Consider the following 142,240-nt stretch of genomic DNA (forward strand, 5'->3'; position numbering starts at 1 on the left):
AAATTTCTGTTGTTGAATAAAATAAGGTGGTCAATGCAAGTAGTCTGGGAGGTTATTTGATGAACTGTTCAGCAGTCTTGAGGGTAGAAGCTGTTAATGAGCTTTTTGGTCCCAGACTTGGCGCTCAGGTACCACTTGCCGTGTGTGTGAGATGGTGCTTGATAACTGTCCGTGAGCAGTACCCAATCTCCCAACCTCATAACTAGCTACCAATAAGCCATTTCAGGCTATCAATCAAGTTAAAGTAGCTAGCTTGTCTAACTATCTTAGTTGGCATGCCAGCTGGCAAGGTTGATAGACTTAGAAAAGCAAGCAATTACTAAATGTACTGAATTAGACTCACGTTCCTTTCAATATTTTACCCAGATTTGAGCAGAGAATCCGAGAAGCATATTTAGTTTCAGGAGGATACAGACAGCTCAAGATGTATGGTTACATATGCAGAAAAATACAATTTTTGACATAGAATTAAGCATAATGATTATGGCTCTAGATTGCCGGAAAAATCTGTTTCGGGTGCAAAATTCTCCAATTTACAGACGGACCCCCCCCCCCCCACATATTTTGTGCCCCCTCAGATTTTTGGGGTGCATGACGCCCCTGGTCACAGAATAAACTTTTAATTGGAGAAAAATATTATTATAGCCATAGCCTACTTCCTTTACAGTTTTTCACTTTGTCATGCAGTTCTCAGAATTGGAATGATGCACGTCAATGTCTCCCAGTTGTGTAATTAGGCTGATGTCGTTCTGGGCATCCATAATGGGAATTATATCATCCAAGTAAAGTACTTTTAAGCACTTTAGGACAGAAGCGTTTGTGAAAAAAGCCATAGAAAAATACTGTAAAATCAGATTGAGGGAGTTGTATACATTATGTACATTATAAACAAAGTCATAGGCGGATGTTGTTGCCATTAAGTGTGTGTTTGTGTCTGGATGTTGTTGACCGTCTGCTTGAAGAGCTCTATAATCGTTTCCTCATTATTGTTTGTTCTGCAGGGCCGTTTTCACGCTCCACCGAACCTCTCTCTCATGTCTGACTTCCGTAGCTCCCCAACAGTCCTCCAGAATGTAAACTATACTGGGGCTGCCAAACACCCGTATTTTCCATCTCTTCCGTGTGTGTGGGTGAAGGGGGGTTGTGTGTGTGTGTGGACTAAAGATGTAGTTTCTCAGTTGAAAAACAGAACAGAGCTGTAGAACCCATGCCCGGTATCTCCTCTGTACATTTGCACGCTGATTTGTGGCCATGATTACAGTTAATATGAAAATGACTCTCCCTGGGTCTATTTGCGTTGGGTGTGGAGCTATTCAGTCTATAGTCTGGGTGGCTTTCTGGAGCACAAAACCACCCAGACTGCCCTCCCATTTAGTAGACCCAGGGTTGGAACAAATTACTGAGAAATAGACTAAATAGATTCAGAATGAATAATTAATTAATTATGAAGTACTAGAATTTATAATTTTTCAATATTATTTTTAAAAGTATAAACATAGTTGAATACACTCGGAATAGAGTGTTGCAATATAACTAAAGATGCTCCTCTTTTACCAAATACATATATCTACCCACGGGCGCAACTTGGTTTTAGAAGTGGGGGGGACATAATGGTCATTATTATAATTTTTTTAATTATCCAGTCGAATAAACTCTCCAAACAGCCTACCCGACCGCTCGGAGGCATCCTAAAACACACTGTTGCCCCGTTTTGTATCACAATCCAATGATAAAACGGGGGGGGGGGCAAAAATGCATGTCCCCCCGTCCCCAGTAAAGGTTGCGCCTCTCTATCTACCTGATAATTGATGTTTTGTGTAAAGTGTTCAATGTAAATTACGTGTGTAATTATGTTTATGTATTGTCTTTTTTTGTAATGTGCAAGACAAGCAATAAAGTTTCCATCTATCTGACTGTGTCTCTGTCTCTCTCTCTCCTCCTATTGCCGTAGGTGGTTGCCTTTGGTGATATCCCTGACGGTACCTTGGTCACGGTGATGGCAGGGAACGATGAGAACTACTCAGCAGAGCTCCGCAATGCCACGGCCGCCCTCAAGAACCAGGTGGCTCGCTTCAACGACCTGCGCTTCGTAGGCCGCAGCGGACGAGGTACACACGACACGCACACGCACACACACGCACACATATATATATAGATACACTGATATAGCTCTCTCTCTCTGTCCCTAACGGACGGTGAACCGCAGTTACTCCAAATCAGGTGCAGGCAAATGTCATGCCTTATCTATTTAAAACACAGGCCTCTCTGTACATAAGCTAGCTGTTACTGTACACACACACATACACACACACACACACACACACACACACACACACACACACACACACACACACACACACACACACACACACACACACACACACACACACCTCTCAATTGTCCCATTGTCCTGCTAGGCAAACAGCCATCCAGTCTGACTTAAAGCACACACACACACCCACAGGACCTAGAATGCAGCTCAGGGTTAATTACAGTATGACTGTATGTGTGAGCTTGTCTGAACTTGTGGTGAACGTTGATGAAACTAGGTGAGTGTTTGGTTGGGTTGTGGTCAGAGAGTTGGTCTGGCTGCAGCTCAGTAGGCTGTGGCCCAGTGTTAGTGTGGTTACGGTGGTGTGGTTTAGAGTTATGTAAGGGATCTCTCTCTCTCACACACACACACACACACACACACACACACACACACACACACACACACACACACACACACACACACACACACACACACACACACACACACACACACACACACACACACACACACACACGTCTGAATATGAAATAAACCATTCTAAACACACACACACACACACACACACACACACACACACACACACACACACACACACACACACACACACACACACACACACACACACACACTCCTCCTTCTCCTCTTTTCTTCTGGGAAACACACACACCATGACAGAGGTTTATTCAGAAGGAAGATAAGACAAGTGATTGGCTAATGCTGATAGGACCCACTGTGGTAAACACACTGCTGTACTCAACAAGCCTAGACCTGAACAGGAGGAGGAGGAGGAGGAGGGAGAGGAGGAGGAGGGGGGAGAGAGGAGGAGGGTAAAGTCTGACTGCATCTCTACTTATCAGCCCCACCAAACACACTATGTGGTTTCACAATCTTACGGAACAACCCCCCCCCCTCACACACACACACACGCGCGCGCACGCACACGCACACAGAAATCATCCCATTGATGGGGCGATTACAGATGGAGAGTTCCGGAGTAAACAGTCATCTCTGTACAGTAAGCCCCAGAGAAATGTAAACTGGGTAAAAGCCTTGGCACTTAGACACACACACACACACACACACACACACACACACACACACACACACACACACACACACACACACACACACACACACACACACACACACACACACACACACACACACAGAGACACAGCTTTTAGATGTGCACTGATGGTGTCCAATCAGACAGACAGACTGATGACACAACAGCAACAAAGACCACAGCTATTCTCTCATCCTATTTATCTCTCGATCGCTCTACCTCTCCCCTCCTCTATCACTTACCGATCCTCTCAGATTCTTTCTTACAGATAGCACACCAGCAACAAAGACCACAGCTGTCCTTCCTCTGTCTTTCTGTCTCCTCCCACTCCTCTCTTTCTGGATATAGGAGCAGTGAGTTACTGGGCGGCAAAACGGCACAAACAATCTCAGACATATTTATCTCTTTCTTTCGCTCTCTTTCTCTCGTTTTCTCTCTCTTGCAAACAAAGTTGTTTGGATGTGCACACACACTTGTTCACATCCTAACACATGCGCAGTATAGTGTACACACACACACACACACACACACACACACACACACACACACACACACACACACACACACACACACACACACACACACACACACACACACACACACACACACACACACACACACACACACACACACAGCATTGTCAGGGGACGTTTCCTAGCTGTGTTGTCTTCTTCCCGTCTGCCTCTCAGACACAACGTCTCCCTCACAGACACTAATACTTCTGTGTGTGTGTGTGTGTGTGTGTGCGTGCGTGTGCGTGTGCGTGTGATATCTGCATACATATGGAGAAAAGAGAAGAGGATTTTTTTTGTGTGTCTATGTCTGATGTAAGACAATGAGCAATCTTTGCGGAAAAGCGGAAATGTGATTGTGAAATATCATCATATTTTGCAATTCAATTATCCTACAATAACTTACTTTAGAAAAATAGTTAGTACTACATGATGAATAATGGACAGTTTTCCCATTATGGTGAATATTACTGTATTAGTAGATTTGCCTCTCTTTGGGCAGTCAAACACACTTGAATAGAAAACGTGGGATAGGGATGTGATCTCATAGCTTCTCTAGACTCTGAGAATAGTCCTGGCTGCCTGCTTGTGTGTGGTCTGGACAGTGATGCTGAGTACTTCCACAGTACAGCTGAGTACCTGTGTGTGTGTGTGTGTGTGTGTGTGTGTGTGTGTGTGTGTGTGTGTGTGTGTGTGTGTGTGTGTGTGTGTGCGTGCGTGTGCGTGTGCACGGAATAGTAATCAATCAAACATTTTACCAACTGGGGACATTTTGTTCGTCCCCACAAGGTTTAGGGTTAGAATTACGTTTAGGGTTTGGAGCTAGTTTTAGGGTTATGAGATTTTGAATGGGACTGAACTGTGTGTCCCCACAAGGTTAGCTGTACAAGACTGTGTGTGTGTGTGTGTATGAGTGTGTGTGAGTAACAGTAGCCAGGGCTTTAGCTGGCGTAGGCTGGTCTGTGTGTGGTAACTCTATTCCAGCCTTGGCACAGCCTCTGACCACCTCCCCTGGGCGCCCATACCTCCATGGTGGGTGACAAGTGTGTGTGTGTGTGTGTGTGTGTGTGTGTGTGTGTGTGTGTGTGTGTGTGTGTGTGTGTGTGTGTGTGTGTGTGTGTGTGTGTGTGTGTGTGTGTGTGTGTGTGTGTGTGCACATCCTCTCAGCATATGCCCGTCACTCATCACCATGCATTGAGGTACAGAGCCTGAGGAAGAAAAACACACACAGATGTGATTGTCTCCTCCACTCACCTAGGAATCTCTATACTTACACACACACGGAGATACACAGATATACACACACATGCAGACAGACAAAGACACACACAGATTCATAGATCTATACAGAAACACAGTGTTGACTGTCAGCCTTGTCCTCTCATCACCAGACCCTCTGACTGGATTAGTCACACGGCGGCAACACCAGCCAAGTCTGCTCCCACACACACAAACGAACACAAGCATAATAAACACACACGAACACAAAAACGCACACACACTCATTTAAACGTATAATAAACACACACATGTACACACACACTCTGTTTGTCTGTGTGTGTTTATGTGCAGTAAATAGGTGTGGAGCCGTAGGGTCTGTCTGACTCTCTGATGTCTCTCTGGGTTATTTCTGTGTCAGGCTGATCTTAATGTCTTATCCAGACCTGGGGTATATTGGGATAGAGGGAGGGAGGTAGATGGAGAGAGAGAGAGAGAGGCAGTGCATGCTTCAGGGAGGTGCAGACCAACATGGGGGAAGAGGGAGGGGTAGGCAGGGGAAATAGAGGCCCATGCCAGCGGTTGTTGTGAGACACAAGAGGTTTTCTGTGTAGATGATCACATTAAAACATATTTTCACTCTCTCTTCCTGTCCTCCTCCAGGGAAGAGTTTCACTCTGACCATCACGGTGTTCACCAACCCTCCCCAGGTGGCCACCTACCAGAGAGCTATCAAGATCACCGTGGACGGGCCCAGAGAACCACGCCGTGAGTACCACCTTCATCCTCATCATCGCACTTATCAACATCAACGTCACATGACCCCGTCGGTTGAAGGATTGCACCAAGACAATGGAAGACAAAGCATCCTAAGCATAGTTATCCTCATCATTATTATCCAAGTTGTTATTACATTATCATGATCATGCTGACCATCATGACCATAATCACCATTAGAGTGGTATGGGATTTGTAGTTGCATTAGTTCTGGGTTGTAGTTCTGGGAGTGTGTTGATTGGAAGACTCATCACACCTGTGTCTCGTGGTTGTTAACGGGACTATTCCCTGATGGTCCGTTATTCTGGTCGGGAATCTGGTGTTTGGCGCCGTGCAACGATCCAGGGTCTGGCTGGCAGGCTCAATGTGTGTGTGTGTGTGTGTGTGTGTGTGTGTGTGTGTGTGTGTGTGTGTGTGTGTGTGTGTGTGTGTGTGTGTGTGTGTGTGTGTGTGTGTGTGTGTGTGTGTGTGTGTGTGTGTGGAGGGTCTGGCTGGCTCTAGGTTCTGGCCCGCGCTTCAAAGGGCTAAGACACAGGCTCCAGTTACAGCACCACTTCCTCCCAGTGCGCCAGTCGTGTGTGTGTGTGGGTGGGAATGTGAAGACGAGTGATGGTTTTTCACAGCTGAGGCTGGCTAGCTGGCTGGATACTTTCTGTCTCCGTTTTCTTCCTCTGTCTATCTCTCTCCCCTCTTTTGTCGCTCTCTCTTTTGGTCTCTTTCTCTCCCCCTCTTTTCTCTCTCTCTCTCTCTCTCTCTCGTGCTGTCTTGTTGTGGTCTGATGAGGACTCTCTTCATCATTATGTCCTTTCAGTCTGGCCCCTCATATCACTCAACATGAAACCAAATAGGGAAAAATCTCATATTGTAATTAGAACTGAGACCTCAAACTAAAGAAAAAGAAGAAAGAAAAACATGTTAACAAACAGACAGACAGACATGCAGACAGGCAGACAGACAGGCTGGCAGGCAGGCAGGCAGAACAGACAGACAGACAGACAGACAGACAGACAGACAGACAGACAGACAGACAGACAGACAGACAGACAGACAGACAGAGGGATTGATTGATTGATTGATTGATTGATGGAGAGTGTATGCGTTTCTGCCTGTGTGTGTGTAGGCCACAGACAGAAGCTGGAGGATGTGAAGACGGGAGCATTGGCCTTCTCCGAGCGTCTGAGTGAGCTGGAGCAGCTAAGGCGGAGCTCCATGAGGGTCACGCCCCCTCACCATCATCACCACCACGCCCCCACTCCCAATCCCCGGCCCGCCCTGAACCCGGCCCAGTTCAGCAACCCCACACACCACACACAGATACCAGGTGAGTCTTCTCTCATGGTACCACATACACCCACGGTGCATAGGCTACATGCTAACTGTCATCACACAGTGAAATCACTGGCATTATGCCTCCACATACGTAGCAAACAACACTCAAACAATGTGTAAGAGAGCAGGAGAGAAGAGGCCCAACCAGTTTGTTTTTCACATATTTTTCTGTGTATATTTCTCTAAGCCGTGTTTTCTTTAACTCTGGGTTTGGAAAGACCAGTACTTCCTTTTTTGTGGTTTTAGCCAATCCTATTGCGGTTAACGTGTGGCACTAGAGCCTCTGACACACACGCCCGCAGTTTCTGTTCCTCTTCTCCAGAAGTGTTGTGTGTGTATGTCTGTGTGTGTGTGTTGGCCAGTATATGTAGACAGTTGTAGTGAGGAAGCAGGTCAGGGAGGAGAGGAGGAAGTGAGAGTCAGCTGACAGGAAGTAGAAGTGTGTGAAAAAACCCTCATTTAAAATCTAAACACGCAATACTCCAGTGGAGGCTGCTGAGGGGAGGACGGCTCATAATAATGTCTGGAACGGAGCGAATGGAATGACATCAAACACATAGAAACCATGGAAATCATGTGTTTGATGTATTTGATACCATTCCACTCCAGTCATTACCACGAGCCCGTTCTCCCCAATTAAGGTGCCACCAGCCTCCTGTGCAATACACTATATAAGGGAGGCATTCACATTACACGTAAGAGACCAGCAAAATATTGACATTGACAGGTATTAGCTATGTCTCCAAAAGTGATGTCAACAAATGACATGAGATGGAGATGGAATCAGAGATGGGTATATGGAGAGATGGAGAAAGAGGAGGGAGGTAAAGAGAGATGGAAAGACGAAGAGAGAGACGAAATACCCCAAAAGATACATGAGATGCAAGAGAGAAACAGGGGGATAAGGATGGATGGATAGAAGGAGGGGAGTCAGAAAGAGAGGGGCAGGCCCCAGTCCTTCCTGTCTGGTGTGTCTCTCTGATCCTGAGGCCACAAAAATAGCAACAGGAGCACTGCCAGCGGAAACCGTTATTAAGTCATTCAAGACCTCTCTCTTTCCCTCCCTCTCTCTCTTTCCCTCCCTCTCTCTCTTTCCCTCCCTCTTTCTCTCCTACTTCTCTTTTCATATCTGTGAAAATCTGAGGCAGCCGGGGCCATGGGCTGGGTGTATGTGTGTGTCAGAGGCAGCTCTGTGTGTGTGTGCGTGTGTGTGTGTGTGTGTGTGTGTGTGTGTGTGTGTGTGTGTGTGTGTGTGTGTGTGTGTGTGTGTGTGTGTGTGTGTGTGTGTGTGTGTGTGTGTGTGTGTGTGTGTGTGTGTGTGTGTGTGTCCAGTCTGGTTGTCAGTATGTGGCGTGCCAACCAGAGTGGGTTGGCATGCAGTCTGTGTGGGGTCTGTCCTGAGGCTATGGGCTTTGTGTGTGTCAGTGATTGGGTGGGTATGTGTGTGTGTGTGTGTGTGTGTGTGTGTGGGAGTGTGTTTTCTCCATCCAGTGTGTGCCAGCTGAGGCCACCTGACCAATTCCATTCACCCTATCTGTCCAAATGTAATCTTGGACACCCAGAAATAAAACGCTATTGCGTCAGATGCTCTAATTAAGTTCTGGGGGGATACGTGTTAGAAAATGAACTAACGAGACTAGAGAAGTCTCCACCCCCAAGACGGAAACTCTCAGTCACCTTCGGGCCTATCAGCCAAATGTCCCCTCCCATTCCGAAATTACATTTGAAAGATGTGAGCACCTGCGAAATCGGGATTTGTCCAAATGATGAGTTTGTTGGCAGATGCTACTACCTGTTATGTTACGAGCATCTGTCCACGAGAGATTAGTCCAAATGGGACGCTCTCGGTATCTTTGTAAAACTATAGAACAAGAGACTGTGATAGAGAGCAAGAGAGAGAGTAAAATCATGATTCATTTTTCAGTCTCTGTGTGTGTGTGTGTGTGTGTGTGTGTGTGTGTGTGTGTGTGTGTGTGTGTGTGTGTGTGTGTGTGTGTGTGTGTGTGTGTGTGTGTGTGTGTGTGTGTGTGTGTGTGTGTGTGTGTGTGTGTGTGTGTATAAAGCTTACCGTATGCGTGTAGGCGAGTGACTGTGCATATGTATACATGTGTGTGAGAATGCAGTAAAAATGAATGAACCGCAGCAGCAGCAGCCCCGGATACACAGACCCGCCTCCAGCCACCCACCCAGCCATGTGTGACTCCTGCCCCAGATCAGAGCTCCGAAGCCTGGGGAGGGGAGCCAAGAAAGGAGGGGGTCTTGGCACTGGGCCTAGGCCTCAGTGTTTTGTTCTTGGGGGAGCTGGCTGCACTTAAAAAGGCCATTGACGTCTTGGCTGCTGTGTGCAATTTGCTTCCCCTCTCTGTCTGCAGAGTATGTGGGGGACACACACACATACATACACGTACACACTCTTGTCTGCGAGTCTGCGGGCGATCACTGGCATTTATTGGACCACAGGGAAAAGAACCGGCTGCCTAAGAGCACACACACACACACACAACCCCCCCTTCCTATGCCCCCTCACTAGGCTAATCACTTCCTCTCCTCTCTGTCTCCATCTGACCATCTCTCTCTCCATCTTTCTCTTCTTTATTCCCTCTTCCTCTCTCTTCCACTCTTCCCACTCACACCATCTCTCTCTTTATCTGGATCTTTTACTATTTACTCCTTCTCTCTTCTCTGCCTCCCAGCTCAGCCCAGGTGTAGTTAGTGATGCAGTGAGTGAAGGTGTAGTGAGTAAAGGTGTAATGAGTGATGTAGTGGGTAAAGGTGTAATGAGTGATGTAGTGGGTAAAGGTGTAGTGAGTGATGTAGTGGGTAAAGGTGTAATGAGTAAAGGTGTAGTGAGTAAAGGTGTAATGAGTGATGTAGTGGGTAAAGGTGTAATGAGTAAAGGTGTAGTGAGTAAAGGTGTAATGAGTGATGTAGTGGGTAAAGATGTAATGAGTAAAGGTGTAGTGAGTGATGTAGTGGGTAAAGGTGTAATGAGTGATGTAGTGGGTAAAGGTGTAATGAGTAAAGGTGTAGTGAGTAAAGGTGTAGTGAGTGATGTAATGGGTAAAGGTGTAGTGAGTGATGTAGTGGGTAAAAGTGTAATGAGTGATGTAGTGGGTAAAGGTGTAATGAGTAAAGGTGTAGTGAGTAAAGGTGTAATGAGTGATGTAGTGGGTAAATGTGTAATGAGTAAAGGTGTAGTGAGTAAAGGTGTAGTGAGTGATGTAGTGGGTAAAGGTGTAATGAGTGATGTAGTGGGTAAAGGTGTAATGAGTAAAGGTGTAGTGAGTAAAGGTGTAATGAGTGATGTAGTGGGTAAAGGTGTAATGAGTAAAGGTGTAGTGAGTAAAGGTATAATGAGTGATGTAGTGGGTAAAGGTGTAATGAGTAAAGGTGTAGTGAGTAAAGGTGTAATGAGTGATGTAGTGGGTAAAGGTGTAGTGAGTAAAGGTGTAGTGAGTAAAGGTGTAATGGGTGATGTAATGGGTAAAGGTGTAGTGAGTAAAGGTGTAGTGAGTAAAGGTGTAGTGAGTAAAGGTGTAATGAGTAAAGGTGTAGTGAGTAAAGGTGTAATGAGTGATGTAGTGGGTAAAGGTGTAGTGAGTAAAGGTGTAGTGAGTAAAGGTGTAATGAGTGATGTAATGGGTAAAGGTGTAGTGAGTGATGTAGTGGGTAAAAGGGTAATGAGTAAAGGTGTAGTGAGTGAAAGTGTAGTGAGTGATGTAGTGAGTAAAGGTGTAATGAGTGATGTAGTGGGTAAAGGTGTAGTGAGTGATGTAGTGAGTAAAGGTGTAATGAGTAAAGGTGTAGTGAGTAAAGGTGTAATGAGTGATGTAGTGGGCAAAGGTGGAGTGAGTGATGTAGTGAGTAAAGGTGTAATGAGTGATGTAGTGGGTAAAAGTGTAATGAGTGATGTAGTGGGTAAAGGTGTAGTGAGTAAAGGTGTAGTGAGTAAAGGTGTAGTGAGTGATGTAGTGGGTAAAGGTGTAGTGAGTAAAGGTGTAGTGAGTAAAGGTGTAATGAGTGATGTAATGGGTAAAGGTGTAGTGAGTAAAGGTGTAGTGAGTAAAGGTGTAATGAGTGATGTAGTGGGTAAAAGTGTAATGAGTGATGTAGTGGGTAAAGGTGTAATGAGTAAAGGTGTAGTGAGTAAAGGTGTAGTGAGTGATGTAGTGGGTAAAGGTGTAATGAGTGATGTAGTGGGTAAAGGTGTAATGAGTAAAGGTGTAGTGAGTAAAGGTGTAGTGAGTGATGTAGTGGGTAAAGGTGTAGTGAGTGATGTAGTGAGTAAAGGTGTAATGAGTAAAGGTGTAGTGAGTGATGTAGTGAGTAAAGGTGTAATGAGTAAAGGTGTAGTGAGTAAAGGTGTAGTGAGTAAAGGTGTAATGAGTGATGTAGTGGGTAAAGGTGTAATGAGTAAAGGTGTAGTGAGTAAAGGTGTAGTGAGTGATGTAATGGGTAAAGGTGTAGTGAGTGATGTAGTGGGTAAAGGTGTAATGAGTAAAGGTGTAGTGAGTGAAAGTGTAGTGAGTGATGTAGTGAGTGAAGGTGTTGAGAGTTTTACACATGCACACAACCTCCGGCGAGTGTGTGTGTGTGTGTGTGTGTGTGTGTGTGTGTGTGTGTGTGTGTGTGTGTGTGTGTGTGTGTGTGTGTGTGTGTGTGTGTGTGTGTGTGTGTGTGTGTGTGTGTGTGTGTGTGTGTGTGACCCTCTCTCAACGTGTGTGTCTGTGGGTGGTGGGATGGGCAGACGACATATTTCCATTCATGAAATGAATGAATAAAGTATCTGTGCTATTCTAATCTCTCAGACTCTAGGCAGATGCAGACATCTCCGTCGTGGTCCTATGAGCAGTCCTACCCCTACCTGGGTCAGATAACCACGCCCACCGTCCACTCAACCACGCCCATCTCACCCAGCCGCTCCTCCCTCAGTGACCTGTCCAGCCGCCTCTCAGGTAACACACAAACACTCATTCACCCACTGCCGACTGATCCGTAGTGTTCTCTGACAGTCATTGGTCTCTCTCATTCACTTCCTGCTTCCACTCTAACCTCTAACCCCTGACCTCTCCCCCTACAGGCCCTGACCTCACAGCCTTCAGCGACCCCCGTATGTCCCTGGATCGCCCGTTCTCCTCCCTGGGCTCGCTCCCTGACAGCCGCTACTCTGACCCACGCATGCACTACCCTACTGGGGCCTTCACATACACCCCTACCCCTGTATCCAACGGCGCCATCGGACTCACCATGGCAACCACCCCTGCTGGGCGCTACCACACCTACCTCCCCCCACCCTACCCCACAAACGCCCCCCAGGGCCAAGGTGGACCATTCCAGGCCGGTTCCTCTCCCTACCACCTGTATTATAGCACGGCCGCTGGGTCCTACCAATTCTCCATGATGGCGGGGGGAGGCGGGGAGCGGTCTCCTCCGAGGATATTCCCTCCCTGCACCAACGCATCCACAGGCTCCTCCCTTCTGCACCCGTCTCTGCCAAATCAGAGCGAAGGGGTGGGGGTGGAAGCGGAGGGAAGTCACAGTAGCTCCCCTACCAATATGGTACCCGAGGCCGTATGGCGGCCATATTGAGCACGGCAGCGGGGTTGACAAATGATTGACGGACTTGCTGGCTATTTGGAGTGGAGAAGGGGCTTTCACGGAGCGTTCCTATTGGATCATTAGAATGATCAAGGAACAAATTGAGGAAGGAACAGAAACAGGGTGCCATTTTACACCGAGGAGCATGCAGCAGCACTGAACTGAAAATAATTCAGCTTTGTTTTATAAAAGGATTGTTTGCCATGGTTAGGATTGTTGTTGGTGTTATGAATTACTCGTGGCCAAAAATACAATGGGTGATTTTTATGTGTGCCACAGGCACTCCCCTCCTATCCCACCTCCCCTTGTACCTCCGGCCCCTCTCCTCCCTTATCCCCCTCCCCCCTCGTTCAAAATGGAGAGAGTGCTGTTAATGTAAATGATGGCCAGCCAAGATCTGTGTCTGTTCTGTCATGTTTGTATTGGTTTATGGCCGTGATATTGTCTGCACTGATCTACAATCAGCACTGTTAGTCGATTCACAATGGTTAAGGGTAGGAATTTACAGGGAATGTTGTACCCAGTTCAGTGCTTATGGACATTGTACTGTCACACCAAACTGTAACAGGTTGTTTGCTTTATGATTCCTTAATTTATTCTCTTACAATACCTTTTTGGTTGTACGGTATGTGTATGTGTGTGTGTGTGTGTGTGTGTGTGTGTGTGTGTGTGTGTGTGTGTGTGTGTGTGTGTGTGTGTGTGTGTGTGTGAGTGAGTGAGTGAGTGAGTGAGTGAGTGAGTGAGTGAGTGAGTGAGTGAGTGAGTGAGTGAGTGAGGGAGGGAGGGAGGGAGGGAGGGAGGGAGGGAGGGAGGAGTGAGTGAGTGAGTGAGTGAGTGAGTGAGTGAGTGAGTGAGTGAGTGAGTGAGTGAGTGAGTGAGTGAGTGAGTGAGTGAGTGAGTGAGTGAGTGAGTGAGTGAGTGAGTGAGTGAGTGAGTGAGTGAGTGAGTGAGTGAGTGAGTGAACAGATAAGGCCTACATTGCCACATGATTCACCTCATATTTGTAAATAGTCTTTAAATGTAAATGACGACATTGTCCATGTTTGATGACATCATGGCCTCCCACACAGGTATGTCACAGCAACATCAAATACGCCTTTTCTCACATTTTGTTTTACTTTATGAATATAAATATTGTTGTAAAGAAAATAAAACCAGTCTTTTTGTATTTTCTCTAAATCTCTCTCTCCCACTCTCTGTCGCAATCTCTCTCTCTCCCTTTTCCTCTCTCATATTGGGCTGAAGGGAAAGGGACTTGTTGGCACTGGAATCTGTGCCAACATTCGCCCCCCTCCTAAGCACACACACACAGCCTTATGCTATTCCTGACCCAGGAAGAATTTACACAGGCAACCAGACAAGCCCTGGCCTGCCCTCTCTGCCACTCTACGTTTCCAGAAAGGCAAACGCACACTTCACTAAAATACACACTGATATGGGTGCGTACACAGACACTCACAAAGACTTCTTAAATGTACTGTAAATACACACTGATATGGGTGCGTACACAGACACTCACAAAGACTTCTTAAATGTACTGTAAATACACACTGATATGGGTGCGTACACAGACACTCACAAAGACTTCTTAAATGTACTGTAAATACACACTGATATGGGTGCGTACACAGACACTCACAAAGACTTCTTAAATGTACTGTAAATACACACTGATATGGGTGCGTACACAGACACTCACAAAGACTTCTTAAATGTACTGTAAATACACACTGATATGGGTGCGTACACAGACACTCACAAAGACTTCTTAAATGTACTGTAAATACACACAGATATGGCCACCTTTTTTCTCTCTCTCTCAGGGCTAAATAACACACAGACACACACACACACTGACAGCTAAATAAAGACGAACCTGTCCAGACAGTGGGAACACAGAGCGTGGCTGTTAGGTCTGTGTTGTAATCCTTCTCCAGGACTCAGGCCAAGGCCCATAAAACCACACAGTCTCCAGGAGAAGAGGGCAGTGGGGTGGGAGAGACACAGAAACACAGTCTATGATACTATAATACACCACTATTCACTATTCATATTATAGCTTGGATGAATTATAGCTTGGATGAATAAGGTGCCCAGAGTAAACTGCCTGCTACTCAGTCCCAGAAGCTAAGATATGCATATTATTAGTAGATTTGGATAGAAAACACTCTGAAGTTTCTAAAACTGTTTGAATGATGTCTATGAGTATAACAGAACTCATATCGCATGCAAAAACCTGAGAAAAAATCCAACCAGGAAGTGGGAAATCTGAGGTTTGTAGGTTTGCCTATCCAATATACAGTGTCTTTGGGGTCATATTGCACTTCCTACGGCTTCCACTAGATGTCAACAGTCTTTAGAACCTTGTTTGATGCTTCTACTGTGAAGAATGAGGGAAGGAGAGCTCTTTGAGTCAGGTGTCTGGCATGAGCTGATCACGCGCGCTCCCATGAGAGCGGCCTGCGTTCCATCGCATTTCTGAAGACAAAGGAATTCTCCGGTTGAAACATTATTGAAGATGTATGTTAAAAACATCCTAAAGATTGATTCTATACATCGTTTGACATGTTTACGAACTGTAATGGAATTTTTAGAATTTTCGTCTGACCTGCGTGTCATCAATTTGGATTTTGAAACTAAACGCGTGAACAAAAAGGAAGTATTTGGACATAAATTATGGACGTTATCGAACAAAACAAACATTTATTGTGGAACTGGGATTCCTGGGAGTGCATTCTGATGAAGATCATCAAAGGTAAGTGAATATTTATAATACTATTTCTGACTTCTGACTCCACAACATGGCGGATATCTGTATGGCTTGTTTGGGCTCTGTAACGGCAGTCTATTTCGTCCTCCTCATCGGACGAGGAGAGGCGAGAAGGATCGGCGGACCAATGTGCAGCGTGGTAAGTTTCCATGATTTAATGAACATGAAAACTAGACAAAATACAAACAACAAACGTACTAACCGAAACAGTCCCGTGTGGCACAAACACAGACACAGGAAACAACCACCCACAAAATCCCAACACAAAACAAGCCACCTATATATGATTCTCAATCAGGGACAACGATTGACAGCTGCCTCTGATTGAGAACCATATTAGGCTGAACACAGAAACAGACAAACTAGACACACAACATAGAATGCCCACCCAGCTCACGTCCTGACCAACACTAAAACAAGCACAACACACAAGAACTATGGTCAGAACGTGACAGGTTCTGAGCGCTGTACTCAGATTATAGCATGGTATGCTTTTTCCGTAAAGTTTTTTTGAAATCTGACACAGCGGTTGCATTAAGGAGAAGTTTATCTAAAGTTCCATGTATAATACTTGTATCTTTTATCAATGTTTATTATGAGTATTTCTGTAAATTGATGTGGCTCTCTGCAAAATCACTGGATGTTTTGGAGGCAAAACATTACTGAACATAACGCGCCAATGTAAACTAAGATTTTTGGATATAAATATTAACTTTATCGAACAAAACATACATGTATTGTGTAACATGAAGTCCTATGAGTGTCATCTGATGAAGATCATCAAAGGTTAGTGATTAATTTTATCTCTATTTCTGCTTTTTGTGATTCCTCTCTTTGGCTGGAAAAATGGCTGTGTTTTTCTGTGACTAGGTACTGACCTCACATAATCTTTTGGTGTGCTTTCATCTTAAAGCCTTTTTGAAATCGTACACTGTGGCTGGATTTACAACAAGTGTATCTTTAAAATGGTGTAAAATACTTGTACGTTTGAGGAATTTTAATTATGAGATTTCTGTTGTTTGAATTTGGCGCCCTGCACTTTCACTGGCTGTTGTCAAGTCGATCCTGTTAATGGGATCTCAGCCATAAGAATTAAACTAGTTTATCCCCGTTGATATTGGTAGCCTATGAGCGTGACATACTCAATCACAAGGAATAACCTGGAAAATGTTAGCTTTGCTGTTAGTCATGGCAGGACAGAACACAGAAACAAACATATGTTGATGTCTGTGTGTTGATGTTCAAGGCTCAAAACAATCAATTACTCCTACTAACCTTGGGATACTTTTGAGACGGCAAAAGTACTGTCTTTCCACCCAAATGACAGCCCAAATTATCTATTGACAAATTCGCTAATCCCTGAAAACCGTTAGAATCACTGACGGACAGTTTCATTGGGTTCGGTTCAGCTATGAACGTGATTGATCACCAACAGTAATGATAAACGCTGAGAAATGATCGCTAACAAGAATTAACATACCTATTAATCACTTTGACAAAAGGGAGAGAGGGTGTCGAGGGGACCGCTGATTGTTGCTCGGACATAATGCAGATGATAAAATCAAGAAATGAAAACATGTATTGAAAATTACATACACATTATATCTTATGGGTATACATTTTGTAATAATTAATGAAGCATAACAGGATATAGTATATAACTTTAATGTTTGAAGAAACATAAATTATATTGATTTGTTTTCCCGGCAGATTTAGAGAATCAGTGGCTTTATGCGATTGCAAAATTGATCTTGCAGTTATAATTCTAGCCAGAAGATGGCGCCAAAGCATCTGAATTGTTGTTTGACTCGATGCGCGCTGGCGTAACATAAAACTCCTCCCCTGAAATTTTTGCGGGACTCTGAAGTAAATTCAAGGAACAACAACACAGAGGCGTATCGGCCGCACACAACTATTTTAAACGGCTTTCTTCTTGTTGTTTTCGGACTAAACTTGTTTTTACATTATCCTTACAAAATGTCACAACAAGCTGGTTACTCACCTAGTTTCAAAAGACCAGCTGAAATCCTGCGAATGCGGAGGAAGAGAACCCGCAGCGAGGGTGTCAGTTCTGGCGGCCGAGGCGCGATTTCCAGCCCGTGTGCGGGTGCCTCTATATGCGCTGTTCGACCATTATCCACAGGACCCCTGTTCGGCCAGGGTCGCTCTGGAGGGGGAGTGAAGCGGAGAAACCCATTTACTAGCATCGAGAACACCTTCATCAGCAGCCCAGCTAAGAAGAAGGTCTTTATTTACACTGATGACGACGCCGACTCTTCGGATTATGTGAAGCCGGGCGGCTCTGCAGGAGTGGAGGGAGAGAAGTCAACAACAAGAACGCTGCCATTTAGTGAACGACTTCTCCAGGCAGAAGAACTAAGCAAAGACGTGCCCAGCAAGGTATAATAGTGGCACACGTTAATACATTGTTTATCACGTTATTATTGTTGTTGTACAATCTAGCTTGCTACTGTACCTAACGCTAGCAGACTTGTATCATTTTCCAGCAAACAGTAGTTAGACAACTGCCACATGACAGAGGTAACGTTAGTTAGTTAATGTAGTGTTAGCCAGCTACTGTACAGTTGTCAAATTGCTTTATCTGTTAAAGCATCGCACCTCGTGGTGATTTCACACCGCTGTTTTTGTTCTGATCTTTCCCTCCTTTCTCTCTAACAACAGAAACCAACTTCTCTGTCTGAAGACGACTCACTGTTTGAAGATGAGGATTTGTTCCAGGAGGAGAGAACACCCATACTGAAGGTGAGTTCTATTCATTTCTCCATTCTCTTACTCCTTATGGACATGTCTCCAACTCCATTCTTGGAAAACGACAAAAAGCCTGCTACAATCATAGCTATCTACATTATAGACAGGCTGTGGAGTAGCTGGTGTGCAGTCTTTTATTCCATCCCATTCAACTATTCATGGCTACAGACTAACGTTAGGGGTTGTTTTGGTATTTTGTGAGTCAACATTGTATCTTGTGTGTGTGTCAGAGTCCCCAGGCTGGTGCAGTAACCTCCATAGTGCCCCCTGCGTGTGTGGAGTACCCTGCAGACTGGAGCCTGAAGACGCGTCTCCTTTTCACCTCCCTGCTCCCCTTCTCCTGGGCTGTACAGCCCAGAGCTACAGAGGAGGCCCAGGGTCTTACCCAGCACTGTAGAGGACAATACACTACTATACCACAGAGTATACAGGTACTGTTATACATGTTACACACAGACACACCAATGGCAACCCTCAAGGCAAAGGAGTACTGGTACCTGAGGAGCAACACAAATATATTGTACTCGGTCTGTCTCTCACACTCTGATACTCACTTCTCTGTGTTCCTCCAGGACCCTCGGACATCTGCTGAGCTACGATGTGGGTTCCAGCAGTGTCTGCAGTTCTGGCAGCACCCGTCCCTGTCCTGGCTCTCTCTGTTCCCCCGGATAGGAGCAGAGAGAAGCTTCACTGGCAAGAACGTCCCCTGGGCCCAGGACATGGCACTTCAACGGAGCCTCATGAGTGAATGGTGAGTGGGCATCAGAAGGGAGTGTGTGTGTCTGTATTATTTCAAAAGGTTTAAATGATCTTAAACTCAACTCCTCTCTCTCTCCCTTCTCTCCCTCCCTCCTCTCTCTCTCGCTCTCTCCCAGGTCAGTGAGCCTGTCCTCCCTGTACAGTCTATTGAAGGCCAGACTATGTCCATATTTCTATGTGTGTTCCTACCAGTTCACTGCTCTTTTCAGAGCCTCAGGACTGGCAGGGAACAGCAGCATCACTGCACTACTCACCCCAACCACTAGGGGGCTCAGGGAGGCTATGAAGGCTGAAGGTGAGCTACAGTATATCCTTCAAGTTTATTATGTCATATGCACAGGATACACACATGGTGTTTACAGTCCATCGAAACGCTGACCTGCAGGTTCCCTCTCGATAATGTGACAACAGTAAAAAGTAAACAATAAATCTAATAGAATAAACATTTAGCATTAGTATAAATACAGGAAGTCACTGAACAATATATCATGTAAAAGTGTGTTATTAAACATTTATATATGGTTATTCTAATCTTGATAGTAAAACATTTTCTGTCAAATACCTGTGGTTGTAGGTATTGAGTTCACACTCCCCCTGCTGGAAGAGAGGAGGAAGAGCAAGGAGCAGGGATCAACCTCACACAGCCAGGAGACAGATGGAGAGGAGGAGGAGACACTGTCTGAAGCCAGTGACAAGGAAGACGATGATGACGATGGTGGGTTTTCCTGGCTGACGGAGATGGGAGTGCAGGATAAGATTAAGAAACCAGACAACATCTCCATCAAACTGCACAAAGAGCGCAACTCGGTGTGTTTAGACCACAAACCAGAGTCTGTAGTCTGTGTGTCGGGAACGCACACCTTCACTCTCATCAACTTCCTCATCAACTGTAAGAGCCTGGTGGCAGGGGCTGGATCACAGGCAGGCCTGCCCCCCACCCTACTGGCCCCTACAGCCTTCAGAGGAGCTACGCTACACTCACTCAAGGTGAGACACACACTGCTGTAGACTGAAACCATCTGAGGAGCCTTACCTCCCACTTTTCAATTTATGAATGGAAATAACAAAAACTAGAAATGGAAAGTTTCAGAAGAAATGTTGCTGTGTGTAACAGAAATTATAAGCATGTTGCCTTGTGTCTAATTGTCAGGCGCGTAGTGTGAACGTGAAGACCCGGGTGCGTGCTGGGTACCAGGACGTGTGCAGTCTAGAGGTGACGGGACCCATAATGCCTCATTCTCTCCACGCCCTGACCCGCCTGCTTCGGCCTGCTCAGAGAGGAGGCTTCAGCACCGCACTCTACACACACGAACCCACCGCAGTCCTCAACACGCACACCACCACCAGGGAACAGGTCAGTCACACACACACAAACCCCCCCACCGTACCGAACACACACCACCACCAGGGAACAGGTCAGTCACACACACACAAACCCCCCCACCGTACCGAACACACACCACCACCAGGGAACAGGTCAGTCACACACACACACACAAACCCCCCACCGTACCGAACACACACCACCACCAGGGAACAGGTCAGTCACACACACACAAACCCCCCACCATACCAAACACACACCACCACCAGGGAACAGGTCAGTCACACACACACAAACCCCCCACCGTACCAAACACACACACACCGCCAGAATACAGGTGACACACACACAGCTCAACTGTTATCCAAGTCATGACACCACTGTAACGGACTGGTATAAAGCCTCATCATTTGATCTCCACAATACAAAGTTAAATCATAATAAAAAATCCTTTGTACTTGTTGGTAAATATCCTTCTCTTCCTCCCTGCCTCTCCCTCTCCCAGGCTGTAGAGCTGGATGGATGTGGTCTTCATCCCAGCACCATCCAGCAGCTCCGGGAGCCCTCTACCTTGGGGAAGTCTCCCCTCAGACAGCTCCACTTGAACAACTACTCCTACACATGGAAGACCTGAGAGCAAAGAGCAACTCACCCTGCCTCTATCAGACTGCCCAGAGAGCACTGCTAGGCTACGTCCCAAATTGCACCCTTTTCTCTTTATAGTGAAATGCTTTTGACCAGAGCCCAATAAAGTAGAGCACTATATTGGAAATAGGGTGCCATTTGGGACACAACCTAGATGCCTTAGGTGGACCGTACCATTCCTACACTGCCGTATACTTACTGTTCATATCTGTCTGAATAGCCTGTCCACAAACTCTGGGTATGCTGGCAATTGTAGTTTTAGTCCCCTGGACTACAACCCAATGACTGATGGGAAATGAAGTTCTTGTACATGTAAAATTCCTGGATTTGCCATAATGAGATGGATTTGGCTAAAACAGACTTGTTGATGATTTTAGACCCTGCCCTAAGATGTTTTTGTTTTGAACCATTTTTTTATTTCTGTTTTAAGAGCTTCTATTTCAACATAATTGTTTTATATTAATGACGTTATATCTCTGTACTGGTGACATTTTATTGGATTAAATTCATTTGTCACGTGATTTTTCTGCTTGACTTATTTTTTCCCCCTTGACTGTTATAAACTTAACATCGAAGTCTTAACCTTGAAAGGTTTTGATTTCCTTATTTTTCCCCCCCTGATTTGCTCTTGAGGAGAATAGTCAGTCAGTGTTGTGTCTTGGCAGCAGAACCACTGCACTGACTCTCCTCCAGCTTGAGTTTCATGTTCCGTTAACGGGAAGCCGACCTGGGCTGCATCCAGGAGAGCACAGCGTTCTGAAAGCTGCAGATAGAAATGGATTGTATAGAGCTGACATGATTCCCTTCTACGTGTCATGCATGTCTATTCTATACTGAACAAAAATATGAATGCAACTATTTCAAAGACTTTACTGAGTTACAGTTCATATACGGAAATCAGTCAGTTGAAATAAATTCATTAGGCCCTAATCTATGGATTTCACATGACTGGGAATATCTGGGTCTGTTGGTCACAGATACCTTAAAGGTAGGGGCGTGGATCAGAAAACCAGTCAGTATCTGTGACCACCATCTGCCTCATGAGGCGCGACACATCTTTGCATAGAGTTGATCAGGCTGTTGATTGTGCCCTGTGGAATGTTGTCCCATACCTCTTCAGAGGCTATGTGAAGTTGCTGCATGTTGGTGGGAACTGGAACACGCTGTCGTACACGTCGATCCAGAGCATCCCAAATATGCTCAAAGAGTGACATGTCTGGTTAGTCTGCAGGTCATGGAAGAACTGGGACCTTTTCAGCTTCCAGGAATTGTGTGCAGATGGACATGGGGCTATGCATTATCATGCTGAAACATGAGGTGATGGCGGCGGATGAATGGCACGACAATGGGCCTCAGGATCTTGCCACGGTATCTCTGTACATTCAAATTGCCATCGATAAAATGCAATTGTGTTTGTTGTTTCTGCCTGCACAGTGTTCACAACTTTGAAATCAGCAAACCGCTCTGGTGGAAATTACTGGAGTCAGCATGCCAATTGCATGCTCCCTCAAAACTTAAGACATCTGTGGCATTGTGTGGTGTGACAAAACTGCACATTTTAGAGTGGCCTTTTATTGTCCCCAGTACAAGGTGCACCTGTGTAATGATCATGAAGAAATTCTCACTAACAGGGATGTAAACAAACATGGAACATTTCAGTTTATGAAACATGGGACCAACACTTTACATGCTGCGTTTATATTTTTGTTCAGTGTACATAGTACGTTGCTATAAGAATGTTTTGCAAACGTTTGAGCCCACTGATCTGCATAGCTGCATCTTGATGAGTAAATAGGAACATAGCTATAGATGAACTACACTCATGTGAAATATGTGTAAAGTGAAATGATGCAAATTGGCTACCTTTACGCACCAGATGTCCAAATTAACAGGATTGATTGAGGGGATTTATAACCAAACACTGGACTGGATACTATCAATTTATGTTATAATAATCCAAAATTCAGTCTTGCCTTGTGTTCCTGTTAAAGTTATAGTTTTGTGGTTTTATATTCATTTCTTGTCTCAGTTTTCAGATCCACTTTACTAGTTTTTATTTAGTTTGTTTTCACAAAATATAGTTATAGTTTAAATATTTTTTTGTTTCAGTTTTAGTGTTAAGCTTACTGTATGCCTCCCAGTCTAAACAGTTTGTGTGCATATTTTATGTCAAGCCAGGGTACGCCTACACAAAACACAGCCCTCATTTTAAGTATTTCTAAAATCCCCTATGAGAGAAATGAATGGTGGAAAAACTATTAATTTCCCTGTTTGACCGCCAGGTTTTATGGGTATTATGATGTGAGTCCTGACAGAGACATCTGTTTCTTACGGTTAAAAAAAGAGGACATCCTCTTGCCAAAGGCTGAAGTCTAACCCGTGTGCAGACCCGTTTCTGGCGGTTCGTTGTTTATCTCGCCTTGATAACCAGTTATTCGGTAAGAGCACCCTTCACGGTGACTTGTTCTGTTACCAAAGTTAATAATGGAGACGATCAAGCAGACTTTTTCTTTTTATGCTCGTAAAATCAGCGACATCCACCGGACCCTGAACGGATTATCGTATCGATTTATTGATTGGCTATGAGTGGGATTTAGGCTACATTTCCAATATAGACAAGTTGTTGTTTTTCCCCCCAATATACACACTTTTTTACCAGACCTAATACCCTTGTAATAACTTAATTGTTTCTCTCCAGATGTATTCTATAACAACAACAAAAAACGTTATTTATTTGTAGTTTTTGTAATATTTTTTTTTAGAGGTGATCAAGGGATAGACATCTTGCAAGATGATTTTTTTAGGCTTCTTGGTGATTTTGACGTCAGTCCAAGCTGGTGAGTTTCTTGAGAACTAGGCTACTACTCTCTCAATCATGTAAAACTCATCAATAAGCATTCTCTATTTTCCAAAGGCTTGTGTCATTATTTGTTTAAAACTAGAGATCTATGCTATACCTCTGCTCTTTCTGTCATTATCATACAAAGGTCTTGGACACAGAAATGGATCTGTAGCATAATGTACATATAGATGTTCTGCCTGTCTGTCTTCCTTTCTGACTAATCATCTATTCATCCCTTTCTCCTTCTCTCTTTCCCTCAAACTTTTCCCATCCTTCATCCCTCTCTCACACACTGTGTTCTCCATCTGTCCATCCATCCCTCCAGTGTCTGTGCCTACCTTCTCCCCCGTGTATGAGCTGAAGGTGGGGTACGGAGACAATGTCACCCTCCCCTGTAACTTTTCCTCCTACCTGGGCCAGGAGGATGAGGGGGAGGTCCGCTGGGAGGCCATGGGGCAGGAGGTGGCCTCTATGGAGGTTGGGAACATCCTTGGTGAGGCCAGATGGGACGACGGGGCCAAGGGGGTGGAGGTCAAAACAACGCTGGGGTTCTCTTCCCGGGTGGAATTCCCCCCAGCAGAGAGGATGAGAGATGGAGACTTCTCTATGACCATCCAGGAGACAGTGCTGAGCGATGAGGAAATGTACGAGTGTATCTGGCTGGGCCGCAATACCATCTCTACGGTCTGGCTCAAGGTTCAGGGTAAGTCTGTTTTCAGGCTTTCCCATTCAGAGCCGCATTCTGTGGTTGGTGGAGTCGACCAGCGGCCATTTTGGGTGTACCATTTGGAAAGTTTGATTATCTTAATTTATGCTTATCACATCCTCTCTCATCCCTCACTCTTTTCTACTACTCTCCATCCCTTCTCTCTCTCAGAGCCCGACCCTCCACGCTCTATCACGCTGTTCAAGGGAAGCCCGGTCACTCTGCCCTGCTACGGTGTCATCCCCAAGACCCAGCCCACCAGCCAGATCTACATCCAATGGCTGAAGGACGATGTGGAGATCATGACCCTTAACCCTGGTCCAGACGACAAGGGACCTAAGGAAGAAGACCTCCGTCTCTCTCTCCCACCCAACAACCTGCTGGAGAACGGTGACCTGTCCTTGTTTATCTACAAGACGGAGCTCAAAGACCAGGGAGTCTATCGCTGCTTCTACAAGTCCAGGAGCTTCGAGGACCCTAAGAGTGGGATACCAGAGGGTGTCTCTCTGACCATCCTAGATCCACACGCTGACCTATCTAACTTAACAGGTAGGCCTACACACGCTGACCTATATAACTTAACAGGTAGGCCTACACACACTGACTTAACAGGTAGGCCTACACACGCTGACCTATATAACTTAACAGGTAGACCTACACACGCTGACCTAAAAGGTAGGCCTACACACACTGACCTACATAACTTAACAGGTAGGCCTACACACGCTGACCTATATAACTTAACAGGTAGGCCTACACACGCTGACCTATATAACTTAACAGGTAGATCTACACACACTGACCTATATAACTTAACAGGTAGGCCTACACACACTGACCTATATAACTTAACAGGTAGGCCTACACACACTGACCTATATAACTTAACAGGTAGGTCTACACACACTGACCTATATAACTTAACAAGTAGGCCTACACACACTGACCTATATAACTTAACAGGTAGGCCTACACACACTGACCTATATAACTTAACAGGTAGGCCTACACACACTGACCTATATAACTTAACAGGTAGGCCTACACACACTGACCTATATAACTTAACAAGTAGGCCTACACACACTGACCTATATAACTTAACAAGTAGGCCTACACACACTGACCTATATAACTTAACAGGTAGGTCTACACACACTGACCTATATAACTTAACAGGTAGGCCTACACACACTGACCTATATAACTTAACAGGTAGGCCTACACACGCTGACCTATATAACTTAACAGGTAGGTCTACACACACTGACCTATATAACTTAACAAGTAGGCCTACACACACTGTCCTATATAACTTAACAGGTAGGCCTACACACACTGACCAATATAACTTAACAAGTAGGCCTACACACACTGACCTATATAACTTAACAAGTAGGCCTACACACACTGACCGATATAACTTAACAAGTAGGCCTACACACACTGACCTACATAACTTAACAGGTAGGCCTACACACGCTGACCTATATAACTTAACAGGTAGGCCTACACACGCTGACCTATATAACTTAACAGGTAGGTCTACACACACTGACCTATATAACTTAACAGGTAGGTCTACACACACTGACCTATATAACTTAACAGGTAGGCCTACACACACTGACCTATATAACTTAACAAGTAGGCCTACACACACTGACCTATATAACTTAACAGGTAGGCCTACACACACTGACCTATATAACTTAACAGGTAGGCCTACACACACTGACCTATATAACTTAACAGGTAGGCCTACACACACTGACCTATATAACTTAACAGGTAGGCCTACACACACTGACCTATATAACTTAACAGGTAGGCCTACACACACTGACCTATATAACTTAACAAGTAGGTCTACACACACTGACCTATATAACTTAACAGGTAGGCCTACACACTGACCTATATAACTTAATAGGTAGGCCTACACACGCTGACCTATATAACTTAACAGGTAGGCCTACACACACTGACCTATATAACTTAACAGGTAGGTCTACACACACTGATCTATATAACTTAACAGGTAGGCCTACACACACTGACCTATATAACTTAACAGGTAGGTCTACACACACTGACCTATATAACTTAACAGGTAGGCCTACACACACTGACCTATATAACTTAACAGGTAGGCCTACACACACTGACCTATATAACTTAACAGGTAGGCCTACACACACTGACCTATATAACTTAACAGGTAGGCCTACACACACTGACCTATATAACTTAACAGGTAGGCCTACACACACTGACCTATATAACTTAACAGGTAGGCCTACACACACTGACCTATATAACTTAACAGGTAGGCCTACACACACTGACCTATATAACTTAACAGGTAGGCCTACACACACTGACCTATATAACTTAACAGGTAGGCCTACACACACTGACCTATATAACTTAACAAGTAGGCCTACACACACTGACCTATATAACTTAACAAGTAGGCCTACACACACTGACCTATATAACTTAACAGGTAGGCCTACACACTGACCTATATAACTTAACAGGTAGGCCTACACACACTGACCTATATAACTTAACAAGTAGGTCTACACACACTGACCTATATAACTTAACAGGTAGGCCTACACACTGACCTATATAACTTAATAGGTAGGCCTACACACGCTGACCTATATAACTTAACAGGTAGGCCTACACACACTGACCTATATAACTTAACAGGTAGGTCTACACACACTGACCTATATAACTTAACAGGTAGGCCTACACACACTGACCTATATAACTTAACAGGTAGGCCTACACACGCTGACCTATATAACTTAACAGGTAGGCCTACACACACTGACCTATATAACTTAACAGGTAGGCCTACACACACTGACCTATATAACTTAACAGGTAGGCCTACACACACTGACCTATATAACTTAACAGGTAGGCCTACACACGCTGACCTATATAACTTAACAGGTAGGTCTACACACGCTGATCTATATAACTTAACAGGTAGGCCTACACACACTGATCTATATAACTTAACAGGTAGGCCTACACACACTGACCTATATAACTTAACAGGTAGGTCTACACACACTGACCTATATAACTTAACAGGTAGGCCTACACACACTGACCTATATAACTTAACAGGTAGGCCTACACACACTGACCTATATAACTTAACAGGTAGACCTACACACACTGACCTATATAACTTAACAGGTAGGCCTACACACACTGACCTATATAACTTAACAGGTAGGCCTACACACACTGACCTATATAACTTAACAGGTAGGCCTACACACACTGACCTATATAACTTAACAGGTAGGCCTACACACACTGACCTATATAACTTAACAGGTAGGCCTACACACACTGACCTATATAACTTAACAGGTAGGCCTACACACACTGACCTATATAACTTAACAGGTAGGCCTACACACACTGACCTATATAACTTAACAGGTAGGCCTACACACACTGACCTATATAACTTAACAAGTAGGCCTACACACACTGACCTATATAACTTAACAAGTAGGCCTACACACACTGACCTATATAACTTAACAAGTAGGCCTACACACACTGACCTATATAACTTAACAAGTAGGTCTACACACACTGACCTATATAACTTAACAGGTAGGCCTACACACACTGACCTATATAACTTAACAGGTAGGCCTACACACACTGACCTATATAACTTAACAGGTAGGCCTACACACACTGACCTATATAACTTAACAGGTAGGCCTACACACACTGACCTATATAACTTAACAGGTAGGCCTACACACACTGACCTATATAACTTAACAGGTAGGCCTACACACACTGACCTATATAACTTAACAGGTAGGCCTACACACACTGACTGACATTGAGTTTGTTCTTTAATTTGTACTCCTTGTCTTTGAATGCGAGCGCTAGTAACATAGATGTTTCAGTGTTTTTCCCTTTTGTAACACAGGAACAGAGAATGTCACCAGTAGCTCAGACTTCAGTGGGACTAGTGGTGACAGTGAGAACCCAATAACATTCTTCACTTTGGTGACCCAAGATAAGGAGGATATGCAAGGTGCTGTACAGGTGTTGCAACATTTGAAAGCTATTTTCTCCCCAATGCTTATTATTACTTATTGTTTTCGTTATTGCTGGGACATACTGGTAACATTTCATTACATTATTAGTGACATCATCTGAGCCAATATTAGTGCAGACAGAGATGACCCCATCATCACCTGATGCAACCTTCGGTGAGTGTTATGTTCTAAATGTTTTGGAAGTACTGTAGATGAATGTTGGAAGATGTAGTCAATGTTGAATACTGTGCCCCCCTATTCTCCCTCTTCCTCTTCCTCTTCCCTGCCCAGAGGATCCAGAAGACGTGTGGGCAAAGACCCTTCCGCTGGTGCGTATCGGGATAATCACCGGGGTTCTGCTGGTTACAGCTCTGATCTTCTTCCCTCTGCTGGCTCTCAACAAGATCCAATCCTAGACCCACATTAGGAAGAGAGAGTAGATGCAAGGGTTAGGGCAAGGTCATTCAATTATGGTTCTGGAGGGCTGAAAAACACAGTTTTCATTCTCTTTTAATCAGACTGATACAGATCTGGGTCTATCAGGTGACTCTCGGCCAATCAATTACATCAAATGATAATTCATTCAGGACTAGTAACTTTTTAAAGTGTATACAGTGCATTCGTAAAGTATTCAGACCCCTTTGCTTTTTCCACATTTTGTTACGTTGCAGCCTTATTCTAAAATATATTACATTCTTTTTTTCTTTCATCAATCTACACAAAACCCCATTATGACAAATTGAAAACATGCATTTAGACATTTTTGCAAATGTATAAAAAAAACTGAAATAGCTTATTTACATAAGTATTCAGACCCTTCGCGATGAGACTCGAAATTGAGCTCGGGTGCATCCTGTTTCCATTGATCATCCTTAAGATGTTTCTACAACTTGATTGGAGTCCATCTGTGCTAAATTAAATTGATTGGACATGGTTTGGAAAGGCACACACCTGTCTATAAGGTCCCACAGTTGACAGTGCATGTCAGAGCAAAAACCAAGCCATGAGGTCAAAGGAATTGTGTGTAGAGCTCTGAAACCGGATTGTGTCGAGGCACATTTCTGGGGAAGGGTACCAACAAATGTCTGCAACATTGAAGGTCCCCAAGAACAGTGGCCTCCATCATTCTTAAACGGAAGACGTTTGGAACCACTAAGAATCTTCCTAGAGCTGGCCTCCCAGCCAAACTGAGCAATCGGGGGATGATGGCCTTGGTCAGGGAGGTGACCAAGAACCCGATGCTCACTCTGAGAGCTCCTGAGTTCCTCTGTGGAGATGGGAGAACCATCAGGAAGTACAACCATCTCTGCAGCATTCCACCAATCAGGCCTTTATGGTAGTGGCCAGACCAAACCACTCCTCAGTAAAAGGCACATAACAGCTCGCTTCGAGTTTGCCAAAGACACCTAAAGTACTCTCAGACCATGATACAAGATTCTCTGGTCTGATGAAACCAAGATTGAACTATTTGGCCTGAATGCCAAGTGTCACGTCCGGAGGAAACCTGGAACCATCCGTATGGTAAAGCATGGTGGTGGCAGCATCATGCTGTGGGGATGTTTTTCAGTGGCAGGGACTGGGAGACTAGTCAGGATCGAGGGAAAGATGAACGGTGCAAAGTACAGAGAGATCCTTGATGAAAACCTGCTCCAGAGCGCTCAAACTAGGGCCAAGGTTCACCTTCCAACAAGACAATGACCCTAAGTACACAGCCAAGACAACGCAGGCGTGGCTTCGGGACAAGTCTCTGAATGTCCTTCAGTGGCCCAGCCAGAGCCCGAACTAGAACCCGATCGAACATCTCTGTTGAGACCTGAAAATATCTGTGCAGCAACGCTCCCCATCCAACCTGACAGAGGATGAGAGGATCTGCAGAGAATGGGAGAAACTCCCCAAATACAGGTATGCCAAGCTTTTTCCTTTGTCATTATGGGGTATTGTGTGAAGATTGGTAAGGGGAAGAAAAACGAATTAATCAATTTTAGAACAAGGCTGTAACGTAACAAAATACAAATGCACTGTATATGTGAATAGTCTGAAAATGCTATATTATCTTAGCCACATTAGAGCTACAGCCTCTATGCATTTGTCCTCTGTGATGCTGGATCAACCACTCATCTGAGCTGCCAGTGAGAAGTCTGAGATCGTTTGATGATGTCTGCACTGCTATGTCCGCTGAATGCTTTGGAGGTTGTGTATTGGAATGTAGGATTGGACTCAAGGCCTCAGATGAACCCTTCTATGCTGTCCATATATAGTATTCCTATTAATATCGCTCCCTGCACCAGGAAATCTGTTTATTGCTACAAGTGCGGGAATGATGACGAGGGCGGGGAGACAGTCTTCAAATACTGAACTGCACCGCTTGAAAACACAGTATTGGATGTACAATAAACGTGTGTTGTGAGCGCATGGCAAATAAACATTGAAAAGACATGTTCTCGTCTGTATAAACAAAATGAGAAAATGTACTTTATGCACACAGTCAAAGGATTGTATCATCTAATTAATCAGATAAAAACACATTTTTATTTTGGTATTCCAGACCATAACTCCTACGGTTACCCGCATCTCTTCGCTTTCAGCTAACACGTTACATTTGTTTTTATACAGACCTTGTAAATAACGCTACCAACAAAAGCGGACTGAGAAAGCTCAACCTAGACAGTAGTAAATTAATCTGTCCAAAATGAGACAGAACTATCAAGTGTGAATCACTTTGAAAATTTATGTTCCAAATGGGTAACATTTGATATTGACGATTTAGTCATGAGAATGGTGGGGTTTTTCAAATTCTCCCAAATGCATTAACACTATGAACAGTTTCTTGGTCATTTGAGCTTCAACACATAAGATAAACATTCAAAGTAGGATAAAAAAAAAAACAGAGTTACAGAACCGTTTTAAAATATCAGTAAGTTTCTTTTGCTTACAGAGTAACACTATCTCCTAGTGTTGACCATTAGGCAGCAGATACGGCTCTTCTGAATGCTTGTGGTGTGTAGGCCCAAAACATAGAATAAGACTTGAAGAGCGGACATTCCAATACAAATCATCGTTCCCTGGCAGGTGACTTCAAATTCTATGTCATTGTCAGCCAGAAGGGTCTGCGACTCAAGTCATTTTTCTCCTGTGTGTGCGAGCGCTGTATCTCAGTCTGAGTGTGTTTCACTATGTGTGTTAGACGTTGGAGGAGAACAGTGGTCCAGTGGTAGCAGTGGTGAACACAGGCCCTGTATAAAGCCCTGTGTCCCCTGCCACCTCTCCCATGGCCTGCAGAGCCACCGTAGCAGCCATGGCTTTGGCATGCTTCTTATTGGGACTGGCTGACGCAGGCTGGAAGTCTTGACCATTTACCACCACCTGGGGTACAGCGAGAGAGGAGGAAAGGTTATAACACAAACCATCTGACAAAGTCATCCATAAACTAATAAACAAACCCATGCAAACACACAGGCTTATAGCACGTATCCACACCTTGAAAAGGAAGTTCTTGCGGTGGTCTGGGCCACTGTGGGTCACCATAACAAACTCTGGAGGAATCCACTTCTTCTTGTTACACATCTCCATCAGAGCAGACACTGGGTGCTTACCTGGGGGGCAGACGGTCAATACATTCATCAAATCAATTCTAATTGATTGATTGTATAGCACTTAAAAAAAAAAATGCAATATTGGTAAATTGAGTGAGACTCACCCAGTAGATCCTTCATCACAACCATACCGCCCGACTTCTGAGTCTTCTCTCCCTCAGCCACCAGACCTACGGTCACATTATTAATCATCAATCACACATTATTAAGCATCATCAATAACACACATTATTAAACATCCTTAATAGCCTTCTGGAATAATATCGCTGTGCATAATGCTTTGGTGGAAAGCATGGGTCACTTCATTTCACCTTTGCGGTCGGTCTTGAAGTCGATGATGATTGGCTCGACAGTGCCCTCGCGGTGTCGCCCTAGCCCCTCCCCTGTCCGCCATCCCATCTTCCTCATGAGAAACTCCCCTACTCCTCCCGACACCGGGGCTGCTCGCAAGAACTGGTCCTACAGAGAGAGAGTGGCAGGAGAGAAGGGAGGAAGAGAGGGAGAAAGAGAGGAGAATAACAGAAGAGAACCATGGAGTGAGGAGGAAGAGAAGAGGGAGAGCGAGAGAGTGAAGAGGGAGGGGAGAGGAAGAGGCAGAGGCAAAAGCAGATAATTAGTTTCCACCTTGAAAACATCTCAACCACCTAATCCACTCACTCTGTCTCTCATCCAGTCACACCACTGTCACAGTCAGACTTGAGTTAGAGACTACCTTCAGGACAACTCACATGCCTCTGGATAACAGTTAACGGTGTGTGTGTGTGTGTGTGTTACTCTGTCTGTAGTAACCTCTACCCCTATGTGAAACACTAGAAATAACTATCTGTGGTGGCAGCTTTTGAAAATCGTGCGTTTGAGAGAACATTACTAGAGAAACTTCAAAACACATTAAGAGTACAGATGAAATGAAATCAATTCTGTGGTGAAACTCAAGACACAGCCGAGAGACTTATTTCTTCACACATTATACCACATGTAGGTAAATAAGAGGGCGCTGTGCCTTGACACCTCATTTCTTTCTGTCTCACACACACGGTTACACAAGATGTATAGTAAGGCGCTGTGTGGTGTACGTACCTAGCCCCTCATCACCGGCCCAGCATCAGACAGGAAATGAGAGGGGGGCCTGACTGTGGCCATGGCAACAAGGACAGCTACAAGGACTGACCCTGAAACAAGTGTCCAATACACAGAGAGGTGAAAGTTCACAGGTCACCCCTGTGAACCCACACCTCTCTCCCTCTGCTCCAATCCAGACCCCTCTTATCGACCCCCTTTCTCAGGCTGCCCCAAGGACTGGGAGGAAGTTGCCCCTAGACACCTAGGTCAGCTTGGAGTTAGGATTTGCGGAAGGGAAGCTGATCCTAGATCTGTGACTAGGAGCAACTTCTGACCGCAGCCTCCCCCAGGGCAAGGGAAAGAGCACAGGCATGTCCATGGACACCTGTAACTAGCCTAGGTCCCTCAGAACAGAGATCTCCCTCAGGCAGTGGTCTCCAATTGTGGTCCTGGAGCTAGTGTGCAGGTTTTTGTTATAGCCCTAACCTATACGACTCTATGTTGGGATGGAACAAAATCCTGCACTGTCTGGACTAGGGTTGGAGACCACTGACTGGTCTAAAACTAGACCCTGGTCATCTACTGGGAAACAGAATGCACCAGGACTGGTTGCTAGGGGCACCCAACAACCACACAAACATCACAGTCCATATGCTGGTAATGCTAGCGTGCTGTAAATCAATGTCAGCTGCTGTAATGCTAACGTGCTGTAAATCAATGTCAGCTGCTGAAATGCGAGCAAAATGCATGTCACTAACATTAGTATGATCAATGCACTCTCATCCCTATATCATGTCTCTGAACATGTCCACAGCATATGTCCATGGCATCTGCATGTGAAGGATGTGTCATGTTAAATGAAGAATGAACTCAGCAGATCCATCACTCTCTCTATAGCTAAATGATGTGACAATGTGTAACCAACCTGAGAGAGAGATTCCTCAGGATGTGTCATTTAAAACAGTAACAGTAGCGCCCTGCCTCTGTGTGTTTACAGAGCTCAGGGAGGCTTGGGGTACAGTTACACCCACTGGCTTCAAACAGCCCACTTTAGAAACACTACAGGGTAGGAGGGTCCAGACGGGGTCCACAGACAGAGGCAGGAAAAGGCAGGATAAGTGAAAGAATAGTGCTTTTCCCTTTCCCCTGTTCTGAGATCAGTGTGAATCCAAGGAAAGAGACGAGGAAGCATCTTTAGACTACCGAGACGGACCCATAATCTCTGCCTTGCCCTGGGGTGCTAGAGGACAAGGGGGGGGTTCTGGGGTCTGCAGACTTACTTCCAGCTCTCCTCTTCCTCCCCTCCCTCCCTCCCTCATTCTCCAAGCCCCTATTCCGACTCCGAGGGGGACTCTAGTGGACAGACCAGAGCACCACTAGTAGCCGGGTGTCAGACCAGAGCACCACTAGTAGCCGGGTGTCAGACCAGAGCACCACTAGTAGCCGGGTGTCAGACCAGAGCACCACTAGTAGCCGGGTGTCAGACCAGCGCACCACTAGTAGCCGGGTGTCAGACCAGCGCACCACTAGTAGCCGGGTGTCAGTACTGCATTTGCACCTGCTTTGGTAAGAATGTCACATGTAAGGAATCTGCATCGCTACCCTTAACATGGTGTATGCACTTCACAGGAAATGTAATTAGTCAGAATGTGTGTGTGTTGCGGGGAGGGGTGGGGGGTGATGGAAGTGCAGGGAGATTTTTGTTCATCTCTGTATGTCAGATTAAAGATTAAAGTCTGGGTTCATCATGTTACCACTGTTAGACTGCAGTGCAAATATCAGGCTGAGTCAACATAAACAAGAGGCTTCCTTTACCGTCAGAGCATCTTTTCTGACGCAGACAGAAACACACAATACAGACAACAGATGCTCTCACACACACACATCAGTAAACGATGTACGTTAGCGCTGACAAGGGTTGCCATGGTAGCAGTGGACCCCACGTTTCGGGGCCCTTACATCTGACCTGGATTCCACTGAATAACAGTGGAACTACTCCATTCTAACCCAGTTTGTTCTACATCAACAGAACATGTATCAAACTAAATACAGTATATGTCTCTGGCTCTATGCGTACAGCCATTCAGTTATTTGACTAGGGCTGGGTGGTGATTAGGGAGCAGGCTGAGGAAGGCTTGTGAAGTGGGTACACCAGTGGGCATGGGCGATGCAGACACCTGTAGGGTAGTGGGGTGGTATGTTTGGGGTGAGGACAGGTAAGACAGTGGACGGTACCTTCTTGATCCAGGCCTGTGGTCCGCTGTTGGACAGCTCCTCTGAGCTGAGCACCGTTGCTCCAGTAGAACCTGTAAACAGTCCAGGGATGGTGTTGGACTGGGCCCATGCATCCACCTAACAGAGAGGAAGGTTTAGTGTGTGAGAAAGGAGGTGGAAAGAGCGTACATTATGCTTCTACGAACGCCTGTTTACCTGTTCCTGAGCACGGCTGAGCATGCAGATGGCGCTGACGTCGTACGGGTTCTCGGCCAGACGCTTCTGGGCCTTCATCCTCTCACCGACTGCCTGGGTGATGTCTACAGGCTAGAGGGGGAGACACAGGAGTCAGCACCACACACACACACCCCAGTCATTCACACAAAAACACAATACTACACACACATACATACACCAGTGAACAGCCGATAACACGAATAAGGAAAATCCATTCACCATACAAGAAAGAAATCTAGACTTATTCCATGAGACCTAGATCAGTTGTTATATGAAACTACTTACATCTACGTAGTCGTCAGTATTTGTATTTTTAAGAGTTGTCAGTATTAGTACAGTTGTACACCCCCCCCAAAAAATAAAACGCAACCTGTGGAATTTCAGCCAGCTTTGTTTAATAACAGTTGCATCAAATACAAAATTAGCACAAATTAACAGCAAGGTCACGGATGACGTCACCCGACTTCTCATTGGTCTGCCCATCTGACGATTGATGACTAATCGGTAACTCAATTCTAAACCACTTGTCATCGCCTGGGAGTCAGATTATTAAATGGTATTGCTCTGAGATTTGAGAGGTCAAATGATGCCCTTGATTGTACATTCAATTTGGAACTGGTGGGGGAGGAGGGTCAGTGTTTTACATGCCGCCCTCAGAAACAGCTATTCCAGCTAAACCCAGTCAATGCAGCTATAGGCTCAGATGAGGAGCACAGGTATGGCATTCTAACTAAACTCACCATACCATCTAAACCAGTGGTTCTCAAATCTTTTTCATCCTGCTGGGCATGACAACCCACCTAAGGCTTTTGGACTTTTCTATTTTCAAATCAACCACACCAATGTTTCTAGCTACTGTGTGTAACCAAAGAACCTGGTCTCAAACTACATCCCAATAGAAATCAGCAGTGACCTACCATTTCAGAAACCACTGATCCAAACCACTAAACGTGGTAAAACACTGGGTTAAAACTAAAACCCCAAAATAAATCATATCTTTTTAACGCGTATGATTTTGAAATGCATAATATCTCAACTCACTTTCTCTCCCTCCTCCCTCTTTCACGACGACTCCCCTAAAACATCTTCGTCTCTCTTAGTGTCACCTTACTCCCTCCTCCCCCTCCCCTCCGTATCCCACCTGTAGCGGCGGCTCCGGGAACACACTATCACTCTCCTTGACGACCGCCGGCTCCTCCGTTGCCACGGACACCGCAGACAAAGGCGCATCCCCAGGCGATGTTTCCTTGGCAGCCGTTGCCAATGCCTTGGTCGCCGCCACCTTGGCCTTTTCCGCCTTCTTGTCGACGGTCACCCACTCTCCGTAAGCCCCTCCCCCGTCGCCCTCCTTCTTCCTGTGCTGGGAGCCCGACGACACGGGGAACTCCTTGGCGAACGCCGCCTCGCTCCGAACTGCCAACGCCGGCGATGGACGCACCGACGCGTTCTGAGAGAGGAGGAGGGAGGAGGGGCAGCACAGGAGTAGGAGGGGCGGTGGGGGGTGGGGGGGTTACTGTTAAAAAAATGGGAGGAAAAAAATATAAAAAGACAAAGAGGTGTGTTTCAACAAGGGGAATGGTTGAAGAGGAATGGCTGGTTATCATAGCAGTTATTGGGCCCAGTCTCAATCAGAGGGATTTATCTCCAGTGCACTTCAACCAGCAAACTTCACTCACATGACTGAGGTCTCCTTGGGATGGAAGTTTGTGGGAAAGTGCAAAAGAGTATAAATCTACCTGGTTTGGTTCTGGGCCCAAGGAGGCTTGCTGTCTGCTTTGCCCATCGCCTATGTTGGCTCAATAGGAAAAACAGTATGTTATGTTGTAAAATGTTGTGGCAGCAATGGAAACAGCTCTTAACATCAGCCCAGGGCAAAACAGACAGCATACTGCAGTTCACTTCAACCATTCACCCAGTTAGGCACATCTCTTCAGTCCCACATAGTATCTAAACAGTAACTAGTCTTTAACTATGTTCAAACAGTAACCATGTTCTGAAAATGAAATATCGCTTCAAACTGCCTCGATACATTTTTTATTAATAAGGAAATGTTTAAGCTCAGAATGTACTGTATATTCATGAGAGACATGTCGATGCTGTGTGTGTGTGTGTGTGTGTGTGTGTGTGTGTGTGTGTGTGTGTTCCATGTTCTTACATTGAGGCTGAAGGAGATGCCCTTGACCTCCCTCAGGGCGGCTCGTCCAAACGGTTTGCCGTCGTCCTCGTCGTCAGATACACGGGGTTCAGCGAGGGCCAGCTCCCCTCCCTTCTCCACAATCTTCTTACACTTCTACAGAAACACACAGGACACAGCTAGAGGGTCAGTATTTCCATTACCATACAATTTCATGTCTAAGATTTGTGTTTTATTATGAAACGGGTGCAGGACTACATTTTGCACCAGGACAAATGCAAAATCTTCTCCAAAGCATATTATTACATGATTGTCATCATGATGACATTGAAGAGCACTTACGTCAGTGAACTCCTTGATGCTGATGCTGTTTGCCTGCTTGGCCACCTTCCTCTTCACATCCTCGATGGTGGCCATGTTGGGCTGGGGGGGACCTGGCGGGGGCTTGTTGGTGATGCTGGGGAGCGGGGCCATCTGGTGCATGGAGGCCATAGATCCCATACTGGCCAGGGCAGCAGTCATTGTGGCAGCTGTCATGCTAGCCATAGCTGCATTCATGGTCATGCTCATAGGCATGTTCATAGACATGTTCATGGGCATGTTCATATTCATGGGCATGGAGAAGGACATGGGGTTGGGTAAAGGCAGCTGGAGGACTGCTTTGGGCCGCAGGCTCTCTGGGATGGGTATCCCGGCCTTGGCACACATGGCGGCTGCATTAGCCTTAGCAATCTCCAGTAACTGGTCTTTATCTGTGAGGAGGGATGAGGAACACATCACAAACTTGCATTGAGACTTACTGTACACCGGTGTTTTTGTCAAGTTACCATTGGGGAAAATAAAGTTATTCAATTCAAATACATTGATCATTCTCCAAAAAATTGTGACATGCTTACCCAGCTCTGTGAGTCGTGGCGGGCTTTTGCTGGTGTCGCGGTTGGTGCGTGCCGGAGACCTCTTCTTGCGGAGAATGAGGACTGGGGAGTGGCTTGGCTCACGCTTCCAGCGGTCCCTCTGGCTCAGCTGGTGGCTGCCGAATGCACCCCTACCCCTCCGCCGCGAACCGGAGCGTGACCTCGATCTCTTTGACCTCCGAGCAGGAGATCGTGACTTGGACCATTTCCTTTTCGGCGACCTAGACTTTGAGCGCTTGTTCCGCGTTCTGGATTTGGACCGTGATTTCTTCTTTCTCGTCCCGGACTTTGAGCGAGACCTCTTCCTCCGAGACGGCGTCCTGGACTTCCTCTTGCGGCTTGGCGACGAGGACCTTGATTTCCTTTTCCTCCCTGGAGACTTGGTTCTGGACCTCCTCTTCTTGGAGGACTTTGCATCAGAGCGTTTCTTCTGACCAGGAGACTTTGACCTTGACTTTTTCTTCGTTGAAGGAGACCTGGACTTTGAAGATTCTCCTTCCTTCTCTGTCGTCTCTGCCTCTCCAGATGTTGGCTGTGGTTTAGGTTGAGGTGAGGCAGGCAGCTCTTCACCCTGAGGTGTCACCTTGTCCCCTCCATCAGCATCCATTTTGGGGGGTAAGGAATCTACAGAGCCATCCAAGGTTTCTGAAGTAACAGGTCCATCCGATTCCCCTGGCTCACCAGTTGGCTGGCCGCTGAGGTTGGGATCAGATGCTGACGTTGACTGGTGGTCAGTGGAGGCCTCATGCTGCTCACCTGAAGGCAGCTCAGGAGGAATAGGACACTTCTGTGGAGACGTCAGACATTCTAAGGGCTGGGAGGAAACGGCTGGCTCTCCCTTACTGCTGTCCCCTAAGAAGGGTATCGGCTTCCACCCTCCTCCAGTGGCGGCGGCCATATTAACAACACCCTCAATGCTGCTTTCGGAAGCTAGGGCTGCCGGATCGATTGGAACCATTACATTTTCGTCTTTCACAGCGGACTCATCTTTAGCCAGGGCCACAGAGGGATCCTTCTCGGCTGATTGGCTGTCTCTTGAGGCAGACCTGGATTTTGATTTGTCGTTTCTGGACGGAGAGGGAGATCCTGAAATCATCTCTCGGTGTTTCGACTGAGATCTCGTCTTAGATTTCGATCGCCTTCTGGATCTCGATCTAGACCGTCTGTCTTTCTTCAAGATCACGAGGGACCTTGACCGGGTTCTCCTGCCTCTCCTGGCAGACCCAGACCTTCGAGAATGTGACCCGGACCTCCGGTGCCGTGATCTGGAACGCGTGTGTCCGCCACGTCTTCTACCGGACCTCGATCTGGATCTCCCTCTCCTGTCCCTGGATCTGGACCTGCGCTTGCCTGAACGAGACCGCGAGCGTCTGGAGGACTTTTCCGGACACTTCTCCTCTAGTTTAGGGATGATATCAGGCAGATCCTGAGGTTTGCTCTCCTTGTTCCCAGGCTGAGGCTTCGACTCGGACTCCGACCCAGATGAGCTGTTGGACTTGTCACCATCTTTCTTCTGCTTTTTTTTCTTCTTCTTCCCAGAATGTCGTTTATGCCGCTTGGATCTCCCATCATCCTCTTCCCCTGTGGAATGAATGACAATATTTTTTAAATGAATCATCATGACATTTGATTCAATGGTGCAATATGTAGAAATTGACATTACCTGGTTGCTAAAAATTCTGTTTGTGACAAAAAGCAAAATTGTGTAGAGAATCACTGTACCATCTAGCTAAACTGCTGTGAAATATATTTTCAATAACCAAAAACTTTGTAAAATGACGTAAACAGATCTACCATCAAACTTGCGTTCAATGAGAATGAAATGTGAATTCTATATCTGTCAATGTGAATTGCGTCGTGCACAAAGCTACATAATGGACCTTTAAGTAGTCTGCTGATTATTAACATCAAACTGAAAAGGTCCACCACTGCTGTTATGCATAGTAGTATATTGAGACTACTTACCAGTCTTTGCCTTGTCTCCATCAGAGTCTGCTGCTGATTCTGAACCGCTCTCTTTCTCTTCCTTACGTTTCTTCTTTTTGCTTTTGTGTTTCTTGTGCTTCTTGTGCTTCTTGTGTTTCTTTTGTGGGACAGCACCCTCTTCCTTATTGGCTACACCATCTTTATCTGCATAAATAATGCAGTACATTACAATTTCATTTGAAATAGATGCTTTCACCTGATCAAAACTGTAGTATCAGTGCAAATAAAGGAAAGGAGGCGAGAGAATATCACTTTGGACTATTGAGATACAGCCCTTGTGTTACTGACCTTGTGTGTTGTTGATCCCATCTGCAGTTTTACCATTGGGATGGCCTTCATCTGTCAGACTTAGAGAGAATGCAGGTATGAGATGACACCTGTACTTGAACTTACAGTAGGTTCACTCACTTTCTTATCAGTAGTGGTCTTGGTTTTTAACAACATGACACTGGACACAACGAATGGACAATATCTATAAGTATGCATGAGCTTGAATGATTAACGTGGTCTACATAATAACTGACAGGGCTTGTAAGTATGCATTTCACTGTAAGGTCTACATCTGTTGTATTCGTTGCATGCGAAAAATTAAAATTAAATGTGATTTGACATGCGAGGTAGGGGTGGGTATAATTTGTGGAACGTTCCAACAGGAATCTGTTCTAGAAACTTCGTAAATAACAAGGTTGTCAACAACGCATACAAAGTTGTGTAGCGGCAGAATAAGATACCGGGTAGGGAGTGGGCTATTTCATTAAGTTTGTCACTCAACACGTTTATTCCGAAAAATGTCTGTCTTCACTCTGTTAGCCTATGGACAAACGTTAAGAATACGCTACATGGTGGGTTGATGCCTATTCGGCAGCTAGTTAGCTAGGTGAATTTATAATTCTACTTTGTATGCGTTGTTTGTTGGCAACCTTGTACTTTACGCCGTTTTTGTAACAGATTCCTGTTGGAACATTCCACAAATTATACCCACCCTGCGAGGTAATTTAGCTAGCTACTGTTAGTTATTTAGCGTTAACCTCAAATTAGAACGTGACTGTGTAACGTGAAAACTCAAATGCATAACTAAGTCCCCGGCATTGCTTTTGACATAGCTAACTACATTAAACATCCGGATAATCCAGAATGTGTGTGTGTAAATTATGTGTATTGCCTTTGCACACTGTGACTCTGTCAAACCAACGTTTTGGGGGAGTTCTAGCAAAGAGATCGCGTCCTGGTAAACTGCTAACGTTGGCTTGTTAGCAATCCAAATTTAGCATGATTAGCTAGTTAGGAAGGTGCGTAGTGCGAACAAGCCCTGTACCGGCCCTGTACCTGGTGCCACGTTAGTTACTTGGTTTGCTTGAACCCAATAACCACAGTATAATAATCTTTGCAAGAACCAACCCATGAGACTACCGTGTTACTAGTCAGGTAGTTAGCTAGCTAAATACGTTGTAGCCACAGCAACTGCCTGCCTTGCACACTTTGTACTGCCGGACACGCAAGCTAGCTAACCTTGTAACGTTAGGCCAGCACAGAAAATCATACATTTCTCAAATTGCCCGAACAAACCATTCATGCCAGTAATGTAGGCTGTATAAAAACATATTTACATGATATCTTGACTCTCATCTTCAATTTCTTTTATCTTATTTACTACGAAATCGCGAAAAATTTGCTCGATGTTGGCCGCCATGTCTTTAGTAATCCCTCAATGTCTACAGCCACCAATGTGTTTTCCGCGGCGTCCGTTCAGCGCATGTGTAGCAGCACAGACCGACACCGGACGTTGGTTGCAACCCACCTCACATCGACAGACTGAAAAAGTTGTTAATGTTTGGGTGCGTACTGTCTTTGCCTCTGTCTGTTATAAGCTGTCGGTGTAGTGAAGCACTTCGTTTATCTAGTGGTCTCACTTTTGTAGTTTTCCTCAAGCTAATTGATTTCCCGAAGTCTTTTTGTTGATATAGGCAGGCAGTAGATAGTAGTCTATCCTATTTTATTATTTATGACTACCTGCCATACAGGAGTGTCTGATTCATAAACGTGGATTATACGGCTTGGATCAGTTGGTTCCAGTTAATTTCTTTTTGATTTCATTATACAGTATATACTATTCAAACAATATTCAGACAGTTGGAGTAGGGGAAGTCTTTGGACCTGTTGCTGAAGCATCATTGAAACAGCTTCAGGCAGAACACATCTCCAGCTGTTTTCACACCATGTAAAATGCTCCGTTTTTATTTTAAGAAGGGAGGACATACAACTTAATACAAACAGGATGCAGATGTTTTATGGTTCACAGGATTACTGCATGGAAACAGAATGTGTAGAATGGGTATATTTTTTTAAAAGATGGGGGGGGGGGTAATTTAACTTTCCTATTGTGTTAGTCTCCATCAGGTTTTGTTGCCTTCAATGTATGTTGCAACTTGCCATCGAGTGACCAGTCCCTTTCATAGTGCATTGTAACGCTCTTATCCAGAGCGACTTACAAATTGGTGCATTCACCTTATGATATCCAGTGGAACAACCACTTTACAATAGTGCATCTAACTCTTTTAAGGGGGAGGGGGGGGTTAGAAGGATTACTTTATCCTATCCTAGGTATTCCTTAAAGAGGTGGGGTTTCAGGTGTCTCCGGAAGGTGGTGATTGACTCCGCTGACCTGGCGTCGTGAGGGAGTTTGTTCCACCATTGGGGTGCCAGAGCAGCGAACAGTTTTGACTGGGCTGAGCGGGAACTGTACTTCCTCAGAGGTAGGGAGGCGAGCAGGCCAGAGGTGGATGAACGCAGTGCCCTTGTTTGGGTGTAGGGCCTGATCAGAGCCTGAAGGTACGGAGGTGCCGTTCCCCTCACAGCTCCGTAGGCAAGCACCATGGTCTTGTAGCGGATGCGAGCTTCAACTGGAAGCCAGTGGAGAGAGCGGAGGAGCGGGGTGACGTGAGAGAACTTGGGAAGGTTGAACACCAGACGGGCTGCGGCGTTCTGGATGAGTTGTAGGGGTTTAATGGCACAGGCAGGGAGCCCAGCCAACAGCGAGTTGCAGTAATCCAGACGGGAGATGACAAGTGCCTGGATTAGGACTTGCGCCGCTTCCTGTGTGAGGCAGGGTCGTACTCTGCGAATGTTGTAGAGCATGAACCTACAGGAACGGGTCACCGCCTTGATGTGAGTTGAGAACGACAGGGTGTTGTCCAGGATCACGCCATGGTTCTTAGCACTCTGGGAGGAGGACACAATGGAGTTGTCAACCGTGATGGCGAGATCATGGAACGGGCAGTCCTTCCCCGGGAGGAAGAGCAGCTCCGTCTTGCCGAGGTTCAGCATGAGGTGGTGATCCGTCATCCACACTGATATGTCTGCCAGACATGCAGAGATGCGATTCGCCACCTGGTTATCAGAGGGGGGAAAGGAGAAGATTAATTGTGTGTCGTCTGCATAGCAATGATAGGAGAGACCATGTGAGGATATGACAGAGCCAAGTGACTTGGTGTATAGCGAGAATAAGAGAGGGCCTAGAACAGAGCCCTGGGGGACACCAGTGGTGAGAGCACGTGGTGCGGAGACAGATTCTCGCCACGCCACCTGGTAGGAGCGACCTGTCAGGTAGGACGCAATCCAAGCGTGGGCCGCGCCGGAGATGCCCAGCTCGGAGAGGGTGGGGAGGAGGATCTGATGGTTCACAGTATCAAAGGCAACCGATAGGTCTAGAAGGATGAGAGCAGAGGAGAGAGAGTTAGCTTTAGCAGTGCGGAGCGCCTCCGTGACACAGAGAAGAGCAGTCTCAGTTGAATGACTAGTCTTGAAACCTGACTGATTTGGATCAAGAAGGTCATTCTGAGAGAGATAGCAGGAGAGCTGGCCAAGGACGGCACGTTCAAGAGTTTTGGAGAGAAAAGAAAGAAGGGATACTGGTCTGTAGTTGTTGACATCGGAGGGATCGAGTGTAGGTTTTTTCAGAAGGGGTGCAACTCTCGCTCTCTTGAAGACGGAAGGGACGTAGCCAGCGGTCAAGGATGAGTTGATGAGCGAGGTGAGGTAAGGGAGAAGGTCTCCGGAAATGGTCTGGAGAAGAGAGGAGGGGATAGGGTCAAGCGGGCAGGCTGTTGGGCGGCCGGCCGTCACAAGACGCGAGATTTCATCTGGAGAGAGAGGGGAGAAAGAGGTCAAAGCACAGGGTAGGGCAGTGTGAGCAGAACCAGCGGTGTCGTTTGACTTAGCAAACGAGGATCGGATGTCGTCGACCTTCTTTTCAAAATGGTTGACGAAGTCATCCGCAGAGAGGGGGGAGGAGGGGGAGGAGGATTCAGGAGGGAGGAGAAGGTGGCAAAGAGCTTCCTAGGGTTAGAGGCAGATGCTTGGAATTTAGAGTGGTAGAAAGTGGCTTTAACAGCAGAGACAGAAGAGGAGAATGTAGAGAGGAGGGAGTGAAAGGATGCCAGGTCCGCAGGGAGGCGAGTTTTCCTCCATTTCCGCTCGGCTCCCCGGAGCCCTGTTCTCACACACACACACATACTGTACACACAAACACTCTCTCACCCTGAGGTGTCAGTTTCGTGCTTCTCTCCATCTCTCCAACCGGCCTAATGATGCGTCCACTCCTGATGTCCACCAGAGTTTTCTGGGAGTTCTCGGTTCCCTGTCTGAACTCATCCACAGAGTAAGGAGTGTACACTGGAGAGAGAGAAAGAGAATATACACTGAGTGTACAAAACATTATGAACACCTTACCATGACATAGACTGACCAGATGAACCCAGGTGAAAGCTATGATCCCTTACTGATGTCCTTTGTTAAATCCACTTCAATCAGCTTAGATGAAGAGGAGGAGACAGGTTAAAGAAGGATTTTAAAGTCTTGAGACAATTAAGACATGGGTTGTGTATGTGTGCCATTCAGTGTGAATTGGCAAGACAAAATATTTAAGTGCCTTTGAACGGGGTATGGTAGTATGTGCCAGGCGCACCAGTTTGTGTCAAGAACTGCAATGCTGCTGGGTTTTTCATGCTCAACAGTTTCCTGTGTGTATCAACAATGGTCCACCACCCAAAGGAAATCCAGCCAACTTGACACAACTGTGGGAAGCATTGGAGTCAACATTGGCCAGGATCCCTGTGGGATGCTTTTAACACCTTGTAGAGTCCATGTCCCAACGAATTGAGACTGTACTGAGGGAAAAAGGGGGGGTGCAACTCAATATTAGGAAGGTGTTCTTAATGTTTTGTACACACAGTGTATATAACCCTAAATACTTCTTCCAATAGTTATTTCCTTTTTTAGAGATTACAATTTCAGAAAAATTTAACATTTCAAAGCCCTGTACCTGGTGCCACTCTCCTGTCCATCTCGCTGATATGTTCCTTGACGAGGCCGGTGTTCAGGTTCATAATGAATCGTCTGGAGAGCTCTGTTCCCTGTCTACGTTCCTCCACTGGGACGCTCCGGACCTCATCCTCGACCAGCCTCACATCTACAGGGAGAAGGAGAGGGCCACTGAATAAGCAATTCAAGTGGACAGGCTTTTAGATATGGATATGAATATATATAGGTATATATATATTTAGTGTATATCAACAAGAAAAACTTCTGTTGTACTTTGGAATCTGTCTCATCCTGAGGTATCTGTTTATTGCTTCTCTCCATCTCTCCAACAGGCCTGATGATGTGTCCGCTCTTGATGTCCACCAGAGTTTTCTGGGAGTTCTCGGTTCCCTGTCTGAACTCATCCACAGAGGAAGGAGTGTACACTGGAGAGGAGATGAGCAGGGGAGAAAGACAATATATAAAACCCAAAATGTAAAAAAGAAATCAAATTTCTGGATAATGTAACATTTCAAAGCCATGTACCTGGTGCCACTCTCCTGTCCATCTCACTGACGTGTTCCTTGACGAGGCCGGTGTTCAGGTCCATGAGGAAGCGTCTGGAGGGCTCTGTTCCCTGTCTGCGTTCCTCCACTGGGAGACTCCCGGGCAGAACATCAGCCCTCACCCATCCTCCCACTCTCCTCTGGACTGGGACCTCCATAGGCTCTGGATTGAAAATACATGGGTTAAGTGCTCAAGAACATTTTAGTATATTCTCTCTCTATTACAAATACACACATAAACACACACTCTCTCACCCTGAGGAGTCATTATCATGCTTCTCTCCATCTCTCCGACAGGTTTGATGATGCGTCCGCTCCTGATGTCCACCAGAGTCTTCTGGGATTTCTCGGTTCCCTGTCTGAACTCATCAACAGAGGGAGGAACGGACACTAGAGAGAGAGAGAAATATACAGACACAATATCTGTTACACTGTTTTCAGCAATATCAGTTACACTGTTTTCACCCATATCTTTAACACTGTTTTCACCCATATCTTTAACACTGTTTTCACCCATAGCTGTTACACTGTTTTCACCCATATCAGTTACACTGTTTTCAGCCATAGCTGTTACACTGTTTTCACCCATATCAGTTACACTGTTTTCAGCAAGCCTTAGCTTCCAAAGCTAATGTCTGTAGGACTGCTAGAAAACCTGTGCTTACTGTGTCCAGGGGAGAAAGACAGTATATAAAACCCAAAATGTAAAAGATATATACAATTTCTGGATAATGTAACATTTCAAAGCCCTGTACTTGGTGCCACTCTCCTGTCCATCTCACTGACGTGTTCCTTGACGAGGCCGGTGTTCAGCTCCATGATGAAGCGTCTGGAGGGCTCTGTTCCCTGTCTGCGCTCCTCCACTGGGACGCTCCGGGGCAGAACCAGGACCTTGCGATCCTGAAGCCTACCTCTAGGGGATGACACTACATGATCCCTCAGTGGGGCAGCATGTAGACCTGGGGGGACACATCATACAATCAGTAAATATTATAATCTAGAGCAAAAGTGGGGGGAGGCAGGGTCAGATTCATACATACACACACTTGCAAAAATTAACATACTGATGCACACGGGCACACAACTGCACATGGGCACGCACACCCTACATGCATGCATACCAGCCCACAAACACACTGCCCTTGAACTTTGACCTTGTTATACAAGGCATGGCTTATTTTGATCAGATAAGAACATACATAGAGAAGGAACCGCTGCCCTATTGGTACAATTATTAACCACTGTGCCAGAAAAATAATCTAACATGATAAGAATTTATTCTAACAAAGTTCACAAGAGCAAAATCAATGTCAAGAATAAGTCCAACGTTACAGTCCATTGATATAGTGAAATGTAGTAATTTTGCATAAGCAGCCTATACTGTAATATTTCAGTTATTCTCAATTTGAGGAATCTCATCTGTAAAAAAAAAAAAAGAAACATTCAAAACTTTCAGATTCTTACTTGACAAAGCCAGGAGCAACAATGTAAACGACCAAAATTGGCATGAATGATCAGTTTCCGAAGGAAATTGCAGAACGGCGTAAAGTTCTGTTTCCAATTTTCAAAGAAAATAGATTCAAAGCGAAACGAGTAGCTCTCGTCGTTGATAAACTATATATTGATAACCAGTTGTTCAGAGACACAAAGACTACTCCATGGTTATTTTAAAAATTACAAAGTTCTCATAGATGAGGAAAATAAACACAATTCTAGCCCGGTTATGGATTGTAACAATACAATAAAAAATATAGCTTTTCTATACTGTATATCTTCACATATAACTAATTGAACACACAAGCACTAATTCAACATAGTGAAGATAGAAACTAAGTAAACAGAAGGCACAGTATGTGTGGATGGTGTGATGTGTGTTTATTTTTTATTTGTTATGTTTGGAAAGTTGAGTGAGTGAAATAGTTGCATATCCCAGAGCCAATGTATTACTGTGAGCCGGGGTATGAGAGAGCTTTCAATGTTGTTCAGATGATGGATATACTTTTATAATGAATTATATGTCTTATTTATTTATTGTCCTATCATGGTGGAACAGTTTTAAAATAAATGATACATTTGAGTTATTGTCCTATCATGGGGAACAACATTTTTTAAATAAATTATATCTAATTATTTATTTATGATCCTATTTTAATGGTACGGTCCATGACCCTATACCCTAGACACCCACCTGAATGACCCAGATACTAAGGAGAAGTCCCTAACTGTTTTATGTGCCTGCTGTAAGCGGTCTGTATGCAGCCAAAATGAGGTCAGAGACCAAGAGCAGCACTGCCCCCTCAAGATTCTGAGCCTGCTTGGCAGGGTTGGTCCTGCAAAGCCAAAGCCCCCTAAAGGGAGAGCATACTACACAAGGAAAATCTCAAAGCTGCTAATGAGAACCTTGACGACCTTGTACCTAGCCGGTGGGGATTCCGGTGGGGTGCCCCCACCCAGGCAGTGGCAGTGCTGGCAACACTAGCTGCAGTAACCCATGGGGAGGGGGTCACACTCGGACATTCAGAGAGGGGGTATATTATTGTGACCCTAGTGGCACAAAATCAAAGTCGGACTGCATGGAGATGCTTGGGAATATGGTCAATACGGGTGACCGTATTGTGGGTGTTTCAGGGAAAAGGTGTACATTTGACCTCCATCATCTAGGATGTGACAATGGTAAATAAAATCTCTCAATTTTTGCCCATTTTTTTGCGCGGTCTTGCAGGCCTTCTCATGCAGCTGCAACTGCAAGTGCATTTGTAAATCAAGACCTATCTTGAGTTGGGCTCTGGGTTGGTGCAATTGTTGAGAAAGTGAGCTTATGGTTGTGTGGGGGTAAGGGTTGAGTGTGTGTGGGTGTATGTGTGTATCCCACAACTGTTGTGAAGGAGTAAAAGATGTTAGGGACAATAGAGGATGATCCACAGCTATATATAATACAAATCGAGGTGAGGGCGATGGAAATGCATTTGGCAGTTAATCTACTTCAATTCGGTAAATGGCACTGTGTGCTCTTTTCAAAGGATGGATCCCAGTCGGTTATGGGCTATGGGATACAGGGGGTCGAGGGTGGTCTGCCGGGCATTGGGATGACAACCCAACTCGGGATGAGGAGGGCTTTTAGCGGGTGGAATAGTAGGGACCAATTGGAGGTTTACTTAGTAGAAATGCAAATATCATGGTACAGCTATATAGACACTCAATCATCGTGTTACTTTTTAATGGTACGTTTACAAACATATATTTTGATAAAAATAATTGAAAGTTGTGTCTCATTATGGTAAGTGGTGAAATAAGTATAGCCAGTTACAATTGTAATGGCCTAGCAGATAATAAGAAAAGACAATCAGTATTTACCTGGCTAAAAGAGAAGGAATATAATATCTATTGTTTACAGGAAACCCATTCAACAGTTTTAGATGAAGTTTTGTGGAAAAAGAACTGGGGGGGCGAAATATATTTCTCCCATGGGCAAAGAAATTCAAAAGGGGGGATGGTTTTAATTAACAATAATTTTGATCCAAATGTGCAAATTGTCCAAACAGATCCTCAAGTTAGATGGATTCTTTTAAATATGTTATTGGACAATAAACAGATATGGCTTATTAACCCATACAGTCCGAATAATGATGATCCAAGCTTCTTTGAAAATATATATAAGAATTTATCAACTCTACAAGCAACACTAGACTCTATTATTATGGTGGGAGATTTTAATACAGTCTTAAATACCTCTATGGACCGGAAAGGAAATCACACTACAAACTATCACCCTCAGGCACTTCAGGAAATCATGAATGTCATGGATATACTGGAATTAGTGTATATATATATAGACTTAAATACCCTGACCTAGTGAGCTAGTCGTCTTGACTACTTTCTTATGCCATTCTCTCTGGCACCAAAAGTTTAAAAAGTGTTGATAGGGGACAGAATGCGATCGGATCATCACATAATTGGCATATATATTACTCTTATTTCCACGTGGGCGAGGATATTGGAAATTTCATCAAAGCCTACTAGATGATAACTTGTTTAGAACTAGGACAGAAGAATTTATAACTGACTTTTTCAGACATAACATAGGTACAGCAGATCCCCTTATTGTATGGGACACTTTTAAATGTGCCTTTAGAGGCAATGCAATTCACTACTCATCTATAAAACAAAAGCAATTTAGATCAAAAGAGTCCATATTAACAAAGGAAATTGAAGGACTAACAGTACAGTTAGACAGCAATAAAAACGGTACCATAGAGGCACAGAATAAGTTAGAGGAAAAACAAAAAGAAATGGAGGAACTTATTCAAGAAAGATCCAGTGTAATATATTATAAAAATAAAGCGAACTGGATGAAATATGGGGAAAAATGCACCAAATTCTTTTTCAATCTTCAATATAGAAATGCTACCAAAAGAAATGTATTAAAACTTGTTACAAATGATGGAGTCACGCATGATTCACCAAATGATATTTTGAAAGAGGAAGTAAAGTACTTTAAGAATATGTTTTCGTTTCAGGCTCCTCCATCTCCACTAACTGAAACTTATTGTATGGATTTTTTTCCTAATAATAATGTAAAATTAACATCTGTACAGAAAGACTCATGTGAAGGCCAAATTACAGAGGAGGAACTGCTTGATGCAATTGGGGCCTTTAAGGATGGGAAAACTCCAGGGCTGGATGGCATACCAGTGGAAGTATACAAAACATTTTTTGATATATTCAAAGGACCATTATTAGCTTGTTTTAACCACTCCTATATAAATGTTAGATTATCAGACACGCAACAAGAAGGTCTGATATCATTATTACTGAAACAGGACCCAAGTGGTATATATAAAGATCCAGTCCATTAAAAAAATTGGAGACCTTCAGTGTTGTGATGCAAAAATCCTAGCAAAATGCTTGGCGCATAGAATTAAAAAAGTATTGTCAGATATTATTCATCCTAATCAGACAGGTTTTTTACATGGATGATACATTGGAGATAATATAAGACAAGTACTGGAAACAATAGAACACTATGAAATATCGGGGACACCAGGCCTGGTTTTCATAGCTGATTTTGAAAAGGCTTTTGATAAAGTACGACTGGAGTTTATATATAAATGCCTAGAATATTTCAATTTTGGGGAATCTCTTATAAAATAGGTTAAAGTTATGTATAGTAACCCTAGGTGTAAAATAGTAAATAATGGCTATATCTCAGAACGTTTTAAACTATCTAGAGGAGTGAAACAAGGTTGTCCACTATCGGCATATCTATTTATTATTGCCATTGAAATGTTAGCTGTTAAGATTATATCAAACAATAATATTAAGGGATTAGAAATCCGTGGCTTAAAAACTAAGGTGTCATTGTACGCTGATGATTCATATTTTCTTTTAAAACCACAATTAGAGTCTCTCCACGGCCTCTTAGAGGATCTAGATACTTTTGCTATCCTCTCTGGATTAAAACCAAATTATGATAAATGTACCATATTACGTATTGGATCACTAAAAAATTCACATTTTACATTACCATGTAGTTTACCAATTAAATGGTCTGACGGAGATGTGGACATACTCGGTATACAAATCCCAAAAGAAAGAAATGATCTCACTCCAATAAATGTTTATAGAAAGTTTGCAAAAATAGATAAGATCTTGCTACCATGGAAAGGAAAATACCTGTCTATTTGTGGAAAAATCACCCTGATTAACTCTTTAGTTATATCACAGTTTACCTATTTGCTTATGGAACAAAAAATATTCAATTTTATTTGGAACGGCAAGCCAGATAAAATTAAAAGGGCCTATTTATATAACGAATATGAATTCGGGGGGCAGAAATTATTAAATATTAAAGCATTAGACCTCTCACTAAAGGCATCAGTCATACAAAAGTTATACTTAAATCCAAACTGGTTCTCTAGTCAATTGGTACGAATGTCTCATCCTATATTCAAGAAGGGCCTTTTCCCCTTTATTCAGATTACACCTGCTCACTTTCGGTTGTTTGAAAAGGAAATAATCTCCAAAATATCTTTATTTTTTAAACAAGCCTTAGAAGGTTGGTTGCAATTTCAGTTTAATCCACCTGAAAGGACGGAACAAATAGTACAACAAATATTGTGGTTAAATTCAAATATACTAATTGATAAAAAAAACTGTATTTATCGAAGAAATGTTTAAAAATTGTATACTTTTAGTGAATGATATCATAAATAGGACTGGTGGAGTTATGTCACACATGCAGCTAACACAGACATATGGAAATGTCTACTCTACCCAAAATTACAACCAATTAATTGCAGCATTACCACAAAAATGGAAGAGGCAAGTAGAAGGGGAAAAAAGTAAGGAACTTGTTGTAACGTTCTGACCATAGTTCTTTTGTGTTTTCCTTGTTTTAGTGTTGGTCAGGACGTGAGCTGGGTGGGCATTCTATGTTGTGTGTCTAGTTTGTCCGTTTCTATGTATGGCCTGATATGGTTCTCAATCAGAGGCAGGTGTTAGTCATTGTCTCTGATTGGGAACCATATTTAGGTAGCTTGTTTTGTGTTGGGGTTTGTGGGTGGTTGTCTTCTGTCTTTGTGTTCATTGCACCAGATAGGACTGTTTCGGTTTTTGCCACATTTGTTATTTTTTACTTGTGTAGTGTTCACGTTATCGTCTTTTATTAAACATGTTGAACACGAACTACGCTGCGTCTTGGTCCGATCCCTGCTACACCTCCTCTTCAGACGAAGTGGAGGAAGGCTGCCATTACAGAACCACCCACCAAAACCGGACCAAGCAGCGTGGTAAGGGACAGCAGCAGCAGCGGCCTAGTACACAGGACTCCTGGACATGGGAGGAAATTCTGGACGGTAAGGGACCCTGGGCTAAAGCTGGAGAATATCGCCGCTCTCGTGAAGAGCTGGAGGCAGCTAAAGCCGAGAGGCGGTGGTATGAGGAGGCAGCACGGAAGCGTGGCTGGAAGCCAGAGAGGCAGCCCCAAACATTTCTTGGGAGGAGGCTAAAGGGGAGTGTGGCGAAGTCAGGTAGGAGACCTGCGCCAACTTCCCGGGCTTACCGTGGAGAGCGAGAGTACGGGCAGACACTGTGTTATGCGGAAGAGCGCACGGTGTCTCCTGTACGCGTGCATAGCCCGGTGAGGTACATCCCAGCTCCTCGTATCGGCCGGGCTAGAGTGGGCATTGAGACAGGTGCCATGAAGCCGGCTCAACGCATCTGGTCTCCAGTGCGTCTCCTTGGGCCGGTGTACATGGCACCAGCCTTACGCATGGTGTCCCCCGTTCGCCAGCACAGCCCAGCCCAGTGCGGGTTATTCCACCTCACCGCACTGGCCGGGCTAAGGGGAGTATTCAACCAGGTAAGGTTGGGCAGGCTCGGTGCTCAAGAGCTCCAGTACGCCTTCACGGTCCGGTATATTCGGTGCCACCTCCTCGCACCAGCCCAGTACCACCAGTGCCTACACCACGCACCAGGCTTCCCTGTGCGTCTTCAGAGCCCTGTTCCTCCTCCACGCACTCGCCCTGTGGTGCGTGTCTCCAGCCCGGTACCACCAGTTCCGGCACCACGCACCAAGCCTCCTGTGCGTCTCCAGAACCCTGTATGCCCTGTTGCTGCTCCCCGCACTAGCCTTGAGGTGCGTGTCCTTAGCCCGGTACTACCAGTTCCGGCACCACGCACCAGGCCTACTGTGCGCCTCAGCAGGCCAGAGTCTGCCGTCTGCCCAGCGCCGCCTGCGCTGCCCGTCTGCCCAGCGCCGTCTAAGCTGCCCGTCTGCCCAGCACCGTCTGAGCTGCCCGTCTGCCCAGCGTGGTCTGAGCTGCCCGTCTGCCCAGCGCCATCTGAGCCGTCCGTCTGTCCAGCGCCATCTGAGCCGCCCGTCTGTCCTGAGCCGCTAGAGCCGCACGTCTGTCCTGAGCCGCTAGAGCCGCCCGCCAGTCAGGAGCCACCAGAGCTGCCCTTCAGTCTGGAGCTGCCATTCAGTCCGGAGCTGTCCTTAGTCCGGAGCTGCCCTTCAGTCCGTAGCTACCTCTCAGTCCTGAGCTACCCCTCAGTCCTGAGCTACCCCTCAGTCATGAGCTACCCCTCAGTCATGAGCTACCCCTCAGTCATGAGCTACCCCTTAGTCATGAGCTACCCCTCAGTCATGAGCTACCTCTCAGTCTGGAGCTGTCCCTCAGTCCGGAGGAGTTTCCTCAGTCATGAGGCGCCCCTCAGTCCAGAGGCGCTCCTCAGTCCAGTAGGGCCCTTTGTAAGGGTTCCTAGGCCAAGGTCGGCGGCGAGGGTCGCCACTCAAAGGACGCAAAAGAGGTGGACAAAGACAATGGTGGAGTGGGGTCCACGTCCAGCGCCAGAGCCGCCACCGCGGACAGATGCCCACCCAGACCCTCCCCTATAGGTTTAGGTTGTGCGGTCAAAGTCCGCACCTTGTGGGGGGGGGGGGGGGGGGGGGTACTGTCACGTTCTGACCATAGTTCTTTTGTGTTTTCCTTGTTTTAGTGTTGGTCAGGACGTGAGCTGGGTGGGCATTCTATGTTGTGTGTCTAGTTTGTCCGTTTCTATGTATGGCCTGATATGGTTCTCAATCAGAGGCAGGTGTTCGTCATTGTCTCTGATTGGGAACCATATTTAGGTAGCTTGTTTTGTGTTGGGGTTTGTGGGTGGTTGTCTTCTGTCTTTGTGTTCATTGCACCAGATAGGACTGTTTCGGTTTTGCCACATTTGTTATTTTGTATTTGTGTAGTGTTCACGTTATCGTCTTTTTATTAAACATGTTGAACACGAACTACGCTGCGTCTTGGTCCGATCCCTGCTACACCTCCTCTTCAGATGAAGAGGAGGAAGGCTGCCGTTACACTTGTATGTCGGCCCTGTATTAAAGAACATAAATGGTTAAAGAAAAGTGTGATAAATAAAAACATATACCAATTTCATTTAAGGACCAAAAAACTGACAGCTGTGTCATATAAATTGCAAAACAGTTGGGAAGAGATTTTCGATGTACACATTCCATGGCACATGGTTTATGAATTGATATGCAAAACAACGCCGGATTCAAAACTTCGAATTTTTCTATTAAATTACTATACAAAATTCTTGCAACTAATAGAATGTTACATATTTGGGGGATACAATCTTCCCAGCTCTGCAGATTCTGCTGTGAGGAGGCAGAGTCATTAGATCATTTATTTTAGTATTGTCCATATGTAGCTCGTTTTTGGTCACAGATCCAGGAATGGCTGAAGAATTGCAACATTTGCCTAGAACTAACGCTGCAGATGGCAATACTGGGTGATTTGAAAATCCATAGTCAATCAATCAATAATATAATAATTATTTTAGCAAAAATGTATATTTTTAATTTACAATATGTAGAAGCTATGAGAATAGGAATGTTCAATTATTTTGTGAAGCATCACAGCACAGTTGAAAAATATATGGCAAATAGAAATCCGAAATGGATGATGTTGAGAGATAGATGGGAGGGGTTGAATGGAGCTGAAGGATGGGACTAATAACAAGATAAACAATGTAAAGCATACGGGATCTGTAAAATGTATATAGGTTCGGAACTTTTGTGAAATAGCACAGTTACAAATAGAAATCAAACTGGATGGACATCAGAAATGGGGGGGGGGTACTGTCACGTTCTGACCATAGTTCTTTTGTGTTTTCCTTGTTTTAGTGTTGGTCAGGACGTGAGCTGGGTGGGCATTCTATGTTGTGTGTCTAGTTTGTCCGTTTCTATGTATGGCCTGATATGGTTCTCAATCAGAGGCAGGTGTTCGTCATTGTCTCTGATTGGGAACCATATTTAGGTAGCTTGTTTTGTGTTGGGGTTTGTGGGTGGTTGTCTTCTGTCTTTGTGTTCATTGCACCAGATAGGACTGTTTCGGTTTTGCCACATTTGTTATTTTGTATTTGTGTAGTGTTCGCGTTTATCGTCTTTTTATTAAACATGTTGAACACGAACTACGCTGCGTCTTGGTCCGATCCCTGCTACACCTCCTCTTCAGATGAAGAGGAGGAAGGCTGCCGTTACACTTGTATGTCGGCCCTGTATTAAAGAACATAAATGGTTAAAGAAAAGTGTGATAAATAAAAACATATACCAATTTCATTTAAGGACCAAAAAACTGACAGCTGTGTCATATAAATTGCAAAACAGTTGGGAAGAGATTTTCGATGTACACATTCCATGGCACATGGTTTATGAATTGATATGCAAAACAACGCCGGATTCAAAACTTCGAATTTTTCTATTAAATTACTATACAAAATTCTTGCAACTAATAGAATGTTACATATTTGGGGGATACAATCTTCCCAGCTCTGCAGATTCTGCTGTGAGGAGGCAGAGTCATTAGATCATTTATTTTAGTATTGTCCATATGTAGCTCGTTTTTGGTCACAGATCCAGGAATGGCTGAAGAATTGCAACATTTGCCTAGAACTAACGCTGCAGATGGCAATACTGGGTGATTTGAAAATCCATAGTCAATCAATCAATAATATAATAATTATTTTAGCAAAAATGTATATTTTTAATTTACAATATGTAGAAGCTATGAGAATAGGAATGTTCAATTATTTTGTGAAGCATCACAGCACAGTTGAAAAATATATGGCAAATAGAAATCCGAAATGGATGATGTTGAGAGATAGATGGGAGGGGTTGAATGGAGCTGAAGGATGGGACTAATAACAAGATAAACAATGTAAAGCATACGGGATCTGTAAAATGTATATAGGTTCGGAACTTTTGTGAAATAGCACAGTTACAAATAGAAATCAAACTGGATGGACATCAGAAATAGAGGAAGGACTAAGAACAAACAAGAGAGAACTATTGTAAAGTAGACTGTGTCTGTAAAATGTGTATAAGATGTATAAATTGAAGGTAAAAGCAGAAGTGTTTATTAGTTTACTCCAATTGGGGGATCGGTGGTAGGTTTTGCGGGGAATAATAATAAAGGTATATTCTTTTAAAAAGTATGTCTATATAGGTATGTGTATGTATATATGTGTATATGTATGCATGCGTGTATGGATATATATATTTACCCAAAAAATGTGGGGGATTGGAAATGATGCAGACAATTACATTGGAGGCAACATTCTTTCCGCAATATTAAGCTGATCCACCCCTTAAAAAAATTAATATATATATATATATATTTAAATAAAATAAAAAACAACGTAAACGTCAACATCCTGTGAACAAGACAAGTAGCAAAGAAGAGAAAAAGTGGATGAGAGAGAATAGGTACACTGATGGTGTCTAAATGTACATGGTGTCTAAATGTATATACTGTATCTACCTATCTCAGACAGGTAATCTCACCTGTTGGTTGTAGGGTGAATCCAGCTGTGCTAGTGCTCTGTGACTGTTCTCAATCTAAAAGTCTCACTGTCTCTCTTACCTTTTAGTCCAAGTACCTCTGCTCAGTTCCTGTCCAGTTTACCAGTGCCTTAGCCTCTCCCTTCACTTAGATCATGTTTCAACCTTAGTGTCTATTTAACATTGGGTTCTAAGTACGTGAGTATCTAGCCTACATTGACTGTGTGTATGTGTGTCTGTGTCAAATACGTTATCCTTTTATAAATAATATATATACTGTCTATATGCCATTTAGCAGATGCTCAGTCTGTGTGTCTTTGTTTGTGTGTATTGAGTGTGCGTAGTTGTATTTCACTTACCTGTATGGTGAACAGGTGGAGGTCTGGAGACTCAGAAAGTGATTTGAGGAAAGGAAAGACTCACTGGTCAATAAGTATTCAGCTGCAGCAATAAAGATGATAAGGGGTGTATACTCTCTGATATGAACACAAACAGTTCAAATGAAATCCCAAGTTCAAGAACATAGGGAAACAGCAGCAATCCCATTTAAAAAAAATAAAAAAAATGTCAATAAGACTACCTCGTTTCACCTTTTTATAAAAATTTTGGATTGTCGCCATATCCCAATGTTTTTTAACTTGGGGTTTGATTGGAAGTCATTGTCAGGTATGGCAAGGCATCCAGCTAATAAGCGAGATAGCGCACCTGTTACCCACTCCACACCAGCACGAGCAGTATTGATTGAATTCGTTTTTTTTTTATATCAGTAACATTTGATCAAATGACTTTATTCCATTTAAACTGCCCTGTGTAAGCCACTAAAATGATAACACATATCTGGCACGCTACACCATATAGAATCTTATGTATGAATGGAAAAGGAGACTTGTGGTAGTTAATTCTTCCCATAATGAGTATTGAGTAATAATTTCCCTTTCAGCTCATATACAGATTTTGAGGATAAGAGTACTTTTCAAGACCACAGTAGACTACTTAAAACTAGTTTTCAAAATCATCATGCACCATGCGCTAACATTTGGATACATTATGGAATACATGATATAATACATTTGAATACAAGAAAACTATTCACTGCCCCGAAAAAGACCCCAAGAAAACTCTTGTGATTGGTCACGTAAGGTCACGTGAGAGTGCATGTCAGAATTTTTCCAGGAAGTTATTTTGAGATCTTTAAATAAAAAAGTAAAACCTTGCGCTTTGCCTTTGAAATAGTCCAGAGGCTAAGCTTAATTAATTGAAGCAAATTAGATATATTTCAGGTTTTATTTCCAAAGTGATCGTGTAGCAGTATGGCCTCCATAAAGCAGTAGCTAAGATGTTATGTAATCACCGTGACACCGACCGAGCAGCAGTGCCTGCTGGTTACGCAAAGGGCTAGATATAGCCATTTTAGCATGAAGTTAGCTTGTTTTGTCAGGACTGTATAGCGGTCTCATACAAGGCGAAATCGTACTCTCTTCCCCGCCGTTTAAGCTAGATTTTGAACGTCATCTCCAAGCAATGGCTCTGATGACATCGGCAAGAAGACTATTTCATGTTTCGTTCCGAGAAAATTCTCTACGACGAACAGAAGCACTCATTTCAGCAACAAACACAACGTCGGGGAACTTATCATTGGCCGGTCAGAGAATGGCCTGTATTCGTGTAAGGGATTTTAGCACCAACACACAACCTCGTAGGTAAGGAATCGTGTCATCTATCATTTCCCCAAGGTACTTAACCTGCTAGCTATAAAGGTATCCACGCTTAGTTAGGCTACTTGCTAGCTAGTCAAATCAAATCAAATCAAATTTTATTAGTCACATACACATGGTTAGCAGATGTTAATGCGAGTGTAGCGAAATGCTTGTGCTTCTAGTTCCGACAATGCAGTAATAACCAACAAGTAATCTAACCTAACAATTCCACAACTACTACCTTACACACACACACAAGTGTAAAGGGATAAAGAATATGTACATAAAGATATATGAATGAGTGGTGGTACAGAACGGCATGGCAGATGCAGTAGATGGTATAGAGTACGGTATATACATATGAGATGAGTACTGTAGGGTATGTAAACATAAAGTGGCATAGTTTAAAGTGGCTAGTGGTACATGTATTACATAAAGATGGCAAGATGCAGTAGATGATATAGAGTACAGTATATACATATGAGATGGGTAATGTAGGGTATGTAAACATTATATTAAGTGGCATTGTTTAAAGTGGCTAGTGGTACATTTTTACATAATTTCCATCAATTCCCATTTTTAAAGTGGCTGGAGTTGAGTCAGTATGTTGGCAGCGGCCGCTAAATGTTAGTGGTGGCTGTTTAACAGTCTGATGGCCTTGAGATAGAAGCTGTTTTTCAGTCTCTCGGTCCCTGCTTTGATGCACCTGTACTGACCTCGCCTTCTGGATGATAGCGGGGTGAACAGGCAGTGGCTTGGGTGGTTGTTGTCCTTGATGATCTTTATGGCCTTCCTGTGACATCGGGTGGTGTAGGTGTCCTGGAGGGCAGGTAGTTTGCCCCCGGTGTTGCGTTCTGCAGACCTCACTACCCTCTGGAGAGCCTTACGGTTGTGGGCGGAGCAGTTGCCGTACCAGGCGGTGATACAGCCCGACAGGATGCTCTCGATTGTGCATCTGTAGAAGTTTGTGAGTGCTTTTGGTGACAAGCCGAATTTCTTCAGCCTCCTGAGGTTGAAGAGGCGCTGCTGCGCCTTCTTCACAACGCTGTCTGTGTGGGTGGACCAATTCAGTTTGTCCGTGATGTGTACACCGAGGAACTTAAAACTTTCCACCTTCTCCACTACTGACCCGTCGATGTGGATAGGGGGGTGCTCCCTCTGCTGTTTCCTGAAGTCCACAATCATCTCCTTTGTTTTGTTGACGTTGAGTGTGAGGTTATTTTCCTGACACCACACTCCGAGGGCCCTCACCTCCTCCCTGTAGGCCGTCTCGTCGTTGTTGGTAATCAAGCCTACCACTGTAGTGTCATCCGCAAACTTGATGATTGAGTTGGAGGCGTGCATGGCCACGCAGTCGTGGGTGAACAGGGAGTACAGGAGAGGGCTCAGAACGCACCCTTGTGGGGCCCCAGTGTTGAGGATCAGCGGGGTGGAGATGTTGTTACCTACCCTCACCACCTGGGGGCGGCCCGTCAGGAAGTCCAGGACCCAGTTGCACAGGGCGGGGTCGAGACCCAGGGTCTCGAGCTTGATGACGAGTTTGGAGGGTACTATGGTGTTGAATGCTGAGCTGTAATCGATGAACAGCATTCTCACATGGGTATTCCTCTTGTCCAGATGGGTTAGGGCAGTGTGCAGTGTGGTTGCGATTGCGTCGTCTGTGGACCTATTGGGTCGGTAAGCAAATTGGAGTGGGTCTAGGGTGTCCGGTAGGGTGGAGGTGATATGGTCCTTGACTAGTCTCTCAAAGCACTTCATGATGACGGAAGTGAGTGCTACGGGGCGGTAGTCGTTTAGCTCAGTTACCTTAGCTTTCTTGGGAACAGGAACAATGGTGGCCCTCTTGAAGCATGTGGGAACAGCAGACTGGGATAAGGATTGATTGAATATGTCCGTAAACACACCAGCCAGCTGGTCTGCGCATGCTCTGAGGACGCGGCTGGGAATGCCGTCTGGGCCTGCAGCCTTGCGAGGGTTAACACGTTTAAATGTTTTACTCACCTCGGCTGCAGTGAAGGAGAGCCCGCAGGTTTTGGTAGGGGGCCGTGTCAGTGGCACTGTATTGTCCTCAAAGCGGGCAAAAAAGTTGTTTAGCCTGTCTGGGAGCAAGACATCCTGGTCCGCGACGGGGCTGGTTTTCTTTTTGTAATCCGTGATTGACTGTAGACCCTGCCACATACCTCTTGTGTCTGAGCTGTTGAATTGCGACTCGATTTTGTCTCTGTACTGGGACTTAGCCTGTTTGATTGCCTTGCGGAGAGAATAGCTACACTGTTTGTATTCGGTCATGCTTCCGGTCACCTTGCCCTGGTTAAAAGCAGTGGTTCGCGCTTTCAGTTTCACGCGAATGCTGCCGTCAATCCACGGTTTCTGGTTTGGGAATGTTTTAATCGTTGCTGTGGGTACGACATCGTCAATGCACTTCCTAATGAACTCGCTCACCGAATCAGCATATTCGTCAATATTGTTGTTGGACGCGATGCGGAACATATTCCAATCCGCGTGATCGAAGCAGTCTTGAAGCGTGGATTCAGATTGGTCGGACCAGCGTTGAACAGACCTGAGCGCGGGAGCTTGTTGTTTGAGTTTCTGTTTGTAGGCTGGAATCAACAAAATGGAGTCGTGGTCAGCTTTTCCGAAAGGGGGGCGGGGGAGGGCCTTATATGCGTCGCGGAAATTAGTATAACAATGATCTAGGGTTTTTCCAGCCCTGGTAGCACAATTGATATGCTGATAGAATTTAGGGAGTTTTGTTTTTAGATTAGCCTTGTTAAAATCCCCAGCTACGATGAATGCAGCCTCAGGGTGTGTGGTTTCCAGTTTACAAAGAGTCAGATAAAGTTCGTTCAGGGCCATCGATGTGTCTGCTTGGGGGGGAATATATACGGCTGTGATTATGATTGAAGAGAATTCCCTTGGTAGATAATGCGGTCGACATTTGATTGTGAGGAGTTCTAGATCAGGTGAACAGAATGACTTGAGTTCCTGTGTGTTGTTATGATGATCACACCACTTCTCGTTAATCATAAGGCATACCCCCCCGCCCCTCTTCTTACCGGAAAGATGTTTGTTTCTGTCGGCGCGATGCATGAAGAAACCAGCTGGCTGCACCGACTCCGTTAGCGTCCCTTGAGTTAGCCATGTTTCCGTGAAGCAGAGCACGTTGCAATCCCTGATGTCTCTCTGGAATGCTACCCGTGCTCGGATTTCATCAACCTTATTGTCAAGAGACTGGACATTGGCGAGTAGTATGCTAGGGAGTGGAGCGCGATGTGCCCATCTCCGAAGCCTGACCACGAGACCGCCTCGTTTGCCCCTTTTTCGGCGTCGCACAGGGTCGCCGGCTGGGATCAGATCCATTGTATTGGGTGGAAGGCAAAACACTGGATCCGTTTCGGGAAAGTCATATTCCTGGTAGGAACGATGATGAGTTGACGTTAATCGTATATTCAGTAGTTCCTCCCGACTGTATGTAATGAAACCTAAGATTACCTGGGGTACCGATGTAAGAAATAACACATAAAAGAACAAAATACTGCATATTTTCCAAGGAACGCGAAGCGAGGCGGCCATCTCTTTTCGGCGCCGGAAGTCACTAGTTAGTCATATTGGCTACCTTAGCATTCTTCCTAACATGAACTAGTTAACGTTAACAAACTTGTTAGTATCACATCAAATAAGCCAATACCTGAAGGCTAACTTCAGCAGAAAGGCTTGTTGCGTAATCATTGTGTCAGTACTCGATGTATTTGATCGAACCAACTAGGTAGCAAACATTTCTTAGAACTGTGTGTTTAATCATAACTTCCAAACTAGCAGCAGTGTGACGAAAAAGTCAGTCAGTCAGTCACTCAATAACCACTTCTGGTTAAAAAAAGGTGAGCAAAGGTTAACCATCTGTCTAGCTACCTACTTCCTCAGTAACACACCGTTCTATTTAATCCATTTATTAACCATGACACACTGCCTGTAACCTTATGTGCATCTCATCATTTGAAAATCATGTGCAAACCAATTCATTTGCAAACTGTCACCATTGTACAGCTAGGTACAACTGACTGATCATTCTGGCAGATAAGAGCCATCAAACCAGGGCTTTGTTCAGGATCTCTAAACAGTTGTTGGACTAGGACATTGCTGGATTGCTTGTGGGACTAGTTACACACGGTAGAGTATGGAACGACTGTAGAAATATTGTTCAACACATCCTGGTATAGATGTCAACGCTAAAGCCATTGGATCTGTGTGCAGAAACCCGAAACCAATACATCTTCAAAAACAGCCTGTACATTCGCAACCGAAGTCCTGAGAGGGAGTTACCTAGTCTATGGGAGTTACCCATTTCCCACATACAATGCAAAGTCCTTGAGCATCTGTAAAGTGTTATGTTAATCCAATGTATTCCCAATCCCCAGCATGACCACAGCTACTGTCTGTAATTGCACCCTTGTGTCTGTTCCTGTGCAGAGCTGACAATAAGGTGACGGTCCACTTCATCAATCGAGATGGAGAGAAGATCTCTGTCAAAGGCTCTCCTGGAGACTCTCTCCTAGATGTCATTATCGACCAGGACCTCGATTTCGATGGGTTCGGTGAGTTGGGTTACGTTAATGTGGTTAAGTGAATTAATACGGTTGTTTATTGTAGGTTTCGCCTGCTCTCTCACTCTGTGGGATGTTTTGATCTCTCTGTCTGTCTCTCTGTGTGTTTGTGTCTGTCTGTCAGGTGCATGTGAGGGGACACTGGCCTGTTCTACCTGTCACCTGATCTTTGAGGAAGACGTGTATAATAAGCTGGGCCCCATTACTGACGAGGAGATGGATATGCTGGACCTGGCCTATGGACTCACAGACACGTGAGACATACACACACGAATTGGAGGCCCATTGATTGGACGCACAAGTGAAATGACACACACACACACACACACACACACACACACACACACACACACACACACACACACACACACACACACACTGCCATCAGTGTAACCAGAGTGTTATGCTGTTCAGCGTTGATTTTATAATGAGATTAGGAGGTAATCATTGTGAGGAACAAGAACAGAGGGATAAACACACAGTGGCACACGCTTGCCTTGTACTGTTGCTAGCCTGCTTTCCAACCAATCGGAAGGGGATTTGAGTTCTGTGTTGCTGTTGCTGGTTTAGGCAGAGCAAGATGAGAAAGGTGACAGTCACGACCTCACTAATCATATTAGCTGAGTGTTGACTGAACCCCTTGGACACTAGCCCACTTCACTTCTGTTGTCCCAAAACGTTACCCCCTAAACACAGATCTTGAATAAGATTACCTCCTCACTCTCCAACTTCAATTATCCAATTATTTCAAGTGGATCCATTTTGGTTAGGTCATAGCATTGTGACGTTTTCAAATATGTTTGTCATAATCTTCTTTTTATTTTTTTCCTCTCTCTTTCTGCCAGGTCCCGCCTGGGTTGCCAGATCTGCCTGACCAGGTCCCTGGAAGGCATGACAGCGAGGGTGCCTGAGAGTGTGGCAGACATCCGACAGAGTGGAGACGGGTCCTCATAATGGCAACCCCAGACCAGAGTAATAGATGTACTGAAATTTGCCCAAATCAACGCTTTATTTCAACACTAGCATGACCAAATAATGCCCAATTCTAAGTGGTATGCTGGTATAAATGTTGAAATGGAAGACACTCTATTTATAGAGATTATGAGATATTAACATTTGAATGAGTCCCCATCACAGTTTTACATTCACTTTATACAGGGAACAATGGGGAAAGTTGGAAAATAATTCCTCTGTGCCAAGCAGGTTCTGGAGAATAGAAGAAAGTTTAGATGGAAGTCTACAATCAGCCCCCCCCCCCCCCCCCAGTCCTTAACGGTTGTGAAGTAGTATATACTGAACAGAAATATTAATGCAACAATCTCAAAGATTTTACTGAGTTACAGTTGATATGAGGAAATCTGTCAATTGAAATAAATAAATTAGGCCCTAATCTATGGATTTCACATGACTGGGAATACAGATATGCATCTGTTAGTTATAGATATTTTAAAAGAAATGGGCCTCACAATGGGCCTCGGGATCTCATCACGGTGTTTCTGTGCATTCAAATTGCCATCGATAAAATGCAATTGTTTTTGTTGTCTGTAGCTTATGCTTGCCCATACCATAACCCCACTGCCACCATGGGGCACTCTGTTCACAACGTTGACATCAGCAAACCGCTCGACCACACGACGCCATACACATGGTCTGCGGTTGTGAGGCCGTTTGGACATTCTGCCCAATTCTCGAATACTACGTTGGAGGCAGCTTATGTTAGAGAGATGAACATTCTATTATCTGGCAACAGCTCTGATGGACCTTCCTGCAGTCAGCCTGCCAATTGCAAGCTCCTTCAAAATTGAGACATCTGTGACATTGTGTTGTGTGATGAAACTGCACATTGTAGAGTGACCTTTTATTGTCCCCAGCACAAGGTGCACCTGTGTAATGATCATGCTGTTTAATCAGCTTCTTGATATGCCACACCTGTCAGGTGGATAGATTATCTTGGCAAAGGAGAAATGCTCACCAACAGGGATGTAAACAAATGTACGCACACAATTTGAGAGAGATATGTTTTTTGTGCATATGGAACATTTCTGGGATCTTTTCTTTCAGCTTATGAAACATGGGACCAATATTTTACGTGTTGCATTTATAATTTTGTTCTGTGTAGATGTTCTCCAGTGAATGTAAGGGGTTATGATCACTTTCATAGTCCACTACCTCCCTGGTGAGTACTTGGAAATAACACATTCAAATAGTTGTTTTTTGTGCTATTATCAATTACCAATACACATTACCAATTGTATTGAATTCTTTAAAATAAGTACCAAGAAGTGCAGCTTGTCACCATGTAGTTTCTGAGTAAATACCAGCTGAAACAGGATTGTAAAGTCACCCATCCAGACTTCAGAATGACACCCATTAATATGGCCAGATGCAAGACTGGTTAGGATGCCTTATCTTGTCATTTCTATGGCCACCCTAGCCTTTGTTTTATCAAGTTGTGTACCCTTACTGTCTTTAGTGTTGTCCTAACACTCGTGTAATCAAATATTAATTTCATATTCCACGTGATTGTAAATAGCACTCATCTGTGTATAGTCAGAGAAATGCTGTATTAAAATAGACCATTTCTAATTAGTCTGATTTCTCTGTCTGTCCCATGTCCTGTTGTTGGTGCTGAAGAGAAACCACCCTCAAGGGAATATACTAACATTATGTATTACACAACCATAGAAAATGGATCCTCCAACATGTTCTTTAATGAGAAAATGACACAGCAGGAAGGGATATTACTTCAGTCCTTCATATGCTTCACTCTTAATGTATACTGAAACAATATAAATGCAACATGTGACAATTTCAAACATTTTACTGAGTTAAATTTAATATGAGGAAATCTGTCAATTTAAATAAATTAGGCCCTAATCTATGGATTTCACATGACTGGGAATACTGACATGCATCTGTTGGTCACAGATACTTTAAAAGAAATGGGCCTCAGCATCTCATTATGATATTTATGTGCATTCAAATTGCTGTCGATTAAAATGCAATTGTGTTTGTCTGTAGTTTGCCTGCCCATACCATAACCCCAATGCCACCATGGAGCACTCATTGACATCAGCAAACCGCTCGTACACATGGTCTACGGTTGTGAGGCCGGTTGGATGTTCTGCCAAATTCTTTAAAATGACGTTGGAGGCAGCTTATGGTAGAGAAATTAACATTCTATTCTCTGGCAACAGCTCTGGTGGACCTTCCTGCAGTCAGCATGCCAATTGCATGCTCCCTCAAACTTGAGACTTCTGTGACGTGTGACAAAACCACTTTTTAGAGTGGCCTTTTATTGTCCCCAACACAAGGTACACCTGTGTAATGATCATGCTGTTTAATCATCTTCTTGATATGCCACACCTGGCAGGTGGATGGATTATCTTGGCAAAGGTGAAATGCTCACTAACAGAGATGTAAACACGTCTTGAGAAATTATATTTTTGTACGTATTTGAAAATGTCTGGGATCTTTTATTTCAGCTCATGAAACATGGGACCAACACTTTACATGTTGCATTTATATATATTTTTTAAACTTTACTTTGGGAAGAGTCTGTTTTCAAACAATAGAACCAGAATCTGTTGATTTGGTATGCCTGCTAATCTCTTTCCAAACAGGAACGACATACAATCTACATCCGGGTTGGGAAATTGGCAGCCCGTGGCCCCCCTTTTGTAGACAAATGTATATTATTTCATTTTGGGTGGGGACTCAAGTCAGGGGCTCAATTTACTGTTGAGAGTTATAATAGTAGAATACACAAGGTGCCATTTAGAAATGTGGTTGTGCATCAGTAGATTTCCTCTTATGACAGTCACCCTGATCTACATTTTGTAGATATTATTAGCTGGATCTATGTTTGAAGTTACTGCGCTAGGCTAATTGGTTGGCAACATGGCAGAATTAATTTGATAAGTTCTTACATCAGTCATTCAGAACAGCTTGGCATCAAACTGGCATTCTGGAGTCCCCAGGGTGCACCAGCCCTGCTGATTGAGGTGACAGTGGGTGATTGGCTGAACTTGAGTTCAGTGGGGTTTGGGTGTAATTGAGTTTAATACAAACTTCCAAAGACATTTTACCAGGTGCTACTGGACTGAGAACATTTCAAAGAAAACGAAACAACGGCACCATTAGTCTTACTAGCCAAGGTGGTTTGTTTTATTTGATGATCTGATTATCTTATGCGTTACACATCAAACAAGTGTAGTAGCCAGTTTATTAAAGCAGCGGCGGTATCTGCCAGCTTGTACAATCTCAATACAGCACATCGTGTACACTTTAAACATTATAAAGCATCCTATGGGCACAAATACAAAGAGAACAAAGCACAATTTATGGTGTAGAAAGCTATGTGAAAATGCACATAACACAATTGGCAGCAATTAGTATGAAATTAATACCTTCAAATGTAGAAAATTAGCGAACAATCATACTGCATATACTGTAAATTTACCGTACAGATTATATAATTCATGTATACTTCTCAGACACATCTATACAAACATAGGGCTCTATTCAATCCGCAACGTGGAAGTTCAGCTTTTCAGCGTGATTGAATTTTAAAGGCAACGTTCCCGCTTTTGCGGAGACTGCATTCACGGTAAACTCTGCATACTGTATGTCAGCTCAATCGGGAAACGACCTTTACATTTCTATCGCAGAATCAGTAACGCTTCAGCAATACAGAGTGAATGGAGCACAACATCTCTCAGACATCCTGCCACATAAACAGTACATATTGAAATACAGAGTTTGAGAAATATTTTGAGGAAACACTACAGCTGTAAGCTTAAAGCACTTTGCTTTGTCGTTATCAACATTTATTCATTGGCAGTCAAGATCGTCTTTGTTATTTACAAAATACTGTCAATGCAAAATCACAGCCTCGCATACACTGTCTAAATATGACACGGTTTAGTAAGGAATTTTTGTTTAAAAATAAACGTTTTAGTAATCTTATACTGATCATAGGCAGTTCACTGCAAGGGTCCCTGTGAATAATCTCACATGTAATCCAACCAAATAGCCTGATCCCTAAAGTACATTTGTCCACTTCTGCGATCTAAAACAATACATTACATAATCTGAATCTACTCTTCCCTCGCTAGTCCTAATACGTACATGATACATTCACTTCAGTGACCTCTTTTAGTAGAATCTATAATAATATATAAGAGTCTTATTACCAATTGATTCTGAAAAGCAAAGTGCATTGTAAGTATAGGAATGTTTGTCCACAATAAGCAGGTTGTTATATCTGTGACTCTCAAAAGCGCTATGTTTTGGTTCTGTTATGGTCCTAAATGACTCTACCTGTACATTCACAGCTGTATGTAGAAGCATTTCATGTGACTGTTCACAACCAGTGATGGTCTCACACGTAGGACTCTTCAGCAAAGAGCAGTTGGTCAAAGTCAGGCTCCAGCATGGGATCACTACACCTCCTGAGCCGCTCCCTCTGCCCCTGAATCAGGGCTAGCGCCACCTGCTGCCCACTATGGGGATTGCTGTGCGTGTGAGATGAGAAATAGTCCCTCACAGCCTTGGTGGCAGAGGGAGACAGGCAAAACTTCGGAGCCCCGCTTTGGTCCGTGTCAGACACCTTCAACCCCAGGTCTTGGGACCCGTCCACTGACTTTGACCTCTGACCCAGTTTGGCCTCTCTGTGAAGCCTATCCGGGTGTGAGGCCTTAATCAGAACTTCGCCTAGATGTGCTGCCCCAGGCTCGGAGCTCCGGCGCTGGGAACACCTGCCCCCGGGGAGACCCTCCATGCCTGGGGCTAGGGAGTGGGACTTCTGCCTGGCTAGGGACAAGCTGGGTCCACCCTGCCCAAAGAACACATGTTGGGGAGGGGTACGGCTGCCCTGGTTTGTGACGTCATATCCTGTGTTGCTCGCTGCGCAGGCCCGGCTGTGTATCTCTCTCAGCTCTTTGACAGTGAGGGGTCTGTCTGTTGGTTGGTAGCAGGGAGAGCGGCAGGAGTGGAAATGCTCCAGGGACCTCTGGCGCGATGGTGGTGGGCTCACCGAGCCTTGACTGGATCTTCGGTCCTTGGTCACCCTGCCGCGATTCTGCAACCCTCCTGCCTTTGGGGGGCAGCTGGCCAGGCTGGACTTGGGGGGGTCCTCAGATGACTGTTTCAGCCCTCCTTTATCCTGACATGACTTGCTAGTGGGGAGAGTCTTGTTAGTGGAACCCACCTACAGAGAGAGAAAGAGAGAGAAATTATGAGTCTGTGTGAGAGAGAGACCTTCCATGAATGAACAGTACTAATAAACAACAACCACATGTAATGGAACTCACCACACCCCCCTCATCCTCCTGCTGCGACAGCGACAGTCTGCGGCCTCTCTTCAACCAGGTGTTGGGATGGAGCCCCCTGCAGCCCTTCAGCGTACCCCAGGAAGGGATCTCCTTCGGCGGGGAGATATTGAGACTGAGCCCCTGGCCTGGAGCTGGGATGGGTAGACTATGGGTTAAAGTAGGGGAAGATATGGGGGTTAGAGGGACAGGAGGACCAGGAGGGACAGGGGAGGGAGTCAATCTTGCAGCGTTGGGTCCCACCCTGGGTTGCCAGAATGCAGCAGACTGGATGCTGGAGTGGGAGAGGAGGCTGTCCAGGGAGTCCACTGAGGAGCGTGTGGGGGGGGTGGGGGAGGTGGGCGGCGAAGAGAGACTGGAGTAGCTCGCATCCCGGCGTCGCGTCTGTGCACCTTGTGACCCCGAACCCTCACACACACCCTTACTGCCATTCCAGTCCCCTGTGTGTGTGGGTCCGTGTGTCTGTCCATCCTTCCGTAAGCTGTGAAACATCTCCCCACCTCCAGCCAGGTCATCGATGCTGCCCAGCCTGTCTGCGTTCCCTGCCAGTCGCGCCACGAAGCTGGCCACAGAGTACCCTATGGCCGGCTCTGAGCACCTCCTCCCCCCTCTCCGAGGAGCTGGGGGGCTGGGACAGGAGGAGGGGGGCGCAGCTGGGCTGAGTTTCCTGGTCCTGCCCCGGGCTGGGGTTGAGGGCTGGAGGAGGTTGCCAGATCCAGGTTGTGTGATCGTATCACGGTGGTGGTGGTTGCCAGATTGGGGGTCTGTGGTGTCGGGGTCTGTGTCCAGGTCGGGCTGCTCCAGGTCGCAGTCACTCAGGGTGAGGACCGAGTCCAGGCTGCCCTGCAGGGGCTTGGCTCTCCAGCGCCGCCGTGAGGTGTGGAGGCATGGAGACTCACTGCTGTCATCATTCAGCATGTTCTCCAGGCTGTCATAAGACGAGTCGGTCAGGTGGAAGGAAGACACGTCTGTGGAGAGAATGAGAAAGAGAGAGATAGAGGTGGACAGAGAGAAAGAGGAGAAAATTAGATGGTGTGTGCTTTTGAGCAGGGGAATCTTTGCATAAACAGAGATGTTAGTGTGTGGGTGTGTGTGAGATACCCGATTCGGCACGTTTCCGGGGTAGACCTCCAAACACAGAGGTGACATCCTCTCCCAGGACCTCCTGGCAGTGGTCTATCATATACCTCACCAGGTCACACACCTAGGGACAGGACAGGTCTTTAACCTGGAGGAACTACTACAGATACTGAGCTCTATGTATCTTTTTATTAGGCCTTGAGTTAAACAAATAACTAGCATTTAATACACATTGTGTTTTTCTCATGAGAAATCAGTCTCCAAGATAGAGAAGTGAGTCTATTCGTAGGACAAAGGGCTTCACAGCTTTCTAACTGTATGAAACAGGAACGCAGGAGTGACGTGAGTGATGGGAATTTACCAGATAACCTTCTCAGAGAAAGAACAATCCATTCCGAGTGGGTTGGACATTCTGTTGATATGGTGATGAACTGACACAAATGCAGCACGAAAATGGCTCTGATGGTTACATTGATGTTGCTCTGTCTGTATTTTCAGTCTCAGCACGCGAGATAAGCTTCTAGGGGCTATTGAACTGGCTATGGAACACATTAACTTACTTGTAACCTAAGACTTTGTTGCATAATACATTTTTGCTATGTTAGCAGAGCCGTCAGACAACTCTGTTAGCCATAGAATTAGAATTAACTGCTACACTATTAGAGAAAAAACAACACTCATTGTGAGGGCAGGGGTAGAGTGTGTGTGTGTGTGTGTGCATCACAAGACGAGTGTGAGAACAGTGCTGACCCTGCAGGCTGAAGGAAATGTGTTGCATATTTCCTAGCGAGCCCATTATGTTTCCAGCTACCGTCTCATTACTGTTGAGTTCCCAGCTACATGTTAACTGTTACTCTACTGTGGTTTTCCAGTGTTTGAGTGACCATTCACTAGGTTACAGGATAAAGGCTTAAGTGGAGCCTAGCCTAGATAAAGGTTAGGGGTCAAGGGAAAGTGCTTATGTGCATTACCCCTCCAGTCGTCCCCTCACCTTCTTGGCGCCCTCCCCCTCCACCTCGGGGCTGCTGGGACCTGGGGCCCAGAGCATGCTGGGAGCAATGCACACAGACAGGTTGAAGGCGTTCATCTGGTTGTCATGGGCGTTTTCCTGGATACCGTGCAGCACGGCAACCACGTGGCGTAGCAGAAGGGCGTTGTCTTTGGGCAGTAGACCAATCAGCCTGCAGAGAAGGAGGGTCACAGATGGGTCAAAGGTTATTATTGTTTATCAAACTGTGTATTATTTGCAGTATGAACAGGGTCTTGAGTTTTCCCTGACAGGAAAAACTCCAGATGCTGGTTTGTTTATTTGGATCCCTATTAGCTTTTGTAGAAGCAGCAGCTACTCTTCCTGTGACTACAAAAAACACAACACATGACTAGTAACAAAACACTGATAGACAAGAACAGTCACACAAATTTAAAATACAACAAAATACAACTTGATTTGATTCGTGTAGGTACAAGCTGCCCCTAATGACTGATACGTGGTCAAATGTTTCTCATTAGCCTGATGGTTTTGATTAGGATTCAAGTAACGTGGTAATCTGATCCTAGATCTGTCTTAAAGGGCTACCTCTACCTCCATCTGAACATGGACTCTGCTTTCCGGCACAGAAATTAATGATAACAGAACAGTTCACACACTCTTTCTCTCTCTCTCACACTCACGCGGCTCCCTTGTGACTGGGTGGAACGAATCGATAACAAATAGTTGAATGCCCAGGAGGAATATTCAGTTTGCCCGATATTTTCCTACTTTAAAGTGGCCTATAGTCGTGCTGACGCTGTCCAGTCCTTCTCTTCAGTTCCCTAACCCTGGGCTCTGCCCATTTAGAGGAGCTAGCTGAAAAGCTTTGTGAACAATTGAGATAAAACTCTCTGTGATTAGAACACTGAGCTGATGGAAGCAGTGGATCCGGGCACTCTTAAATCCCTATAGAGGAGTTTCCCTTTCAGAACGAAGTCACCTGGTTCATTACTCAGCGAGTAGGCTACTGCTGATACAGGTGAGGATGGTAAGTGTCCGTCTACCTCGTTATATCCTGTGCCTGCTCCTCCTCCTCTGCCTCCTCCGATTCTGCTTCCTCCATCACATCCATCCACTGTTCATAGAGATCGGAACACAGCAGACTGCCCGGAATGTTCCGCAGGAAGTCCTGAATGTCGAGACAGAGACCAGAGTCACTAGACTGACACAATTTATAGTGGAAAAAATATACGACAGTAAAATGTCATTGAAGTTCATTTTGAGGTGAAGTTTTAGGTGGACACCTTCATTTGTTATAGACTTTCAGATGTAACTGTTAATGTCTTCAGACTCATTCAGTGGATCCCTACCAGATGAACAGATTATGAGCTACAGATTAAATTTGACATCCTTATCTCTATTTAGCTATTGTTTTTGGCACAGCCTGTGCTGCATTGCTACGGGCTCGGATGTGTCACCCATAGAGATACGAGTCGATAATTGGATTGACGACAACAACACACCACAAGGGCACAGGTGTAATGTCCTTGCTTGCCAAGTGTTACAATGTCCTTCCCTGACATTAGTCATTCACAAGGCTTAAAGGTGGATTTTGGGCACGAAAAACGGTCCAACTCCGCCTCTTTCTCAATTTTCAAACAGAAAATGGAGTGTGCCTTTGGTGGTTCATCGACGTGTCATTCTGGTCATGCTCGCCGCGACTGACATAGCTAGTTCCTTAGCTAAATGTAGCCGCTGTAGCTAGCCAGTAACTACCCCTGTATGTGTTGATGTCATTTCACAGGACGGAAGCTCTAGAGATCGGTAAGAAATTGCACTTCTGCAGCCATTTTAAAGCATTAAATGACCTGGTATGATGGTGCATTGATCAGTTATATAGTTTAAGGCGGTTATTTTAGATTTTTTTTTGCCCAACCTCAACACTACTGCATCAATGTGACAGCCGCATGTTTCTTTACAGCTTCATCTGCCATGCTCCTACAAGGTGACCAGATTTACTAAGCACAAAGCTTAAACCTGTTTTTCCTCAGGTGATGAAAGTACATTTGGTTCCACTTCACTTGAACCCTCCGTCTGCCATAAGGCCTACATAACACATCATAACATTGGTATAATTGATGTAATTCTGCCGCCACAGACTTCAGAGTTGTCTAGAGTGTTTTAGAGAGTGTACCTTAAACACAGCAGCGATGATGAAGACGTGCTCCCGTGTCAGCGGGACATCCTGAGCCCCAGAGTCCAGTCTGTCCCTGAGTTCACGACACGCCCTCGCCCCCGCTGACCGTCGGAATATCCCCCGCGTGAACGGACCCTCGTTGTACAGAAACACCAGCATGTCCTAGAGAGACAGAGAGAGACAGAGAGAGACAGAGGTTGCAGATGAGATTGATACATTTTCAACCGACTTCCTCAAATCACTGTGATGATGTCATTCGGACGTCACTGTGACATCTTCGCCTCACCATGACGGGCTTGGGCAGGGAGTTGTCCCAACAGATGGTGCTCAGCGATTGGCCAAACAGGTAGCCGGGGGCAGGAGAGGAGAGGTTTGTAGAGGAACTGTGGAGGTTAGGATTGGAGCCTTTCCAGAAAGCCCAGTTGATGAGAGAACGCCTTCGCTTGAAGGGCTTCTGAGCTGGGTCTACTGGAGAGAGATGTCAGGTCAGACAGGACGTGGTCACAACAGAGAGATCAAATCATTTGCAGTGCGACACAGAGGAGAGAAGCACTAGAGTAACAAGAGAAAGCGTGACAGCAAAAACGAGCCAATCCTGGACCATCAGTAACAGACCAGTAATAGACCATTAATAAACCTTTTATAGACTAGTATTAGTACATTAAGCGCCTCAGTCCTCACCAATCACAGGCGTTGTTGTGGAGCTGCATCGGGTCTTTAGGATGAACTGGCACTGTTTGTCCACCTGTACCTGGTCGCGGTGCATCGCCCTCTGTCTGTCTGGAGGTGGAACAGTGTCCCTGCGGCCCGGCTGGGACAGGGGCTCCCGCATATGACTCATCTGGATACTGAAAGGGAACTCATGACCTGGGAGAGGGTTAGGGCGTAAAGGTCAGAGATCAGGGGGTCCAGTAGGATTTAGTTCCAGGCTAGCACTAACACACCTGACTCAACACCTAATTCAACTAACACACCAGGGAATCAACCAGTAGACAAGACCTTAGTTAGAATCTCACCAATGAGAGGGTAAGGGGCGTTGTCCCTCTTGGAGCTTACCCACAGCTGGTAGTCCTTCACACAGCTCTATGGAACACAGACAAAGATATTCTAAGATCCAAGATAAACAAAAACACTCGAAAAACTACATTAGTCAAGATTACAACAACACAAGACAAAAAAAAACAGTATTGCTCGATTCTATACACACCGTGACACCAAACTGTTGAAGAGCGAGTCGGACAACCTCATTGGTTGAATCAGAGTTACTGACACCCAAGGTCTTACTGACGGCCTGAGCACAACTCCCGATGCCTTTCCCAAACACCTTCAGCGGAATGGTTTTAGGATCATCCTTTTCCTTCTCCTCTTTTATTCGACTGGAAAAACAGGAAAGTTAGGATCCAGCCCACAGGCAGAACACATACTGGACACACATCAACATACGTTTGCAGTAGAAGAAACCATGAAGGCTTATCTGTTGCTCACCTTTTGAGCAGGGAGAGCCATCTCTCCTTCTGGACCTCAGAGCTGGTAAAGATAAACCATAAACGTCAGAACAACAGCAGCACGTGCAACCTAAACACTTTCTACAGCAACTTATAGAACCACCTGTAAAAATGTCCCAGGTTGAAATATATACAACCTATAAAAGGTCATAATGTATATCGGAGGAGTCTGATGGGAGGAGCTACAGGAGGACAGACACATTGGGATGGCTGGAATGGAATAAATGGAACGGTATCAAACACGTCAAGCATATGGAAACAACATGCTTGACTCAGTTCCATTAATTCCATTCCAGCCATCACAATGAGCCCATCCAATAGCTCCTCCCACCAGCCTCCCCTGCTGTGTATATATAAGCAATGCTTCACTGCTCAGAAATATGCAGTGCAGAGTGCAGACCCAGAATGTCTGTTGTGTACCTGAAGGTGACCACACAGTTGCAGGTGGGCCAGCCCATGACGAAGCTCCTCTCTGGGTTGGTGCTGCCCTCACATACGTCCTCCATACACTGGGCTGTCCACATCTCACCCACACACACCTGGGCCTTCAGCTTGAAGTGTGTGGGAGACCTGAGGATGACAAACAACAGATGTCAGAGACACACTCACTTTCATGTTCATTCACTGCCCTTCTGTCATCCTCCCCCCTCTATCTCCCACCTTCCTCCTCCCTCTCTCGCTCTTACTTGGACTTGGCGATGATGAGGATGTCGGTGAAGAGGAAGAGGTCTCTGTCCTGCGTCTGCAGCCCTGTCTTCAGCGTGACGTGGCCGTGCAGGAGGAACGCCCTATCAGGACACAGGAACGACTGGACCAATGGGCACGTCTCTGGACACACAGGAACCAGGAAGCTCTCTCTGGGGAGAAAATATCAGGTATACATCCAATCTAAACACAGTTCCAGAATAAATGTATTCTTTCCTGACCAAATTACACAACCGAAACAATCTTAACAAATCTTAAAAATTTATGCAGGAACTCCAGTTCAGGGAATTAACATTATGGGGTATGTGGTTGTGTTTGAAGTGTTGAATTAAATGGAATGTGTCCCTGCTGTGAAAGGGGTCAGTTAGGCTAGTAGTCACCAGGGCGGATGAACACACCTCCAGTATCTCTTTAATATGGTTATTCACTGCCCTGGACAGAGGGTCAAAGCCAGGGATATTAATAGATCCCAGATCCTGATTGGGATGGATTAGCTATCTGAGAGGATTAGCGATGCCTGAGAGGAGAACCACTCTAGGACTAGGAGCTTGGTGTGTGGGTGTGTGTGTGTGTAACAACAACTGGAGATCAATGTGAACCATTCATTTCCCAACTGCCTTGACATATAGCATGTGAACACACACACAAACAGATGGAAAAACTCTGTTCCTCTCTTAGTAATGAAGTCGTTCCGCTCCTTCCTGTTAAGCGTCTGTAATGTGGTGCAGATTATGAGATCACCCCTCCGAGTATTTGGAAGACGTAGGCTGAACTCTCACTCAATTAAAAACCTGGTTCAGCTCCTTCCACTCCTCTCAATCACAGCTCAGAGACCCAGGGGTCGTCTAAGCAGTAATGACCCTGACACACATCCAGGCTGGGAGGGGGATGTCTGGTCTGTGTCCCTGTTTGGGTCAGTCCCTTCAGACAGCTAACTCAGACTGATAATACACTCTTAGAAAAAAGGCTGCCATCTAAAACCTAAAAGGGTTCTTCGGCAGTCCCCATAGGATAACCCTTTGAAGAACCCTTTTGTGTTCCAGGTAGAACCAAAAAGGGTTCTTCTATGGGGAGAGCCTAACAACCCTTTTTTTCCTAAGAGTGCACTGCTGTCTCCTTCTGTTTGACCAGGGTACGCATGTACATACACTCACTCGCATGCACAAACTGTCTCCTCATGTTCAGCCAGTGTGACCCTTGACCTCTCTGGTCTATGATCATCACAACCCATGGCCACTTCCCTAGCCAAGAGAGAACCTTATAAATAGAATGGAAACTGTTGACTTAGAGCTCTACCTTGAGAGCTTAATCCTAACTGGAAAACCCACTTAACTCAAGCTCCGAGTGTGATATTGATGGGAGATTTGCAGGAAAAGTTGAGTTGTGTAATTTTTGTTGAGCTAGGATTTGACCTTTACACGTAGTTTATGTGAAATGTCCCTGGTCCCCCAACGTACCTGGAGAAAGTTCTGGATCTGGTCAGGGCTTTGTTGATGACCAGAGAGGGAGCGGACTGTCGACGATGGCTCAGAGACTTCATCCTCTGTGGAGGAGAAAGAGAGGGGTATGATAGGGGTGGAGATGGAGGGAAACAGAGAGAGGGGTAGAGATGGAGGAAAACAGAGAGAGGTGTAGAGATGGAGGAAAACAGAGAGAGGGGTAAGATAGGGGAGGAGATGGAGGGAAACAGAGAGAGGGGTATGATAGGGGTGGAGATGGAGGGAAACAGAGAGAGGGGTATGATAGGGGTGGAGATGGAGGGAAACAGAGAGAGGGGTATGATAGGGGTGGAGATGGAGGGAAACAGAGAGAGGGGTATGATAGGGGTGGAGATGGAGGGAAACATAGAGAGGGGTATGATAGGGGTGGAGATGGAGGGAAACATAGAGATGGGTATGATAGGGGTGGAGATGGAGGGAAACAGAGAGAGGGGTATGATAGGGGTGGAGATGGAGGGAAACAGAGAGAGGGGTATGATAGGGGTGGAGATGGAGGGAAACAGAGAGAGGGGTATGATAGGGGTGGAGATGGAGAGAAACAGAGAGAGGGGTATGATAGGGGTGGAGATGGAGGGAAACATAGAGAGGGGTATGATAGGGGTGGAGATGGAGGGAAACAGAGAGAGGGGTATGATAGGGGTGGAGATGGAGGGAAACATAGAGAGGGGTATGATAGGGGTGGAGATGGAGGGAAACAGAGAGAGGGGTATGATAGGGGTGGAGGTGGAGAGAAACAGAGAGAGGGGTATGATAGGGGTGGAGATAGAGGGAAACAGAGAGAGCTGTACGGACACGCCAGACACAGCAGAGACTGATCCAGCAGCCCAAATATGTCTTCAACTCTGACTAATGTTCTCTAATGGGTTTTACCTTATTTACAGTACACAGCAGCAGCTGGCTGGACAGACACATACAGCATATCCTGATAAAAGAACGGTTAAAAAGCGTACTGTGGTGCAGCCTAAACATTGCACAAGTCTGAGGTAAAGAGATAACGTTTACACAAGATGTGTGCGATAACTCGCCATCGACTTTGGTGTCAGCAGTCACCGCTAGCATGGCCTCCAAGCAGACAGTTTGAGGGAAGTGAATTTAACAATGGAGGTTTCAATTATATAACAGGGCTGAGGTGTCCCGTCTGACAGAAGAGGACTGGGGTTCTTTCTCAGTGAGGGATGTCTCCTGTAATGTACTGTAGGTGTAGACTGTAGGGAGCTCTGGAGAGACTTTCCTTTTGAGGGACAATAAATGTTGTTCATTAATTGGATTGGGAGTTCAAATTGGATTGGAGGGTGGATGAGCTTATTTTAAGGTAAAAAATATAGTGAATATGTAAATAGGAAAATCAGATGTTATTCCACTCTGAAAAATACAGGTAACCCTGTGTACAACTGTGGGGTCAGTCATACCTCATCTGAGGTCACCAATGTACAGCTGATTAATTGCATTACAACATGTTACCAGCAGGGTTGGGTAGGTTACTTTCTAAATGTAATCTGTTAGTTACTAGTTACCTGTCCAAAATTGTAATCAGTAACGTAACTTTTGGATTACCCAAACTCAGTAACGCAATCTGATTACATTCAGTTACTTTTAGATTACTTTCCCCTTAAGAGGCATTAGAAGAAGACAAAAATGTATGTTACCAATTGAACGACATCTATTGCACGATAAATCACTGTTAAAGTTTACATAGCTGGCCATATATGGATGTTACATTTTACTTTATGGGTTGGTTATGTAGCTTCTACTAACCCATCGCTTTCTACTACATATAATAATAAATAATACGATTTTTTTATTTTTTTATTTTTATTTCACCTTTATTTAACCAGGTAGGCTAGTTGAGAACAAGTTCTCATTTGCAACTGCGACCTGGCCAAGATAAAGCATAGCAGTGTGAACAGACAACACAGAGTTACACATGGAGTAAACAATAAACAAGTCAATAACATGGTAGAGAAAAAAAAGAGAATCTATATACAATGTGTGCAAAAGGCATGAGGTAGGCAATAAATCGAATAATTACAATTTAGCAGATTAACACTGGAGTGATAAATCATCAGATGATCATGTGCAAGAAGAGATACTGGTGTGCAAAAGAGCAGAAAAGTAAATAAATAAAAGCAGTATGGGGGGTGAGGTAGGTAAATTGGGTGGGTAGTTTACAGATGGACTATGTACAGCTGCAGCGATCGGTTAGCTGCTCGGATAGCAGATTTTTAAAGTTGTTGAGGGAGATAAAAGTCTCCAACTTCAGAGATTTTTGCAATTCGTTCCAGTCGCAGGCAGCAGAGAACTGGAAGGAAAGGCGTCCAAATGAGGTTTTGGCTTTAGGGATGATCAGTGAGATACACCTGCTGGAGCGCGTGTTGCGGGTGGGTGTAGCCATCGTGACCAGTGAACTGAGATAAGGCGGCACTTTACCTAGCATAGCCTTGTAGATCACCTGGAGCCAGTGGGTCTGACGACGAACATGTAGCGAGGGCCAGCCGACTAGGGCATACAGGTCGCAGTGGTGGGTCGTATAAGGTGCTTTAGTAACAAAACGAATGGCACTGTGATAAACTGCATCCAGTTTGCTGAGTAGAGTATTGGAAGCTATTTTGTAGATGACATCGCCGAAGTCGAGGATCGGTAGGATAGTCAGTTTTACTAGGGTAAGTTTGGCGGCGTGAGTGAAGGAGGCTTTGTTGCGGAATAGAAAGCCGATTCTTGCTTTGATTTTGGATTGGAGATGTTTGATATGAGTCTGGAAGGAGAGTTTGCAGTCTAGCCAGACACCTAGGTACTTATAGATGTCCACATATTCTAGGTCGGAACCGTCCAGGGTGGTGATGCTAGTCGGGCGTGCGGGTGCAGGCAGCGAACGGTTGAAAAGCATGCATTTGGTTTTACTAGCGTTTAAGAGCAGTTGGAGGCCACGGAAGGAGTGTTGTATGGCATTGAAGCTCGTTTGGAGGTTAGATAGCACAGTGTCCAAGGAAGGGCCGGAAGTATATAGAATGGTGTCGTCTGCGTAGAGGTGGATCAGGGAATCGCCCGCAGCAAGAGCAACATCATTGATGTATACAGAGAAAAGAGTCGGCCCGAGAATTGAACCCTGTGGTACCCCCATAGAGACTGCCAGAGGACCGGACAACATGCCCTCCGATTTGACACACTGAACTCTGTCTGCAAAGTAGTTGGTGAACCAGGCAAGGCAGTCATTAGAAAAACCGAGGCTACTGAGTCTGCCGATAAGAATATGGTGATTGACAGAGTCGAAAGCCTTGGCCAGGTCGATGAAGACGGCTGCACAGTAATGTCTTTTATCGATGGCGGTTATGATATCGTTTAGTACCTTGAGCGTGGCTGAGGTGCACCCATGACCGGCTCGGAAACCGGATTGCACAGCGGAGAAGGTACGGTGGGATTCGAGATGGTCAGTGATCTGTTTGTTGACTTGGCTTTCGAAGACCTTAGATAGGCAGGGCAGGATGGATATAGGTCTGTAACAGTTTGGGTCCAGGGTGTCTCCCCCTTTGAAGAGGGGGATGACCGCGGCAGCATTCCAATCCTTGGGGATCTCAGATGATACGAAGGAGAGGTTGAACAGGCTGGTGATAGGGGGTGCGACAATGGCGGCGGACAGTTTCAGAAATAGGGGGTCCAGATTGTCAAGCCCAGCTGATTTGTATGGGTCCAGGTTTTCCAGCTCTTTCAGAACATCTGCTATCTGGATTTGGGTAAAGGAGAAGCTGGGGAGGCTTGGGCGAGTAGCAGCGGAGGGGGCGGGGCTGTTGGCCAAGGTTGGAGTCGCCAGGAGGAAGGCATGGCCAGCCATTGAGAAATGCTTGTTGAAGTCTTCGATTATCACGGATTTATCGGTGGTGACCGTGTTACCTAGCCTCAGTGCAGTGGGCAGCTGGGAGGAGGTGCTCTTGTTCTCCATGGACTTTACAGTATCCCAGAACTTTTTGGAGTTAGAGCTACAGGATGCAAATTTCTGCTTGAAAAAGCTGGCCTTTGCTTTCCTGACTAACTGCGTGTATTGGTTCCTGACTTCCCTGAACAGTTGCATATCGCGGGGGCTCTTCGATGCTATTGCAGTTCGCCACAGGATGTTTTTGTGCTGGTCGAGGGCAGTCAGGTCTGGAGTGAACCAAGGGCTATATCTGTTCTTGGTTCTGCATTTTTTGAACGGAGCATGCTTGTCTAATATGGTGAGGAAGTAACATTTAAAGAATGACCAGGCATCCTCAACTGACGGGATGAGGTCAATATCCTTCCAGGGTACCCGGGCCAGGTCGATTAGAAAGGCCTGCTCGCAGAAGTGTTTTAGGGAGCGTTTGACAGTGATGAGGGGTGGTCGTTTGACCGCGGACCCGTGGCGGATACAGGCAATGAGGCAGTGATCGCTGAGATCTTGATTGAAGACAGCAGAGGTGTATTTGGAGGGCAGGTTGGTCAGGATAATGTCTATTAGGGTGCCCATGTTTACGGATTTAGGGTTGTACCTGGTGGGTTCCTTGATGATTTGTGTGAGATTGAGGGCATCAAGCTTGGATTGTAGGACTGCCGGGGTGTTAAGCATATCCCAGTTTAGGTCACCAAACAGAACAAACTCTGAAGCTAGATGGGGAGCGATCAATTCACAGATGGTGTCCAGGGCACAGCTGGGAGCTGAGGGGGGTCGGTAGCAGGCGGCAACAGTGAGAGACTTATTTCTGGAGAGATTAATTTTTAAAATTAGAAGTTCGAACTGTTTGGGCATAGACCTGGAAAGTATGACAGAACTTTGCAGGCTATCTCTGCAGTAGATTGCAACTCCTCCCCCTTTGGCAGTTCTATCTTGACGGAAAGTGTTATAGTTGGGTATGGAAATCTCAGAATTTTTGGTGGCCTTCCTAAGCCAGGATTCGGACACGGCAAGGACATCAGGGTTGGCAGAGTGTGCTAAAGCGGTGAGTAAGGCAAACTTAGGGAGGAGGCTTCTGATGTTGACATGCATGAGGCCAAGGCTTTTTCGATCACAGAAGTCAACAAATGAGGGTGACTGGGGACATGCAGGGCCTGGGTTTACCTCCACATCACCCGAGGAACAGAGGAGTAGTAGGATGAGGGTGCGGCTAAAGGCTATCAAAACTGGTCGCCTAGAGCGTTGGGGACAAAGAATAAAAGGAGCAGATTTATGGGCGTGGTAGAATAGATTCTGGGCATAATGTGCAGACAGGGGTATGGTGGGGCGTGGGTACAGCGGAGGCAAGCCCAGGCACTGGGTGATGATAAGAGAGGTTGTATCTCTGGACATGCTGGTCTCAATGGGTGAGGTCACCGCATGTGTGGGGGGTGGGACCAAGGAGGTATCAGAGGTACGGAGAGTGGAACTACAGGGTCCATTGCAAACCAAAACAATGATAATGATAACTAGCCTGAACAACAGTATGCAAGGCATATTGATATTTGAGAGAGACATACAATAAGGCATAAAGTGATTGCAGGTCTTGATTGGGAGAGCTAGCTAAAACAACAGGTAAGATAACAGCAGGAATAACAGGATGCTAGTCTAACACAGCAACAACAGGTAAAAATGGCGACGACTAGGCAGAGAGGGTCGGATTAACTACACACAGATCCTGAGTTAAAGCACAGAGCCGACAGATAAAACACAAATAAACAGAATGGAGTACCGTGAATTAATGGACAGTCAAGCATGCATCAGCTATGTAGCCAAGTGATCATAGTGTCCAGGGGGCAGCCGTAGATGGAGCAGGGAGGCCTCCACTAAGCTAGCACGCGGCGTTTAAAGTTAGTAGCCCGGGGGGTGGTCTGCTCAGACGGAGGGGGTCTGCTCAGACGTGGTCGTGTCGACAGAGAATCCAAGCCAGATGGCGATGGCGAAAGAGAGGTTGTGAATTGTAGAATTGTGTTTGCTAACTGGTGCTAGCTTCGTGGCAGTGGCGCTAGCTGCAAGCTAGCTGTGAGGATCAGTGGCTCAGGGATTACGGCAGGAATCCGGCGTTGTTGTCGAGAGACAGTCCGATGCTGGTAAATTGGTGAGTAATATCCAGGCTAATAACAGGGCTGGTGTCTGTGCAGAAGGTAAAAGCTACTAGCAGCGGCAAAAAAATGGCTAAATTAGCTTGTAGCTGGTATTGTAGCCCAAGAATTCGCTGGTAGACCTCTTCAGCTAGCCGGCAGATGGGCCTAGCTCGAGGCTAGCTCAAGGCTAACTGGTGCTTGCTTCGGGACAGAGGTGTTAGCCAGTAGTAGCCACTCGGTTGCAGCTAGCTAGCTGTGATGATACGGTGTAATTGTCCAGAGCTTGCGTCAGGAATCCGGTGATGTGGTAGAGAAAAAGCAGTCCTATATGCTCTGGGTTGATATCGCGCTTGCAGACTGGCAGGTATTGGCCCGGTATTGAAGCTGGCTGTGTCCGAGTTGAGGGTGAAGACCGCAGCAGTGGCTAACTGACTACTAGCTAGTTATCTGGCTAGCTTCTGATTGGGGTTACGGTTCTAAAGTATAAAAAAATAGCAGGTCCGTACCACATTGGGTGAGGCGGAATGTAGGAATGTATATTCAGTTCCTAGATGGAAAGTGAAATTAAAATATATACGAAATGTACACGAAAAATACGAAGACTATTTACACGGGACAGGACAAGACAAAGACACGTCCGACTGCTACGCCATCTTGGATTATACAGAGGTTAAATTATATAAATGTAAATATAAGTACAAAAATGGATGTAGCAACTACAGATTTCCCCGTTAAGTCTATCAAAAAGTGTTCAAGTTTGAGCATGTGTCCAGTAGGCCTATGGATTTTTATTTTATTTTTATCAGCATGAATTAGACAGAGCAATAAAAGCCCCAATTTTACTCCATAGGCTGGGATCTGCACGGTGCAGCTGTTGCAAGAGCACATTTTTCACTGGCAGTCCACTGATTTCAAAAACAATGATTGATAGGCATCTTAAACTTCTTGAATTCAACCATTATTGGGTTCAAATACACATTTAGATTTGTGAACAGCCATCCACAATCCGTAAGGCGCAGATAGTTAAAATGAGAGAGCATCAGTGTGATTCACATCAATGCGCTATGTAGATATCAATAATAAGGCATATCCGTATCACCGTAGACTACACCACTGCTGTCATCCTTACCTCCAAGCGTTTATTCAAGTTGGATAATCTTTGGATGCCGACAACAGTTGTACCATTGGAAGACATAGATTTGACTGTGGCCTACAAAAGCCTATTCCTGCTCTTTTTCCATGATTCATCAAACACATGCGGTGTGTCATCATAGTGGTCTCTGACTTGTGGTCAGACTCGCTCAGGTGGAACAAACTTACATTTGCGCCTTTTTTCAATGCCGATTCGAGTGTCATTGATTAAAAAAAGAGAAGAGTCAAAGAATTGTTTTGCCAACATCCTTTCTGAATGTAAAAGTAATCATCTAGTTTATCAAAAGTATCTAATCTGATTACAATATTTTTGCTGGTAACGGATTTACAGTTACCGTTTTTTTGTAATCCCTTACATGTAACGGATTACATGTAATCTGTTACTCCCCAACCCTGGTTACCAGAGTAGTTGGTTATTAAGTTAATACATGGCACATGGGCAACAATGTAAAGCATTGCCTGTTCTATCTCAAAGTAAACAGCTAAATAACATGTTATTCTGGACTGTACAGATAATCATTTGTGTCATGACTTTACTCATGTTTCCTCAACGGACCAATTATTTATGTTAAACCCATCAGGGAAATTGAGCTCAGATGCATTCTGTTTCCATTGATCATCCTTAAGATGTTTCTACAACTTGAATAGAGTCCAACTGTGGTAAATTAAATTGATTGGACATGATTTGGAAAGGCACACACCTGTCTATATAAGGTCCCACAGTTGACAGAGAATGTCTGAGCAAAAACCAAGCCATGAGGTTGAAGGAATTGTCCGTAGAGCTCCGAGACAGGATTGTGTCGAGGCACAGATCTGGGGAAGGGTACCAAAACATTTCTGCAGCTTTGAAGGTCCCCAAGACCACAGTGGCCTCCATCATTCTTAAATGGAAGAAGTTTGGAACCACCAAACTAGAGCTGGCCACCCGGCCAAACTGAGCAATCGGGGGAGAAGGGCCTTGGTCAGGGAGGTGACCAAAAACCTGATGGTCACTCTGACAGAGCTCCAGAGATCCTCTGTGAAGATGGGAGAACCTTCCAGATGGACAACTACCTCTGCAGCACTCCGCCAATCAGGCCTTTATGGTAGAGTGGCCAGACGGATGCCACTCCTCAGTAAAAGGCACATGACAGCCCGCTTGGAGTTTGCCAAAAGGCACCTAAAGACTCAGGCCATGAGAAACAAGATTCTTTGGCCTGAATGCCAAGCGTCACATCTGGGGGAAACCTGGCACCATCCCTACCGTAAGGGTGGCAGCATCATGCTGTGGGGATGTTTTTTCTGCGGCAGGGACTGGGAGACTAGTTAGGACCGAGGGAAAGATGAACAGAGCAAAGTACAGAGAGATCTTTGATGAAAACCTGCTCCAGAGCGCTCAGGACCTCAGACTGGGGCGAAGGTTCACCTTCCAACAGCCAACAGGACCACGACCCTAAGCACACAGCCAAGACAACGCAGGGGTGGCTTCGGGACAAGTCTCTGAATGTCCTTGAGTGGCCCAGCCAGAGCCTGGACTTGAACCCAATCTAACATCTCTGGAGAGACCTGAAAATATCTGTGCAGCGACGCTCCCCGTCCAACCTGACAGAGCTTTCGAGGATCTCCAGAGACGGACGGCGAGAAACTCCCCAAATACAGGTGTGCCGAGCTTGCAGTGTCATACCCAAGAAGACTTGAGGCTGTAATCGCTGCCAAAGGTGCTTCAACAAAGTACTGAGTCAAGGGTCTGAATACTTACGTAAAATGTCTGTCTAATTTTCTATACATTTGCAAACATTTATAAAACCCTTTTTTTGCTTTGTCATTATCGGGTATTGTTTGTAGAATTGATGAGGGGAAAAAACTATTGAATACATTTTAGAATAAGGCTGTAATGTAATAAAATGTGGAAAAAGTCAAGGGGTCTGAATACTTTCTGAATGCACTGTAGATCTTGTGACTGGACAGATAAATGAAATAGTTATTAAAACGATCAATTACTGAAGCAGTCAGGGTATTAATGGCAGGCTTGCTTATAGCTGCTATTTCCACACAAAGCAGAGCAGTGGGTAAAGCCTATTGCAAAAGGCTGCCAGTCCCCACGCAGCCAGACACTATAGTGGTGCCAGAGACTGAAATATCCGGTTACAGAACACCATAGCTTTTACACAAACACCACAACTACTGATTCAGAAGACTGCGGAGGGGGAATCTATACATTCCAACTGTTGATCATTGGCCTATAATAACCTACAGTTGGCTATATGATAAAGGCCTAAAGTTTCAAACGAAGGTGTCATATTTGATATACTGCATAAGATCTACGGTTTCAGAGCATTGAAACTCTTTTGAAATGTCACCAATTCACATATACGCATGGATATGCAACAAGTAGTGCTGTTTTCAGCAAATAACTGAGTTGTATATGGCTAATTCCTGGATCTGTCTATAGATATTCTGATTAGTATCTACAACCGGAGGGTTCGGTTTAACGGCGATTTACTCCCTCCTCCTGCGAACACCGTGAGTCCGAACATAGCACCGGCAATCCCCGTGTGAGCCTGTGCGCTACTGGGCACAGAGCGCGCAACACAACACAATTGCAATAAGTTACTTGACCAAAAAAGTATTTTCACTGTTTTGAAACGTATAGCAAATCACACACACATGAATCGGGAATGATTGCGTAAAAACACATGATTTGGCCTATGACGTTAATTTACCCTCTTGTGTTCATGTTGCGTGCTGGTCTTGGACTCGCCGGTGAGTGACGTCCTGCGGCTCAGCTCGTTCTGTTGCTGTGGTGACATGGTATCCATCCAGGTAGAGTTCCGCGGGAAAAGGGGAGCTGCAACCGCGCTCTACTGTCCCAACGCTATCCAAAGACGAAGTAAAGAAATAAACTCCATAAAAGTCCTTATTCGTTAGAAGCATTCCACCCATGCGTCGCTGTGCATGTGCGAAAGAAAGGTCAATTCTCCTGTCGACGCCTTGCAGTCCAACCAAAGTCGTATAAAGTACGCACAGGATCTGTATACGGTATTATGTCCGTCGTGGTTGATAATGAAAGTTCAGTTGTCTGGTGTTGAAAAAGAACTGTCTAAGTCATGCACATCTTCACAAGTTATAGGTCCACTAAGCACGCACCTCACTCAGGCTCTCCACACACTGAAACAAATTGGCTGTGCCAATCCCTTACACACGAGCTCGTGAGCCCTGTGGAGTCGGCGCCTCGGTGCCCCCTGGGTCCTACTGCAGACGGAGTCTGGCAGAGAAGACTTTGTTATTTTTAAGGGAAATATCTGAGGGAAAATGGACCAGGTAACATTTCAATGAGAGTGGGACTATGTTACAAGCTTGATAAAAAAATATTATGTGCTTGTTGTATTCCTCCAAGACTAGAGGTGAGCTTTGAAATTTAGACTTGTTAGTGAAAAACACTATTCTTATTATGATCAGCAGGAATTAGACATGATAGGCATTCATTAACAGGTGGTCACTGTAATATGCCAGAGGGCACTGTGCCCACTGTCATTATAAGAGTAGGAGATAAGAAATGGGATCCAAAACTTTGTAAAACTTGGAACTCTGTTTCAAAAAAAGAAAGAATGTAATAAAATCCATTTTACTGCCGCATCAGACAGAAGTGGAGCACAAACTGGGCTAAAGTGAGAAGAACCAGGACAGTGTGTGCTCCCCAAACCAATCACAATCATAGCCCCATTTAAAGTGGTTCAGAAACTCAGATGATTAGATGAATGAGGGTGATAATGAAATGCCTTGGGCTGTTGGGCAGACAGAACACAGAGAAAGTACTGCATACCCTCATTATTGTCTCTCTGAAACTTCAACTCTCTCCTTTAATCTTGAGGGCCGGTTTCCTGGAACCTAATTAGTCCTCAATTAAAAATCTGGTTGAAATTTAAAAGAGAAAAAGTAACATCACTCCTAACTTCTCTTGACATCCCCTCTTTTTCAGGCACACACAGACACATTGTTATTTCATTAGATAGAGGATTTGAGTGGCTTTTCGCCTGTGCTCTTTAAGGTTCCATTAGAAAGGAACGTCTGGTTTCCCTGTACAGACAAAACATGTGGCGAAGAGCCCTCAGAGCCGCCAACTACAATCACTAACACACATTCCTATCTTTCTCTCTCACTCTGCCTATCCCTCTCTCCCTCAACCCCCCCCCCCACTCTTTCTGTCCCTGCCTCTTTCCCTTTCACTTCTGCAAACAACCCTATACTTCCCCGTCCGTCCCTCTACCTCTTTCTGTCTTTGTCTTCCTTCATCTCCTCCTCCCTCTCTCCATGTTCATCACAGCACAGCATTTCTCCCTCCAGTGGTTGGCCTGACCCTCGTCCCATCGATTTAATCAGCTTCCCTAATGAGCCAATGTTCCAGACAGAAAAAGGCAGAGAGGAGTGTGTCCGTTCGCTATAAAAGGTCCTGAGGACATCACCTCTCCATTTTACCTGCAGCAACTAGCAACACAGGGTCATGTAGACCATCACTGAAAACTGAGAACTACAATTGACTGAATATTACAAATGCAAAAAGTTGGCGCCATCCAATTACATTAAGTACTATATTGTCATTGTCATATTCGCTCTTCCAAACCAATGTAACAGACATGATTAGAATACATCTACAGTTACTCCTATCACTTGATGTTCCTTCCTGCCCTCCGTAGCCTGTATGAGCTGCAGACGTCAGAGGCAGGAGATGTTTATTGCCAATAAATGAGAGACTGATGTGTGAGATAAATATTTATGAAGTGTGTAGATTCCCTCCCTCCAATCCAACAGTAGACAAACTCTCTCTCTTTTTCTCTCACACACATCTGTTTATGGAAAGATTCCTCTGCTGTGTCAGCTCTGTAACGGCAACACATCCTCTGTACAGATAATATACAGAGTGAACTTTTTGGACTTGGAGACTGGGCCAGAGATGTGAGCTGAATGACTTCGGTTCGAGCTCTGTTCTGGTTCTGGTTTAGAGTGGGTTCATACAGATGTGATCAGATACGATCACATACAGTCTGTCCTTTGGTATCCACTCTGTTTGTCCCGTGGCAGCGATCGTCATCCTGATAGCCATAATCTAGTGGCTCACGTCTCTCTTTATAGCTGCCCAAGAATGGCCTGAAAAAGCTGTGGATACCCTCCATCATAGTCGGAGTACCCTGAATCGACCAATTGACCATTGTTCTACTGACAGTATGCCTCAATTGCCACTGACGCTGAAAGACTGTCAGATAAAACTGGGACATTGAATTGTCATCAAGATTGTTTTTCAATGCATCCACAAAGGTTCATTCTCATCAGTACTAAGTCTTTTTATGGCAACTTTTGATTATGTTTGTTGTATGCAACAATTGTAGTACTTTTCTCTGTAGTGTTTCAGATAGGCCTACATGTTATTCCTTTGTAATGTGTATCACGTCTGCTAGCCATATTTGTATGTACCCTCCTATTGATAGTATCTATGGTCTATTATTTTCGCTAGCTATATTTGTATTTACCTTGCTAGTGATCGTATCTGGGGTCTATTGTTTTCTGCTAGCAGGCCTATGTCATCTATTACGGTCTCTGGCCCCTTTGAAAACTAGATGATAGACCTCAGGGAATTTTTATCCTACATATTTCCACTCTGAAAACTAGTATTAAAAGAGTCCTATACCCTCCAGCTCCTCTCTCTGTTTTCTTGACCCATTTCTCTCTGAAATTAATCTGGCATTTCCACCATTGGCACACGAACAATGCCGGCTTAGATGAATCTAATTCAAAACAATGTTTCTTGCAGAGGCCTTCCTTTCAGTTGGACTTCATTTCGGTTGGCCTTCCTTTCAGAGGCCTTCATTTTGTTTGTACTGCTGGGAGCCTGAGGAGCGATTATCACAGCCTATGATAACAAACACAGACCTACAGATCTGCCCTGGGAACACAGGGAACAGAGGAAACTACCAGTTCTGACAAACGTCGCCCAGACAAATGTTAAGCGGCCAGTACTAGTTCAAATTCAGTTCTTATTGATTGATAAATGACTGGAGATTATTAGGAGGCATTGACCAAATAGGGCCAAATCAAACCACCCCACAGCTGGCCGAGGATTAGTTTAGAAGTGGGACCACCCGTTTATTATCTTCAGAAATATTTTTATTATATTTCATGCTTCGTCAACTTTGTGGTTGATTCTTTATTGTTTTTGTAAAACGGGCGCCAGCGACACTGTCACCCTAATCCTACAGGCAAATATTTGGGTAAAAGTAAACATGCCAAACGTAAATTATCGATTTTTGTTGATGTAGTAATATCTATCCGAATAAATCCCTACAACATTACTTTGCCATGTTTTATTAGAGATGATGAGACAGTTGTCTTGGTGTCAGGTGAGCAGCTGTTCCAAGTTTGCCATTATAGTGTAATTTCTGACAGTCACTACCATAGGAGGAATAACCACAACCCAAAAATGTGTTGAGAGCACTGCAAGTAGAAAGCAGTATGCACAGGCAAAAAGTATCATTATAGGTATCCTACTATCATCTGATTTTTTACTCCAGTTACTTTAGTTAACGGAGAACCCTTCTCTCACAAAACAACGACCTGCAGAAGAGTTGCAAAGGAGTGGAAAGGGGAGGGGTCAGACTTATGACTACTGAGATGTACCCAAACACTCAGTTAAAGCTGGTCCTGATTCTCACAACACTGTACCTCAGGGCCCTCTGGGGTCAGGCTCGGGGGTGGGGGAAGGAGACACGGTTGTGGAGGGCGCGGTCAGGTCAGTTGGAATGTTGAGGATTCTCCATGACGCTGGTGTTCCTTAGGAATGTGGCCTGTCAAATATCACACTGACCTACATTTAAACACTCACAGTATTCACAGGAAGCCCCTGTCAGTATAAGGTAATGGTTCCCAAAGTCCTTTACAGCCTGACCTTTACCCAACAAAGGTCTTTGTGACCCAATAATTAAAACAAAGGCACAGATTTACGTTCAGCCATGTCCCAGGAGACACCAGTCAGGAGGTAAAATTGACACAGGGCCTGTATGGACAAAGCGTCTGAGAGTTTAGGAATGCTGTTCCAGGATAGGGTTGGGGTAAGAGGCAGGAAATAGAGCTGATAGAGGATGTATTAAACCTGCCTAATATGAACCATCACAGAAATCATGTTCAACAGAGAAAAATAAGGTTTCACTATGACATCCATTGAAAAAACAACTTTATTAAAACAAAGTTGATTTGCTGTATTGAGTCAATACAGATGTAATGGGCTACTTCAATATTCTAACATGCAGACAGAAGTACAGATAGAAGATAGTGGCCCAAATATCCTGTATGTCATTGTTAAACAATTGAATAAGAACTCCTATTGTTTAGAAATCCAAGTGTGTGCTCTGTGCTAAATACAGCGGTGAGGACTTCCTGAAGCCAGCAGTGTCCTTCATCTTAAAAAGCTGACATTGAGTGATGCTTCCCCCTCCACACACACAACTCAATTCGTTTTTTGTCTAGTGCCAGAAAATAGAACATTAATTTAAAAGTTGGATGTAACAAGAAATCCACAATGATGAAGTATAATTTGTTGTTTTCACTTCAGGCTGAAGCTTTTGCTGCACTCATTGCAGTGATATTATGTATCCCTTTTGTGTGAGTGCTCATATGCAACTTCAAGCTTCCTTTATAACTAAAGCATTTGTCACATTCTTTGCACTGGTGAAGTTTCTCCCCTGTGTGAACGCTCTGATGACGTCCTAAATGGCTTAATGCCATGTAACTTTTCCTGCATAGAGGACAGCTGTATGGTCTCTGTCCAGTATGAACTCTCATATGCAATGTCAATTCTATCTTCTGGTTGAAAGCTTTGCCACATTCTTCACACTGAAAAGATCTCTCCCCTGTGTGTATCCTTGTATGTCTGTCCAAGTCACACTTCCGAATGAAACATTTGCCACAGTCATTGCACTGATAAGATTTCTCTCCTATGTGTATCCTTGAATGGTGAAGCTGTTGCCACGTTGTTTACACTGATATGTTGTCTCCACTGCAGCAGAGAAGTCTGAATGAACTGAGTGGGGCTGATCACTGGTTGGTTCTGGTACTCTGTAGCCCTCTCCATCAGGTTATGTTTTGATCTCTTCAGTTATGATGATAGGTAGAGTGCTCCTCTCTCCATCATCCACAGTTTGGTATTGGTAAAGATGTGAGGGCTGAGGTGGATCCTCCTGACTGAGTCTGAGCTTCTGTTGTTCTTCTTTAATCTGTGTGGGCTCTGGGTCCTCCTGCCCCAGACTGGGGCTCCACTCCTGCTCACAGTTCTGATTTTCAGGGGGAACAACTGGAGTGAGTAGCTGGAAGTCTGGGGGGAAACAAATATATTCAATCAATATTTTTAATGACTAAAAATAGTGATTTTGTTTGAAAGGCCTCTTTGTGTTTAAAAACAAGAGGATTTGTTGAATGGTCTACTACACTAGCTACAGCATGATTCAACAGAGCAATGTTGGCCAACTAAAGTTATGTTCAGGGTGCGCTATCCCAATATTAGACTTGTCATTCATTATTTCATGAATTAGTATGACGAGGTCTTTGGGCATTTCATTGTGACTGCATTCGAGATAACTCATGGTTCAATGACCACTAGCAGCATGTGTCCCAAGTCCAAAGCTACAGTGCTTTCAGAAAGTATTCACGCCCCTTGACACATTTTGTTGTGTTACAGCCTGAATTTAAAATGGATTAAATTGAGATTGTGTGATTATTGGCCTACACACAATACCCCATAATGTCAAAGTGGAATTGTGTTTTGAGAAAAGTTTACAAATTAACAAAAAATTAAAAGCTGAAATGTCTTGAGTCAATAAGTATTCAACCTCTTTGTTATGACAAGCCTAAATAAGTTCAAGAGTAAACATTTGCTAAGCTGTCATATGGAATTGTTTTAAGATGGTCATACTATATGGATCATTTAGCTATTTGATTTTTAATTTTAGGACCCCTTTAGGTATTAAAAATAAATACATTTTTGGGGGATAAAATATAGATTTTTGCCTTTACTACTAAAGCCCATTGAAACGTATTGAATAACAGAAATTGCAGAAACAGAATCGCCGTTTGCGTCGCTGACCAGTGAACAAAAAACTATTAAATCCAGTTTTTATATGCTATCCCCCTCCCCAAATCAAAATCTAATATGGACGCCAATGTTTTTTTTCTGCTTTGCAAGCACACCTGTCTGTGGTTCACACCCGTCTGTTGTCAGCTATTGAGTCCCGCAAAACCGACAGGGGGGCATTCAGCAAGACGGAGTGTTTTGGAATGTTCAGATAGAAATAGGCTATGTAGAACAAAACATTGGCATCCATATTAGATAATTATTTGATGAGGGGGGTAGCATCTAAAAACTGGATTTAATAGTTTCTATGTTTTTCGCTTTGTCATTATGGGGTATTGTGTGTAGATTGATGAGGATTTAAAATATATATATTTTAGAATAAGGCAGAAACATAACAAAATGTGGAAAACGTCAAGGGGTCTGAATAGTTTCCGAATGCACTGTAAATGTGTTTAGCTAATCGGGACTAGAGTGTAGATAGCTTCAGACGCGGGACAAATGGGTATAATCAGAACTAGTATGTAGATCGCTTCAGACGCGGGTCTACTACAGGTAAAATCATTGGATTATGACTTCTCTAATGCAGTTTTATGGAATACCCTTCAGACATCAGCCAGCATATCCAACCTGCTTGTTACCAGCTGCAGTAGGGTTGGACAGGCTTCCTACAGAGCCGACGCGAGATATGTCTCGAAAAATGTGTCTCAATCCAGGGATGAGAAATGCGTTGTACTCCGAATTGTCATCCCTCCACGGGGTCTTAATCTATGCAGGAAGACTGTCCGACCCTAGTGCAGCTGTAAGCAAACAGGTCGCATCTGCTGGCTATTTAAACCTCGTTTTATTAGTTAATTAAATAAATAATTGATCAAAGGTATAATATTGGGCTAAGTGCGCATATCACAACGTGCCACCTGAATTATCTAGTCTAGTGATGTTAAATTCACAAATCTCGTATAACAACTGTAGCTCGCTATACACACCAACTCTGTGTAACTTTATTTCTGGTTTGATAACCATGGCCAACAGCCTCCGTAGACGCTCGTTCTCCTTTGCTGAACAGAAGATTAGTTACTGAAACTCTGCAATGGTCTTCTCTACGGCCCCGAATAACTGTAGTTTTGACATATTGGCGATCAAATAAATGTTGAAACTTCTCGGTCTGCTTTGGCCTAGCAGATCTAATCGAGAACATATTGTAACGACCCAGGGTCGCGATCGGTGAAAAACAGACTGCATTACAATATCGCCACCTGCTGTCTTGGAGCATTTAATGGAAAACCAGTTACTGGATCCTACCCCCAACACCAAATTGAGCTAAAATGTCTTCTTCTTCGTTTCTAGCAGACTATACGCTGAATTGCTCGTTAAGATTTCTAACTGTTGTCAGTCAGTGTATTCCGTAACAACAATACGTTTTTTTCATGCCTTTGCATTGTCTCTTAGTGCCTTCTATTTAAACCATCATGTCCCAGGAGACACCAGTTGGGAGGAGGTCAAAGTTGACCCTAACCAGTAACACAGGGTTAGGGCCAGGGGTTGTATTCACAAAGGCCTCAATTCTGGGGGTTAGAAATCCAGGGCTTGAAAACAAAAGTGTCAATGTATGCTAATGACTAAAATTACTCTTAAATCCGCAAATCTGGATCCCTGCACAGTCTCATTGAAGATCTTGGTCCCTTTTCTATCCTTTTTGGACTTAAACCCAATTATGATAAGTGTACCTTATGTATTGGATCGTTAAAAGACAACATTTTTACATTACCTTGTAGTTTACCTATAAAATTGCCTGATGGTGAAGTAGACAAACTTGATATTCATATCCCTAAAGCTATCAATTCATTTACTACAAGAAATTTCAATAGAAAGTTAGCAAAAATAGACAAGATTCTGCAACCATGGAGAGGTATACCTGTATATTTATGGACAAATCACATTGATTAACTCTAGTCCAATCTGCCTTTTACTGACTAATTTATGGCGCAGGTCTACTCCAGACAACATGTTTTTAAATCATATGAGACAAAAATATTGGTAATTAAAGGTGCCTATTCATATAATGAATATGAGTTTGGGCGACTGAAATTATTAAACATGGCCGCGGGAAGATTCTGCATTTCTCCCTGCTCTGCTGACCAATATTTTGCTCCTCTCCGCTCATACAGGAGTAATAAAGGCCTAGTGCACTCATTTGGTGAAACAAAACAAATGCTGCATACATTTTGTATATTTTATATATTAATACTTTTTAAAATTGTGATTTTCAGAGGCTGCTGCAGCTACTTCCCGTGGCTATGCCTTTAAATATTAAAGCATTAAACCTCTCACTAAAAGCTTCACTCATACGTAAGTTATACTTAAACCCAAACTGGTTTTACAGTAGATTAGTAAGAAAGGCTCAACCTTTGTTCAAAAATGACCTTTTTGCATTTATACAGATTACTACTTCTCATTTTCGATTAATTGAAAATGAAACTTTGTTCAAAGTATCGCCCTTTCAGTTAAATGCAACTAAATGTAATCGAAAATGTAATCTACATAATCCCCAAAAGTAATTATTTATCATGAGAGGGCCACAGACTATAAATAGTCATCCTGCATAATCCAAGACAGTAAATCTCCCCATTCTGGTAAAAATAGTTATATATTTCTGAGGTGTACTCACTTTTAAGGACAGAAGCTCAAGTACACAGTACAAATATGATACAAATATGACATATTTGATATGATGCATTTCCTATTCAACAAAACTTTATGAATAAGGCTTGAAATGACTTACAGTGTGCTTTTTAAATATAGTATAATCAAACTATAAGATTTCACCTTCGTTCTAACTGTAAAATACATATTTGTGTGTCTAGTGTTAGAGAAAATGTGTATATTTTCTAAAGGTTTCTCTTGATCAAAACGTTTGCCCTCGTCGCTGTGAACATCTCACAGAGCTCTAGCTTGGCTTCCTGAACTAGTTAGGAGCTCGCCTATCATTTCATATGAATATTGTCCGTCTATGACAAACAAACATCATATGACAGACAAATATTTTTATGTTTAAAATATATGAATCATTTTAGATCAATGGCTATAAATCGATCTCTGAATGTGCTACAGTGATGAGCCACCACTGTTGGGCTATGGTGTAACGATTGCAGGCATGTGCTTTGTCAGTGGATGTGATGTAGGGTTCAGCCAGGAGTTGATGGACAGTCAGAAGTGAAAATGAAATGGTAGGAGGGACATCCCAGCTTCAAGGGGTTTCTATGTTCACATCCTACATCACACAGGCTCAGACAATATGTTACTGTATCCGTGGGAACCTGGGCTATCGCTCAATGCAAGCCATTTCGATCTAGTGTAAACAGATTGATTTTTAAGTGAAAATGTTGGTCGGAACCAGTACCAGAACCACGCAGGTCGCCTAAACAGGGGTCTTTACATCTCTTGAGGTTTTAAACAAGTTATACACAGCTGGTTACAATTTCAGTTTTATCCTCCAGAAAAGATAGAACAAATATTACAACAAATATTATGGTTAAACTCAAATATACTGATTGATAAAAAATAATAATTCTTTATGATTTAATTTTTTTTTTTTATATTTATTAATGATATTATGAATAGGAATGGTGGAGTTATGTCACACATGCAAATATCAAAAAAAGATGGGAATTTTTGCTTTATCCAAAGTTACAATCAACTGATTGCAGCATTACCGCAAAAATGGAGGAGGCAAGTGGAAGGGGGAGAAAGTAGGGAACATGTTTGTCAGCATTATATTAAAGACCAAAATTGGGTGAAAAAAATTGGCATAGACAAAATTTACCAGTTTAATTTGAGGACAAAAATGTTGACAGCTGCGCAATACAGATCGCAAAATAGCTGCAGAGAGATTGTCTATGTACCGATTCCATGGCACATCAGTGGCGGTTCTAGCTTGTATGGCTCCCTGGGCGAACCCCCCCTTCAGCCCCCCCCTCCCCCAACAACAACAAAAGCACCATTCTGCACTAACTGTCATTTTTATTCAGACATTTGGAACAACACAAATAATTAATATTTAGTATAGTTTTATCTATAAAGGATAACTTTGTTAATGTTTCTTATTTATTTGTTTATGAAATTCCCTGAGGACGATGGTCCTCCCCTTCCTCCTCTGAGAAGCCTCCATTGATTTATTCTGGTATTGCCCCAATATAGCTTGTTTCTGGTCACAGGTTCAGGAATGGCTGAACAATTAACATTCATTTAAAATTAATCTTACAAATAGCAGTGTTGGGTGATTTGGAATGCAATAGTCAATCAATCAACAATATAATAACACTCATAGGAAAGGTGTTAATCTTTAGCTCACAATCTGTGTATAGTATGCAAAATTAATGTAAAACATCACAACACAGTTGAAAAACGGCACTTGGAAATCAAAAGAGGGTGGTCTATGGAGATAAGTGGGATGGACGGAGAGTAGAGCTCTCAGTCCATGATCTGTAATGGTTATTACTGAAAACACTATGTCATGGAAATTCTTACATAGGAACACCCAAAGTCAATCTTAAATGAATCATGGTTTATTGTCAGCACACTGGAGAGGTTCCAACAAACTTAATGCACCATAGTGAACGTCTGTCAGAAGCTCTAACGGGGCAGTCCCGTTTAGTTCACTTATAGACTGGTTACAGACACGTTACATAGGCATAGTTCATAGGGTTAGTTGCGGCATGTGTCTGGCACTGTCTCGTATCTTAACTTAAAGAACACATTCTGGGCGTTCTGCCAACTAGTCTAAAGGAGGAGGTCATAACAGGCCCCTCTCATATCCTTACCAAGCACAGGCAGGAAGCAAGGATTGTTTATGACACCAAAGACAAGATGCACAAAGTAAGATTTCTACATAACTACATAATGTATACCGGAGATGTCTGATGACTATTTATTTCAAATGTAATGTGTGTACACTACCGGTCAAAAGATTCAGAACGCCTACTCATTCAAGGGTTCTTCTTTATTTTTACTATTTTCTACATTGTGGAATAATAGTGAAGATATCAAAACCGTGAAATAACACATATGGAATTATGTAGTAACCAAAAAAGTATTAAACAAATCAAAATATATTTTATATTTGAGATTCTTCAAATAGCCACCCTTTGCCTTGATTACAGCTTTGCGCACTCTTGGCAAACTTTCAAACTAAAGGACAATTCTTGGCAGCGAAAAAAACACTTTTGAATAAATGTAGATTTTGACACTCTTATGTAGGTGTCTTAACCAGCCATAAAATAACGCAATATGTCACAACAGGTGTAAATATATGGGTCATGGCAGTGTTAAGACAATATTATGGACAGGTTATGACAAGTTATGTCAGTTGTTATGGCATATTTTGACATGAATATGACCGTGTCATAACGTGTTATGATGCTAGGTGTCAAGTTAAGTGTTACCAAAAAAACTGATGTAGGCTAATGAAATGGTTCTGGAGCTGGGGCACAGACTGAGCTGTGACAGTTTGAACCAAACCCATGGCGCAATATTTATAATTTTGTCGACAGACTAGAATACATCGAGAGAACGGGTTCAGAAAATAGGGATATTGATTAAAAAAAAAAATATTTAGATGGCTTTCTTTCATTTACCCCTATTTTCTGAACTCGTTCTCTCAGTGTATTCTAGTCTGTCGACAAAATTCTAATTGAAGGTACACTGTATTTAAAGGGATCGCGGCTTAAGATAAATGACCTGAAAACCTTGCTGAATTAAAACTCAATGAGAACATCTGTTGGCCAGCGGTTTTCAGCGGTTGAATTACATTTATTAAGCGCACATAAAAGAATCACGCCTGCAAAGCCCATTACGCACCTTCATATGGTAAGTCTGAATACCAACTACTGAGAAGTGGGTAAAAAAGGCATAATTTCCTAAATCGGAATCGGATCCAAAGCGTCTGAGTGGGAGTGCTGATCTAGTTTTGCTTTTTCAATTATAATGAATGTACAGGGGCAATCTGATCCTAGATCAGCACTCATTTGAGATGATTTATGTCAATTATAATGAATGGGAAGGGGTGAACTGATCCTAGATCGGCCCTCATCTCAGACGCTTTATGAAAACGGTCCAGGATAGGGTTGGGGGTAAGAGGCAGGAAATAGAGCTGATAGAGGATCTATTAAACCTGCCTAATATGAACCAGCACAGAAATCATGTTCAACAGAGAAAAAGAGGGTTTCACTATGACATCCATTGAAAAAACGACTTTATTAAAACAAATGATTTGCTGCATTATTAACTGTCAACACAGATGTGATGGGCTACTTCAATATTCTAACATGCAGCCGTCAGTACAGATAGAAGATAGTGGCCCAAATATCCTGTATGTCATTGTTAAACAATTGAATAAGAACTCCTGTTGTTTAGAAATCCAAATGTGTGCTCTATGCTAGACACAGCAGTGAGGGCTTCCTTTTTCTTTATTTGTAGACAATTCATTTAAAAAAAATCTTCTTTACACAAAACAACCAACGCATTAAAAACAAAAAACACAAATACATAGAGACATTTTTCCTCAAATGACATGGTGAGGGCTTCCTGAAGCCCGCAGTGTCCTCCTTCACCTTTTCCACATTTTGTTACATTGCAGCCTTATTCTAAAATTGATTAAAAAAGTAATAATTCTCAGCAATCTACACACAATACCCCATAATGACAAAGCGAAAACAGTTTAGAAAATGTTTGCAAATGTATTAAAAATAAAAAACAGATACCGTATTTACATAAGTATTCAGACCCTTTGCTATGAGACTGGGAATTGATATCAGGTGCATCCTGTTTCCATTGATCATCCTTGATGTTTCTACAACTTCTACAATTCAATTGATAGGACAGGATTTGGAAAGGCACACACCTGTCTATATAAAGGTCCCACAGTTGACAGTGCATGTCAAAGCAAAAACCAAGCCATGAGGTTGAAGGAATTGTCCGTAGAGCTCCGAGACAGGATTGTGTCGATGCAAAGATCTGGGAAAGGGTACCAAAACATTTCTGCTCCATTGAAGGTCCTCAACAGCACAGTAGCCTCCAGCATTCTTAAATGGAAGAAGTTTGGAACCACAAAGACTCTTCCTAGAGCTGGCCGCTGTCTGAAGGACAACCATCTCTGCAGCACTCCACCAATCAGGCTTTTATGGTAGAGTGGCCAGACGGAAGCCACTCCTCAGCGAAAGGCACATGACAGCCCGCTTGGAGTTTGCCAAAATTCACCTAAAAGACTCTCAGACCATGAAAAACAAGATTCTCTGGTCTGATGAAACCAAGATTGAAATCTTTGACCTGAATGCCAAGCGTCACGTCTGGAGGAAACCTGGCACCATCCCTTCGGTGATGCATGGTGGTGGCAGCATCATGCTGTGGAGATGTTTTTCAGTGGCAGGGACTGGGAGACTAGTCAGGATCGAGGCAAAGCTGAACGGAGCAAAGTACAGAGAGATCAATTTGCTAAAATTTTGAAAAAACTGTTTTTGCTTTGTCATTATTGGGTATTGTGTGTGGATTGATGAGGGAAAAAAACTATTTAATCAATTTTAGAACAAGGCTGTAATGTAACAAAATGGAAAAAGTCAAGGGGTCTGAATACTTTCCTAATGCACTGTAGGTCTCTGAAAGTGAGAGCTAGTTTCAGCTAAGAAATCTAATACTGACTGATGATTTCACTGTAGCCGAGGTGAGTAAAACATTTAAACGTGTTAACCCTCGCAAGGCTGCAGGCCCAGACGGCATTCCCAGCCGCGTCCTCAGAGCATGCGCAGACCAGCTGGCTGGGGTGTTTACGGACATTGTTCCTGTTCCCAAGAAAGCTAAGGTAACTGAGCTAAACGACTACCGCCCCGTAGCACTCACTTCCGTCATCATGAAGTGCTTTGAGAGACTAGTCAAGGACCATATCACCTCCACCCTACCTGACAACCTAGACCCACTCCAATTTGCTTACCGACCCAATAGGTCCACAGACGACGCAATCGCAACCACACTGCACACTGCCCTAACCCATCTGGACAAGAGGAATTCCTATGTGAGAATGCTGTTCATCGACTACAGCTCAGCATTTAACACCATAGTACCCTCCAAACTCGTCATCAAGCTCGAGACCCTGGGTCTCGACCCCGCCCTGTGCAACTGGGCGGGCCATGCACGCCTCCAACTCAATCATCAAGTTTGCGGACGACACTACAGTGGTAGGCTTGATTACCAACAACGACGAGACGGCCTACAGGGAGGAGGTGAGGGCCCTCGGAGTGTGGTGTCAGGAAAATAACCTCACACTCAACGTCAACAAAACAAAGGAGATGATTGTGGACTTCAGGAAACAGCAGAGGGAGCACCCCCCTATCCACATCGACGGGACAGTAGTGGAGAGGGTAGTAAGTTTTAAGTTCCTCGGCGTACACATCACGGACAAACTGAATTGGTCCACCCACACAGACAGCGTTGTGAAGAAGGCGCCTCAGGAGGCTGAAGAAATTTGGCTTGTCACCAAAAACACTTACAAACTTCTACAGATGCACAATCGAGAGCATCCTGTCGGGCTGTATCACCGCCTGGTACGGCAACTGCTCCGCCCACAACCGTAAGGCTCTCCAGAGGGTAGTGAGGTCTGCACAACGCATCACCGGGGGCAAACTACCTGCCCTCCAGGACACCTACACCACCCGATGTCACAGGAAGGCCATAAAGATCATCAAGGACAACAACCACCCGAGCCACTGCCTGGTCACCCCGCTATCATCCAGAAGGCGAGGTCAGTACAGGTGCATCAAAGCAGGGACCGAGAGACTGAAACAGCTTCTAACAGCTTCTATCTCAAGGCCATCAGACTGTTAAACAGCCACCACTAACATTTAGTGGCTGCTGCCAACATACTGACTCAACTCCAGCCACTTTAATAATGGGAATTGATGGAAATTTATGTAAAAATGTATCACAAGCCACTTTAAACAATGCCACTTAATATAATGTTTACATACCCTACATTACTCATCTCATATGTATATACTGTACTCTATATCATCTACTGCATCTTGCCATCTTTATGTAATACATGTATCACTAGCCACTTTAAACTATGCCACTTTATGTTTATATACCCTACATTACTCATCTCATATGTATATATTGTACTCTATACCATCTACTGCATCTTGCCCATGCCGTTCTGTACCATCACTCATTCATATATCTTTATGTACATATTCTTTATCCCTTTACACTTGTGTGTATAAGGTAGTAGTTGTGGAATTGTTAGGTTAGATTACTCGTTGGTTATTACGGCATTGTCAGAACTAGAAGCACAAGCATTTCGCTACACTCGCATTAACATCTGCTAACCATGTGTATGTGACAAATACAATTTGATTTGATTTGATTTCCCCACTGATTTTCACAACTCAATTTGTTTTGTTGTCAAGTGCCAGAAAACAGAACATAACATTAATTTACAAGTTGGATGTGAGAAGAAATTCACAATGATACAAAGTATCATTGTTGTTTTCACTTTCACTTCAGGCTGAAGCTTTTGCTGTGCTCACTGCTTATGCCCTTTAATGTGAGTGCTCATATGTGATGTATGGCTGTTTATAACCAAAGCTTTTGCCACATTATTTGCACTGGTAAGATTTCTCCCGTGTGAACACACTGATGAAGTCTTAAATAGCTTTCCATTGATAGGGATTCTCTCCTGTGTGTATCCTTGTATGGCTGGTCAAGTTGCTCTTATGGTTAAACCTTTTGCCACATTGTTTGCACTGATAGGGATTCTCTCCTGTGTGTGTCCTTGTGTGGATGGTCAAGTTGCTCTTCTGGTTAAACCTTTTGCCACATTGTTTGCACAGAAAAGGTTTCTCTCCTGTGTGTATCTTTAAATGCAAGGTCAAGTTTCCCTTACGTGTAAAGCTTTTGCCACATTGTTTACACCAATATGTTTTTTCCAGTGTAGCAGAACAGTCTGGATGAACTGAAATTGGCTGATCACTGGTTGGTTCTGGTACTCTGTAGCCCTCTACATCAGGTTCTGTTTTGATCTCCTCAGTTATGATGATAGGTAGAGTGCTCCTCTCTCCATCATCCACAGTTTGGTTTTGGTACAGATATGAGGGCTGAGGTGGGTCCTCCTGACTGAGTCTGAACTCCTGATGTTCCTCTTTAATCTGTGTGGGTTCTGGGTCCTCCTGCCCCAGACTGGGGCTCCACTCCTGCTCACAGTTCTGCTGCTCAGGGTGAACAGAGGGAGTGAGTAGCTGGAAGTCTGGAGGGGAAAAAATATATTCAATCAATATTGACTTATCTTAATACAAAATCTGTACTTTTACTTGGAAGGCCTGTCTGTGCAAAAAAAACAAGATAATTTGTTGTCTTGTCTACACTGATGGGAAACATGAACATGAGCTCCCTGAATTCCCTGTAAGGGTGAAGGAGGCCGGGATTTCCAGGATAAGAGCTGTCCAATGTCTCTTATGCCGAGGCAGCCAAAAGAGTGAAAGAAAGTGCTAGTGGGTCGGTTGCCATGGTGGAGACACCGTAGTCTAGTCCTGTGGGTGCCGTTCGCCAGGTGCAGGGTCCAGATACCCTCGTCGTGAAAAAGGTGGACGTTTGGCATTTATCGCTATGGTTATAAACTGCACTGCCAGAGTGGATAAGAACTCAAGATTGATCGATATCATATCTGCAGCTGAACACCTCTTGGGATTGAAGGATGTCATGGACGAGGGGCTACACAGAGTACTGGCTGGAGCAGTTCCGTCCTGTCAGGTCCCCAGTAGGGTTCTGAGTGCATTTTGGATGACTGACGCTGTCTGCCCTAAAATCCCACTTCAGAAGAAGACTGGTCTTGCTTTGTTCATAACCAAATGGGAAGATGCTATTTACCACATACGACAGGGAAAAACGTCCCTTCAACTGGTAAATACTAGTGGGAAACTCATCTATCATCCCAAGCGCCGACTTATCCCACATGCTGAAACCTGACGTCACACATTAAGAAAATTATCTCGAGAATGGCATTTTTGGCCAGTAAATGCAACAAAACATTATTTATAAAAAGCAATCTATGAATATGGTTTTTGAACACAATTTGTTTGTGCGCATGATAACTGTACTTTTAGTTTATGGTTGAAGCAGCTTGTTTGCCATTGGCCAATCTGCATTTCTCAACGAGTTCAAAGCATGTGGATGCATCCAACTCGTATTTCCGACTTCACAACTGGTAATTAACACTTTCCCACTTGGTTATGAACGCAGCATCTACACCAGAGAACGTATAGAAACCGAGACACCTCATAGGCTCATATTATCTGGTTGGCGCGTAAGTAGACCAGCCTCATTTATAACGTTGTGTAAATTTCACACCAATTAAATGTGTGCGCCATTTCTGAAAAGTTTGCGCACATACAAAAATTTAGAGATTTATCAACTTGGCGCACGCCATATATACGCATGTTTACAGTTATACAAATCAGACCCGTCCTGAAACTGTGCACTCGTGAACGAGCATTAAAACTCCGCCTGAAAAACGCCTATCGTTCACCTTTTATGGTAACAATAACGCCCTTATTTGCTGTATACTTTTCAAGTATTTGAATTAGGCCGAGGCAAGTTTCTAAAGGAAATAGCAATAGTGAATGATGTCTTTGGAGGGGATGGCACAATGTTAAACTTGCTGTAGGCCTAGGTTGACAGACATACAGCTTAGGAAAGACAACAATTGCAAATGGCTGTGGACCTGTAAACAGATCGTTTGAATTTAATAGGGCCTGTTTTGCATTAACTTTTTCTCGAACCTATGCTGCACTGCCCGTGAATTCTGAAACAGTGTCTACTCACAGTGGTATCCATACACTTCAATGTAAAATATCAACTGTCTGTTCACCTGTTAAATTCTACTTTGTTATAAACCACGCTTCCTTTCTGATGTATAGAGCAAAATACTTGAAATAATAGCGTATCTAATAGGCCCAATTAAATGAGAGATGCGCATGGCAATTTGTTGTATATAGGCTATGGCTACTTCGGGAATATGAACCCAGCATGCCCAGAAAAGGTGAAGAATTTATTCTACAATGGTTATGAAAAGCTGTGTATAAATCCAATATTGGCTACTGAAGAAATTTGAAATGACAGTATTCAGACGTAAACTATAGAAGTAACCTACACCTTAATAACCTGCGCTCCAGATCAGATGGCATACTGCAAAATACTGCAAGTACTTCAAATACTGTAGCTTATCTATTGACTGCTGTGAAGTGGGTCCAATTAAACTAGAGATGGAACGAATGGTATCACCGTTGTAGGCCTATAGGCTACCTCGTGAGTATGAAACCATTGCAAAAAGGAGAGGAATTTATTATGCAATTAAATAAATAATAGCCTAGGAAATATACCTGTTTCTAATTATTTTAAAATACAAAGAATAACAAATTAGACTTTCTCTCCTCACTAATGGCAAATTATTGCATTTTGATATTAACCTGTTTGTTATGAATAAGCCGTCCATGATATGCCCCTTTTGCACAAAATACTAATCTACTTGCAATGCAATACTTCAACCACTAGAAACTGTGCGTGTGCACTGTCTAAAGTTTGCGGGAATGTGAGCACATTTTCACATCAACTTCAGTTTTTATAAATTCCAACTTTTATGTGGAAACTGGTGCACACGTTTTGGGGTATATTTTGCACGTACACGCGGTTTATAAATGAGGCCCAAGATCCAGCTGCTATCGCAATGGTGACTATGAAAGAGCCATAGCATCTGACCGAATCTTACAGACAAAAGGTTATGAAACACAACAATTGCAAATTGCTGTGGACCTGTAAACAGATCGTTTGAATTGAATAGGGCCTGTTTTGCGTTGACTTTTTCTCAAACCTATGGTGCACTGCCCACGAATTCTAAAACGGTGTCTACTCAGAGTGGTAGCCATTTATGCAGTCATCCCTACACACATGTACAAATTACCTCGACTAACCTGTACCCCTGGACATTGACTCGGTACCGGTACCCCCTGTATATAGCCTCGTTATTGTTATTTTATTGTGTTACTTTTTATTTTATTTTTTACTTTATTTGGGAAATATGTTCTAACTCTTCTTGAACTGCACTGTTGGTTAAGGGCTTGTAAGTAAGCATTTCACGGTAAGGTCTAGACTTGTATTTAGCGTATGTGACAAATACATTTGATTTGATTTGATACACACTTCAATGCAAAAGATAAACTGTATGTTCAGCTGATATCACATTGGTGACTATGAGACAGCCATAGGATCTGACTGAATATTACTGATTCTCCCCACACACAGTAACTGGAGTAGATTTGGGACGATATGAGCAGCTCAAATTTGAGTTTTTCCAAAATCTGTAAGAAAACGACTTTGTTTGAGGTCTGTGCTAGGGTTTAAAGCGCCTGTGGCAGTTCATCTGCCTGGGTTGCGTTCAGTACATAAAAACTTAAAATAATGTTCAATTGAATCGGATAAGGTTGGGTTGTGGGTTCAAAGAACGTACAAGACAAACCGTTCCGCAACATAGCAAACTTTCAAGAGAACTGAACACACCCCTGGTCGCTAGGCGGTATTACCTGATACATATGGGTGTGAACTTGAGGGGATTCGATGCCTGCTCCTGGTGTACCGGGTTAGCGTTGACTGCATTTGTTTTGGAACCGGGCTGCCTCCCGGGCATGACCCAGGTGCCCCGTTCTGGCCGATGAATAAATCCTACATTGTAGAATAATAGTGAAGACATCAATACTATGAAATAACACATATGGAATCATGTAGTAACCAAAAAAAGTGTTAAACAAATCAAAATATATTTTAGATTCTTCAAAGCTGTCAAGGCAAAGGGAGGCTACTTTGAAGAATGTCAAATATAAAATATAGTTTCATTTGTTTAACACTTTTTTGGTTACTACATGATTCCATATGTATTAATTCATAGTTTTGATGTCTTTACTATTATTCTACAATGTAGAAAATAGTAAAAATAAAGAAAAACCCTTGAATGCGTAGGTGTCTCCAAACTTTTGACTGGTACTTTATATTTTATGGAGAAGAGATGTTAAATGTTCCTGAATGATGCACCATGCTCCATTTTTGACAATATGACCGAGCAGCGCAGATTACCATTCGATTTGAGTAGGGCGTTCACCAGCCCGGGCTAGCGGTTCAACCCGGGCAGGTTAATCGAATCCCCTCAGTCTGAAATCGCAAAAAGTCGTCCATCACCACATGGTAACTGCCCTCTGGGCCACCATAGTCACAACTTTTTCAACTAGTCGTTCCGTTTCCGTTAAATTCAACGTTGCACCCCTTTCTGTCGTACTGAACGCAACCCTGGTCTACACTACAGCACGTGATTCAATGAAGCAACGTTGGCAAACCAGGGGTGTATTCATTAATTCTGTTGCAAAACGTTTCTTAGACGGAAGCAAACGGAACGAAACGGGGAGGGATCTACCTGAATTTGTTTAATAGAAATTCTCATTTTGCATCTGTTTGCACTAATGATTACTCCCCAGAGTTGCGGTCAGGGTGAGAATTGCACATCGTGCCACATAAATGGTCTATCATTATTCTACAAGTAAAATGTTATACCTCGAACGTTAACTCGCTACAGACCTGTTCTGTATAACTGTATCTCTGATTTGATAATCATGTCCATCTCCCTCCGTAGACGCTCGTTCTCCTCTGCTGAACGGAAGATTTCTTCCCGATACTCTGCTATAGTCTTCTCTACCGCCCCGAATATCTCCACAGCAGCCGCCGACAAACGCTCGGTAACGAACACATTCAGCAACTGTAGTTTGGACATATTGGCGAGGGCAATACAAGTCTAGCTGTTTGTTTTATCAAAGAAATGTTGAAACGTCTGTCTGCTTCAGCCTAGCGGGTTTACGCTACCTAGTAGATACCTTTGTAAACAACAATGTCACGTGCTGTGTTTTCTATTCATCAACCGCGGACGGTGTAAGACTGCATTACATTAGCGCCACCTGATGTCTTGGAGCACGTCAAACCACGTCCGGAGGCCGTCAATGAACTGGGAGACGTTTGAGCTGGATATGCCCTCCAGGCAAGCAACTAGAGCATGTCGTCTATACGGAGAACAGGCGTGTGTGCTCTGTTGTAGAAAGCTGTGAGGACTTCCTGAAGCCAGCAGTGTCCTGGAGGGTAGGTCCCTGAGTCATAGCTAGATTCAGTTTACAGATCTGATAGACTAATGCTTTTCCCTCTCCACAAATTACACAATTTGTTCTGTTATTTATCAATTGCCAGAAAACATAATATAAAACGTATTCACAAGTTGGATGTGTCAAGAAATTCACAATGACAAAGTATACATTTATTGTTTTAACTTCAGATTCACTTCAGGTTGAAGCTTTTATGTAACCCCCTTTGTGAGTGATCATATGAGACTTCAAGTTTCCTTTCAAACTAAAGTATTTGCCACATTATTTGCACTGGTAGGAGATCTCCCATGTGAACACGCTGATGACATCTTAGATACTCATGTATATATAGTGTATGTGGACACCCCTTCAAATTAGTGGATTTGGCTATTTCAGCCACACCCATTGCTGACAGGTGTATAAAATCGAGCACAAAGCCATGCAATCTCCATAGACACACATTGGCAGTAGAATGACCTTACTGAAGAGCTCATAGGATGCCACCTTTCCAACAAATATCTGCCCTGGTATATTGTAAGTGCTGTTATTGTGAAGTGGAAACATATAGGAGCAACAAAGACTCAGCCGCCAAGTGGTAGGCCACACAAGCTCACAGAACGGGACTGCTGAAACGCGTAACGCATACAAATATTCAGCTGGAGTGGTGTAAATCTCGCCGCCATTGGAGTTTGGACCAGTGGAAACGCATTCTCTGGAGTGATAAATCACGCTTCACCATCTGGAAGTCTGACGGACAAATCTGGGTTTGGCGGATGCCAGGAGAACACTACCTGCCCCAATGTATAGTGCCAACTGTAAAGTTTAGTGGAGGAATAATGTTCTGGGGCTGTATTTCATGATTCGGGCTAGGCCCCTTAGTTCCAGTGAAGGGAAATCTTAACGCTACAGCATACAATGACATTCTAGACCAGTCTGTGCTTCCAAATTTGTGGCAACAGTTTGGAGAAAGCCCTTTCCTGTTTGAGCATGACAATGCCCCCGTGCACAAAGCGAGGTCCATACATAAATGGTTTGTCGAGATCGGTGTGGAAAAACTTGACTGGCCTGCACAGAGCCCAGACATCAACCCCATCGAATACCTTTGGGATGAATTGGAATGCTGACTTCGAGTCAAGCCTAATCGCCCAACATCAGTGCCCGACCACACTAATCCTCGTGGCTGAATGGAAGCAAGTCCCCGCAGCAATGTTCCAACATCTAGTGGAAAGCCTTCCCAGAAGAGCGGAGGCTTTTATAGCAGCAAGGGGGGACCAATTCGAAATTAATGCCCATGATTTTGGAATGAGATGTTCGACGAGCATGTGTCAAGATACTTTTGGTCATGTAGTGTACCTTAACGAGATGTAACTTTTCCTGCATACAGGACAGCTACTATATATGGTCTCTCACTTGTATGAACTCTAATATGCAATGTAAATTCTATCTTCTGGTTGAAGGCTTTCCCACAGTCTTTGCACTGACATGGTCTCTCCCGTATGTGTATCCTTGAATGGATGGTCAAGTGTCCCTTACATGTGAAGCTGTTGCCACATTGTTTACACTGATAAGACATTTTTGTGAGAAGACCGATGTCACATGTTTTGACAAACACCGCTCTAGCTCTGCCACCGTTTACCACAAATGCGGAAGTGCAACATAGGCGGATTGAGAAGCATCCGATGCAACAAAAACAAACATCTCTATCTTAAACTGACAGATTGTTATTATGTTACTTAGATTGACGCACCGATGTGTCAATGGACTCTAGGGGGTTACACTGGAAAGGGAGTTTGTTTCCTGGATTATGTCAAAACAAATGTGATCGGCTACATCAATATTCTAACATGCAGCTGTCAGTACAGATGTGATAGTGGCCCTAATGTCTCGTATGTCATTGTTAAACAATTGAATAAGAACTCCTGTTGTTTAGAAAGATGAGATTAGAAAACGTTTTGGTCCATTAAGTTTGCACAGAATGGAAAAGTGTCTTTGGCGCTCTGGCTTACATTAAATGGATGAAAACATACACATTACATAAAGTATTTACATGTTGTTCATCTTATTTAGAATTGTCACTGCGGAGGGGTTTTCTCCAGCCATTCTTCCGTGCGAGTGGCACCTTTCATCTCCGACCAGACAGCATTTGGAAGGATACATGCAGTGGGCGGGCGTGGTCGTTGAAGGCCTGGAGTGCTTTCCTTTTAATGTTCTGTGTGTGCAGTTCTTGCAGTTGTGGCTGTTTTGCTGCTGATTATTTTGCTGACCTGATTAACAACTTTTGCCATTTTACTCCTGTCCCTGAACGAGAGGTTCCCAATTCCCATACCAGGTGGAGATGAAGGTGAGAACACTCTCGATCAGGGACATTACACCATGGTCAGTGTGTGTTTGCTTGCATTATTCCGCATCTTACCACCAAGGCATTTAGTCTTGGTGAAATTGACGTCAATGAAGCTATTGTCAAAACATTTCACGAGGTCATCAATTAACTGGGAGAAACTTGAGCTGGATTTGCCATCCAGGCAAGCAACCAGAGCCATGTCGTCCGCATACAGGTATTTGATGAAGGTGAGGTTACTTTTTGCATACAGTTGTTATTTGTGTATACGGAGAACAGGAGTGTGTGCTCTGCTAGATGGAGCTGTGAGGACTTCCTGAAGCTAGCAGTGTCCTGGAGGGTCCCTGAAACTGAGCGCTAGATTGTTTACCAAACTGATACTGACTGGTGATTTCCCCTCAACACACATTACTCAGTTTGTTCTGTTGTCAATTGCCAGAAAACAGAACATTTTTATTCAGAAGTTGGACATATTAAGAAATTCACAATGACAAACTATTCATTTGTTGTTTTCATTTCAGATTCATTTCAGGCTATTATTGCACTCAGTGCAGTAATATCATTTATGCCCTTTAGTATGAGTGCTCATATGTGATGTTAGGCGATGTTTATAACCAAAGCATTTGTCACATTCTTTGCACTGGAAAGGTTTCTCCCCTGTGTGAACACGCTGATGACGTCTTAAATAGCTTAATGCGATGTAACCTTTCCTGCATACAGGACAGCTATATGGTCTCTCTCCTGTATGAGCTCTCATATGCAACGTCAATTCTATCTTCTGGTTGAAGGCTTTGCCACAGTCTTTGCACTGATATGGTCTCTCCCCGGTATGTATCCTCGAATGGACGGTCAAGTGTCCCTTCTGGCTAAACCTTTTGCCACATTGTTTGCACTGATATGGATTATCTCCTGTGTGTGCCCTTGTATGTCTGTCCAAGTCACCTTTCTGGATGAAGCTTTTGCCACATTGTTTGCACAGATAAGATTTCTCTCCTATGTGTATCCTTGAATGGATGGTCAAGTGTCCCTTACTTGTGAAGCTGTTGCCACATTGTTGACACCGATATGGTTTCTCCACTGCAGCAGAGTAGTCTGGATGATTTGAGAGGGGCTGATCACTGGTTGGTTTTGCTACTCTGTAGCCCTCTCCATCAGCTTCTGTTTTGATCTCCTCAGTTATGATGATAGCTAGAGTGCTCCTCTCTCCATCATCCACAGTTTGGTTTTGGTACAGATATGAGGGCTGAGGTGAGTCCTCCTGACTGAGTCTGAGCTCCTGTTGTTCTTTAATCTGTGTGGGCTCTGGGTCCTCCTGCCTTAGACTGGGGCTCCACTCCTGCTCACAGTTCTGCTGCTCAGGGGGAACGGCAGGAGACAGTAGCTGGAAGTCTGGAGGGGAAAAAATATATTCAATCAATATAGACTTAATATATCTGTAATTTTGTTAGGAAGGCCTCTCTGTGCTCAAAAATAAAACTAGTTTGTTGACTAGTCTACACTACAGCACGGAAAAGACTATACTGACACTCCTGACCTACAAAAATATATTTCATTTCAGAATTAGTTCAAATTAGGTTAAGTTTATGGTTAGGATTAAGGTAAGGGTCAGTTTTAGATTTTGGTTACAGGACAGGAGTGCCTTATAGCCGGTACCCCAGCACGTGACTTAACAAAGCAATGTTGGCGAACCAGGAGTTGCGTTCAAGGGTGCGCAAGAGAGGAAGAGGGTTTCCACTAGTTACAACAGCAACAAAGTCAAAATTGGCTAAATTGTGAAAACGAACACTTTGCTGCTTGATCTTAATTTAAGGTGTGGTTAGGTTTAACATTTTAAGATACATTTTTGAAAAGGCGGGATTTATGGCTTTGTGGCTGTGGTAACTAGTAACGACCGAGGAAGAGACAAAGCTCTTTGGCATGGTAGAGGCTATACGGACACGCCTGGTGCACAAAATTGATGATGCATGTCGCGCAGCGAGAGTTGAGTGGAGACAAACGGATTCTGTTCAGTCAATCATCGTAACTAGCTCTCGTTTGTTTTCTTAAAGGGTCGCTAAACGACCTATGGGAACTCCTTCACGTGATCTGACTGAGATGTTTTAATGTGATGAATTTGAAACTTGTCTGCCAAAGTTGGAACTTGTGAGATTGTTCAGATTCATTCTGTTTTTATCTGAGTAACCAGCAACCACGGATAACCACAAGGAGAATAAGGTGAGGAAACAGTCCACGTCACTCAGGCCTATCTTTTTGAAAAATCACAATTAATTTAAATCTCTAGTTTAGTAAAATAAGTAGTTTTGTTGTGATCACAAGATAATCTTAACTCAGGTAAAGAGTGTCACAGTCAGGCAGAAAAATCTGAATGCTCTTAGTTTCCCTGGCTGATATGGCTGCTACTTAGAAATACTATAACAGTAAATTAATAGATGACAACACTGCTATAAACCTTTCTCCAATATAATCGCATAGTTTACACAGACCCACCGCGGACCTTTGACAAATACATCTCTGTGTGAAAAGGTGTCCCATGGTCTGTTTTTGTCAACGAGCTCAATGTATTCCAAACACTGGTGGTAACCAGATGATCCCACTAATTCAGGTAGTAAACGTTGGTACAGTACAGTGCATTCGGAAAGTATTCAGACCCCTTTACATATTTTGTCACGTTACAGCCTTATTCTAAGATGGATTCAATTGTTTTCCCCCCTCATCAATCTACACAAAATACCCCATAATGACAAAAAAAGGAAATATCACATTTACATAAGTATTCAGACCCTTTACTCAGTACTTTGTTGAGGCGCTTTTGGCAGCGAATACAGCCTTGAGTCTCGTTGGGTATGAAGCTAGAAGCTTGGCACAAATACACCTGTATTTGGGGAGTTTCTCCCATTCTTCTCTGCAGATCCTCTCAAGATCTGTCAGGTAGGATGGGGAGCGTCGCTGCACAGCTATTCCAGAGATGTTCAAATCGGGTTCAAGTCCGGGCCCCGGCCGAACCACTCAAGGACATTCAGAGACTTGTCCCGAAGCCACTCCTGCGTTGTCTTGGCTGTGTGCTTAGGGTTGTTGTCCTGTTGGAAGGTGAACCTTTGTCCCAGTCTGAGGTCTTGAGCGGTCTGAAGCAGGTTTTCATCAAGGATCTCGCTGTACTTTGCTCCGTTCATCTACCCCTCAATCCTGACTAGTCTCCCAGTCCCTGTCGCTGAAAAAACATCCCCACAGCATGATGCTGCCACCACCATGCTTCACCGTAGGGATGGTGCCAGGTTTCCTCCAGATGTGACGCTTGGCATTCAGGCCAAAGAGAATCCTTTAGGTGCCTTTTGGCAAACTCCAAACGGGCTGTCATGTGCCTTTTACTGAGAAGTGGCTTCCATCTGGCCACTCTACCATAAAGCCCTGATTGGTGGAGTGCTGCAGAGAATGGTTGTCCTTCTGGAAGGTTTTTCCATCTCCACAGAAGAACTTTGGAGCTGTCAGAGTGACCATCGGGTTCTTGGTCACCTCCCTGACCAAGGCCCTTCACCCCTGATTGCTCAGTTTGGCCAGGCGGCAAGCTCTAGGAAGAGACTTGGTGGTTCCAAACTTCTTCCATTTAAGAATGATGGAGGCCACTGTGTTCTTGGGGACCTTCAAATGCTGCAGAAATGTTTTGGTACCCTTGCACAGATCTGTGCTTCGACACAATCCTGTCTCGGAGCTGTACGGAAAATTCCTTCAACCTCATGGCTTGGTTTTTGGAAGTCAAGCTGTTCGTTTTATTAAAGAAATGTTGGTTGAAACCTCTCTCTCTGACTCTGCGTACCGGCTGATAGCGACCTTGTTGTCGTTTCACTAAAGTTGGTCGGTGAAAAAAGACTGCATTACAATAGCGCCACCTGCCGTATTGGAGAATTTCATGGAAAACCATTGTTGTCAGTCAGTATATTCCAAAATATTTTATGTTAATTAAGGTACGAGATCTTTGAGCCACATTACCGGGACCAAGTTTTGCCCTCAGTTTCAATATGGGTCCCAACCAGACAAAACACCACTTTTTTTTCATGCCTTTGCCTTGTCTTTTAGTACCTTCTAATTAAAGCACCCGGGCTCCCGAGTGGCACAGCGGTCTAAGGCACTGCATCTCAGTGCTAGACTACACTACGCTAGACTCACTACAGACCCTGGTTCGATTCCAGGCTGTATCACAACCGGCCGTGATTGGGAGTCCTATTGGCCCAGTGTTGGCCGGGGTAGGCCGTCATTGTAAATAAGAATTTGTTCTTAACTGACTTACCTAGTAAAATTAAAAGCTGCAATATGTAACTTTTTGTCAGAGGAGGGCCCAAAAAATGGTCAAAGACTCCAGTCACCCTAGTCATAGACTGTTCTCTCTGCTACCGCACGACAAGCGGTAGCGGAGCGCCACGTCTAGGACCAAAAGGCTCCTGAACAGCTTCTACCCCCAAGCCATAAGACTGCTGAACAATTAATCAAATGGTCACCAAATGGCCACCCCCCCTTAGTTTTTACACTGCTGCTACTCGCTGTTTATTATCTATGCATAGTCACTTAACAAATTACCTCGAATAACCTGTACCCCCGCACATTGATTTGGTACCGGTACCCCCTGTATATAGCCTCGTTATTGTTATTGAAATGGAGGAAAACTCGCCTCCCTGCGGACCTGGCATCCTTTCACTCCCTCCTCTCTACATTTTCCTCTTCTGTCTCTGCTGCTAAAGCCACTTTCTACCACTCTAAATTCCAAGCATCTGCCTCTAACCCTAGGAAGCTCTTTGCCACCTTCTCCTCCCTCCTGAATCCTCCTCCCCCTCCTCCCCCCTCCTCCCTCTCTGCAGATGACTTCGTCAACCATTTTGAAAAGAAGGTCGACGACATCCGATCCTCGTTTGCTAAGTCAAACGACACCGCTGGTTCTGCTCACACTGCCCTACCCTGTGCTCTGACCTCTTTCTCCCCTCTCTCTCCAGATGAAATCTCGCGTCTTGTGACGGCCGGCCGCCCAACAACCTGCCCGCTTGACCCTATCCCCTCCTCTCTTCTCCAGACCATTTCCGGAGACCTTCTCCCTTACCTCACCTCGCTCATCAACTCATCCTTGACCGCTGGCTACGTCCCTTCCGTCTTCAAGAGAGCGAGAGTTGCACCCCTGCTGAAAAAACCTACACTCGATCCCTCCGATGTCAACAACTACAGACCAGTATCCCTTCTTTCTTTTCTCTCCAAAACTCTCGAACGTGCCGTCCTTGGCCAGCTCTCCCGCTATCTCTCTCAGAATGACCTTCTTGATCCAAATCAGTCAGGTTTCAAGACTAGTCATTCAACTGAGACTGCTCTTCTCTGTATCACGGAGGCGCTCCGCACTGCTAAAGCTAACTCTCTCTCCTCTGCTCTCATCCTCCTAGACCTATCGGCTGCCTTCGATACTGTGAACCATCAGATCCTCCTCTCCACCCTCTCCGAGTTGGGCATCTCCGGCGCGGCCCACGCTTGGATTGCGTCCTACCTGACAGGTCGCTCCTACCAGGTGGCGTGGCGAGAATCTGTCTCCTCACCACGTGCTCTCACCACTGGTGTCCCCCAGGGCTCTGTTCTAGGCCCTCTCCTATTCTCGCTATACACCAAGTCACTTGGCTCTGTCATAACCTCACATGGTCTCTCCTATCATTGCTATGCAGACGACACACAATTAATCTTCTCCTTTCCCCCTTCTGATGACCAGGTGGCGAATCGCATCTCTGCATGTCTGGCAGACATATCAGTGTGGATGACGGACCACCACCTCAAGCTGAACCTCGGCAAGACGGAGCTGCTCTTCCTCCCGGGGAAGGACTGCCCGTTCCATGATCTCGCCATCACGGTTGACAACTCCATTGTGTCCTCCTCCCAGAGCGCTAAGAACCTTGGCGTGATCCTGGACAACACCCTGTCGTTCTCAACTAACATCAAGGCGGTGGCCCGTTCCTGTAGGTTCATGCTCTACAACATCCGCAGAGTACGACCCTGCCTCACACAGGAAGCGGCGCAGGTCCTAATCCAGGCACTTGTCATCTCCCGTCTGGATTACTGCAACTCGCTGTTGGCTGGGCTCCCTGCCTGTGCCATTAAACCCCTACAACTCATCCAGAACGCCGCAGCCCGTCTGGTGTTCAACCTTCCCAAGTTCTCTCACGTCACCCCGCTCCTCCGCTCTCTCCACTGGCTTCCAGTTGAAGCTCGCATCCGCTACAAGACCATGGTGCTTGCCTACGGAGCTGTGAGGGGAACGGCACCTCAGTACCTTCAGGCTCTGATCAGGCCCTACACCCAAACAAGGGCACTGCGTTCATCCACCTCTGGCCTGCTCGCCTCCCTACCACTGAGGAAGTACAGTTCCCGCTCAGCCCAGTCAAAACTGTTCGCTGCTCTGGCACCCCAATGGTGGAACAAACTCCCTCACGACGCCAGGACAGCGGAGTCAATCACCACCTTCCGGAGACACCTGAAACCCCACCTCTTCAAGGAATACCTAGGATAGGATAAAGTAATCCTTCTGACCCCCCCCCCCCCCCTTAAAAGATTTAGATGCACTATTGTAAAGTGGTTGTTCCACTGGATGTCATAAGGTGAATGCACCAATTTGTAAGTCGCTCTGGATAAGAGCGTCTGCTAAATGACTTAAATGTAAATGTAAATGTACATTTCTTGTTACTTTTTGATTTGATTTGATTTTTTAAACTTCAGTTTATTTAGTAAATATTTTCTTGACTCTATTTCTTGAACTGCATTGTTGGTTAAGGGCTTGTAAGTAAGCATTTCATGGTAAGGTCTACAGCTTTTGTATTTGGCGCATGTGACAAATAACATTTGATTTGAAATCTAACTTTTTGGGCGACACGACCAAATTCACTTAGAAATGTTAGTTATAGATCTATCATTCTCATTGAAAGCAAATATTTTACTTTCAGTTTTGTACACCAGCTTCAAATAGCTGAAATTACAATGTTTTTGGTTATGGAAAATATATTTCAGAGGTTGAGATGGTACGGCGACTCTACACTATACTTGCTTGTTTTGTCACGAACTTAAATTAGGCGAACTATTACAATTTGAGCAACCAATAAATGGCGGAGCGATTTCTGCATAGTGCACCCACAAAGTTTCTAACATCTTGAACACACCTACAGCGTCATTGGGCCAAATGGTACGCAGCATCATCTGGATATGTGTGCAATAAAAGTTTAACTTTCACCTTCTGCTACAATTTCCTTCAAGCCATCTACACATACAATTTGATGCATACGTTCGATAAATCCAACTTACGCTTCGAACACACCGACTGCGTCGTTGCATCACTGCTGCATAACATTTTGCGCAGCTAGGCAACTATACTGATGCAGGTACCTTTTGCAAATGGTCGCATGCGGTTGGACACATGGAGGAGAGAATAATTTTCGCAGTATCTTCAAAACCGTGTCTTTTTGACACAACTGCTGACAGCTACAGGGACATAAACACAAAAGATGCTGCTTGGAGACAAGTGTCCACGATAGTAGGATTGCCAGGTCAGTTTAGTAGTGAGCTTGTGCTAGATGTGGCTAGTTAGCGTTAGCTAGCTAGCTAACCTAGCTTGCTAACCTAGCCAATGAGGTGTGTGTGAAAAATAGTCAAATAAATTATGCTAGTTACTACCCTTGATAACTTTACCAAATTTTCATGTTTGAAAGAGTGTGAATGCTAGATAAATAGTCATGGAAATGGTAGATACTACCAGTCGAAGCTCTTGAATTAGACGGTGGAACTCCCCTGCCTGCTTTCGGGACTTTAACCATCTCTGGACCCACACAGACCTGCGCTTTCGGCGGGGCTGGTCCCGGCCCAACAGCGCGATCAAGACCACCTTCCTCAACGTTGGTCTCATTGTTGAAAGAGCCTACTCTGCCTATCTTTACTATTTATTATTGCATTTCGCTCCAAAACTGCATTTTGGAGGGAAATTATATTATAGGCTCTCACAATTAATTTGAGGATGTCATCGAATAAATAATATACTTGGCAAATAAATTTATAAAAAATGTAAAGAAATTATGCAATCAAACTGTTTTTATGTAATCACAAATTTTTACTGAATGTGTGTGCAAAAAAAAATCTACATTCATATTTTGCTACTTTCTGTCAAGTCCACTCATAGAATTTGATGCATACGTTCGATGCACCACACAGAACGCACTGCAACTGCCTCTGCAACGCAATGCTGCAAGGCAAACGCAGTGTTCCATTGGAAATGAATGTAGTTCTGGTGTACCAACATGCCAAACCACTGTTGGTGCGATCGATGCGTAAAACCCAGAGGCGCAACATCTTGAGACTTCCAGGATCCTTGTGAAACAGACCAAGCCGGGGTTTGGGGTTTGAGAAGTCAATGAGAGAAGTGAAAAAATCTTCCAAACAGTACATCATATAACATTATTACACCACTACATATCTACAGTACAAAATGTATAATACCACCATACAACAATATTACAGTGAACGTGTGTGCTAGTGTGTGTATGCGTGTGTCTGTTCCTGTGCATCTCTTGTGGCGTTCAGCAGGTCAGCCACCAGGGGGAGACTCGTCGAGGCCTGGTGACAGACGGCGTATAGATCACGAGGCGATGGCTCCATCTGCTGGATGTACCAGGTCTCAATGGGATCTCCGGCCATGACTAATTGGGGCTGATTGGGGATTGGTGAGTAATCAAGGGCTGATTGCTCACCAGCTGTATAAGTCCATAAAGCTGCCAAAAGGGCAGCACACAGGAGAGACTGGGGGGAGGAAAGGACTCCCGTATAGTTGGGGATGGTACCAGAGGTAACAGGAGGGAGTTCAGTTTTGATCCCCACAGGATACAGGAGCCCAGAAGATGGTATCCCGGAGAGGGTCTCTTGGGGGAGACCTATTCTTTTCTTTTGGACTATTATTTTAATAAACACCTTTGAAACTGAGCTAATCCTACTCTATCCGTGTTTGATCTGTGTAAACGTTTAGACCCAACCCCCTGGTCTGCCACAAGTGGTGGAGAATGCGGGCACTCTGACAATGTGGTCAGATCAGGGTTGACGTTTACGCAGCATCAGCATGGACGAGTTGATAGCTCAGTTCATCCGGGCCCAACAAGCCCAACAGGCAGTGCAGGAACGAACGCTGGAGGAACAGCGGCTACAAAACGTCCGCCTCATTGAGGAAATCAGGAAGCTACAAGGAGGAGCGTCTACTGAATCACATCCAAACCAGTTTTTAATCAAGCTAACAGAAGATGACAACATCGAAACCTACGTCTGTACGTTTGAATGAACAGCACTACGGGAAGGATGGCCAAGGCAGAAGTGGGCCAGTCTGCTGGACCCGTTTCTCTCTGGGAATGCCCAAAAGGTGTATTGGGACCTGAACAATGAACAGGCAGCTAACTACAATGGACTCAAACGGGAGATACTCAGCCGCCACGGGTACAGCCTGGCCCATCGGGCTCAACTATTCCACAACTGGAGGTTCGTAGCCGACGCATCCCCCCGAGCCCAGATGAGCGACCTACTACGCGTCACCAGGGGATGGCTCCTAACCGACGTACCCACCCTCTCCATCCTAGACAAAGTGGTCCTGGATCGCTTCCTACGGGCACTACCCCACTACATGAAGAGGGCAGCGAATCTATGCGCGCCCCAGACCTTGGAGGGCCTCCTGGAAGCAGTGGAGACGCATCAGAACACTCAGGCTCTGCTAAGTGGGAACCGGGCCGAGTCGACGACCCATTCGAGGAGTCGGAAGGACAGCCCCACTGCTGGGCACCCTGAACCGACAGTCGGCAGGACCAAAGGACCGCAAACCCGTGGAGAGACGGCTGGGGTAGGGCCGACCCGCCACCGACGACCCCAGGTTGATGGAGACCAAAGGTGTTTTGAGTGTGGCGCCTGGAATTGCGAGAGGAGGGGTCTATGCCATCAGCAAGCCCCGGAAGCGAGGTGGGTCACGCAGTGAACTACGTCACCTCCTGTTGGGCACACCACAAATCAACTGCACCCATGGTCCCGGTGAAGGTTGACGGACACGACATGGAAGCTCTATTAGACTCCGATAGTATGGTTACCCTCGTAACCACGAGCCTGCTGAACCAGGAGACTGAACGGGGTAGGGAGATGTCCATTTCCTGTGTTCACGGGGACACAAAGTGGTATCCAACCGTATGGGCCAACATCGTGACGCCACAAGGGAACTGCCAGATGATGGTGGGTGCAGTACCAGAGTTGCCGGTACCTCTCCTAGTGGGATGAGATTGTCCACTGTTCGCGGCCCTGTGGGGTCATGAGCTGAGGAAGAAGGTACGAGCCGTCCGAAGACGAGAGTGAGGACGACCCATCGTCTGTGTGGCCCGGAAGCAAACGGTTGACCAACCTGTATCTACGTGTCCAGAGTCAGAGGGGGTGCCCAGCCTCCCCCTCCTCGATTTCGAGGGGCCAGTCGAGACACCCCCTGAGGGCCACCTGAGGAGACAATTCGGGATGGCCCAGTGGGAGGACCCTAACTTGAAAGCCGCCGCAGCCCAAGTGATAGCGGTGGATGGACAGCTACTTCCGGGGGTGAGTGACTGGCAATACTCCCATTTCCAAATCAAGAATAACCTTTTTGTATCAGGTGTTGCGCAAGCAGGGGGAACTGTGAGAGGTATTGTTGCTGCCCAGACAGGAAGTGGGAACTGTTCTCCAGCTGGTCCACACCCACCTGTTGGGGGCGCACCTGGGAATGGAGAAGACCCGGGAACGGATCGTCGCCCGGTTCCACTGGCCCGGGATGAGGAGGGCCGTGGAAGACTACTGTCGCAGCTGCCTGGAGTGTCAAATGACCGCCCCAAAGGCACACTTCCGAAACCCACTGGTCCCCCTACCGATCATCGGGGTGCCCTTTGAACGCATCGCCATGAACATAGTGGGATCCCTGGTAAAACAGCAGAAGGACACCGGTACATCCTGGTAATCGTAGACTATGCCACCCGGTATCCTGAGGCCATTCCCCTACGGGCGGCATCCAAGGGAATCGCCCGGGAGCTGTTCCACCTCTTTAGCCGGGTGGGCATCGCGAACGAGATTCTGACAGACCAAGGTACTGAGTTTATGTCCCGCCTAATGAAAGATAGGTGCGCTCTCCTGCAGATCAAGCAGATCCGGACCTCCGTCTTTCACTCGCAGACCAATGGGCTCGTCGAGCGGTTCAATAAAACGCTCAAACAAATGCTGCGGAAGGTCATCGAGCAGGACGGGAAGAACTGGGACCAGCTACTACCCCACCTAATGTTCTCAATCCGAGAAGAACCACAGGGTTTTCCACTTTCGAACTCTTCTACGGGAGGAGGCCACACGGCCTACTGGACCTCGCCAAGGAGGTGTGGGAAGCCCAACCGACCCCCTTACGCAGCGTGGTAGAGCACGTGGAGACGATGAGGGAGCGGATGACAGCCATATGGCCAGTCGTGAGGGAACATATGGAGAAGGCCCAATGCACCCAAGCCTAGGTGTACAATCGGGGAGCCCAGCCCCGAGAATTCCAGGTGGGAGACAGGGTGTTGTTCTTGATCCCCATGGCCAAAAGTAAGTTCCTGGCAACATGGCACGGGCCCTACGAGATGATCGAGAAGCTGGGACCTGTCAATTACCGCGTACGGCAGCCCGGAAGACGGAAACCCCAACAGATTTACCACGTGAACCTGTTGAAGAAATGGCACGAGAGGACAGCCTTGGCCATGTTATGGTTGGGACCCAGGACGCCAACGGTGGTGGTCCCGGTCCCGAGCAATGAGAACCTCGACCCTGCCCAGAAGCAAGAGCTCAGGGAGCTCGTCGATCGGGAACATGGTGGTGTTCTCCGAGAAGTCGGGCCGCATGACCCTCATTGAACACCACATCCGTACCCGTCCTTATCCAATTCTGAGGTGCATATTGAAGATATTGGAAGAACTGTCCACATTTACTTTACGTCAGCCAACAAGATGAGTAGGCCTAAAGAACAGCAAAAGCACTAGCCTATGTCAATCTACTATCCCCCATAGTACAAAGGTGTCCCAGACTATGTTTGGAATATTTTATTCTATTCTATTCTGTGCGAGAACTAAATATTCCAAACATAGTCTGGGACAGTTGTGGGATGCGATAGATCCCAAATTAATACAACCACTAGCTTAAAAAAAACATTTTTTACGCAATGTGGATGACGCAACAGATCAGAACATTTAGCTTAAAATGTTGATATGAACTATTAGGCTATTTCTTCACATTATACGCACAGCAATGCACACGGTAGTAGGCTATAAGCGCAAATGATCAATTCGTGGAAAACACCGTTATGAAAAATTTTGTCCAAAATTTAGTTTAAGATGCTCCAAAGCTTTTTACTATCATTCTTTATATACTTTTGTCTGTGTTTCATAGTATAGTTTCTTCTTTTAATTCTGTTTAGTAATATGATTTCTTAATTTGCAGTATGTTTGCCAGTCGGTTGTGCAGCCAGACTTATTTGCCATTACTTTTGCCTCGTCGCTCTCAACCCGACAATTTTTTAATTCTTCACTCAAACTCCAGGCATTTAAGTTTTTACCGTCATTGTCTTAATGCGGGCATGCTTATTAGTAACTGGAATAAGCAATTTTATAAATGTGTCAAGTGGAGCATCTGGTTGCTCCTCATTACACACCACAGACCAGCAAATATTCTTTACATCATCAACATAAGAATCACTACACATTGTATGACCTCTTGTACACTACTAGGCACAGCCTTTGAAACGTTGGTTTTCCTAGATATGGCTACTTTATTGTGATCACTACATCCGATGGATTTGAATACTGCTTTAAAGCAAATTTCTACAGCATTAGGAAAGATGTGATCAATATATTTAATTCCTGTGCTGTTTGTAACTACCCTGGTAGGTTGACTGATAATCTAAACCAGGCTGCAAGCACTGGTTACAGTTTTAAGCTTTTTTTTGAGTGAGCAACTTAATGAAAGCCAGTCAATATTTAAATCACCCAGAAAATCTACCTCTCTGTTGATATCATATACATTATCAAGCGTTTCACACACATTATCCAGATACTATTAGAACTTGGTGGTCTATAGCAGCTTCCCACAAGAATGGGCTTTAGGTTAAGCAGATGAACCTGTAGCCATATTACTTCAACAGTATTTAACGTAAGATCCTCTCTAAGCTTTAAAGAAATGTGGTTCAGAATATAAACAGCAACACCTCCACCATTGGCATTTTGTATTTTCTGTAAATGTTATAACCATGTATTTCTACCACTGTATCATCAAATGTATTATTTAAGTGAGTTTCAGAGATATGAATTCCATCCGTTACTAGCAAGTTATTGATTTCATGAACCATGTTTCTTAGGTTACATATGTTAATGTGGGCTCATTATGTTTGAGCTGAGTGGACTTCCTACTAGGGCACACCGCCTCAGTGCTAGCAGTAGAACTCTGGTTCATAGGCACATGATTACTGTATACAATAACTGTAGGATCAACAGAGGCATTCAGGGCAGTTAGAGGGACATAAATTAGGTTACTTACATTGTGTCTGCAAATGCCACTGGGATAATGTACATTTGCTGCAGCATTATGACAACTCAGCGACAAAATGGTAGGGCTTAACTGAGCTGGGGTCATTGTCTCAGCGCATCCTTGAAATGCATGGACAGAGTCCAGGAGCCAAGATGATTCAGATGGACTCCAGCATTCCTGTAGAGCATTTTCTGTTTTTCATTTTCTCTAAATCTAAAAGGCACAAACTAGATTTGAGTCATTGTAATAAGTAATTGAAAATGCTATTACTCCAACCTTGTGAAAGTAACAAACTGACACGTTTTCATTTGTCAAAAACAACTTTATTTCAAGAGTGCCTTTGATTTGACGGCCTGCACATGCGCAGTTCGGGGCGGGGAGACCGTAAGACCCAATGCCGTTTCTGCGCATGCATTTAGCTAGCCAATGTCGCCATTGCATCGCCTACAAGTGTGATCAGGGATTTCTATTGGAGAAGCAGTTTCTACCCATCTTCATACTGTACTGTCAAATCATCATGTCTCAGGAGACACCAACTGGGAGGAGGTAAATGTTGATCCAAACCAGTAACACAGGGTCAGGGGTTCTATTCTCAAAGCGTTTCAAAGTAGGAGTGCTGATCTAGGATAAGTTTAGCTTTTTCAATTATAATGAATGGACAGGAGTGATCTGATCCTAGATTAGCACTCATCCAAGATGCTTTATGAAAACGGGCCCAGATACATTCCCATCTGCCTAATGGGTCAGGATAGGGTTGTTGTAGGAGGCAGGAAATAGAGCTGATCGGCAGGTTTAATACATCCTCTAATATGAATGACATCCATTTTTTTAAAGTACTTTATTACAACAAATTATTTGCTGCATTATATAGATAGTCAAAGACGTAATAGGCTACTCCAATATTCTAACATGCAGTTGTCAGTACAGATAGAAGATAGTGGCCCAAATATCCTGTAAGTCATTGTTAAACAATTGAATAAGAACTCATTGTTCAGAATTCCAAATGTGTGCTCTGTGCTAAATACAGCAGTGAGGGAGTTTGATTAGGCTGAACCGCGGTGCACCGGGCTATGGCCTGTCATGTGATTGGCTCACACCCGTGAGGCAGCATGGTCTCAAACTGATGCAATCACTTTTCACCTGGTGCAAACTCCACCCACCCGGGCCAGCATAATAAAATTCCCTCATTGTAACGGCGAATAGGCATCCAAAAAAAGTGAGCACCAAAATGAGCTTACAAATCAGATAGTGAATGATGCTCTACACTCCACACACACATTGTTACTTTCCTCAGCTACAAAACCAAATAACGTTGCTCAAACAGAAGGGGGAAGTAACATAAAGTCACTGACACAACCAAAACGAAACAGGCAGGGTTTTAGGAGGGGTTCTGAAAGACACTCGTTGGGGTATCCACTGAAAGTTGACTAGTCACAACAACTGGAACGTAAATGACAACCACCACGAGCACCCACTAAAGAAGAGGCCAACACAAGAAAAACCCACACCAAACTTAAAAGACAGGAAGCAAACCAAAAGGTTGAGCAAAACAAATACAGGGAAGATCAGACAAATGAACATTTTTCTATAAATGAAATAGGGAGAGCCAACTAAAAAGTTTTTTTTTTTTTTTTTTTTTATATTTTATTTTTGCATTTTCTAATTAACAACATTCAAGACAAACGTGAAAAGATATTAGACAACAATAGGACAAAGTGACAGTAACAGATGAGCGTAACAAAGAAAGTAAAAATCAAACAAATTATAATTATATATACAAACAAACATACAATAAAAAAAGATTATAATGAGACATTGGATCATATGGTCACCTGCCGTAGGCTACATATTATACATTACGTGTGAAACATTATATAAGGATAATATAGAGATTCATTCAATGTGATGTGGGGGGAGATTCTCCATATAGTCAATAAAAGGTTGCCAAATTCTGTAGAATGTGTTTAACTTATTCCTCAAGCGGTAAGTGATTTTCTCCAGTGGGATACAACTATTAACTTCTGATAGCCACATTGCAACTGGCAGGGGGGAATCCAATTTCCATTTCAAGGCAATACATTTCTTGGCAATCGCTAGCAATATTTCTGTTAGCTTTATAGTATGGCTTTGCCTAAGATTGGTGTTAGTAAAGTTGCCCAGTAGACAGACCTCCGGGTCTAAAGGGAATGCAACCCCATGAATTGAGGATATGGTGTCGCATACCCCCTGCCAGAAACCGTGTAGTTTTGAACACTGCCAAGTGGAATGGAGGAATGTTCCTTCATCTGAGCCACATCTAAAACATAGGGAGGAGATATCAGGGTTGAACTTGTGCAGTCTAGATGGCGTGATATAGAGCTGATGGAGGAAATTAAACTGGATCAGTCTGTATCTGGAGTTCAGTGTGGATGTAACACCATTCCTGCATAGGTCACTCCATAGACCCTCCTCAAGATCAATACCCAGATCTTTTTCCCATCTAAGTCGGGGTTTATCTAGCCCAGGCAATGTTAGTCCTGACATAAGAGCATCGTAAACACGGGAAATGGTCTTGAACAGTGGTTGGTCTGCGTGGCAGAGTTGTTCAATAGGTGACATCTTAGGTAGGTTCCATTGTCCCTTGAGAGACACCCTAATAAAGTTTCGTAGTTGTAGGTAGCTAAAGAAGTCCCTGTTAGGCAAGTGGTATTTCTGTTTCAGCTGATCAAAAGACATAAGAACTCCCTCCTCGTAACAATGTTCCAGAAGAGTGATCCCCTTATCGGACCATGGTCTAAAGTTACTATTCTGGAAAAACATAGGAATCAATCTATTGTTCCATAAAGGGGTTTTAGGGGAAAGGAATCCCCCTCGTCCGAACAGCTCTTGCAGTTTGCACCATGTCAGGACTGAATGTATGATTAAAGGGTTGTCTGTGATGGTTTTTATAGATTTTCTGTCCCATTTGTAAAACAATTCTGCCCCAGTGTTATCGTTTACCTCAAGCTTTTCAATGTTCAACCATGAGGGAGAGGGAGCCTTATCAAACCTCTGAGCCAGAAACCTAGACTGTGCTGCCCAGTAGTACATTCTAAAATTGGGGAGGTTTAAGCCTCCTTGACTGTAATCCAGGGTCAGTTTATCCAGGCCAACCCTAGGGGTTTTGCCGTGCCAGATAAACCGTCTGGTCATCTTGTCGAGAGAGGAAAAGAATGCTGCGGGGACAGGGATAGGGAGAGATTGAAACAGATATAGACATCTGGGCAGGACATTCATTTTAATTACATTGACTCTACCCAGTAGAGTGAGAGGTAAGTCCATCCATTTACAAAGGTCACCCTCCACCTTTTGTAACAAACTGGCCAGATTGAGTTTATAGAGGTTGTTCAGGTTACCATCCACCACTATGCCCAAATATGTGAAGCCCATAGGCGACCATCTAAAAGGAAACTTGTGCTTGATGGTATGATGGTCAAAGACAGACAACGGTAAGATTTCGCTTTTATCTAAATTGACCTTATATCCAGAGAAAGAACTATAACACTGTAGTAGGATCTGCAAGTGAGAGAGGGAGTGTTCTGGGTTTGTTAGAAATAAGATAAGGTCGTCCGCAAAGAGTGATAATTTATGGGTATGGGGGCCCACCTCAAAGCCATGTATGTCAGGGCACGTTCTAATAGCCTCAGCCAACGGTTCGATGGCGAGGGCAAAGAGGTGGGGGCTAATTGGGCAACCTTGTCTGTTCCCCCTATAGAGAGGGAAAGAGGAGGAAGTAATCCCGTTGGTAGCAATCCTAGCTTTAGGAGATTTGTAGAGTGATTTTATCAAATTTACAAACACGGTGCCTAAACCAAACTTTTACAAGACGCGGAAGAGGTATGGCCATTCAACCCTATCAAAGGCCTTTTCAGCATCGAGGGAGACTGCGACACTAGGTATTTTGTTTTTGTTAGCAAGGTGAATTATATCAAAGAACCTTCTGAGATTATTGGAGGACAATCTATTAATTATGAAGCCAGTCTGATCTGGGTTGACCAACAGGGGAAGACATGACTCCAGTCTCTTAGATAGCATCTTGGTGACCAGTTTACAATCTGTGTTAAGGAGAGAGATTGGTCTATATGAGGCACACTTTAGTGGATTTTTCCCTTTCTTGTGGATTACAGTAATTACTGCTTGAGAGAAAGACTCTGGAAAGTAGTTGTCTTCCCTGGCTTTTTTAAGTACCTCCATAAGGTAGGGGACCAACAGCTCCCTAAATTCTTTATAGAACTCTGGAGGGAAGCCATCCTCCCCAGGAGATTTATTAGAAGGTAAGGATTTAATGGCCTCCAACAATTCAGGAACTGAGAAGTGTTCACTCAAGCGCTCGCTGTCTTCCCCTGACAGGCATGGGAGGTTGAGAGAGGCGAGAAAGGAGTCGATCTCTGATAGATCATCGCTTGATTGGGAAGTGTAGAGGTCTTCATAGTATTTCTTAAAAGTATTATTAATTTCAGTAGGGTCGAAAGATATCTCATTAGTAAGAGTTTCTATAGCATTAATTGTCCTCTTACTTTCCTCTGCTTTCAGTTGCCATGCCAATACTTTGTGAGCTTTCTCTCCAAGCTCGTAATAACGCTGTTTTGATTTAGTGATGGCCCTCTCAGCTTGATATGTGTTCAGAATATTATATTTCAGTTTTTTATTTACCAAAAGCCTGTATAGATCTTTAGTCGGGCCTCTTTGGTAGGTTTTCTCTAGCTCTGAGATTTCAGATTCAAGGGCACTCAGTTCCGCACCGTGTTTTCTCTTCAGCCCTTTAGTATAGGAAATGATCTGTCCCCTCAGATAGGCCTTCAATGTGTCCCAAAGAATGAAACTGTCAGGAGCGGAGGGTTTGTTTGTCAAAGTGAAAATATTGATCTGCTCTTTGATGAATGCACAAAATTCAGGTTGCTTTAGGAGTGTAGAATTTAGTCTCCATCTATACGCTCCATTTACCTTGGTAGGAATGGAGATTGATAATACCAGGGGAGAATGGTCACTAAGCAATCTGGGGAGATAATCGACATCTAACACTCTATGAAACAGTTGTGTCGATATTAAAAAGTTATCTATGCGTGTGTGTGTCTTGTGTGGGTGTGAATAAAAAGAGTAGTCCCTATCCTGTGGGTGCAACTGTCTCCAGATGTCTAGTAAATTGAGATCTTTCATGAATGACATGGTGAGCTTGCTGGCTTTGGTAAGAAGTGAGGGTTTATCAGAGGACCTATCAAGAACTGTATCTAAACAAAAATTAAAATCTCCTCCAACCAGTAACCATCCTGGTGGTGCTTGAGCAACCTGAAGGAAGACATTCTGAATAAACATATGGTCATCGAAGTTAGGAGCATAGATATTCAATAGGGTCCAAGACTCTGAAAACATATGCCCCTGCACCAGAACAAACCTGCCAGAGGGATCAGAGATGGTGTTGTTGACGCAGAAGGGGATGTGTCTACTTATCAAAATTGCAGTTCCTCTTGCTTTGGAGTTAAAAGAGGACGCAACAACTTGTCCTACCCATTCCCTCTTCAATTTCTTGTGTTCACTGGCTGTGAGATGTGTTTCTTGTAAAAACACAATGTCAGCCTTTAATTTCTTAAGGTATGTATAGACTCTCTTCCTTTTAATCGGGCTGTTAAGACCTTTTACGTTGAATGTGACATATTTTAGTGGATTAAGCATAGTTGGGTTTCAAGTATGTAACTGAATGGAAATCTATCATATGTAGATAGTTAGGAAATGTTTCAACTTTGGTTTTAACACAGAAGTGACCTATGTGTCTCTTTAGGGAGGAAACAATAAACATAGAAAAAAGGGGAAAAAAATAAAGAAACCCACCCACCCCGATTGTTAGACTAAAACCACAATCCCAACAATCAAACATGAATACACTTGTAGAGATACGTTGCTGCTCGCTTTCCATCTTGCTCTTACTAGCTAAACCTTGGCGTAAACTAAAACCTGCGAGCTCTCTAAATTGAAAACAAACGTTGTGAATAGACATTTATGGCTGAAAATTTACTGCCCACGGTAAGGGCTGCTTGAGTCTCTTTTCGAAAGATTAACATAAATGAGGGGGAAAGCAGTGGGCCTAAACCCACTTATTGCTTCGCCCAGCGATATGGACTAAACCAAAATATACTCTCCTGTAAATGTAATAGAACTCACCCCGGAAAGGTACGGTTAGTTGAAAATGTACAAATAAATTATAGCGACCGGAGGATATCAGCGGTTCAGTCCGGATAAGAGAAAACAAACAAACTGCATCTTATCCCCCAAAGAGACCGTCCTGGCTCAGACGTTGCTCAGTTCTTTGAGAAAAGTGTACACTTCTCCCGGTGTGTTGAAGAGATGGCTTCGGCCTTTGTACTGAACTTTCATCCGCGCAGGGTGGATGAGGTAGCCGATGATGTTCTTCTCCTTCAGTGCTTTGGCGGCAGGTCTGAACTGCTTGCGACGTCTTGCGAGATCCGCGCTCATATCCGGGAAAAGGCTGACCCTCTTGCCATCAATGGTTATGTCCCCTTTGGCTCTTGCGAGTTGCAGTACCTTCTCTCTGTCTTGGAAACGGAGGAACCTGATCAGGACGGCCCGTGGGGGCTCATCTGGCCGGGGTTTCGGCGCTGATGTTCTGTGGGCGCGTTCGATTTCCAGTGGCTTGGTGAAGTTGATTGTGCCTAGGACATCCGGGATCCATTGAGTGAAGAAACGGACCGGGTCACGGCCCTCGCTGTCCTCTTTCAATCCCACCACACGGATATTACTACGTCTGCTCTGGTTCTCCATCTGATCTACCTTGTTTTTTAGGTAGGCATTGTCCTTTTGCAGTTGTATCAAGACCTGGTCATGTCGAGCGATGGTGTCTTCAACTGTGCTAATGCGCAACTCTGCCTCAGTCGTTCTCAAAAGGAGATCATTCATGGAGGATTTCAGGTCGTCAATGGAAGAATGGAGTTCAGCCGTTTTCTTATCGATTTTCATAGAAAGGCCTTTGTTACCATCCTGAATTTCCCGGAGGAGAGTAGCCAGCATGTCGGCAGGCTCGCAAGAGGCCGAGAGCAACAGTCTGGAACTGTCGTTTGAGTTATGAGGGCTAATGCTAATCTTGCTAGCTGTAGCGTTATCGTTATCTTGGGAATCAACCACGTTTTGGTCGTCCTTCTTGCCTCTCGGTCGGAGGTCCATGGCTCTTTGGGAAGGTAAGTACTTGAAAATTTATCAGCCGATGTTAGAATATTGTTTCAACGTTGTTATTTAGGTAATAATAGAATAACTTTGAAGAGCTCGGTTTGTCAACGTCTGCTCAGCTCCGCGGCATCACGTGCTCCACTAAAAAGGTGTTGACCGGACATCCACATTCAAGACAACTGAAGCACTGGGCCAGCCACTCTTAAATAGCATAAGGGCCAGCACAGGTGTAACACATACTGACTAACGAGGTGACACAAATCAGTGCGTCCAATGTGCTAAAGCACTATACATCCTAAAGTCCAACCTAAAAACATAAATTGAAAAAACAAAACCTTTAAAACACAACTACATTTGTTTTGTTGTCAAGTGGCAGAAAATATAATAATTATTTACAAGTTGGATGTAACAAGAAATTCACATGTGAGTAATCATTTGTTGTTCTCACTTCAGGCTGAAGCTTTTGTGTGAGTGCTCATATGAGACTTCAAGCTTCCTTTATAACCAAAGCATTTGTCACATTATTTGCACTGGTAAGATTTCTCCCCTTTGTGAACACGCTGATGAAGTCTTAAATAGCTTAATGCGATGTAACCTTTCTTGCATACAGGACAGATATATGGTCTCTCTCCTGTATGAGCTCTCATATGCAATGTCAGTTCTATCTTCTGGTTGAAGGCTTTGTCACAGTCTTTGCACTGATAAGGTCTCTCCCCTGTATGTATCCTTGAATGAACGGTCAAGTGTCCCTTCTGGTTAAACATTTTGCCACATTGTTTGCACTGATAGGGATTCTCTCCTGTGTGTACCCTTGTATGGATGGTCAAGTTGCTCTTCTGGTTAAACCTTTTGCCACATTGTTTGCACTGATAGGGATTCTCTCCTGTGTGTGTCCTTGAATGGATGGTCAAGTGTCCCTTACGTGTGAAGCTGTTGCCACATTGTTTACACTGATATGGCTTCTCCACTGCAGCAGAGCAGTCTGGAGGAACTGAGAGGGGCTGATCACTGGTTGGTTTTGCTACTCTGTAGCCCTCTCCATCAGCTTCTGTTTTGATCTCCTCAGTTATGATGATAGGTAGAGAGCTCCTCTCTCCATCATCCACAGTTTGGTTTTGGTACAGATATGAGGGCTGAGGTGGGTCCTCCTGACTGAGTCTGAGCTCCTGTTGTTCCTCTTTAATCTGTGTGGGTTCTGGGTCCTCCTGCTCCAGACTGGGGCTCCACTCCTGCTCACAGTTCTGCTGCTCAGGGGGAACAGAGGGAGTGAGTAGCTGGAAGTCTGGAGGGGAAAAAACATTCAGTCAATATTGACATCTTAATACAATACCTGTCATTTTGTTTGGAAGACCTCTGCACTCAAAAATAAAACTATTTTTGTTGACTAGTCTACACTACAGCACGGAAAAGGCTATACTGACACTCCTGACCTACAAAAATATTTAATTTCAGAATTAGTTAAAATTTGGTTAAGTTTATCGTTAGGGTTAAGGTAAGGGTCAGTTTTAGATTTTGGTTAGTTGTTTACCAGACAGTGGTAGGGCTGGGCGGTATACCGTATATTACTATATACCGGTATTGATGGACGGACCAGTTTGGGGTTTTACTTTACCTTCTATAACGGTATTTGAATGTTTGGTTTGTTAAATGTGATACGCTGTGTGTAATGTCCACTTTTATAGTTTACTCCCCTACTTCAGTCACCGCTCTCTCATGCCGCTTTCCACACAGACCTAGCCCCACCCCCTTTCACTCGGAGTGCATTTGTTGTTGCGCGACCACGGGACACTTGCATTCAGTCTGCATGTTCAATGCAGCACATGCAACAATGTTGATAACTACGATGCTGTTTCCACATGCTTCTTAATATAAATCCACAAACGTTCTATAATTACACTATTAGTTTGTGTTTTACATCTACAAACTGCTAGTTTGTCTTTTCTTAGCAAGTTGTGGCTAAGTTGTGTTAGCTGCTAATCGCTAGTTATCTGGCTAGCTAGCTAATACATGTACTGAGTCAGAGCAAACTTAGTTAGCTATACAGCCTGATACCAGTGATGGTGTAGACCTAAATCAGCATGTTGTTTGTGCAACAGTATCTTCTAAATCAAAGAGGAATAGGCAAAGCTTGAATATGTTAGCTACATGAAGTAGCTAAGAGAGAGATTATAGGGTACCCAAGGAAACACTGACCATCACTTTGGTTCCTACCCTGTCACTAACTCCTCCTTGGTATTTTTGTTTGTGTCATGTCAAACACTGTATTCAAAGTGTCCACTATTATCTTATAGCTATAGAATTAGAATAATCATTATCTTTCCATGATTCCAATAATTCACCCAAGTGTTGATCTAAATCGCAAGGTTATTTTATTTTACCTTTATTTAAACTAGGCAAGTCGGGTTAAGAACAAATTCTTATTTTTAATGACGGCCTAGGAACAGTGCCACTGCCTTGTTCAGGGGCAGAAAGACAGATTTTTTTTACCTTGTCAGGTCTGGGATTCGATCTTGCAACCGTTGTTACTAGTCCAATGCTCTAACCACTGGGCTACTTCGATTGTTTTTGCCCATATTGTGCAGCCCTACGTGGCAGTGTGGAAATAATCTCAAATGAGTGCAGGAAATTATTTTGAGTTTAAGTTTAATTGAACAGTATAAAACAATTAGAATGAGTAAGACCCATTGAAATAACTTAGAATGGATGTGTTGCCACCCTAGGTTCAAGCACTACTCAAAGCAAATGTCTAACTTTTATTATTCAAAAACATAAAAGTACCGTCAAATACTGTCAACATTTAGAAAAATACTGTGATATGATATTTGGTTCATATCACTCAGCCCTAGTATTTTGTTTAAAAAAGTACTTATAAAAAGAAGCTGTTACCATGTTCCAACGCATACTATATAGTTTCTGTTTCATAGTTGTAACAAAGGCACTCCACAAATAAAATTGATTTAACAGTGGAATTTGTGTTTTTACATATAGCCTACATCAACTAATGAAAATGCTATTTTGTTACTTGGAATCAGGGAACAAATATTTTTCCAATGTTACCAAACACCATGAACACAATCAAATGATTATTTCAGTGATAGCATATGAAATGTATTAATTACACTGTTAGAATTCTGCAGCCAGAATGACTGCTCATTTGCATAAAGAGGGTCCCTCTAGGCCCAGCGGTTCTAGTGTTTAGTATATTTAAAACCAAATACTTTTACTCAAGTAGTACTATATTTTACTAGGATTTTCACTTTTACCTGAGTCATTTTCTATTATGGTATATTTACTTTTACTCATGTATGACAATTTAGTACTTTTTCCACCAATGCTCAGACTCATCCTCTAGCTTGAAAACAGAAATCCAAACTCTTGCGGTACTGTAGCTCCATGTAAAGTAGTTGAGCAGCATGGTAAAAACCCGAAGAAAAAACACCAATCAAAACCGTCTAACCCACAGCAGAGCGCTTTTGACGTACCCACTTCATTATACTCGCCCTTAATCCAGTCGCCATATTGGGATGAGGCTACACCCTTCACCTCCCCTTTGGCATATCACAATGTGCCACATTAATCTAATCTATTGGTCTACAAGTCAAATCTCGTACAACAACTGTATTTCACTACAAACCTGCTATGTGTGACGTTCTCTCTGGTTTGGTAGCCATGTCCAACAGCCTCCGTAGACGCTCGTTCTCCTCTGCTGAACGGAAGATTTCTTCCTGATACTCCGCTATGGTCTTCTCCACGACCCCGAATATCTCCACAGCAGCCGCGGATAAACGCTCGGTGACGAATACATTCAACAACTGTAGTTTCGACATATTGGAAATGGTTATGAAAGTGTAGCTGTTCGTTTTGTCAAATGAATATTGGCTGAAACCTTTCTCTAAGAATCTGCTTAGCGACCTTTGAACAACAATTTCTATTATAAAAAAAAAAAAAACAATTGATCGTGTTCTCCTTTCACAAAAGCTGGTCGGTAGAAAAAAAATACTGCATTACATTAGCGCCACCTGCTGTTTTGGAGCCTTTCATGGAAAACCAGTTATTGGATCCAACCCATTACCTGGACAAAGCAGAGTTTGCCCTCAGTTTCAATGTGGGTCCCAAGACGCCGTTTTATTCATGCCTTTGCCTTGTCTGTTAGTACCTTCTAATTAAAGTTGCAATAGAGCCCCACAGTGGAGGTATCATAATACCCATAAAATCTATTGGTCAAACAGGGAAATGTTTCCAATCGTTTTTCCACCATTCATTTTACCCATAGGGAATTGTAGTTCTTTATGAAAGCCACATTAGTAGCTAATTAGTGTTTCATTTTTGTGGAGTAAATACAGGTGAATATTTATATATATATAGTACCAGTCAAAAGTTTGGACACACCTACTCATTCAAGGGTTTTTCTTTATTTTTACTATTTTCTACATTGTAGAATAATAGTGAAGACATGGACTCATGTAGTAACCAAAAAAGTTTTAAACAAATCAAAATATATTTGAGATTATTCAAAGTAGCCACACTTTGCCTTGATGACAGCTTTGCACACTCTTGGCATCACCAGGCCCAGCAAATCAGAATTAGTTTTCCCCCACAAAAGGGCTTTATTACAGACAGAAATACTCCTCAGGTTCATCAGCTGTCCAGGTGGCGGGTCTCAGATGATCCCACAGGTGAAGAAGCTGGATGTGGATGTCCTTGGCTGGCTTGGTTTCACATGTTCTGCGATTGTGAGGCTGGTTGGATGTACTGCCAAATTCTCTAAATAGACGTTGGAGTCGGCTTATGGTAGAGAAATTAACATTGAATTCTCTGGCAACAGCTCTGGTGGACATTCCTGTAATCAACATGCCAATTGCACGCTCTCTCAACTTGAGACATCTGTGGCGTTGTGTGAGAAACTGCACATTTTAGTGGACTTTTATTTTCTCCAGCACAAGGTGCACCTGTGTAATGATCATGCTGTTTAATCAGCTTCTTTATATGCAACACCTGTCAGGTGGATGGATTATCTTGGCAAAGGAGAAATGCTCACGAACAGGAATGTAAACAAATTTGTGCACAACATTTGAGGGAAATAACCTTTCAAGGATCTTTAATTTCAGCTCATGAAACATGGGACCAACACTTTACATTTAGATTTTTGTTCAGTATAGATAACCACCAACTGTAGTTACGTGTACAATGCACATTACCCTCCTTACAAGTAAAAAAAACTAGCATATAATAGCATAATGAATGTTGTGACATTTTTATTGAAAAATGTTTCTTTATAAACATCGCATGCCACAGATTTAGGACCTGAATGTAGAAATCTTGGTCTGCTGGCCAGTGCCCAAAATCCTTATGTTATATCCCTGCATGTCAGTACCTTTCAGACAATCCCCCTATCACTGTTGGTCCTCTTCAGTGACCTTATGGCTGAAGGTTTTAACTTTCCTCTTGAGAATTAGAATCAGAAGTAGTTGTGTGGTCCAGGCCCTACACCCAAACAAGGGCACTGCGTTCATCCACCTCTGGCCTGCTCGCCTCCCTACCTCTGAGGAAGTACAGTTCCCGCTCAGCCCAGTCAAAACTGTTCGCTGCTCTGGCACCCCAATGGTGGAACAAACTCCCTCACGACGCCAGGTCAGCGGAGTCAATCACCACCTTCCGGAGACACCTGAAACCCCACCTCTTTAAGGAATACCTAGGATAGGATAAAGTAATCCTTCTAACCCCCCCCCCCCCTTAAAAGAGTTAGATGCACTGTTGTAGAGTGGTTGTTCCACTGGATATCATAAGGTGAATGCACCAATTTGTAAGTCGCTCTGGATAAGAGCGTCTGCTAAATGACTTAAATGTAAATGTAAATGTGTGGCTCATTGCAATACTTCACCTCTTCTGGCAAATAGTAACCTAGACTGTCCTGATCATCTAGTTGAGCATTCCAGATAATTCCTCCATCTAAGCAGAAATGTCCCATCCACATAGTAGGATTTTAGATGTGAAGATAGACCAAAGCCCAGTCTATTTTACTGTTACTATAGTCAAGTCTGTGGGTTATGGTATTTTAATGTAGCTGCTATCATTTCACTAATCAATTTAGCTAGCTGGTAAAAGTAACATTTGTTGTCTTTCAGGTGGATGGACCGGAAACCCAGTGACAACACTTGGGTCTGCAGCTGCCATTTTCCGGTGAGAAAGAGAAAAGGCCCTGTATTTACTAGAAAAGGTAGCTCATCCATCATGGCAGAAGAGGAAGATCCAGACTGTTGATTGGGAAACAAGAACAAACAATGAGGCATGAGGATTGGGTGTTGAGTATGAGAAACAATTTGTTTTCTGTCCAGATAAAGATGGTGATACAGCATTGAAAAATACCTACCACTGACCATGTCTCTTTGTTTTCCAGTCCAACAGGAGTGCATCCCTCAGTCCATCCAGTGCGTGGACATCCCGTGCCAGTGTGATCCGGTTGTGGAGACTACGTCAGAACAAGCCTGTAGACAGACAGGTCAGTAACTCATCAAATATGATACAATATTGTGTAAAACAGTGAATTTGTAGATGCATCAATTTGACTTTGTGTCCACTTTTCCCCATGTTAAACACATAGACATGATATGCGGAACATCAGGCTCACCCCACGAGAAGCAGTGCATGATCAACGCCACCCTCAGCAAGGAGATCTGCTGGAAGTGATGTACTCTCTCGCTCTGGGGGTAAGACATAATTTAAACATCACAGATATAAATTCCCACTGTGCCCATGATGAAATGCAACTGTGAATTGTGCTGTACTACTGAATGAAACAGGAAATGCACTCAGACCAGCCTTTGATTGAACTTACGTTGACTACATTACTTTAGTTGGCTGCTTTTAGCAAAACTTGTACGGAATACAGAAAGTATTCAGACCCCTTGACTTTTTCCACATTTTGTTACGTTACAGCCATATTCTAAAATGGATAAAAAAAAAAAATCCCCCTCAATCTACACACAATAGCCCATAATGATAAAGCAAAAACAGGTTTGTAAACATTTTAGAAATATCACATTTACATAAGTATTCAGACCCATTATTCAGTACTTTGCTGAAGCACCTTTGGCAGCGATTACAGTCTCGAGTCATCTTGGGTATGAAGCTTGGCACACCTGTATTTAGGGAGTTTCTCCCATTCTTCTCTGCAGATCATCACTGAAAAACATCCCCACAGCATGATGCTGTCACCACCATTCTTCACCGTAGGGATGGTGCCAGGTTTCCTACAGACGTGACGCTTGGCATTCAGGCCAAAGAGTTCAATCTTGGTTTCATCAGACCAGAGAATCTTGTTTCTCATGGTCTGAGAGTCCTTTAGGTGCCTTTTGGCAAACTCCAAGCGGGCTGTCATGTGCCTTTTACAGAGGAGTGGCTTCTGTCTGGCCACATAAAGGCATGATTGGTGGAGTGCTGCAGAGATGGTTGTTCTTCCTGTCAGAGTGACCATTGGCTTCTTGGTCACCTCCCTGACCAAGGCCCTTCTCCCCCGTTTACTCAGTTTGGCTGAGCGGCCAGCTATAGGAAGAGTCTTGGTGATTTCAAACTTCTTCCATTTAAGAATGATGGAGGCCACTGTGTTCTTGGGGACCTTAAATGCTGCAGAAAGTTTTTGGTACCCTTCCCCAGATCTGTGCCTCGACACAATCCTGTCTCGGAGCTCTACGGACAATTCCTTCAACCTCATGGCTTGGTTTTCCCTCTGACATGCACTGTCAACTGTGGGACCTTATATAGACAGGTGTGTGCCTTTCCAAATCATGTCCAATCAATTGAATTTACCACATGTGGACTCCAATCAAGTTGTAGAAACATCTCAAGGATGATCAATAAAATAGAATGCAATTTGCAAAAGTGTCTAAAAACCTGTTTTCGCGGTGTCATTATCAGGTATTGTGTGTAGATTGAGGAGGAAAAATTTTATTTCATAAATTTTAGAGTAAGACTGTAACATGTCAAAATGTGGAAAAAGGGAAGGGGTCTGAATACTTTCCAAATGCACTGTATGCCCCTCCGTGGCTGCGGGTGAGATGGGTGTTTTTCCCCCAAGTGTGTGCTGTGCCCGGCCAGGACCTTGGACACTTACAGACACAGGTAATACGACAGTCTGATTGGCTATTCGTTTGCTATAGTGAGCTCTGGGACAGAGCCTACAGAGCCCAAAGACTCTCACATTGGATTGTGGACACTATTACTACAGTATATTGGCTGGACAGCCGGCCTCTGACCTCTGTTGTAGTAGCGTATTCTACTAGAGGAGTAGCTACATGGTGGGCCCTCTGAGGAGTTTCCCCTCAATTACATTTTCACCTCGGCCAGTTGGGCATCGTATAGCACCTTTTCTAGGTACTATCAAGTCAATGTTACCCCGCCAATAAGGTCAGGATGGCTGTGCTGGGTGTTGCCTCCGCTTCTCTGAGTGGGGACGGAGTGACACAGCATCTAAGACTGCCCTGAGCTCAGTTCTATGGGACTTTGTTCTCTGTCTGGCCCTTACAGAGTTCACCGATTAATCTGGTATTGTGATACCATATTGGAGTGATCCAATATAGTGCAACATAACGAAGGTTACCTATGCAACCAAGGTTATGTGAGCTACCGGATCACTCCAATCCTCTTTGTCGGTGATCTACGGCACCTCGAAAAAGGACATGAGGTGGAAGTAGTGCGGCGGCAGCTATTTAAGGGGTTTCGCCGCAGCCTCAGCACTACCCGGTACAAATCTGAAATCCTTACTCAGAATGTGTCCTGCTGCGCGGAGGGATACCTTATTGAAGGATACCATATTGGAATGATCCAATAGCTCACATAACCGTGGTTACGTACGTAACCTTCGTTCTTCCTGACACTGCTATGTTCTTCTCCACGGCCCCGAATATCTCCACAGCAGCCGCCGAGAAACGCTCGGTGACGAACATATTCAACAACTGTAGTTTGCACGTATTGATGATGGTTATGAATGATGATACATTTTTTATGTCCATTACAGGGCGTTCCAGGAATGCC

The 142,240-nt window shown here is 44.2% G+C and overlaps 8 protein-coding genes and 3 long non-coding RNA genes across 21 annotated transcripts in view; 7 read left to right on the top strand and 4 right to left on the bottom strand.

The window, feature by feature from the left end:
• Positions 1-13,433, top strand: part of runx1 (RUNX family transcription factor 1) — a 46,769-nt gene extending 33,336 nt beyond the window's left edge. For 5 of the 7 annotated variants that reach the window (XM_071330027.1, XM_071330026.1, XM_071330025.1 and 2 more), the window contains 5 exons: positions 1,952-2,108; positions 5,735-5,839; positions 6,969-7,169; positions 11,986-12,132; positions 12,258-13,433. In XM_071330027.1, the coding sequence (XP_071186128.1) occupies positions 1,952-2,108; positions 5,735-5,839; positions 6,969-7,169; positions 11,986-12,132; positions 12,258-12,766 (1,119 nt within the window). In that variant the 3' untranslated portion in view covers positions 12,767-13,433. The remainder of the gene's footprint in view (positions 1-1,951; positions 2,109-5,734; positions 5,840-6,968; positions 7,170-11,985; positions 12,133-12,257) is intronic. The other 2 variants (XM_071330031.1, XM_071330030.1) reach the window with 1 other exon arrangement.
• Positions 13,434-17,390: 3,957 nt separating this feature from the next.
• LOC139532446 (protein downstream neighbor of son homolog) lies at positions 17,391-21,563 on the top strand. The gene is made up of 8 exons (XM_071330032.1): positions 17,391-17,945; positions 18,228-18,308; positions 18,545-18,745; positions 18,887-19,065; positions 19,190-19,368; positions 19,648-20,060; positions 20,224-20,427; positions 20,903-21,563. The coding sequence occupies exons 1-8, from the start codon at positions 17,523-17,525 to the stop codon at positions 21,029-21,031; spliced, it is 1,809 nt and encodes a 602-aa protein (XP_071186133.1). The 5' UTR covers positions 17,391-17,522; the 3' UTR covers positions 21,032-21,563.
• A 1,771-nt stretch (positions 21,564-23,334) lies between these two features.
• LOC139532448 (uncharacterized) lies at positions 23,335-31,126 on the top strand. 2 transcript variants are annotated; one of them, XM_071330036.1, is made up of 7 exons: positions 23,335-23,480; positions 23,807-23,879; positions 24,210-24,587; positions 24,762-25,139; positions 28,579-28,686; positions 28,799-28,864; positions 28,982-31,126. In XM_071330036.1, the coding sequence occupies exons 2-7, from the start codon at positions 23,834-23,836 to the stop codon at positions 29,104-29,106; spliced, it is 1,101 nt and encodes a 366-aa protein (XP_071186137.1). In that variant the 5' UTR covers positions 23,335-23,480; positions 23,807-23,833; the 3' UTR covers positions 29,107-31,126. The 2 variants fall into 2 exon arrangements, with proteins under 2 accessions (XP_071186137.1, XP_071186136.1); XM_071330035.1 differs by having other exon boundaries at positions 23,350-23,879.
• A 49-nt stretch (positions 31,127-31,175) lies between these two features.
• Positions 31,176-42,872, bottom strand: LOC139532447 (protein Son). Of its 3 annotated transcripts, XR_011666575.1 has the most exons (14): positions 42,435-42,872; positions 41,116-41,174; positions 40,807-40,971; positions 38,824-40,422; positions 38,270-38,679; positions 37,949-38,083; positions 36,935-37,240; positions 35,773-35,883; positions 35,578-35,694; positions 33,361-33,452; positions 32,595-32,742; positions 32,388-32,453; positions 32,168-32,283; positions 31,176-32,053 (listed from the first exon to the last, which is right to left on the bottom strand). XR_011666575.1 is itself a non-coding variant. In XM_071330033.1 (13 exons), exons 1-13 carry the CDS (start codon positions 42,515-42,517, stop codon positions 31,871-31,873), a joined length of 3,498 nt encoding a protein of 1,165 aa, XP_071186134.1. In that variant the 5' UTR covers positions 42,518-42,872; the 3' UTR covers positions 31,176-31,870. The 3 variants fall into 3 exon arrangements, 2 of the variants coding, with proteins under 2 accessions (XP_071186134.1, XP_071186135.1); XM_071330033.1 differs by lacking the exon at positions 33,361-33,452; XM_071330034.1 differs by lacking the exons at positions 31,176-32,053; positions 32,168-32,283; positions 32,388-32,453 and having other exon boundaries at positions 32,689-33,452.
• Positions 42,873-45,398: 2,526 nt separating this feature from the next.
• Positions 45,399-46,856, top strand: LOC139532451 (uncharacterized). Its single transcript, XR_011666576.1, has 4 exons — positions 45,399-45,484; positions 46,105-46,372; positions 46,479-46,620; positions 46,730-46,856. It is a non-coding gene; the product is annotated as an uncharacterized lncRNA (long non-coding RNA).
• Positions 46,160-47,939, bottom strand: LOC139532450 (uncharacterized). Its single transcript, XM_071330037.1, has 4 exons — positions 46,947-47,939; positions 46,672-46,854; positions 46,420-46,571; positions 46,160-46,294 (listed from the first exon to the last, which is right to left on the bottom strand). Exons 1-4 carry the CDS (start codon positions 47,278-47,280, stop codon positions 46,289-46,291), a joined length of 675 nt encoding a protein of 224 aa, XP_071186138.1. The 5' UTR covers positions 47,281-47,939; the 3' UTR covers positions 46,160-46,288.
• An 11,236-nt stretch (positions 47,940-59,175) lies between these two features.
• On the top strand, positions 59,176-66,916 carry LOC139532453 (adrenodoxin-like). Its single transcript, XM_071330041.1, has 4 exons — positions 59,176-59,732; positions 64,197-64,321; positions 64,455-64,584; positions 65,176-66,916. Exons 1-4 carry the CDS (start codon positions 59,554-59,556, stop codon positions 65,282-65,284), a joined length of 543 nt encoding a protein of 180 aa, XP_071186142.1. The 5' UTR covers positions 59,176-59,553; the 3' UTR covers positions 65,285-66,916.
• A 1,553-nt stretch (positions 66,917-68,469) lies between these two features.
• On the bottom strand, positions 68,470-89,015 carry LOC139532452 (rho GTPase-activating protein 20-like). Of its 2 annotated transcripts, none has more exons than XM_071330039.1 (15): positions 88,497-89,015; positions 78,577-78,662; positions 77,101-77,271; positions 76,835-76,984; positions 76,395-76,436; positions 76,117-76,285; positions 75,926-75,992; positions 75,591-75,776; positions 75,196-75,374; positions 74,907-75,071; positions 73,777-73,901; positions 72,734-72,923; positions 71,764-71,866; positions 70,645-71,630; positions 68,470-70,541 (listed from the first exon to the last, which is right to left on the bottom strand). In XM_071330039.1, the coding sequence occupies exons 1-15, from the start codon at positions 88,590-88,592 to the stop codon at positions 69,714-69,716; spliced, it is 3,543 nt and encodes a 1,180-aa protein (XP_071186140.1). In that variant the 5' UTR covers positions 88,593-89,015; the 3' UTR covers positions 68,470-69,713. The 2 variants fall into 2 exon arrangements, with proteins under 2 accessions (XP_071186140.1, XP_071186139.1); XM_071330038.1 differs by having other exon boundaries at positions 75,196-75,377.
• A 16,025-nt stretch (positions 89,016-105,040) lies between these two features.
• LOC139532457 (uncharacterized) lies at positions 105,041-110,377 on the top strand. Its single transcript, XR_011666578.1, has 2 exons — positions 105,041-105,174; positions 109,545-110,377. It is a non-coding gene; the product is annotated as an uncharacterized lncRNA (long non-coding RNA).
• A 15,940-nt stretch (positions 110,378-126,317) lies between these two features.
• LOC139532456 (zinc finger protein 420-like) lies at positions 126,318-137,310 on the bottom strand. Its single transcript, XM_071330044.1, has 2 exons — positions 136,845-137,310; positions 126,318-134,492 (listed from the first exon to the last, which is right to left on the bottom strand). The coding sequence occupies exons 1-2, from the start codon at positions 137,035-137,037 to the stop codon at positions 133,732-133,734; spliced, it is 954 nt and encodes a 317-aa protein (XP_071186145.1). The 5' UTR covers positions 137,038-137,310; the 3' UTR covers positions 126,318-133,731.
• A 1,715-nt stretch (positions 137,311-139,025) lies between these two features.
• The window catches only part of LOC139532459 (uncharacterized), a 5,020-nt gene continuing 1,805 nt past the window's right edge, over positions 139,026-142,240 (top strand). The window contains exons 1-3 of the long non-coding RNA XR_011666579.1: positions 139,026-139,516; positions 139,608-139,709; positions 139,812-139,917. This is a non-coding gene — a long non-coding RNA (uncharacterized lncRNA). The remainder of the gene's footprint in view (positions 139,517-139,607; positions 139,710-139,811; positions 139,918-142,240) is intronic.

Source organism: Salvelinus alpinus, chromosome 10 (genome assembly GCF_045679555.1).
Source record: "Salvelinus alpinus chromosome 10, SLU_Salpinus.1, whole genome shotgun sequence".
Lineage (NCBI taxonomy): Eukaryota > Metazoa > Chordata > Actinopteri > Salmoniformes > Salmonidae > Salvelinus > Salvelinus alpinus.

What these genes read in the sequence shown, in the direction of transcription:
- LOC139532446 (XM_071330032.1), top strand. Translation starts at nt 17,523, where the DNA reads ATGTCACAACAAGCTGGTTACTCACCTAGTTTCAAAAGACCAGCTGAA. An exon ending in CTATACCACAGAGTATACAG is followed by an intron (nt 18,746 to 18,886) that starts GTACTGTTATAC and finishes GTGTTCCTCCAG; the next exon opens with GACCCTCGGACATCTGCTGA. An exon ending in CTACGCTACACTCACTCAAG is followed by an intron (nt 20,061 to 20,223) that starts GTGAGACACACA and finishes TCTAATTGTCAG; the next exon opens with GCGCGTAGTGTGAACGTGAA.
- LOC139532448 (XM_071330036.1), top strand. Translation starts at nt 23,834, where the DNA reads ATGATTTTTTTAGGCTTCTTGGTGATTTTGACGTCAGTCCAAGCTG. An exon ending in GGTCTGGCTCAAGGTTCAGG is followed by an intron (nt 24,588 to 24,761) that starts GTAAGTCTGTTT and finishes TCTCTCTCTCAG; the next exon opens with AGCCCGACCCTCCACGCTCT. An exon ending in AGATAAGGAGGATATGCAAG is followed by an intron (nt 28,687 to 28,798) that starts GTGCTGTACAGG and finishes TTACATTATTAG; the next exon opens with TGACATCATCTGAGCCAATA.
- LOC139532447 (XM_071330033.1), bottom strand. Translation starts at nt 42,517, where the DNA reads ATGGCGGCCAACATCGAGCAAATTTTTCGCGATTTCGTAGTAAATAAG. An exon ending in GATGAGAGTCAAGATATCAT is followed by an intron (nt 41,175 to 42,434) that starts GTAAATATGTTT and finishes ATTCTCTCTAAG; the next exon opens with TCTGACAGATGAAGGCCATC. An exon ending in CACAGGCCTGGATCAAGAAG is followed by an intron (nt 32,743 to 35,577) that starts GTACCGTCCACT and finishes CTCTCTCTGTAG; the next exon opens with GACCAGTTCTTGCGAGCAGC.
- LOC139532450 (XM_071330037.1), bottom strand. Translation starts at nt 47,280, where the DNA reads ATGGGTGAAAACAGTGTAACAGCTATGGCTGAAAACAGTGTAACTGAT. An exon ending in CATGATAATGACTCCTCAGG is followed by an intron (nt 46,855 to 46,946) that starts GTGAGAGAGTGT and finishes TTTTCAATCCAG; the next exon opens with AGCCTATGGAGGTCCCAGTC. An exon ending in GGACAGGAGAGTGGCACCAG is followed by an intron (nt 46,572 to 46,671) that starts GTACATGGCTTT and finishes TCTCCTCTCCAG; the next exon opens with TGTACACTCCTTCCTCTGTG.
- LOC139532453 (XM_071330041.1), top strand. Translation starts at nt 59,554, where the DNA reads ATGGCTCTGATGACATCGGCAAGAAGACTATTTCATGTTTCGTTCCGA. An exon ending in CCTCGATTTCGATGGGTTCG is followed by an intron (nt 64,322 to 64,454) that starts GTGAGTTGGGTT and finishes TCTGTCTGTCAG; the next exon opens with GTGCATGTGAGGGGACACTG. An exon ending in GCCTATGGACTCACAGACAC is followed by an intron (nt 64,585 to 65,175) that starts GTGAGACATACA and finishes TCTTTCTGCCAG; the next exon opens with GTCCCGCCTGGGTTGCCAGA.
- LOC139532452 (XM_071330038.1), bottom strand. Translation starts at nt 88,592, where the DNA reads ATGGATACCATGTCACCACAGCAACAGAACGAGCTGAGCCGCAGGACG. An exon ending in AACTGTGTGGTCACCTTCAG is followed by an intron (nt 76,437 to 76,834) that starts GTACACAACAGA and finishes TATCTTTACCAG; the next exon opens with CTCTGAGGTCCAGAAGGAGA. An exon ending in TTCAACAGTTTGGTGTCACG is followed by an intron (nt 75,993 to 76,116) that starts GTGTGTATAGAA and finishes TGTGTTCCATAG; the next exon opens with AGCTGTGTGAAGGACTACCA.
- LOC139532456 (XM_071330044.1), bottom strand. Translation starts at nt 137,037, where the DNA reads ATGTCGAAACTACAGTTGTTGAATGTATTCGTCACCGAGCGTTTATCC. An exon ending in GAGAACGTCACACATAGCAG is followed by an intron (nt 134,493 to 136,844) that starts GTTTGTAGTGAA and finishes TTTCCCCTCCAG; the next exon opens with ACTTCCAGCTACTCACTCCC.